Source organism: Semicossyphus pulcher, unplaced genomic scaffold (genome assembly GCF_022749685.1).
Source record: "Semicossyphus pulcher isolate SPU_LCO1_2020_fin unplaced genomic scaffold, fSemPul1.0.p SCAF_22, whole genome shotgun sequence".
NCBI lineage: Eukaryota > Metazoa > Chordata > Actinopteri > Labriformes > Labridae > Semicossyphus > Semicossyphus pulcher.
Genome location: NW_027211696.1, coordinates 11175445 through 11314524, shown reverse-complemented (window position 1 = coordinate 11314524; position 139080 = coordinate 11175445). Strand labels below are relative to the sequence as shown.

The 139080-nt window shown below is 41.8% G+C and overlaps 5 protein-coding genes across 10 annotated transcripts; 1 reads left to right on the top strand and 4 right to left on the bottom strand.

The window, feature by feature from the left end:
• Nucleotides 1-4345: 4345 nt before the first annotated feature.
• Nucleotides 4346-14970, bottom strand: LOC138601929 (inactive phospholipid phosphatase 7). Its single transcript, XM_069673247.1, has 3 exons — nucleotides 14791-14970; nucleotides 13875-14648; nucleotides 4346-5734 (listed from the first exon to the last, which is right to left on the bottom strand). The coding sequence occupies exons 2-3, from the start codon at nucleotides 14413-14415 to the stop codon at nucleotides 5346-5348; spliced, it is 930 nt and encodes a 309-aa protein (XP_069529348.1). The 5' UTR covers nucleotides 14416-14648; nucleotides 14791-14970; the 3' UTR covers nucleotides 4346-5345.
• Nucleotides 14971-16069: 1099 nt separating this feature from the next.
• On the top strand, nucleotides 16070-27195 carry fam78ab (family with sequence similarity 78 member Ab). 2 transcript variants are annotated; one of them, XM_069673840.1, is made up of 3 exons: nucleotides 16070-16263; nucleotides 17044-17347; nucleotides 22022-27195. In XM_069673840.1, exons 2-3 carry the CDS (start codon nucleotides 17085-17087, stop codon nucleotides 22545-22547), a joined length of 789 nt encoding a protein of 262 aa, XP_069529941.1. In that variant the 5' UTR covers nucleotides 16070-16263; nucleotides 17044-17084; the 3' UTR covers nucleotides 22548-27195. The 2 variants fall into 2 exon arrangements, with proteins under 2 accessions (XP_069529941.1, XP_069529940.1); XM_069673839.1 differs by lacking the exon at nucleotides 16070-16263 and having other exon boundaries at nucleotides 16989-17347.
• Nucleotides 27196-34439: 7244 nt separating this feature from the next.
• nup214 (nucleoporin 214) lies at nucleotides 34440-75837 on the bottom strand. Of its 3 annotated transcripts, none has more exons than XM_069673244.1 (36): nucleotides 75691-75837; nucleotides 74702-74897; nucleotides 74420-74574; nucleotides 73862-74060; nucleotides 73699-73769; nucleotides 73557-73620; nucleotides 73319-73422; nucleotides 71824-71930; nucleotides 71616-71682; nucleotides 71249-71372; nucleotides 67790-67948; nucleotides 64851-65352; nucleotides 64617-64753; nucleotides 64403-64491; nucleotides 62886-62969; nucleotides 62065-62214; nucleotides 60855-61013; nucleotides 60659-60762; nucleotides 60399-60578; nucleotides 60014-60102; nucleotides 58616-58702; nucleotides 58052-58363; nucleotides 57804-57971; nucleotides 57374-57482; nucleotides 54938-55001; nucleotides 53107-53176; nucleotides 52761-52845; nucleotides 52387-52439; nucleotides 50731-52302; nucleotides 49215-49282; nucleotides 48940-49117; nucleotides 48670-48822; nucleotides 45771-45942; nucleotides 44590-44741; nucleotides 43579-43612; nucleotides 34440-34677 (listed from the first exon to the last, which is right to left on the bottom strand). In XM_069673244.1, the coding sequence occupies exons 1-36, from the start codon at nucleotides 75730-75732 to the stop codon at nucleotides 34635-34637; spliced, it is 6102 nt and encodes a 2033-aa protein (XP_069529345.1). In that variant the 5' UTR covers nucleotides 75733-75837; the 3' UTR covers nucleotides 34440-34634. The 3 variants fall into 3 exon arrangements, with proteins under 3 accessions (XP_069529345.1, XP_069529346.1, XP_069529347.1); XM_069673245.1 differs by having other exon boundaries at nucleotides 48940-49114; XM_069673246.1 differs by lacking the exon at nucleotides 34440-34677 and adding an exon at nucleotides 39935-40607.
• A 1543-nt stretch (nucleotides 75838-77380) lies between these two features.
• LOC138601831 (nucleus accumbens-associated protein 2) lies at nucleotides 77381-110439 on the bottom strand. Of its 3 annotated transcripts, XM_069673083.1 has the most exons (8): nucleotides 110158-110439; nucleotides 89688-90076; nucleotides 88447-88630; nucleotides 87609-88364; nucleotides 86022-86198; nucleotides 83800-83905; nucleotides 83456-83553; nucleotides 77381-83375 (listed from the first exon to the last, which is right to left on the bottom strand). In XM_069673083.1, exons 3-8 carry the CDS (start codon nucleotides 88556-88558, stop codon nucleotides 82849-82851), a joined length of 1776 nt encoding a protein of 591 aa, XP_069529184.1. In that variant the 5' UTR covers nucleotides 88559-88630; nucleotides 89688-90076; nucleotides 110158-110439; the 3' UTR covers nucleotides 77381-82848. The 3 variants fall into 3 exon arrangements, with proteins under 3 accessions (XP_069529184.1, XP_069529183.1, XP_069529182.1); XM_069673082.1 differs by lacking the exon at nucleotides 89688-90076; XM_069673081.1 differs by lacking the exon at nucleotides 110158-110439 and having other exon boundaries at nucleotides 89688-90279.
• A 1637-nt stretch (nucleotides 110440-112076) lies between these two features.
• LOC138602187 (transmembrane protein 250) lies at nucleotides 112077-115171 on the bottom strand. The gene is made up of 2 exons (XM_069673610.1): nucleotides 115038-115171; nucleotides 112077-114378 (listed from the first exon to the last, which is right to left on the bottom strand). The coding sequence occupies exon 2, from the start codon at nucleotides 114172-114174 to the stop codon at nucleotides 113755-113757; it is 420 nt and encodes a 139-aa protein (XP_069529711.1). The 5' UTR covers nucleotides 114175-114378; nucleotides 115038-115171; the 3' UTR covers nucleotides 112077-113754.
• Nucleotides 115172-139080: the final 23909 nt, after the last annotated feature.

Sequence of the window (139080 nt, the reverse complement as noted above, 5' to 3'; positions counted from 1 at the left end):
ATCCTCATCTGTGGAAATGCGTATCCTGTTCTTTTCTAGGATATCGGATATTGGATTCCATTTATTTGAGAGTGTGTCTAAACAGGCTTTTTCAGTCACTTTACGAGAAGTTGTACTTGCTTGTATTGCTTAAGCTTTGACTCCACAGTGTCAACACTTCCACACACAAAATGCAAGGGATAAATCTGAAGAACTGAAGAATTTAAGGGATCATAACGTGATCTGTGATGAATTCGTACTTTTTGTTTTCACAACTAAATCTCTATGGCCACACTTCTAATTCATCAGCTCTTTATTGCATGTTTTTGAATTTTATGGCAAAAAGCTATCATCATTGTATTGTTCACAGAAAACGAAATTAGGCCTTCAAAGAAAAGAACACAGTCCCTCAAACATGGTGGAGGTTCACAGATGTTTTGGGGTTGCTTTGCTGCTTCTGGCACCTGATGCCTTGACTGTGTGCATGGCATCATGAAATCTGAAGACTACCAAAGAATTTTGGGGTGCAATGTAGGGCCTGGTGTCAGAAAACTGGGTCTCCGTCAGAGGTCATGGGTCTTCCAGCAGGACAATGACCCAAAGCATACTTCAAAAAGCACCCAGAAATGGTTTAAGACAAAGCGCTGGAGAGTTCTGAAGTGGCCAGCAATGAGTCCAGATCTAAATCCCATAGAACACCTGTGGAGAGATCTCAAAACAGCAGTTGGGAGAAGGCACCCTTCAAATCTGAGAGACCTGGAGCAGTTGACAAAAGAAGAGTGGTCCAAAATTCCAGTAGAGAGGTGTAAGAAACTCATTGATGGTTATAGGAAGCGATTGATTTCAGTTATTTTTTCCAAAGGGTGTGCTACCAAATATTAAGTTGAGGGTGCCAATAATTTTGTCTCAGTCCATTTTTGGAGTTCTGTGTAGAATTATATCAGATTTGACTTTTTTTCTCTGCTTTTTTGTGTTGTTCCAATGCAAATAAAAGAAATAAACATGTGAATACCAAAGCATTTGTAATTGCAACAATTTTCTGGGAGAAGTGGTGCATTATCTGACAGAGGTGCAGGGGTGCCAATATTTTTGGCCATGACTGTACGTATTTGGCACATACAAAATAAATAACTTATGATCAAATGTTTATTTTGTTTGGTATGTTACCAGCTTGGACTCTGCTTTGTCTAATACAGTATGTTTGACTCAACAGGGAACTCTAGTGCCCAAAAAACAAAACCGTAAAAGAAAAGAGTTGTTTTGAGCATCCCCTGTAAACTGAATATGCGGTCAACACAATTTAACTGAGAAATTCACTTTGAAATCAAACATTTTTCCCCGTTCAAACTGAGGTGAACAGTGCACCCAGCTCTGTTAATGATTTTTACATTCACATTATTAGTAGGTTCATATTCTGGCTTTGTGCTCATACCAGGTATGACTTTACACCCCCTCAATATGTCAAATTTAAGATAAAGCAAACAATTGTGAGTTTAATCAAATTAGAAATTATGTAACTATAAGTATACATTTTTAATATTTTCCTATTAAATGGATTAAAGAGGAAACAAACATGAAACAAAGATGCAGAACATTTAAATTCAGAAAAACAGCCTCAATAATCTAATTTCATTTCCATCGGTTTAGGATTTTCCTTTTAGCATTTTTAATTAAAAGGCTTACTTACAAAGATCATGGTCATATTTAACAGCTTTGCATTAGTTATTTGTCTTTCAGCAAAAACTGCTGTAAGGTGATCATGATACTGAGACCAGACTGGTCCCTGGAGCACTTACATGCAGATTCCTCTAGAGGGAGCACTTGTCTCATACTTCGTCAACAATACCTTAAACAGGGCTGCAAATATCCCCCACTGATCCTCCAGTGAGTGTTTGTGTTTTGTGGTTGTTAATGTTGTATTTTTGGAGTTATTTTGCTGGACATTTCTTTAATAGCATTCAATGTTGAGGTTGAGTATTCTTTACTTTTTAAAAGTCCTAATGCAGATGCTTTTCATCAACACTAGAATACCTGTTTTGCATTAAAACATCCTCAGAGCTACAAACCTACAGAGAGCACGTATCTAGAAAGTTGTGGTGTCTAATATTTCTTCTATCTGTTGTAAACGACGCAAACAGAGCGTAAAGACACAACAGTATGTAGTGTGGTGTCTGTTGAGTCAGTGCATGTGGCCCCTGCAAAAACAGGCCTGCAGGCTCCATCAGCTCTTACTCACAGGGATATTTTGGGTACATGCTACGCAGGGTTGTAGTGGCCTTGATTTTGGCGCTAAATCAAACAAAGCTGCACTGGGATGAGCTGTAATGAGGTGAAGCTGCTTGTGTTTCAACGGAGAAGAACATTTAATTTGAATCTAGAAGTTTATAATTGGTTATTAAATCTGAGAGAAGACTTTTCAAGCAAGAAAAGCTGTATGATTTTAACCTTAAACTCAGATAGAAAACCTGGATATAGTGTATTATAGTGTCAAGTTATGCTACTGCAGATTAATAATTATCACCATCCCTGTCTGTTTGTGAATGAATCGGCCTCTGGGAACCATGAAGCGGTGGTCTTAATGTCAAAGGTCAAACGAAATATGTATATATCACTTGATTCTATGGAGGACTGAAACCCCTTCTCCTTTGCAGTATTTCAAACTCTAAGCCTCTCAAAACTAACCAACATTAAGTGAATTAAAGTGTAGTTACTCTCACCATTTGACTCTATCTCTGCCAGAGAGTATTTCTGAAGGCAGTTTCACTTCCTGCTGTTTGAACACTTTCAGAGCACACACCACTGCATTGCTGTTGTTTCCTGTCAGTCTCTTCTGCGGTCAGAGCAGTATGACAGGAAACTGGCGTCAAAGGCGGTGAAGACACACATGAGTAGTATCACTTTGCCAATACCATCACTGTTGGCTGTCTCAGTCGAGGGAGCTATTTTGTTTAAAATTACATTAATTCAGTTAACACAGAGATGCTTTTAGTAGGATAGTTGTACTAAAGCTGCTTAAGAGTGCATCTGTACATCTCTTATTTTGTTTGATTTCAGGAGAAGACATTTCTTCTTATAAGTGGGCTGAATTTAACTTCAAATGGCAGACTGATAGTAAAGCTTGCCTTTCATGTCAGCATAGAGTATAATGACCATGTCTTAGCTGTCTCATCTCATCACCATTTCTTTATTCTTTTGCTGACTAAGTAGTTCACCATGTGATGCCTGTCTGTACAGTCCCTCCATGTGATGTTTCAAGCAATAAAAAAAAGTACTGGTGGAAAGCTTCCTCTAAAGCTTCAACTGATTCATTATAAATCTTAAGGCCCAAACTCATCGTTGTACCCTGTATGCTCCAGCTGGCTGGCCTGCATCGTCCACCTGCAGACTATTCTTTACATGCTTCCCTCTTACTTATGTAATTTTATTCATCTGAAAAAATACTGGAAGCTGCAGTCTCCGCTCTGTGACCCATTCGCAAGACTGAAGGTGACTGCACACTGCCCAGACAACGCCCAACTCACCTCAGCAGTCTAAAGTCGGCAGTTGCTGGTTACAGTCTTTAGAATGTTCCAAAAACCCACTGCCAGCTACACGCTGCCCAGACATCAGCGGACAGGACAGACTTTTGTTGCCTACTTTTTCTTGTTTGAGTTTTTGCTTTAGTTTACATGGACGAAGGTCGTGCGTACTGATGCTCCGCACGTGAGCATAAGCTAGTTGTCAAGGCAACGCACTCTCAGAAGGTTTGTTTGGAAATGGCGCATTTTGGTCCGACTTTCCATGACTCCACCAAACCCGAAAGGACGTGTCAAACTCCATCCAACCAACTCCAACCAACACCAACTGTCGGCGCACACTGACCCGACAGTTGGTAAATTGGTTAGTATTTGGGTCTGGGGGAGCTGATCTCTTTAAATCTTATAAATGTAGATTGAAGATGCAACAGTTTGTAGATGCTTTGTCTACTATGTGGCCCAGGATATGTTGAATTGTGTTACGTGTTGTATGTCTGAGACTTTGTTTTAATGTGCTGCTGCCTGTCTCAGCCAGGACACTGTTGTTAAAGAGATTTTTAATTACAATGAGGCTTTTCCTGGTAAATAAAATGTAAATCACTGAAAGATTATATATAAAGGTGTACTTCTTATTCTAGCCTGCATGCAGATTAATTCCAATTTAAATCAAAGATATCTGCAACAACCTATATTGTGTTAAACCTAGATTCACAGCAACAAACAAAGAGCTGAAATTATTCCAGAAAATGAATATAAAACAAAAAAAAAGACTTTAACTTGCATCGTTTTGTTCAAAAATATGAACAATAAAACATAGAGGCATCCAAGCTTTACTTACAGCCCACCTCGCTTTATTAATGAGATGGACAAACAAAGGAAAAGGATGATATACAGGTCCCTGTACAGAAAAAAACAAACGTAAAATAATGTACATAAAACTTTATTTACACACCAAACCAATGCAATGAAATATGTTTGACACACAAAACAAAACAGCCTGTTTCATTTAAAGTCCATAAAAACTTTGTATGACACATTCTGAAGAGACATATCTGCTAAAACAAAACTCATTAAAGAATAAATGGCACGTTGAAGGAAATTATATTTGACCGAGTAAGAAAAATATCAAATTCTGTGCAAGTGCTACGACTTTTTTACACAAGCAGCAGCATCAGCAGCATCAAAAATAAGTCCATATCTCATGAAACAAACTGCAAAAAGAAGAGAATCATCAGGAACATTTTAGTCATGCCAAGTAGGAACAATCACTTTAAATATTGTAGTGTTACACCCAACACTACAGTCTTAGGCAACAAACTCTAGTCAGTGTTCAATGAGGTTTAAGAAATTTGAAATTAAAGCAAAAATATTACCAAAAAAAAATGAGAAAAGAGGAAGAAGTAACAGAGAAAGAAGAAGTGAAAGTAAGGAGGGTGGTACAGAGGAAGAGGCACAAAGACCCAAGAGGATTTGGTGAGTCGAAAGAAGCTCAGTTTAGGATAAATGGTACCAGCGTTCATTCTGTATGAGATTAAAAAAGCATCCAAAAACTAAACCTTAATGTACATTTTCACCACTTCATAGTCAGTTTACAGCTAACTTCTCCTTTATCATGAGCACTTAACTGAAGTAAAGGAGCAGTAGACGTGTGTTAGTAATATGACTGAAGATACAGGGATTTTTAAAGCATTTCGGAGGTCTGTCTTGGGCGTAACATGCAAGCCAGCATCCTATTCCAAATGTTGATGCCTCTCTGTTCAAGCCCTGCAATAAGAAGTTTGCACGACCCCGACAAAGCAAGGGTAGTGTATCAAATTAGCCTCATGTGCTAGCTTAGCCTGATATAAAAGCTCAGAAAAACGGGCTCCAGCTGAGCGTGCCGATGGAAATCAAAGTCTGACACGTGCTCGATGAGAGCCACACCGACTCCATCAAGCTAAAGTGGAGCATGCCCAGTGCGAAGCCACACACCATATCAGTTAGGTGGTGTTTTCCCAGCAGCACCCGCGACATGCCCACCAGGAAGGCCCACAGCACCAGCAGGATGCGGAGCGGCACAGCCAGGACCAAGTGGGACAGCAGGAACTTGGACACCATGGCGGCACGGCTGGCGTGGGCGGCAGGGAAGGAGTAGGTGTCCATTGCGACGCAGTCCATGAAGCCCGGCATCATCTCCCAGGGGCCTCTGCGCTTCACCAGCCTCTGGACTCCAGCCACGGTCATGACGTCAAGGATGAGGGCTGTGGTGAAAGAAGGAGTTAGATTATAAAGCAATAACCTAAACAGTGATACTTTACTAAAACAGGTACCAAAATACAATATTAAGTACTTCCATTAGGAGTAAAAGTCCTTAATTCAAAATTGTACAGAGTTAATATAAGAATTATATATATTATTGTTCGCCATTTTGGTCCAGACATAAATATCTCAACAGATATTAGATCAATCCGACTGACGCGAATCAGTGATCTTAAGATTAGATAGTCGGAAAATGAGAGAAGAGAGAAAGGGGATGACATGCAGCAAAGGGCAGAGGGTCAGAGTTGAACCCGGGGCCGCTGCGTCGAGGACTGTGCCTCTATACATGAGGCGCGCGCTATAACAGCTAAGCTAAACAGACGCCCAAGGTACACGTTAGTGTTTTCGAAATGTGAAATGTCTCAACAACTAACTTTACCATGACATCTGGTGCACATTCATGGCCCTCTCAAGATACATTGTCATAACTTCTGAGTCCTGTTATCAGGTAAAAATTGTATTTGTCCAAATTCCTCAGCTACTCTTTTTGTTAAGTGCTAATTAGAGAATGTTAGCATGCTAATATAATGTTATACCATTAAAATGGTATAACATTATATCCTGTGAAAATCAGCATGTAAGCATTGTCACTGTGAGCATGTTAGCAAGCTGATGTTAGCATTTAACTCAAAGCACATTTCAGAATCAGAAATACTTTATTAATCGCCAGGGGGAAATTTGGCATTTGTGCCTAAGTTCAGCCTCATGTGGAGACGTTAGCACAGTTGTAGATTCTTGGAGATCCCCATTTTGAGGCTAACATTTTTATTTGTACAATCATTTGGTTTATGACCAAAATACCATGGCTACACTTTGTGTAAAGTGCTAATTAGCAAATGTTAGCATGCTCACAAACTTCATAAAAATGGTTAACATTATATCTTGTAAAAAATAAGCATAAGAATTGTCACTGTGTGCATGTTAATATGTTGATGTTAGCATTCAACTCCAAGCACAGAAGTGCTTAAGTACAGCCTCATGGAGACGTTAGCACAGCTGTAGATTTTTTCTAATGGCCATTTTGAGGCTAACATTTTTATTTGTACATTTAGTTAGATCTTGACCAAGTATGTTGGTAACGCTTTGTGTTAAGTGCTAATTAGTGAATGTAAGCATGATAACCCTAACATTCTAACTTAAAATGGTTAACATTACATCTTGTAAAAACCAGCATTTAAGAATTGTCACTGTGAGCATGTTAGCAAGCTGATGTTAGCATTTAACTCAAAGCACATTTCAGAATCAGAATCAGAAATACTTTATTAATCGCCGGGGGGAAATTAGGGATTTGTTCAGCCTCATGGAGATGTTAGCACAGTTGTAGATTCTTGGAGATCCCCATTTTGAGGCTAACATTTTTATTTGTACAATAGTATGGTTTATGACCAAAATACCTCTGCTACACTTTGTTTAAAGTGCTAATTAGCAAATGTTAGCATGCTCACAAACTTCTTAAAAATGGTTAACACTATATCTTGTAAAAATAAGCATAAGAATTGTCACTGTGTGCATGTTAACATGTTGATGTTAGCATTTAACTCCAAGCACAGAAGTGCTTCAGTACAGCCTCATGGAGACGTTAGCACAGCTGTAGATTCTTTCTAATGCCCATTTTGAGGCTAACATTTTTATTTGTGTAATAAGTTAGTTCATGACCAAATATGTCGGCTACTCTTTGTGTTAAGTGCTAATTAGTGAATGTTAGCATGCTAACCCTGACATTCTAACTTAAAATGGTTAACATTATATCTTGTAAAAACCAGCATTTAAGAATAGTCACCGTGAGCGTGTTAGTATGTTAATGTTAGCAATTAGCTCAGTACAGCCTCATGGAGACGTTAGCACAGCTGTAGATTCTTTCTAATCCCCATTTTGAGGCATTTTTATTCGTACAATATTTTGGTTTATGAGCAAATACCTTAGCTGTTCTGTGTTTTTGGTACTATCAAATATTAGCAGGCAAACATGCTAAACTAAAATGGGAAATGTGGTAAACATATCTTCATAACATCGGTATGTTAGCATGGTCAATAGTTAGCATGCTGTTGTTCCTTTAAGCCCCTTTGAGCCCAAGTACAGCCTCACAGAGCTACAAGCACAGTGTTAGAGTCTTAGTATTGTTAAATCTGTACAAAAATACTGGACAGAGTAATAATGATAAGAGAAATATACAGCTAATTAACAAAAGGAGCTACAAACTGCCACAGTGGAACAAAGAGGACTACTTAAATGTGACTCTTCATATAAAGCAGAAGACAACTATAGTACAAGTGTAAACAGATATCTTCGTGACCAAGAATAACCAATAAGGCATACAATACCAGTAGCACTTTGAGTCAACATACCAGACATTTGCAGAGGCCTTTTATAGCCCCATAGCACTCCCAAAAATACATCCCTACCATCGCCATCTTTAACTGCTGTTCAAGTCTGCCATCTTTACACACGTTCAACCAGCCCTGCACGAAATAACAGTTTTCTCTTATATTGGTTATTCAGCCATACTTCTTCTGTTCGCCTACTCGCCGTACTAACAGGTCCATTTATACCTCTTATTCCAGCTTCTTACTGACAGGCTTGTGAGGTAGTAACATTTACATTTCTACAGGTAGAAAACTCGTAATGCTTAAGGAAGGAAGAGATGAACGAACAAAAGAGAGGTGGGCAGGAAACTGGTGAGATGTTCTTGAGGACTGTTGTGGTCTACAGGGCCCCGAAGTGACCTCTGGTTGTCTTAAAAAATACAGCGGTGAAGCAGACGGTGAGCAATTTGCAAAACGCAGTTATTGATGACACACAAACTGTTCTGAGGAATCACTCACTCGCGTCAGTGAGTCACATCCTGACTGCTGAACTCAGATTGGCTGTTAAGGGGAAACTGCTACAGTGAGGGTGGAAAGTCCATCTCTAAAATGTGCAACAGGTGCGGGGAAGATAATTCTTGTGGCTGACACAGATCAACTTGCATTGTGAGGAAATCCCACAATGATCATTGTTTCTCATAAGTTACGATGAAGGAGCACTGGAAGAAAAATGCAGTGTCTGCTTCCCGGTTCCCACTTCTTAGTTTTCAGAGTGAGTCACTGATTCTAATTAACTGATTGTGGTCTGCTAATGCTTCATCATGCCTTATCATCTTAGACCCTTTATAAAGGCAACTTATCTGCTCTTCTAATTTCCTTTTAAAGTGTTTAGCCCTCATTGAAAATACTCCTGTCGGGACTGGTGATTACCCATTATTTAATCCCCACAAATTGACTAATTGAGATTCTGCACCCATCGCTATACTGCAACACTTTTGTGTACTTTATTTGCACCCTAAACTCTTTAACTGCTTGGAGAAGTCATACAAAAAAAGGTGTTAACACTGTTCGGCATGTGTCCAAATGATGAATATAAGTCACGTTTTCACTCTGCTTTTAGCTTTGTTTTGGTCTCCACCAACCTCATCGCAAAATGTAACCACTAAATGCTCTACTCTATTCACCAAGTAATCACAAACTTTATTTATTTTGCTGGTCTGGGAAAGCCGCACACATCAGGTTAAAAAAGCTTTTTTGCTTAGAAAAGTTGTCTATTGTGGAAAAAATGACGCTAAATTGGCAGTGAGAGTGGAACACAACGAAAAAGGCGCGGGCCGGATGATGAAAAACGAGTAAAAAACTACAGTCATATTTCTAAGTGGCTTCTCAGTTGAGCAACTCCTTTCAGTAGTAATGAAATTTTAGAAGAATAACATTGATTATAGCAGCTTTTATGATTGTAGTAATGCTAAATGTATGGCTATTTGCCTTTATTTGATAGGACAGCAGAAGAGACAGGAAACGTGGAGGGGAGAGAGTGGGAGATAACATCGCTAAATGACCAGCAGACCAGGAGTTGAACCTGCGGTCAGTGCGTCAAAGACTGTAGCCTCTGGGCTGCCTGCTCTACCAACTGAGCTAAACCAGCGTCAGTAAGTCACATTTTCACTCTGCTTTTAGCTTTGTTTTGGTCTCCACCAACCTCTGCTCATCTCCTCGCAAAACATCTGTCTATTTAGCCACTTAACGCTCTCTTATATTCACCAGGTAATCACAAATCTTTTACTGTTTCAGTCTGGGAAAGTTGCACACATCAGGTTAAAGCGCTTTTTTGCTACTGTGGCCAGAAATGATGCTAAATTGGCAAAGAGAGTGGAACAAAACAGAAAACAATAACAGGGAAAAAAACAGGTCAGGTCATATTTCTTGGTGGTTTTCTCAATCGAACAACTGCTTTCAGTAGCTTTTATGATCGAGGTATTGCTGTAATGTTAGAGAAAGCTAAGAGCTGCATACAAGTAAGCCCCCTGAAACATGACGCTAAACCCTGAACTATATTTTTCATCCACCGTAATGAAAATTTTATCAGAGACAACAGCTGTGTGAGCGTGGCCTCAAACCATGTCTGTTTGTTACAGTCGACATCCCCGAGGCCTCCGCTACAGCACAGGGAGTTACCCACGTCACCCCAGACTCCGCCTCATTCATCCTTACACAAAAGGTGATGTGGTTGATATTGTTGCAGTACACAATTAACATGAAGTAACTCAAAAACTACAGATCTGTAGCCACCATATCAAAATCATAGATATTAAAAGTATAGTTGCAACAAAATGGAGAACTTTGTGGGTTTCTACTTCCTGTTTCCCCATGTTTTAATGCTTAAAGAAGTTGAGGTTTTGCACCGTCAGACTTAAAGAAGTTGAAAAACAGTATAAAGTGTTGTATAAACAGTGCTGAAAGGAGCTCCTTCATGCATAGGTTGATAACATCGACCATGTCATTTTAGCCCCATTTCACGCCTGCAGCATCTATCAGATGTCTATAACTTTCCTCCTGAATGAATGAATTGTGCACGATGTGATGTAAACATGGATTCTCGGAGAATCGCTGTTTCACAGAAGAAGTACACAGATAAGGAAGGGAACATCATCTGCACGGTCAAGGTCTGCTTTGAGTCTCTTACATGCTTTCAGACAGTCAAGTCATTGTGAGGGTAAACTATATTTTCAAAACACTATATGGGAAGTGTTTCTGCACTGCATAGTTTATACTACGCTCATGAAGGTGGAGTGAATTAAAGCAGCCCTGACAGGCCAGTCCGAGCCCATTACTTTCTGTTAGGTGAAAACAAAACAGAATTTCAGCCAGCGTTAAATATGAAGTTCCCACCCACTGTTAGGTACGTCTTTAGATTCTCTCCACACAGACCTAAACTGACTTAAAGTTACCCTGGGCCTACAAATAAAGACCAGACCAAGAACAATGCAGCAAACACAGTACAACAACGTCCCAAATCAGAGCTCGAGTAAGACACAGCCAGGAGATTTAAACTGCTATGATTGTAAATCTGTGTATGTGTTTTAATTTTAATGGCCTTTTTATCAATCTAATGCTTTGTTGTTTGTCTTTTTAACTTGTTTCTGTAATTACAGGGCTCGACATAAGCACCCACCGGGCCAGTAGATTAAGCATTTAACTGGCCCGGTGTGCCAGTAGGATCCACAAGCCCACCGTGTAAACAATATAGTAGCCCTCCCGAGATTCACAGTCCTGATGGACGAGACTACTTACTTTCCTACGCAGAATGGCTACTGCTGTCAACAACATGTTACACGCTACTCACTGCACTCGCGACAGAGCAGCTGTCATTCTAGAACACGCTAATTGACGTTAGTAAGCTACTGCGGACTAGTATAAACACACACGTTTTCGTTTTTCAGACGGGCCGTTACGTGAGGTGGCAAGTGTGTGCATTCCCGTTATCAGCTGCAGCTTGTCCCGGTGCACATTAGCGCTGTGGCTACATAAACAGACCGTTCACGGAGCGGACCTGGTGCGGACTGTTTAAAGGCTACAGGAAGTAGGAGACGGTACGAATTTCGCTTCAAAAAGTTACTCTCACGGGCTGATCACGCTAATTAAACATACAACATTGATCAGCGTCAGATATGGTTGGTACAGCTTATAAGTAACGCAACTGCAGCTTTACTACTTATTCATGCGGGTGTCAGAGTTACTGAACCAAGAGTGTTAAAGGAAGCCTCTTTATACCCATATGCTTATTTTGGTCTATTTTTATAAGTTTATAATAGTTCCACAATTGACTGAACACATGTTCAGTAATAAGAACCCTTAAATAAGGAGAAACTGAAATTTACGTTGAAAAATTCCAAAATAACAAATTATCTCAGGGCCAGTGGTTTTAATGGCAGGGCCAGTGAATTTGGAAAGTTACTGGCCCGGAGTGCCAGAGGAAAATTGTGCTCATTGTCGACCCCTGAATTAACTCGATATCATTGTAAATGAGGGTTGCTCCTCAATGATCTCTCCAGTATAAATAAAGGTTGATTGATTGTGTGTAACTGCGTGCACCCCATTTATTCTGAACACTTTTATCTAATGCCACACTTTATGTTTCTCTCTCTCTATCAGACTCAACCGGGCAGGCAGCTGCAGATGGCTGTTCACCAGTGAGTCTGGTTCTGCTCGAGGTTTCCACCTGTTAAAAGGAAGTTTTTCGTCGCTACTGTTGCCAAATGTTTTCTCATTGGTAGATTAACGTTGGGTCTCTTTAAAAAATATGTTGAACTACACTTTTCTAACTAGAGACTATGAACAATTCACTACAATTCATTGTTATGTTTGTTTGAGGCCACATTACTAGAAGAAAACTTTAAAAAAAAATTTAATATAAACACATAATGTCAGGATATATTTGGGGGATTTTGATGTATGAATGTTTAATAATACATTTGGTGCCAAATTGAAGATATTGTTTTTAAGAGTTGAACCTTATATAGAGCATCAACATATTATCATGAACCTTCTGCCTTTACAACTAGTCGTCGTGTGAGTCATTATGTTCTGCATGGCTGTATTAAACTGTATTGCATTGTTACATTATATAAGGGTATGGTGTGACTTACACCCCTTTCTCACCTAAATTTAGCGCGTTGACGCGGGTTCTTCAGACCCGGGAAGACCCGCTTATAGATACTGATTATCTCTTTTCCCATTTCCAGTGGAGTATACTCCTGTCGGTCTCTTTTCTGCTGCGTCACCGTCTGATGTCACAAACGCGCCCAAAACAGGGTTAGTAAACAGTGAAGATGTTACGGTGGTTAGGTGTTTATTGTATCTGTTACTCATTCAGTCTGTGTATCAAACTCAGCGCCGACAAATCTGGAATGATTTGCGGGCGCTGCTCAGACAGAGACGGGCGGAATTTGTAGCTGAGATGACAAGGAGTCGCAGAAGTTACTGACAGAGCATAGCATCGCGCCGGAAAGGGGGCGGAGATTAGCGTGTCGACCCAGGTTTTGTGTTCCCATCAGGCAATAATTACCCGGGTCTGAATGCTGATTGTAGCCTTTCCCACTAAGCAAAAAAGCCGGGTGTTAGCGGGTTTTTTGACCAGTGGGAAAACGGCTTTATAGTACGTTCAATAGACCCCTCCCTGACACAATGTCAACAAAAAATTTACATAAGCTCATGATAAAGATAAACAAAGAGATAATAGGCCTTTTTTGTTAATTTGTATATATATTGTTCTGCATATTGCCTCAATCATATAAATGAATTTTCATTAGTGTATGAGCTTAAAAACACAATCTGGTACCTCTTTAATAAGTCATACCTGATAAAGAATTGATATGTTTTAGCTAATGGCTCCATTATGTTTAATTAATCATTTATAAATGCTTCATAGAGAAGAAAACATGCTATTTTAAAGTTGTGATGTTGACAGATTACTTTCTTATCCCATGGTCAATTAAGCTGCCTACTAATAGAATAACATACATTTTAAAATTAGAACTTATTAAACCTTTATAGCGTGTGTGATCGTAAGTTTAGTATGTATTTAGAATGGTGAAAGTAAGCATTAAATTAACACTATATGGGACAATAACAAGATGCAAAGTCAACCTTTGTCAGGACAAAAACAAAACATTTTGCGAAAGAAGGCAGTGGGTGCATCGCTTCTCCTGAGTGGTGCATTGTGGGTATGAAACTGCTGCTGAGGTTTACAGGTTGCTGAGTGTGGTGTGACATTTACCGAGCAGCAGGTTGACCAGGACCTCTTGCCCGGCCAGAGTGTTACTCCTCGTGAGACACACAATGGTGCCAATGATCCACGTGATGCCGTGCCCTGTGAGCGCCAGCAGGGCCACCATGGAGCGGCAGCCTCCCCACGAGGACGACGTGTAGGCGCACACCCCCATGCGCTTGGACAGACAGATGTCAATGGCGAGGAGGGAGTTCATCGCAATCCCCTTGAATGAAGGGTTCAGCTGCATGCAGTCTTCCTCGGGCATTTTGCTGGACTCTCTCCTGTCCTTGCTGCCGTTGTCGGCGGCTTCTTCGCTCGGCTGGCTGGTTTGGTGCTTGATTGGACCCGGTCGTCTCGCGCTGCCTCGGCTCTCAGAGGGGCCGGGGCCGCCGCCTCCGCCGCCGCCACTGCTGTTGTTGCTGCCGCCGCCGCCGCCGCCGCCGGAGCCTGCGCGTGGGGGCTGATGGTTCAGGGACATGAACTCAGGTCTACCCAGGACGCTGTTCCTCTCCCGAGCCCTCGATCTCACATTGTAACCAGAGGGCATGTTTGGATCGGGCCAAGTTCTCCTCTGTGTATCTCCGGAAGATGATTCAAGTGGTGCTAGATCACCACGGCAGTAAAATGTCCCAGGATAAACCCCCCCTTCACCGGTCCTCCCCCTCCTCTGGCCTTAATAGATATATTTAGACCCTCTGGAATGTGCGATGGCCATGCTGTTTATAACGCGAGTCGCTGTATTGAATGGCATTAGCCTCGGCCAATCCAGTGAAACGAGATCTACAGCATGGAGATAAAATAACAACATCTTGTTACGCAAAAGCATGGCACAAGTACACAGCTAACAGGTGCTTTACTGCGCGTGCAGCTGTGAAAAACAAAATGGGCAAGAATTACGCAAGACACGGCGTTGTCATCTTACCACGCGAAGGATGAATCTGAACCACACAGTCAATCCAAATCCTCCTCTGATAGCCTATCCTGACGCCAACTAAGGAGGATTCTAGTGTAAAGCGATGCGGGCAAAACCCGAAACAGTTAACAGGCAGCCAATATCGTCAACAAAGGGTGAAGACGAGGCAGCCCGGCCAGTGCTGCATTCGCTTCTTCCGGATTTGACGCAATTTACGCACGATCCTGATTCAAGCTCTGCGGTGCGCTCTGCCGTGGAGCGGAGTTCTCCAAGGTGCTTAAACAGACAGCAGCAGGACAGAGGAGCGAGTTACCATGCAGGCAGAGACAAAGGGAGGATTTTTGAGAAAGGCTTCTGAATAAAAATCAAACTTACTTTATAAATGGAAGAAACGATTACTATAATAATAGACTAATAATACTAATTACAGTAATTAGGCTTGCCGCTTATCAAAAAAAAAAAAAAAAAATTAAACTTTACTGGCATGTCCATTGATGTTGCATTAAATAAATCTTAATAAAATGAAAGAGATAAATTATTGTAATTTAGTTGTTGTTGTGATACATCTATAAGTTAAAGCCTTTGAAATATGAATGTGAAAACGCTACTACTCCACTACTACTATAATAATTTTAATGATTATTTTTTAATTATTATTATTATAATTGACTGAATGGACAAATGTACATAAAATACCATCATGAACATCACGAGGCTCTCAGACTTGAAGGTGATGGGAGGTAAACTGTTAAAATATCATATATATCAGCTTTTTGTATGCTGACCCCCTAAACAAAAGAAAAATAAAAGTTTTTCTCTCTGCTGTTTTATTTCTAATTACTTTAAAATCAACTGCACGTCGTTCAGTGGCCTTAATAACTTTCTTTTTGACTCTTTACTGCAAATTTTCAACAAAAACCGCCACGCCTACATTTCCCAGCATGCCCGCAGCTCGAAGCGGAAGTGTCGTCTCAAAGATACTTATAAAGCTGCTTCCCAGGCAGCTGAGATAGACCAATGCGTAGCGGGGTGAACCTGCCGTGGCAGCGATGGGACGAGCACGGAGAAATGACAGCTCGTGCAGGAATTTAGGCTGAACCGCGTCCCATCACAGAAAGGAACGCGACTGTCGAACTATGTGACAGCAGACGTTGCTCCCCCTTCAGAGACGTTATTATGTTTTTATTTATTTTCAAAATAAAAGAATGGATCCGGTGAAATGGGTGCAGAAGTTGACCCGGCGGTGTCCTCTGGATGTTGCGGCGCTGCTCTGTCTCAAACTCGACTAGATTTCAGCTCCGGTGGACATGCTACCTCTCTCTGTGGGACTGTGAAATACAGTAGGGGAGAAATAACGGGAGCCGGTGCGCTGGAGATAACGGAATTACCTCTCTGACCGAACAACTGTGAGTCGCCGTCCACACTGAATTTTCTCCAGGATCTCGCCCTGCTGAGGAGACTTTCCTGTGAATTGTTTTATAGGTAGACTTCTTTTTTTTTGCATGTTGTTTTTTTGTCGGCTAGAAATAGACCACAATTCATGCACTTGCACTGCATGAGCCTTTAATCCGCACGTTCAGTGTAACGCTCTTAAATCGTCAAATTACACTTTTTATTGTGAGGAATTGGGGGCACAGCGGATTAAACAGACATTAGGCTGCTGCACATAGTGAGAGCGTCACCTCTGAGCTGCCATTTGGCGTTTTTGACTGTCCGCGTGCACTGTCCAGCGCAATATTTTTTATTATGACTTTTGTCACCAGCTGGACATAGAGCTGTAGCAAAGGAATAGTCCAGTGATCAGAAGGAATATGACGCCAAGATGTAACATTAGCTGTTTCTGTTAATTATTTAGCTCATCATTAACCTAAACCTTTGCGCGCACCTTTCCAATGGATACAAGTTGCCTAAAGGTCATTTTTTGTGATAAAAAGCATTTGAGATGCAATGACTTGTAGCTTGACAGCATGGAAACATCATGGCACGGATAAGGAAAGTTATTGTACCTGCGCTTGTTTCATGAAGTTGCTTTTACGCACGGGAAAGCATGAGCTCTAAAATGTTGAAGCTTCTCTAGGCCTGTCTTTTTCCTCCTTTTTCTTCTTCTTTTCTTCTTTCCTGATTTGCATCAAAGATGCATGGCTTTTTTCCGAGACTGTCTGCTATGAATACACTTCTTTTAATCTTGTTTTGGGACAATATGTGGATCCAAGTGTGGTAATTTTTCTTGCATTTTTTCCATGCGTCTTTCTCCTCCTCCAGAACTCTGGACGTTGTTGCGGATTGTGTTGCTATTTAATGCAATGGGCTGTATCCAGAGTATCAGGTGTAAGCCCAAGAGTTTCCGAGACAGTATCATCGTCCTGGAGGTGAACAGTTCCATCGACCCCAACCCTACCAGCATCGACGAGTCATCCAGTGTGGTCCTGCGCTACCGCACGCCGCACTTCCGAGCTTGTGCCCGGGTCCTGGTGCCGCCAGTAGCAGGTAAAGAGACATGGACCATCGGCTGGATTCAAGCCTGTAACCACATGGAGTTCTACAATACGTATGGAAACAAAGGGATGTGAGTATCACGGCCTTTCTTTTGATGTCTTCTTGGTTTAACCAGCTGGGAACTAAGGGACTTTTTTTCCAATACTTTCGCTCGAAAAATTGACAGAAACGATTAATCGATGCACCAAATACTTGCCGATTGATTTCCTGTTGATTGACAAATCAATTTATCTAGAAATAATTTAAGCTCTGATTTCACTATGTTGGATTTTTGACCAGTTTTTGTGCCATCCCACTCTGATGAACACTTTTGGGGAAGTGATTTCACCCAAGAAAGAGAAGTACATGAAAAACCTAAAGTTTTCAGATTTCAGGTCCAGTCTTAAGCAATGCTGATGTTAGAAGAAGAGACACACCAACCCAAAAGAAACCTTGCTCAAGTACACATTAGAACAAAACTCTTAAAATGGACAGAGGAGAGTACAGGGACAGTTGTTACCAAAGTGCTTTCAGTTTGATTTCATGAGCAGAGTTGTGAAACTGTTGGTCTTCCTGTTTCTATTTGTAATGCAAATAATGCTAGAATTATTCTTCAGTGGAAATATGTGAAGCAGTGAAACTTTACATATGGCTGCATCTTGGTCGCAATGCAGCCGAGCAATCATAATATCTGTGTTCAGGAAGATCAGTAAAAGATTTATAGAAAGTCAAATAAATTGACTTGTCTGTGTGTACGCTTTAATATTCAATCAGCAGCTCAGTTATCTGCAGTATGTGGGCCTGTGGCTGCATGCCTACAGGCTACAAAGTACTTAAAACCCTGACAGATATGAGAATAGGACATTGTGATAGGGAATAATTGCTCTGACCTTTCAGATCCCTGCACTTGTTGATAAACACTTATGTTGCAGCAGCGGACAACATGAGGGAATTTAGCTTTTAGGAATTATTCTAATGCGAGTGATAAAGGACTTTCCCTTTTTTTCCCTCAGTGTAAGTGTGTGTTCGAGGTATTGGTTGAATGTTAGACAAGTTATGCTCATTCGACATCCTGTAGTGGGAAACCACAAGCAGACATGCACCCAGAATATTCTTTATCTGTAGACACTGCAGCTGAGGATGTGTGAGTGCTGCATGCCTAAGATTAGAGGTCTACTCCCGAACACCCGCACCCCAGTATGGCCATACATGTGTGTGTCAGAGAGACAGACAGAGAGAGACTCTTTAAAAGCCCAGGTTGGATCGATGCCTTTTGTAAACTGCATGCTTTGAAGCTTCATTTTTATACTGTATAACAAAAGCGTACTTTGTTCAAAAAGAGGATGAAGGAAGTTGTAAAAGATTCCTTTAACGACTGATTTCTTGAAGTTACAAATGCTGGCTTGAAAATGTATATTAGGCTAAATGCTATTAAAAACACTTACATAGATATGTGCTTTAAGGGGAAAGGAGGAAACTAATGTAGCTCTAAATATAAGAACTTGTGTATGCCCAAATTGCAGCAAAGACACACTAAATTAACATTCTCAAAATATCACATATACTAAATACAGACAACACTAACAAAGAAGAAGAGTGATCACAAGCTGTCTAACCAACGTGGATGTAACTGATACCTAAACCTATATATATAGCACTGTATATAGGGGTGTCGGAATGCACCCTCCCACCTTCGCAGGAGTGTTTGCAAAAGAAAATCCCCTGTTCACGCAGTGTTTTCATTAATTTTTCAACCCCTGTAGCGCATGCACTCAAAAAATGTACTTTTACGCGTTTATATATTAAAGTCATAAAACTGTCTTTGCTTCCACTCCCACAACAATAATCCAATTTGCACCATCTGTGAAGTAAAGCATCTTATGGACTCTTTCATTAACTCTCATCAACAGAATTTTGATACTCTAAACCGCTCGCTCTTGGCATGCAAATGAATGTGGCAGCAAAGTGGCAGAAATAGGAAATGAGTGGTTACCACATTGCTTAAATATAATCAATGACGTAGTTTGCAGACTAATGTTGTCAGCTTTCAAACCTTTGTACGACCCAGCAAACTAGTCTGCTCAATTTCAGCCCTTAAAATCAACCTCCACAATAATTTGCTTCTTCTGCAAAGTTGATGATGGTGGCTTGGTGAATTTGGCCCTCAAAGGATATTAGGTTTAAGTTAAACCTTTGCTAAAGAGCTTTCAGTTTTAAAGTGTAGAGCACAGTGCTGAAAGTCGTAGGTGGACAGGAAATTACAACCATGTGCTACTGTCGTTGTTTCCACCTTTTTTCCTCAGCCCTTTCAGATGAACTCATGTATCATCAACACCAACAATGTGTTGTACCGAATGTGTTCACTTGAACTGCTTGTGTTTGATGTTATTTAACAGAATAAGGCAGCTATATAGAAGTAAATATCACTGCGATGTATTTTCACACAGCTGAACTGCCAGTGTTTAGGTTGGTTTTGTTCTGTACCGCCAGTTGCACAAGCTAGACCTTAAATCAAACTTTTCATTACTGTTAGCTAACTTCATCTCTTAGATCTACTTGAACTATGTATCTATTACATTAAGCTAGTGGTTTATGTCTTTTAGCAATGTACCTCTACCATTTATCTATCACAATTAGCTATTTACTTAAACAATTATACCTTTAGCTAACTTTTAGCTTTAGCTTCTTAGTTAACTATTTATCCATCACATTTATTGTAGTTATTTTCTAAAGTTTACTAAGTTATTTATACATTACCCTTAGCTAACTGTTCATCAGTTACTCGTAAATATCTGTTTATCACTTACGCTTAGCTAACTACTTTAACCATTTGTCCCTTACCTGTACTAACAGTATACACATTAGCTACATTAGCATAGCTTTTCCTGCATTTTTCTCTGTTTTAAGCTAGCTATTTCCACTGTTAATTCATTACTTTTTGCTCTGTGTTAACAATGCAGCAATTACTTCTAGGAATCTATTTGAACCACTTAATTCAACAAGTGAAACAAATAAATAATTGGTAGTTTGAAATGTATATATTCCTTTTAATGTTAGCTATCCAACAGTGTGGATTTATCTGCACACACGATAACTTGTTCTCACACTCTCACCTGTGGTGTTCAGGTGGTGTGGCTCACTCAATATATGGATGTATATTTTTTAAGTCATATTTTAAGGAGCTACTCCACAATGTTTCCCAGTTCCCCCCTAGGCCACAAGTCTTCCTAGGAATCGCTGCGCTTGAGCGCATGCAGAATTTATAAGGACTGACACGCTCAGGAGTCCCAAAGCAAAGCAGTTGATTTTTCGCTGTTTTTTTTTTAGAGTGAATCATTTTCAACATCTCTGCAGTTTTGTCACAAACACTCACAGCACTTATAACAGGCCATTTGGCTGTGACAAAGCCGGCAGTGATGACACAAACAGGAAGTGAGCCACATATCTACGCCACTCATGATCAAAGTTCCTCAGCTGCTGGATGACTCCACGTTGCATCTGTGTGCAGTCAAATACATAAAAGGATTCTCTTTCAGCAGGACAGTTTCATGTGTTGTACATGCAGAGTACAGTATCTCTCAGTTTGGAGTGTGCAAAGCATTTTAATGGATTACCCTTGTTTTAAGAGCCTTACAGTTTTGCTATGCAAGTTAGACTTTATCAAAGTTATGAAAAGAATCACATAAAGTCACAAGCTCATAAATAATAGATAAAAGTTTTTCAGAATCAGATGCAGATATTCACTGTTGTAATGTCGTGGTATTGGAGTTGTTTGAGGTCATGACAAAATGGAAAACTGCTGCAAATTGTTTTGGACCAGCTGAGAGGATTAAGTGATTTTTCAAACAGAAATGGACACATGCACACACCAGAGCCCAGTGGCACACTCACACACACACGCACACGGGCCAGCTATTATCATGCCCGACATGCTAATCTTCCCCCCTGGGTGAATACATAAATCACAATGCGAGGCCAGGCCAAGCAGGCAGGAAGTCATGTGGCTGGTGATCACACTGTTATCTCCTCAGTCCTGCTGATCCGCAGCATCAGCAAATGAAAGGTAATCTTGTTCCTGCTGCGGGGAGAAAATCAATAACTGGACGGACCGGTGGTAGCAGGTCACTAAAGTTTTAGCGTCGCCTGCTGTGCGTGTCACAATATTTTACTGTTGTATTGTGTTTTTATTCAACGGTCTGAAAATTGGTGGAAACATCCAGCTGTGATCCCTCTATACAGAGGCAGACTTGCCACACTATTGAGATGCTAATTCTCCATACAGGAAGGATTAGACAGGAGAGCTTTTTACACAAGGAATCTTCTGGGTTTATTCAGTGCCCCAGAGATGAACTCTGCTTTGTTACAACTGGGTCTTATTTGTTTGGTTTTTGGCCTTGATATTTATAATAATGAAATCAATGATGAAGAAGCCAGAGAGGTCAAAAAACCTCAGGAGTCATTTCAAAAGAGAAAATAACAGCAAACGGTTGAACTATGACCCAAACGGCCACTGTACTTGTGCATGCAGGAGTCTTCCTGCGCAATAAGATATTAGAACACAACCGTTCACGTAGGCTTCATGTAACTTCCTGTGACGGTTAGGCTTAGCTTAACCCCCTAACCCACCTCAAACTGAAGTCATTTGAATGAAAACTGGCTGGATTGTTGTTGTTGCCTCCTCAGAAGCTATGATCAAAAGTTATAGTGCAGTGCACAGCTTGTTTTTAGTGAAAAATCCTCACAAGTGACTCCTTTCAATTTCCAGGTCCAGTTGGGAGCTCCCCGACCTGCGTGACGGCAAAATCCCGGCCATCAGCGACTCGGACGGGGTCAACTACCCTTGGTACGGCAACACCACGGAGACCTGCACCGTCGTAGGCCCAACCAAAAAGGACAGCAAGTTTACTGTTAGCATGAATGACAATTTCTACCCCAGCGTGACCTGGGGCGTGCCCGTCAGCGACAGCAATGTGCCTCAGCTTAGCAGCATCCGCCGCGACCAGAGCTTTACGACCTGGCTGGTGGCCATCAACCAGGCCACCTCAGAGACGCTCGTCCTGCAGACAATCCGCTGGAGGATGCGGCTTCACATCAAAGTGGACCCGGAGAAGCCTCTAGGGGACCGGGCCGTTCTGAACGAGCCCGTGGCCCAGGAACAGCCTCAGATCCTGGGCAAGAACGAGCCCATCCCCACTAACGCCATGGTCAAGCCTAACGCCAATGACGCCCAGGTGCTGATGTGGCGGCCAAAGAATGGTGACCCTGTGGTGGTCATCCCACCCAAATACTGACCTGTTTCACTGACCAGACTGGCCTTGGATACCTTACCAGTATCATCTCTTTATTTGTTGTCTTTCTTTTGTTCCTGCTCGTCACCAGCTCTCACTGCTTTAACCTTTTCCCTCCTTTTTGCCTCAAGATTCTTCTTTCTTATGTTTTTAAAACGACTGATGGAGCAAAAACGAAACCAGCTCTGAGAAGAAGACCAGCTGTGAAAGCTTGGGGCTTGAACTTTAAAACTGGAGTGAACAAACTGCAACCATTCTACCTTCAAACTGGGTCGGGTCGCACTGTGCTAAATGAAATCATTGCAAAAATGAAAAAAAACTCGAGTTTTTTTATTTTACTTTTGTATTTTGGCTGCATTAGCCAAGTGATACTGGGTTTGTGAGTGGATTTAAGTATTTAGGTGTCCATGACCATGTCTGCATTACATACATGGACATGCACAAACCTTGTATGTGAATACCAGTTGTGTTTTTATTTATAGGCTGGGAGAGAGTGCATTGAGTTGTATTTGTTTGTTTCGTCCTGTGCTACACATGACAAATTGCATCGAGTGACATAGATTTAGTACTTTTTTTAAAAACATGCAAGACATTCAATCCATGCTGCCTTAAGTTTACATCGCTTTCCACTGCAAACTTTTAGCCTTAAACCAAGTGCAATGCAGTATTCTGCTCATTCGTCCCGTCTCTTCCAGACCGATGGTGCTGGCATGTGTGGGTTTAGGACAGGAAAAACACCACAGAAGAAGACCCAGATGTGAAGTCTAGTTGTTAAGGTTCAGATGCATATTATGTCCCTATTAGTAGTAATGTTTCAAGTGCAACAGAAGAGATGCTCTGTAATGATAGAGACATCAGCAAAGCCAAACTTACAACCACGTGCAATAACAACTTAAGCAAGTAGTGCTCATATATAGGACTCCTCAGTTAACCTAAGTATCCTCTTTTTTCTGTTTATACGCAGTTGTAGCGTTTAACATTGGAAAACAAGTCTCATTTTTTCTGTACCACATCATCTCAGGGCCCCGTTTCACTTCCTTCTCTTTTTTCCCCCATCCTGTCCGGCTTCCTCTTTCTAAAGTGGATAATTAAGTGTTTCCATTGCTCACATTGAACAATCAAAACTTTGATTAATATGCATTCACAGCTCGTAACGACAGAACACAACACATAATAACTGGAAAGAAAAATCAGCAGGATATCTGCTAATCTGCTCATCTGACAATCTAACACACATTTTTGCTGCCTTCCTTTCTTTCTAAAATCTTTGCATCAAAAACATCTCATATGAACCGTGTTTTTGTCCCTCATCCTTAATCATTCGTAAACTTCATCTACCCTAGCGCTCTTCCTCCCCCTTTGCCTTCCCTGCTTCTTTCTTTCTTTTGTGTTATTTGTATCTGTTGTCGAGGCTGAAAAGCAGAGCAGAGGAGGCATGCAAGTTTGCAAGTGTGCCTGCTCGGTTGGCATATAGATGACCCACTTCTCCGCTTTGCCAGTTGTAGCAGCTCTCGCTGCTGAAATGTGGGGCTTGTCTCAATTTATTTCACCGCCAGCTAATGTTAGACACAAACACGCATAAATAAACAGCTCTGGTCAACTCAACACCACTGAGATGATGCCAATTAAACTGTTAATCCTTTAGAAGGGCTACAAAGTGGAAACTGTTTCAAAAGCAGAGAGAAGAGCTGGAATTGACAGATGAGTGTTTTTTATCCCCTTAACACGGGAAGGGAAAGTTAAGGTTATAAGTTATTTATGTAACCAGGCTTTATAAAAATCAGTTTAAAGCTATGTTACAGGCTGGGTTCTCGCTTTCAGATGCTACAAACATCTGTGAGTTCACTGTGCAGACCTAGTTCCTGTATTGTAGCTCCAGTCATACCTGGTTACACCAAAACTCAGTAAGCTAGCATCGTCTTACTGTCGGCTTTACAAAGCATTTATCCTTCAAACTTGGTTCACACCACATTTCTTTTCCCAGTACAAAGCAGAAGTCAAATTAATTCATCGTTACTTATTTGCTTTCCTGCCCAGAATTAGCTGAGTAGATTGATGACACTCTCATGTCTGTATGCTAACTATGAAGCCACAGCCAGCAGTTAGCTAACACGAGCAACATGAAAGGAGAGGGAGAGAGCTTGCTTGGCTACGTCCAAAGGAAACAAACTATGTCTACCAGCTTCTTAAAAGCTCCCTAATAAACATGTTTCATCTTGTTTCTTTAATACTTACTAAAACCAAAGTGTAAAAATTATAAATAGTGGCTTTACAGGATGCACTTCCTGGTTTTTAGCTAGGCTAGGTGAAGCTAACTGTTTTCTGGCAGTATCTTTATCTTTGACGTCCAAATATTTGAGTGGTGTCAATCTTCTCATCTAACTCTAAGCAACTGACAAGCAAGTAGTAGTTGACAAACTGTAAAATGTCTGATTGTTTCTTTAACTGTGATAAAAAGGGCAGTAAAATGACTACTTTTTAAACTACTGAGAATTAGCTAGCTAACGGCTCCGCAGAGAAGTGTAGATTAATGTAGTAAAAGTCAACTAAACCAGAACTTAAACATAATTTCATGATGTCAATTTAATGCCAGCAGCTAATGTGCTTTGTTTTTCACATTATAACCACACATAAGCCCGCACATGGCTACATCAGGCGCTCTTGTTAAGCTGTGTAACTGTGGTTGCCTCTGCTCCAGGCTAGGTTTTAGCAGGGCGTTGTGCTGAAGGGAGAGCGAGAAGTTAAAAGGCTATTGGGGGACTGCTGTCATAATTAGATCTGCTGTGACACACTTGCATGCCCTAGATGGACCGAACTGTGCTGAGTCGTGCTATGCAACACAAGGGCAAGCTAGAGTCAGGGGTGAGATTTAAGAGAGGTCAAATAGCAAAGGTCAGGGTCAAAGTGTTTGTGTGAGGGGGGCTGTCAAAGTAAAATGAACTCATAGCAGTCTAGTGGCTGGTAGGGGGTGAATATGAAGGTGACAACAACATTAGCCCATTTAGACATCAAACCCAGCTCAAAATAACGTTGACATTTTGCCAAGCACAACTTGGATGTCGACCGCAAAGAAAGCCGCGATGTTTTAAACTCAGTGAACCTTCACCAAACAAAGTGCAGGGCCGATTTGGCATTGCGGACTGCCTCGTAGTGTCTTACGATGACCTATGGACACTGATAGTACTCAAGCTGGACTAAAAGTAATGTAATTAAACCTTGACATACAGAGTGGCCTGTTTCACCACGCGTGTGTGTGTGTGTTCATGTGACCTCGTGGGTTAAATCCCATTTGGCGGATTTAGGCAGGACGAGGAATTTCACTGATGTGCTTCGACTGCTGTTGAGTCATGATTCTCTCTCTGTTTCCTCTCACACACACGGACAGTGTATGAAAGGTAACGTCCTTGTCAGAAACTAGGGACAGAGCCTGCCCTCGCTCACAACCACACACACACACACACATAAACACATACAGACAAACAACCCGAGGGGAAAGAAGCAGGCCTGGCGTGGTATCTGATTGTCACAGCAGTGTCACATTGGCAGTGTGAACTCATTTGTCTGCTCTGCACGTGGACCGTCCGGACACATGCACATGTTAATAAGCCATATGCACAAACACACTGCTGCTTACTTGGATGTAAACAGGAAGTGTGTACGAGTATCTTGTAGTTAAAGCAGCAATATGAAATCAAATTGAAGTATTGAGGTCATTGAGTGGGTGCCTGTCAATTATCATCAGCATTTTCTGTTGCAGAAAAAAGGGCACTGATTGTCTCTATGTGTGCATCCGATAAAATCTGTGTATCTCTGTGTATTTTATGTCCAAACGACAGAAGAACTTTTCAATGCTTTATGTGCTTCCTCGACTAAGCCAGAGAAAAACAAAATTGCAAATTGTGTGTTTGGTGTATGGAAGGCCAAAAGTGCCAAAATTGGACAAAGCCAAAACCTATGCAGTAGGACATTGTTATTGACTCGTGAAACCTCTTGGCACTAAATAACAGGCTTGTCTTTAGTTGTTTTTGATCATTCATAAGTGTATTTACAGTGAAACATCACAAATGCAAACTACAGCCATGTAAAAGGGTCTTGTCATGGTGTTTTCTGCTCGTAAGGTGGTGCCAAGCTAATGAAAGCCTCCTCTCCTAAACCCACACCATTACAGTTCTTCGGAGGGCTGCTACTGTTTCTTCAGATCTTTATGTTATTTAACCCCCAAGGAGACATCGGTGAATCACCATCCCTTTATTTAAACCAATAACATCCCAAAGTTCACACTCAGGACCACCTGCCTTCATTTCCCGTCTTTTACTTTTGTTTTTTATCCCATGAAAAAGTAAGCGCTCCTCACCTCAAAATTAACACAGTCCCATGGTTAGAACACAACCCTAAATGTAGCACAAAAGATAATATGAGCGACCGTCTATGTTTCTCATGTTTGGTTTGTTTTCTGAAAATACAGCACTGAAATTATTTAACCAGTTTGTGTTCTTTTGTTCAGCTTTGACTTTTACACCAATACTTGAAAATGGGTCAGTTCTGGCAAATATTTAAAACTGTGAAAATGCACAACACTGGGGAAGCAACCCCGGAAAAGAAAATATAAAAAAAGGTCTTTTTCATTAATGAATAAAATGTGCAAATACTATCTGTTGTCTGTCCTTTTCTTTTTAGCTTAAATATCAAGATATGCTTTTCTCACAGTGTTATTCAAATACTACACCTGCATTATATTTGCATTTTAAAACTCACATATATTTAGATTAGTTTTAAAGGTCTTTTCTACCCATATACAGAAGCCCTAAGCGGACATGCATCCACACATTCTATTAACTCGTTTTCCCGTGATCAGGAGTAATTTCCTGTTGTTCTTGACTCTTGACTTATTTATCTTGTTATCTCGAGTTGAGACACTGACTTTCACGTTATAATGAGTTAATTTAATTTGTTCTACCAAGATCTATACTTATTTTTTTAGTCATCTCTAAAAAAGCTGGTTTTCCCTTCATAACGGAATAATTTATCTCATTATCTCAAGATAAAAAAGCTGGTTTTCCCTTTATACAGGAATAATTAATCTCATTGTCGAGATAAAATAGCTGGTTGTCCCTTTATAACGATTAATTTATCTCATTATCTCGAGATAAAATAGCTGATTTCCCCATTATACAGGAATAATTAATCTCATTATCTCGAGATAACAAAGCTGGTTTTAACTTTATGTGATGTTAGGCTGGTGCAAGTGAATCATAAAAAAATAATTCTTGATCCTAAGAAAACAACCGTAAATAACAGAGTCAATAAATGTATGGATGCATGTCTGCTTAGGGCTTCCGTACAAATAGGAACTAAAATGCTGCATATAATTTTCTTTAGAAATAAAAAAAATGGTCCTTAATACATAAACTTATTCAAGTTCTTTCAAGTTTATTCAAGTCTCATTGCTGTCTGGTAGATAGATATACAGCGCAACGTTTCCCTTGATGTCTTAATTTTTCTGCATTTGCAATACTTTTTTACTTATCTTATTAGTTCTGTACATATTTTCTACTTATTTTATTAGTTCTGTACATATTTTCTACTTATCTTATTAGTCTGTACATATTTTCTACTTATCTTATTAGTCTATACATATTTTCTACTTATTTTATTAGTTCTGTACACATTTTCCACTTATCTTATTAGTTATGTACATATGTTTTTAGGATACACTTATTTTTATATGCCCTTTATTGTAATGTTGCGCTGTGCACTTTGCTGCTGTAATGCAACAATCAGGGTGGTTTCCTTTCCGAAAACATGCTGAGCTTTGTGTTCATTCACTCTGTACAAATCAAAGGACCAGATATCCACTGAGCCAGGACAAAGATACGCAGTCTTAAGTGCTAAATTGAAAAGCCTGCACGCATTCGAACAAACCCCGAGGCTGCACATACATGGCTGAGCACATGATGCGCTGTATGCCTCTGTCGACCAAGACATTTCTACAGCGTCTCACTGTGTCCCTTTTGTTGATGACAGTGATTAAGAGCAGTAATTAAATAGAGAAAAGAAGGTACAAGGTGAATTAAAAAAAAAAAAGTGATAAAATCAAATGAGGATAAGAAAGAAAAATATGCAGAAACTGTCATCAAATCTCAAACTCATTCAGGAGACTTTGGACCAACTAAACTCATCATCACAACATCAAAACACCTTTTGTAAGAATAGTATCTATCCCTCCAGAGTTTCTGTTAATTTGGGAATTTGGCCCACAACCTCAGTTTCAGAGTGCTTCTCATCAGCGCTTACTGTCGCTTGGTTACGAAAGCTGTCTGGTGGCACATCCGCTTCCCTTAGTGACGATTAAGTCTGCTTAATATTTGCTTTAATTTAAGGAAATTTTACAACGAAAACATAAAAACAATGGAGAGGAAGCGTGTCCTGGTATAAGAAGCAGCTCTAGACCTGGAAATTGCACCCTCTTAAAAACGAAAGGATTCTCCTCCGCAAATTTTGTTGATGAAGTTGATATCAGAATACCTGTGATTGGTCGGTGCGGGAGAAGCGACATTGACGAGCGCGGCCATGTTCAAAAAGTTTAACTATATTCAACTGAGAGCGCTGTGAGCAAAGTTTTTGCACTTAGGACTGCATTGGTTTTTGCTAGCACATAAAACGCCGTTAGTGGACACAGGCCCTTAAGCTTTTCCTGGAGGCTTGTGGAGACCACACATAGCAATATATTACACTATATTTCAAAACATATAAAGTCAGGACATTTCAATTCTACAAAGAACCTCAGCCTGTGAGAATTCATTGCTAATGAGTCTTTGGTAGTTAAAGTTTTGTTGTTAAAGTGAAGCGAGTAGTGGCAAACTGCCTTTCAGTTAAGACATACCAGTATTGTATTCACACGCATTTATAACCAGGGTGAAAGCAGATAAAAATAAGCAGATAAAAATAAACTAAAGTTTGGAGGATGGCAACTACTATTATATTGGACTTATATGTACGCTTAGGCAAAGGCTTTCTTGAAAAGACTGAGTAATTTCCTAAAGCAGCTCAGTTTGTTTTTCGCCAGCGTCACACAAACAGTAGTAAATAGGACCCTTGTTTGGGATCAGCCACGGATTGATACACATATGGTGCTCTATTAAGTATTTATAGTGTGCGGAACTGACTTCACATTGCATCACATTAAAGAGTCGATCTTTTTCGGGGATTTGATGAGAATAAGAAGTGTAGACTATCTCTTGCTTTATCCTTTCATATCCTACCGTTGAAGAATAGTCTATGCCTAAACCCCCCATTTCTCATATATCTATTTATATCCTATCTTATCTTATCTAACGGGCTATAAGGGATAATTGACTTAAATCCTGAGCCTCAAAGGACAATGCAGCAATAACTCACTCTCAGGGGTTCTTTATATCCCCACCAACACTCAATCGTTGGGTCAAATAAATCAAAATGCTCCAATCTGAACTAAGTAATTAAAATGCAAGCGGGCGCGCAGGTTTGCTGAAGAGAAATAATAGCAGAGGAGATTTCTCCACTCCTTCTGCCGTGCACCATCATTATACCTTTTAAAGGAGTTCTCGAATGAATGCAAAGCTCTCCATTGGGTTTCATTATTTTCAGTTCATTACTGTGTATATAATATTACCACATTAAGAGGTAACCGCTAGGAGATAATCCCGGGTCTACGGCAGAAGCGGGGAGCTGATATATTCCTTTCCTCGCTGCAGATATGGAGGACATTGACTCACCAATTTTAAGACCAGTTTGGGATTCATTGAGAATTGTGGAAACTCTGGAAAACTGTGAGGTAGAAAAGAAAGAGCTCAGTGATTAATCTGCGTGTGGAAGTCCAGCAGCAGTGTGTGTCCGGTTCCAGACCTGCAGCCTCTAATGTCTCTGCTATCCTGGTCACATTCCTGCGCGGCACATTCACAGCTATATTTACTTGGCTCGGAGTCTGTTGCAGTGTCTCCCTGAATATAATTCCACCTGTCCCGATGTGTAATACCAAATAATCACCGTGCCACTGTATCTTTGGCACCGGACGAGTCTATTAATACTCCCACAGTGCCGATGTTAGAGCTGCAAGAGCTGTCGGTCGTACTTTGTGATGTCTGGGACAATACTGGAGCTTATTAGACGCTGATCCACGGAAGACTAAAGGCTATTTTTATTTGAAAAGACATCTATATGACTTTAATGTTTGCAATAAGTATAATGAAAATTGATTCATTACATTAATATGAGGGTATCATTGTTTTGTAATGGGGCTGTAAAGCTAGCATTAAGGACACTAAGTTCATGCCCCTGGTAATTTATCCCCCCAAAAAATGGAGCTACCTGTAAACAGATTAAATTCTCTCTCTCTCTCTCTCTCTCTCTGTCTCTCTCTCTCCCACTTTCTCAGCCCATCTGGTCGCAGCATTAACACATGCTGCTCACCATGACTCTGCTTCTGCCTGTTAAAAGGACGTTTCTCCTGCCACTGTTGCCAAATGTTGCCAAGCACTTTTGGTGGATTAATGTTGGGTCTCTGTAAATAATATAACAGAGTACGGTCTAGACCTGCCTTATATGTTTGTTTGTGTGCATGAGACTGTGGGGGCCTTAAGCAGCTCCTTCAGCAGCAGACTGCTTCACCCCCACCTTGCAAGACGGAGCGCTACCGCAGGTCATTCATCCCACCTGCAGTCCGACTCTTTAACATCAGCATCACTGTCTGATCACAATACTCTGTACCATCAGTCACTACATGGAAGCTACTTTGCACTGTTTTTCTATTGATGCATATCTACTGTAATATATTATTATAGTATAAAACCATACTATACAATTACTTCTCATGTGCAATTGTTACTTATTATGCAATATTTCACTTTACTTATCATCAACCATATCACCTTTTGCCACAGTAAGTGAAATGTGTACATTGTGTATATACTTATTATTAATATTATTATTGTATTTTATTGTATGTTTGTCTTGCCTTTTTGTTTTATCCATCACTTGTTTACCCTGTCTTTTACTTTGAGCTGTTGTAACAAGTGAATTTCCCCCAACGGAGGATCAATAAAGTAAATCTTGTCTTATCATATATAAGTATGAGAGTATCAGTAAGTATGAGGAAAAAATGTCGAATTATTTGGCGCTATAGAAATAAAAATTGATTACTAGAAATCCAAACCTATGTAAGGCAGACATTATATAGGCATATTTTTGGGGGGGCTTTTATGCCTTTATTGATGAGAGACAGTGGATAGTATTGGAAACAGGGGAAGAGAGAGTGGGGGATGACACGTGGCAAAGGGCCGAGGGTGGGAGTTGAACCCGGATCTGCAGCATGGAGGACTGTTGTCTCTGTACATGGGACGCTGATTTAACCTCCAAGCTGAACCGGCGGCCATGAAAATAAAGTTTACTTTTTAAAAGGAGAGACTCTTCTCCCGCCTCTTTTCAATGTCTGGTTGTAATTGTGCATGAAACTGGGTTGAAAATCAGCCAACAGTTAAAGGTATCATAAGTAGGATTTTATAAAGAAAATAAAGACTTTTACAAATATAATATAAATCATCACCTATGGGCCTCTATACATGTGTGTTGGTGAGTGTGTGTGCAGACCCTTGTGAGGCCCTTCTCTCTGCATCTATTCTGTTGTTTAGCTTTGCACGGGACGTTTTCAGGAGGAGCGCTGTTGTGGTTCCCTGAGCCAATCACAGCTTTGGCTAGCCTAGCATTGGCTGAGCCTAGCATTACAAAGCAATAATTACTTTTGATATAATTGATTTAATGAAGGCACAATAACATTATTTAACTAAGGTAACAGTCAAAACAGGCAAAAGAAAATTAGACTATTTTAAACCATCTAAGGTGTTTTTTTCTGCAATAAAGACTCAGTCCTGCTGATAATATTTAGCAGGACTGACTGTCATTTATGTAAAGTGTAATGCTGCAGCAAAGTAGATAAATCACTGTTAAGCTCAAACCATTGCAACCTTCAGTACATAAGAGATTAGCGTTTAAACATCTGTACATCTGGACTGTTAGCCTCAGCCTAGAATGTGGACAATAGTTGCTCACTGTACAGTGTAATGTGATTTCCCATTAACATTAATGACAGCCATTAAACAGCGAACATCCCACAAGCTAGTACAGGGCTACTCGTAGGCAAACTTTAATAGCCGTCAGTGTGATTACTGCATGTGATGTAGCTGCTTCCCACTCCTCCCACACGCTGCCACGGCTGTCGTAATGAACCCAGACATGACGAGCTGCTCCTGAGGGGGAGCGTCTACATCCGTTACACAATTATAAACTGAACACCTCGTCTGACCTCTAACTGCCGTGTCCATAATTAATTTTTGCCAACATTAATACCTTAACGGGCATTAATGAAGCTAAGAGTGAGCCACCTGCTTTAATTTCATAGCTACTTTAATTTCTCTCTCCACGCTTGGGCCACTTAAAGGAGCTTACAAAAGGTCGGCGAATCTCTTGGGGTAAGAGGAGGTCTAAAATAGCTGAAAGAAAAGCAGATTTTTGCAATAAGCCATATTTGTTCTTTACACCCCCAGTGTCTATGTGTTATTGCAGTATTGTCTGCCGTCTATCCAGGCTGTGATATATTCCCACGTGTGCAGCCCCCTCCCTTTTTTTAATCTCCAGGTTTCTGAGCGTAAAAGAGTTGTCAAAAACACGACAACAATTCTTTATGATTGATCGTAGTTGGGACAGAGTGTGAAACATTCTTCAGTGCCCGTTTGCTTGAACAGAATTCATGGGTGTGGACTGTCATGTCTCGTCATTCCATGCCGCCGTGCCATGTGTTGCACCTTCATATATCAACAAACGGACAAACTGTTGAACAAAAATACACTGAATTATTGTTAAATTGATAAATCTATTTTGGTACCACTTTTAAGCACTCTTTTATCTGGGTTTATCTGTAACTTGTGACTGATGGCTTTATAAATGGTTAATAAATCCTGTATTATTATTCTGTAATAACACAACTATGATAAAAGTTGGTTATTCATTATTATACAACAGTTAGTTCTGACCAAGTAATCTGATTGGATAAGAGGCATTCCATGAGTGCTGATATAGAGAACTTCTTTTTACTGTGTATCACTCGGCCTCAGCCAGGTGTGCTGAATACTGTTTCATTACAGCAGACCGTGCCTACATTAATCAAGCTGGTACCTCTGAATCACACAGCAGACTCTTATTTCACTGGTTGATGATCAATTAAAACAAACACATAAATGTACATGATAAAAAAACTGATCTGTGGTTACCTGGAGACACAGACTGCAGGAGAGTGTTTGGGTTGCTTGGCAACAAGAGTTTCAGTTAAGTTGTGGAACTAGTTGAGTCGGTGGAGCAAAAAATAATCAGTTTTTGATTGTTACTTATCATTACTATTTGCTGCTTCTACAACTGTTGTATAAAAGCAATAACACACTCGAGGTTGTGATGTCATACTGAATATCAGCACGGCTGTAATTATCATGTGATATTGCGTAATGGGTATTAAACATCAACTGTTAAGAAGTTGTTAATAGGTTTCAGAAGGTAGGTGCCCACATAAATGGTCTTCTTGTTAATGTTGATAACTAAAAATATTGGTACATAGTTTATTAACAATAAATAAAGCCATTACTTCTGAATTACAGTCTTCATGCACCAGGCCTGATTGGAAAGAGGTCAGCTGACCTTTAAATCTTAATTTTCAGTCCACAAAAAATATTACATCATGCATAAAAAAGTATCAGGTTATTTTATTGCATTTTATTTGTATTATTTATATGCAATTTAAATATACTGCAGGTATAAACAATATTCAAACAGAGTAAGCAGATGTTTTAAATATACAACAAAAAGAATGTCTGATGTTTGGTTTCAGGAAGTACATTTATTTTACTGTTTCTTGCATATGAGAAAATACACACTACTAACTATACTAAAGGGAAGACACAATGACTGGATGCATAAGCTAACATACTCTGGCATTATCAGCAATGAGATGACATGTTTGGATGTAATTAATATAAAAGCTGATGGCCTATGACGATCCTCTTTGACTGATCAGAAAAACTGATGATTGGTGGCTGGTGGTTTGGACAAAGGCCTGTAAAAAAAATAAAAGCAAGCAGAATTAAACAATGAACTCTGCGAGTGTGTTTGTCTCGATGCACATTTAGCACATTGCAACAATTTACAAGCTGCAGGCTCGTGTGTTGACCGGGTGCCACTGTCTTGTGATATTTATGCTGACATGTGAGATTTTATATAAATTCTTTATTTTAAGAGTGTATAAAGATTTGGTAATCATGCGCACACATCTGCTGACACCAGCAGTGTCTACATTTAAATGCACGATGCTTGTTTGGTGAAAAGGGGAAAGTCCTAAATTCAGCAAATAGGAGAAACAGCTACTTTAAGTGTTTACCGAGATTCAAGCAGTCAAAATGAAATACTCTCAAAGGGGCATAAATTTAAAAAACGCACTTAATGAGGCTTCTACTGCAAAAACAACCCTCCAGATATTACATCAAAAACACTGCAATCAAATTTTACTTGAAAAGGGCTGGAAAGCGAACTACAAAAGCTCCTTTTAGGACTTAATTCTGACAAAGTCAATAAAACCTATGTGATGTCTGTGACGGAAACTAAAGCTCGAACTGGACACCGGCGCTATGGAAACGAGGAATGCTCACCTGAGTGGGAAATTTAGAGGTGATGCTGGGAGGCCAGCTTTGACACTTTTAAAAAGGAAAACGGCTTCTGAAGCCAAAGCAAGGGGCTGGTATCAGGACCTCTCACGCCAGTGGAACAAGCTGCTTGATAAAGCTATCGGCCTTTATGCTAGATAGATAGCTAGATACATGATCCTGAGGGAAACTCAGGTATCCAGTAGCGCACAAGCCACATGGCAAGGCACATCTAACATTTATCCCATATATGTAGGTGCTATTTGGATACTTAGAGTGTGCTGTGCTTATTCCCTGCTTAATATGTGAATAAAGACATTTTTAAATTTCAATTAGCACAAATCCTGCTGTTTTCATTGGGTTGTTTTTTTAAGTAGACATGCCTTTTTTCTAGGGATGCACGATATTGGATTTTGTGCCGATATCCGATATGCTGATATTTTACAACTCATTTAGCCGATTACCGATATTTTTTTCCCGCACACCTAATTGCAGAGATCATCAACTCTCTTCTGTATTGGAATTAGCGTACAGTATAATGGTGATACTCTTATCACATTTGTTACAACGGTCGGGGTGACGGGTCTTGAGATGGTTAATCAAGTTTGTAGTGTTGAAAGACTTTGCCTTGGCTCCTCCTCGCATCACCGAAGCTGAGCAGTCATTGCAAATAGCAGTTTTGCTGTCTATTTCAGACACTTTGAAAAACTTCCACACCACGGACACTTTGGCTTCTAACTCTCTCATGCTGCAGGTAGACACACGTGACGTCATCACGCTGCGCCGCGCAGGTCTTCTTCGCGCCGGGGACATTGCGCCGAGGTCGGGCATTTAATCAAGTATGCAGCAGCCCGTTATTTTATCGGTTAATTATATCGGCGGATATCGGCATGTTGGCGTTCATTTTTGAGCCAATATCGTGCATCCCTACTTTTTTCATTTTTAAGTCATTTCACATTTAGCCCATTAAATGTGCCCATTGCAAAATGGAATAATTCGCTTGGGAATCCTCCCTCCAAAAACCACTGCAGCTCTGTGCTGCTCTAGTGATGCTAAAAGCCTCCCCCGCTGACATCTGTGACAATGCCTGACATCCATGATCAAGTCTATTAGATAAGACTTTAAGCCCATTCTCCATAATCCATTCACATGCCAAGTCAGTGTTGAAATTGTCGTTGCATGCGTCTGCTTGTGTTGCGTCACGTGTTAATGAGGAGGGAGTGTCGGCTTCTTCTGCGAAGTCGGGGCTCTTTGCGTTTACTTGGAAGACTAAATGGAGTTTGAAATTAAGGCTTTCAGAGTTAAACTCCTTTGAAGTATCGGGATAAGTAATGACACTGAACTGTTTAATCCCCGAGAGTGAGAGAAGGAGAGTGAAAGAGGAGGAAGTGCGGCAGGTGGATAATGAAAGGTTGGGAGGTTTGGATGGACTCGGGCGTTATCTATCATGTATTATGTTCACGTCAGTGCCTCTGCAATGCTCAAAGCTGTACTTAGCATTTGAGCATGAATGCTAGCATATAAAGTGATCATGTCCTTACGTTCTGCAACTTCAAACTACAAGAGTCTGCAGGACTGTGTGACAGCAGAGGGGATAAACACATAGCTGGAGGTGATAAGAGGCACATAAAACTACTTGCTCACATGTCACACGTACATATTTTATACCCAACTTGGTAAGAGACGGATCCAATTATCTTAATTATGTCAGGACTAAGAGAAGTCCAGTATTAATATGCAGATTAATGAAATCATATGACAGGCATCGGAATTCAAATTGTTGCTCTGAAAGGGGGGGATTAGGGACAGCAGTGCTTTGGTCTCAATGCTAACATTAGCATGCTAACAAGCTCAATATGACAATGCTAATATGCGGATGCTAAGATATTCTGAAGCTTAATCCAAAAGGCAACTGGACCTGGTTGAAGTTCTTGAAAGACGTTTCACCCCTCGTCTGAAAGGCTTCCTCAGTTCCAAACTGACTGGTGGACGGAGCTAGAAATATAGGCCTCTGTAGGTTATTAGTGTGCTAATAGATGTGTAATCAAGGGGGAGTCATTAGCCTGGGCTGTTGACCAGAGGTGAAACGTCTTCCAGAGTTTCAAACAAGTCCAGTTGCCTTTTGGATTAAGGTTCAAATTACCATGACCATGCGTTAAAACTTAGAGTGTTAGCATGCTTATTATTGCTCCTTATAAATACATTTAATGAAGTAGTAAAGAGGCTAACAGGATTGTTGTTTTGTGCAGCTATTTACAAAAGTAAGAAAGTACTAGACAAAGTGCAATCTTGTGCGGTGGGAAGAGAAACTGGGGACGAGGTCTCCTTCGTCTGTTAGTGGATTATTGGATTTGGATTATCAGTGCAGGAAAAATTACCCATTAGGGAAAATGTAAGCATGCTCTTTGAGAGGAGCTGGTGCTGACAAACTCTCAGGATAGGCAACATTATTGTGTGAGGTGAGCGTTATACAATCTGCCTGCTACATTATGCTGGTATCGGAGACATTTGAGGCTGTTCAGAGCAATGCCTGAAGCCCCATAAAATGCACACACTGGTGCAGTGGCACATATGAAGATGATTAATATGTCAAAGCACAGCAAGGCATGATGTGCTCAGGAGCTAATCATCAGTAACTTGCCGGGTGGGGGGTGGGAACAAACAGAAAAAGGGTGGGGGCAGGGGGAGGTGTGGTTCAGCTATTTTTATCTGGATTCCATGAAGACAGCTGCCATCGTCCTGGGTGTTTGGGAGACTCTTTTTTTTTTCATCCACAGGGACAATGACGTACTTTTTTTTTAGATATATATGAGGTATGAGAGAATAAAAAAAACGGTGCTTAACGCTGTCATAAAGTCCAGTTGTGGTGTGGGTGCGGAAATCTCATAAGCTTATCCGCTTTAGCTGAAAGCATTACAGACTTTGGGCTCAGTAACTGCCTGTGCGCCTCCGTAATCTGCCAATGTGTCACATCTTTACCTGGGACTTCAAATGTATCGGTGGCCAATTGCGATTATGGATATAATGCTGCCTATTATTAGCCTTAAAATACAAAATCATTTATTAATAAAGTATTTTGGTTGTTGGTAGACCAAAAAAAATAACAAAAAAACCAAAATACAATTTTATTTGTTCTGATATCAATACCTGTATCGTTACCGATAGCAGTACCAATGTCGGTACCAATATCAGAACCAGTATTGGTATCAATATCAGTACCAGTATTGGCATTAATATCAGTACCAATATCGGAAACAGTATCAGTCTGTACCAGAATTTATATCAATATCGGTACCAAGATCAAAACCAGTATTGGTATCAATATCAGTACAAGTATCGGAACCAGTATTGGTATTAATATCGGTTCCAATATCGGAACCAGTATCTGTATCAATATCAGTACCAATGTCTGTACCAGAATTTATATCAATATCGGTACCAAGATCAGAACCAGTATTGGTATCAATATCAGTACAAGTATCGGAACCAGTATTGGTATTAATATCGGTTCCAATATCAGTACCAATATCGGTAGCGATGTCGGTACAAGTATTGTTATCAATATCGGTACCAGTATCGGAAACAGTATTGGTATTAATATCGGAACCACTATCGGTATCAATATCGGTACCAATATCAGTACCAGTATTGGTATCAATATTGGTAACAGTATCAGAAACAGTATTGGTATTAATATCAGTACCAATATTGGAACCAGTATCAGTGTCAATATCGGTATCAGTCTTTGGTGGTTTTGATTTTCTTGTGACAACAAAAAAACAACAACATAGCAAAGCTAGCAAAATGACAGCAATCAGTGTTTTTCCACCAATAATGCGTTGTATTTTTTTACACTAGTACCAGAGTGGTACGCGGTATCAGCGATTACCAAAATGGTGTCGGAATACTTTAATTAAAAAACTAAACACATTTATAACTGAGTGATAGTCAGTGGTGCCAATGGCCGTACTGTTTATATCTCCTAAAGACTATTGTGGAATGTGGGTTTGACCATTTGAGCAGGTGGGTGCTTAAGGTCACATTTTATGACCCTGACATTCCCGTGCCACTTCAGAGCGACCCGGACCTCTGCCATCCGTCTGCCGAGAGACGCCAGATAAGGGCGGACAGAGTGACAGTGACATGCTCCACATCCATAGGCCGGGAAAGTAATTCTGTTGATTGTGGCCGAATGCCACAGCAGCCAGGCTCCGATACGAGCCGTAGATCCCCCATCAGCATTCTCCCACAGCCCGACATAGCTTCGTATGCGAGTCAATGAATTCTTTACTGAAGATGGAGGAGCGAGCTGCATATCAAGGAGGATTTAGCATTAATTAGTGAACCATCTAAACATGGCCTGAGGCGTGCTGCCATGCTATTCTTTATGCCACGTCGGATTAAACTCTAATTGGCTTCATCTGACTTATATTCAGATTAAATGTTCTTCTGAATTAGGGAAATACGTTGCACAGTGTAGCGCTGTTTTCAACAGTGTTTGTCAAGATGGTTTCATGCAACTTTTACCGTTCAATTAAGACAAATAAAAGTAAAATCTTCATGCAGAAAAGTTTAGATTAGCACTACATTTTTGAATAAATTACATTAAAATAAAAAATGAAATTGAATGAATTAATAAAATGTTTAGTAGACAAATAATTTCTTTGAGAAATGTCATTTATTTCCACTTTTTCATGTAAAAATATACATCAAGCTGGGGTCACTGCAAAAATCATATAAAAGAAAAAATATAACTTTTTTTGAGGTTTCTCCTCAAACCACATTTTTTACTTTTGTTTGTTTAATTTGGTACATTCTACATTTGACACATGTTCATGACCGGTCTGTCAGATAAGACTGGGTTGAAATGTAATCTGCTCAGTCAAATTGTAAATATCATGTAAAATTATTTTAATGAAAGAGTGAAAATTTCAAAGTAAAGCTTTATCTTTCCATGTTTTAAGTGCAGAAACAAACAAATCTTAAATGCTGGACCTGTTTATAAAAATCTTACATTCAGTTTCTGTGATTTTCAAACACAGAAAAGGTAGAAAAGGTTGGTTTTTTTTAGATACCACACATTACACTGCGTACAATGATGGCTATACTTGATGTATGTAGAGAATGAACTGTACTGAAAAGCTTTCTAGAAAGAAAATGCAAATGTTTCTTCTATTTCACTTTATTTACCAATTTAACCCAAATGCAACACCATCCACCCGCTTTTCCTCCCCCAACTGTGTGGCACAAAGAGCTTGATTGCAGAGAGCACTGCAGCAGTGACGTCTAGCTCATGGAGGTTTTATAAAACTAGCTTCTCCAACTGGCAAATGTTTGCTGACTTGATCTGGAAGAAGAGATGACAGACAAAGAAGAGAGGGAGAGATTATTGAATAAGTTTATCAATTATTATTGTTACTATTATTATTATTATAGAATGACCAGAGGGCTGTAGTACGAAGCAAGTTCAACATACACAGGCTTTCTTTAGGTAAGCTGGTGCAACAAAGCCCGAAGCACCACTTAAGAGGTAACAGGTATCATGAAGGAGGTTGTGAACTTTCTGTGTTAACCCAGGCTTTCTGCTTCAGGCTCTGAGTGCACTCACAGAAAAAGGGGTGAATGTTACAACTACACAGAGTAGTTTTCAGAAAACACATTTTGATTGTTGCATTTCCCGAACATTGAAATGATGGTGATTGCTAATCTGTGACTGTGAGCACCCGCCCCTTTTGTATTTAAGTGGTAAAAAATAGGGATAGACCGATTATTGGCCGGGCTGATAATCGGCGCCGATATTCGGCATTTTGACGCATATCGGCATCTGCTTTTTTTTTTTTTTTTTATCCGACGGCCGATAAGAGATCAATTTATAACTGGGTTATTTTGCTTATGCTTAAAGGCATTTAAACAAAGTTAAGTGTTGGAGTTTGTGTTATTCAAAATTTTGACGCCAATATTTTCACTTTTACTGCAATTGAATATCGGCTTCAAATATCGGTTAGCAGCCTCCTTGACTACTAATAATCGGTATCGGTATCGGCCCTGAAAAAACCATATCGGTCTATCTCCAGTAAAAAATGTGCCCGGCCTGAATCAAACAACCAATCAGAATTAGCTTTCCATGTAACTAGCCAATCACAGCGACTCTGTACAAACTAGAGGCTTCCACGTGACTTGTCTCAGCAGCGCGCACGCAGAGGTTGCGTCAGTCAGGAGCTATGGCGACTTGCCCTGTTCCTTCTTGACGGTAGCTCTTACGGTTGGTGGGAGGGGCTTAGCGGAGTAATACAGAGAGGCGGAAGTATTTTTTCCGTTTGAATGTTCATGTTGCTTACGGCCACTTTAACAATGATTAGGGATAGACCGATATTCGGCAATTTTACGCATATCGGCATCAGCCTTTTTTTTTTTTATCCGACGGCCGGTAAGAGTTCATTTCTTTGCAAATTTTATTTAACTTTGTTTTATTTACTTTATAAAACTTCAGGAAGTTATTTATTTATTCATTTAAATTTTCAGTTAGCTTTATAAGAGATGCTGCTGACCCTGGGAACTCCCTGCGCTTTTTGTTTGTTTGTTTAATAAACATATGCTTAAAGGCATTTAAACAAAGTTAAGTGTTGGAGTTTGTGTTATTCAAAATTTTGACGCCAATATTTTCACTTTTACTGCAAATGAATATCGGCTCCAAATATCAGTTTTCGGCCTCCTTGACTACTAATAATCGGTATCGGTATCGGCCCTGAAAAAAATATATTGGTCTATCTCTAACAATGATACACAGGATTTCAGTAGTATAGTCAGAAACTTCATGAATAATTTGTGGAAATAACTTTAGTGTTGCCAAAAAGAATTCAAATTAATTTACTGATTTGATTTAATCTGTGATAAATACCTACAGACTCATCAATTTTATCGCCTGCTTTTTGGCTGCAAAACCAGCCGTGTTAAACGGACCAAACGTAAAAACGTAACCTCAGCTGAGGATCTATATTACCCGCGGAGAACTTTGTAAGCAAACTTTGAACATAACCCGGTTAGCTTTGAAGAGTAAGTTACCATGGTGATCTAGCCAGATTAAAGGAGAGCCAGCTTCGTGAGGTTTATGCTCAACAGACCCGGCTTACCCACTGATCTCGCTTCGTACGACACCCCTCAGAAGACCGTTATCATTTCCCATTGAATGTATTGGTGCTGTTATTAACATACTTTGTATAGGATTTGAATATTTGAGCTTTGAGTTCTTTTAAAGAGGATGAAATGAGGAAAATATAAAAAGGATAAACAAACAAACACACAAGCGACACTTTTGTTTTTTTGCCTCGTGTCTCATCAAATATCAATGATATGACGATGTGACTCTGAATGTGTGCAGTGAATGTCAGTAGTCGTAGTCAAATGTCAGTATGTTGAGTTAGTGGTTTCACCTTTTGCCTATTTTGATGTTGTGTTTGTGCTGTGCCGTTTAATTGTGGTACAAAAGTTTTTTGTTTTTTTTTACATGCAAAAGACGTGTTTTGCATATTTGCAGGAAAATGAGTGACTGCTATTTTAATGTTGCTGCAATCCAGGAAATGTGAAAGGCCAGCAAAGAAACTCAATAAGCACAAAGCTGAATATACTGCAGAAGAAATTCAAACTAAAAAAAGAATGGGTAAGAAGGATTATTAACAGAATGTGAGTGTGTCCGATGGGCTAAGCCTCGTCTCCACACACACACACTCCTGCACACTTCAGAGTGCATTCCTCTGGAACACACCCCGGGGAAACGCTGGCTGCCATGTGACACGCAGCGGCAAACCGAAGGAGAGGAAGCACACCAGAGGGAGAGGTAGAAAGTGGAAATGAGGGATGAGAGACAGAAAAGGAGAGACGGTAGGATGGGAATGAAGATCTGATCGCAAGGGGGCAATTACTTAGGAAGTGCTACTAGAGCATTCCATCATGCACCGCCCATTTAAGGGACAGCGGCTTTCCACAGGGGGTCAGAATGATGAGTGTGAGCAGAATTTATTTTATCATCTTAAAGATGCCGAACAGAAAAACATCCCGTTTAAATAGAGTGAAATAGCAGCAAAGCTCAGTCTGACTCCACATGAATTAAGAGCAGAGAAAAGGAAATAATTGAGCTGGTTTCAAGTCTGAAAGGTTCTACGGGGAGCAGAGCAGCAGAGGAAAGATGTGAGCTTCGGCAGAGTTCAAGCACCACAGGCACAACACGCTGCTGCCAGGGAGGAGCGTGGGTCCGTCTGCTCATTAGTTTGCACACACACAAAGAGGCATCAATTAGAAATAAATATGTTGAGCACACTTACTGGTTTGCAGAGCCAAAGGTGCCTCCAGAGAATCCTGCAAAAAGAGGGATACGGTGATTAAAGTGACGAGCAGTGTGCCTAAAGATGCAAATGCAAGTATGATTTCACAGCATGAGTTATCTTTAAAGGACGGGTATGATGCTGTTTCACATCTTAAGACATGTTACAATGTTGGATGTCCAGACTAAACGTGGGTGAAGTTTCAAATCTGTAGGTAAAAGTATGTTGGAATAATCTCCAGGCTTCTCAGCTCAGTAAACTTCTTCTCTGCTGTGAACGCCAGGTTTTTCTACACGCTGCACTTTGTGACGTCACAAAGTGCAGCCTCAGCAGAGAGCTGGCCAATCAGAAGAAAGTGGGCTTGTAGGGGCGGGGTTTCTTAAAGGGACAGAGCTGACTGAGTCGTTTCAGGCTGTATGAGGGCCTGCACAGAGCACCAGTGGGAGAAAAATTTGTAGTTTTTTTAACTGTAAATTATGCTAAGCTACTCCACATGTTTCACAGAGTGAAATATGAAGCTAGAAATTAGCATGATACCCCCCCTTTAATAAACAGGTTTGTGTGTCTGTGCATGTAACACGACCTGATGTAGGAAAAGGTTTGTCACCAAGGGCTAATAAAGGCAGAAAGGTACAGAAAGATGAATGGATGAAAAGGGCAATTGGACCATCTAATGGACAATATATTACTAACAACAAAGCCATTAAAGGCTGCAAGAAAGTTAAGGAAGTAGACACAAAATACACACAAAAACAGGTGGGTGAATAAATCATGCATGCAAACTTAAAGAAATGCTTGCATGTCTTCTCTACAACCGCTATGCACCACTACAAATGTAATGCTGACAGCAAAAACAAACATCAACGTACAATAAGGTAGCAATCAGGTCGTCTTTTGTAGTAAGTCTTATCGGGTGCAAAATCGGGCTGTTAGGAGCGAGTAAGCAAGAGGAAAATTGAAGATGATGAGGGAAGAAAAGAAAAAAGGGGGAAACTAAAGTAGTCGTCTCACCTCCTGCCTGTGGCTGTTGTCCAAAGCCTGCGAAGCTGCTGGGCTGACTTCCAAACCCAGGGCCCTGCTGCTGCGCCAGGCCTCCGAATGACGGCGCGCTCTGCTGATTGGCTAGAGCGCCGAAGGATGGGGCGCTGGGAGGTGAGGCGAACCTGAAAACGGAGGCAGATGATGTGATGAGGTGTGCACTATTAACAAAACAGGTACAGCTACTACAACCACTAAATAAAAGTAAATATATGATACTGAGCAGGGCTGATGAGACAAAATGAGTGGAAATACACAGCTATTTAACAGGCTTTAAACAATATATACAGTATATTCCTTTTTTAGCTGCCTCCATGTAAACATGCTTGCAAGGCAGAAGGTGTCAGATGGTGATTGTGTGTGTGTGTGTTTGTGTGTTTGTGTGTGAGGATTGGGAGACAGGGGTTTAAGCGGTAATCTTCTGCAGCACCCGCGGCCACTGACTCCCATTGGAGAGAAAGGGGCGAAAAAGCATAACAGAGAGAGAGAGCCGGCCAGTTTAATCTGCGGGCAGCAGCGAGATTATGTGAGGGGGGGTAATCCAGGCTATGGTTTTAGGCTCATAGCTATGCCCACTGTAAGAAAACACAGGGACGCTGTGGCCACACAAGGCTGATAAAGCTGGAGAAATCAGAGCAGAAATGATGGGAAGGGTTAAATAGTCCCCGTTTTTGTGGTTTTAAATCAAATGAGGTTGAATGACTGGGGACTATAAAGAATTTCCCAATCAGTAAGTGCCTCCTGCTTCCTTAAATGTTACCTTTTTGCCTTAAGAGAAAAGCTGTTGTGTGTTAGAACAGCTGTTTCATGTGTGAAAGCGACCTCCCTTAGTTCCCTGTAAATAAGCAGGGCCTGCAAAACCTGCTTCATTTGGTTTATTTCATCACGTCCTCACCATAATGTTAAAAGAGTGTTTAACAGTGATTGTGTATGCTTCCCTTCAGTGGCTTTCTGCTTGTGTGATTGTGCACTGAGTGAGAGAGAACACAGATGTTATGATTGTGAGAATAAAACATCCTTCTCTACGCTGCGGGCAAAATCCTGCTGCTCCGCTGCCTCCTCTGTATGCACACTGACATTCTCTAATGTGTAGTTGCTGCAACAATGTAACACCCAGAAATAAACCTCTCACAGAACATATACAGTTTTCTTACCCAAATCCTCCCATGTTGGAAGCTGCCGTTCCCTCTCCGAACACTTTACCAGCAGAGGAGCCCATGTTGTTGTTGAAGGAAGGGCTCGCTCCGAATGCTGCTCCGGCTCCAAATGCAGGGGAACTGCCGAAGGAAGGGGGGCTCCCAAACACCGGAGCGCTGCCAAAACCAGCTGAAGAAGGGGAAATAGAGATGGGATTTATAAACTTGGAAAGCAAAGGAACTATCTATGAGAAGTAACGTATTCCTCAGTGCTGTTTTTGTGGGAAAAAAGGTCATCAAGGACATTGCATCATAGCATATTTACAGAGGGTATGTGTAGGGCATTTTACCTCCAATTTTGCTTGGATTCCTGTCAAAATATGACCACGCATACACTCTAAATGTAGTCTAAACTAGAGATGACACTTCCTAAAAGTTAATAACTGTAAACAAGAAAAAAAAGACATTAAAGGGGGGGTATTATGCTAATTTCATATATCACTCTGTGAAGCTTAGTAGCTTAGCATAATTTACAGTTTAAAACTCATTTTTCTCACATTGGTGCTCTGTGCAGGCCCTCATACAGCCTCTGCCTGAAACGACTCACTCAGCTCTGTTTCTTTAAGAAACCCCGCCCCTACAAGCCCACTTTCTTCTAATTGGCAGGCACACTTTGTGACATCACAAAGTGCAGCGTGTAGAAAACCTGGCATCCACAGCAGCCTGCAGACTGAGCTGAGAAGCCTGGGGATTATTCCAACACTTCACCCAAGTTTACTATGGACATCCATGTATATTTATATATATATATATATATAACTCACAGTGGCTTATAATGACAGCATGAGGCTTTTCTTTTGTGTGTGTGTTTGTTTTTTTGTATTCTGTGATATGGATCCCTCAGGGTCTGAAATAAAGAATAAAGAATATATATATATACACACACCTATACATACGAACAGCATAATACCCCCTCTTAAGAAAAAAAGAAAAAGAATAAGTAAATCATATTTAAAATAAAAAAGGTCTGAGCTTAGTGAATATGGTGAAAAGTAACTGTATTTGTGTCTGGTACATTATTGTTCTGAACAACACACACTGACAGCTCAATGACAGGGTGAATACTTCACGCCGACTCAAGCCTCACTGCAGGAGAGGCAGGGGAATAAGGCAGGAGTGAAATTACAGCCTAGCTACCAGCATGCCCCAATAAATAATTGATTGAGCTAATGTAACAAGATTACATTCAGTGTGCGTGGGAACATTGGTAGGACAATTGTGGGCCGAGTGGTGCCAATATCTCAGCAGGACTGCTAAAAAAAAGGAGGAGCTTAGTAGGTCAGAGCATGTGAAAGACTTATATAGGCCTCTTGTCCTTTTTAAGTTTGTAATTTTTATGAGGTTAATTAAAGAGGGGGTATTATGCTGTTTAGCATTTTAAGCTGTATATATATAATGTTACCATGTTGAATGTCCATACAAAGCGTGGGTGAAGTTTCAAATCTGTAGGTTAAAGTATGTTGGAGTAATCCCTTGCTTAAAAAGTCTGCAGGCTGCTGTAAACGCTTACTTTTAGACAGACTTCTCCAGACGCTTCACTTTGTGATGTCACAAAGTGGAGACACAGGAGAACTTCCTTCCTGTTCAAAATTGTCAGGTTTGAAATGTAGACTGCAGACACAAAGATTTTTTAGACGATCCACCGGTATATTCTCATCGTATTTCAGATTCTGTACCGCTCTCAGCCGTTGCCTGCAGCAAAAACGGTAGTATTTCACTCCAGTGTCTCTCGCTGGGCCGTTCCTTTCAGAGGGAGGTGCGCAATGCACCCTGGGTGTTGTAGGAATGTAGAATGGGCGAAACCACGAGCTATGGCACCAATTTCAAATATCATTGCTTCTATCGATTACAGAGAACACCGTGGCTTGGTGGCTTTTTCCAGGGGAGAATTGCTCCTTTAAGAATGTAGGCTTTCTGTAAGCTTCAGAGAGCTGGCCAATCCGAAGAAAGCGGGTTTGTAGAGGGGGGGTTTCTTAAAGAGACAGAGCTGACTGAGTCGTTTCAGGAGTTTTTTTAACTGCAAATTATGCTCAGGTACTCTACATGCATCACAGTGAAATATGAAGCTTGAAATTAGCATAATACCGCCCCTTTAAGGACAACTTCTACATAAAGAAAAGCAGGAAGACTTTGAAACTCGTAGACGTTGTCTACCTGACTAGTCATATCTCTTGTTAATAAAGCATAGCATGACAAATGAAGACGGACACAGTATCAGATTGAGATTATATTCAGCTGTCTTCACATGAACCTAACTACTAAAGAAACCAGATGAAGGTAAACTGCAGCAGAAAATTGGGTCTTTTTCGACCACGCATGACGCTGCACGATTGGCTCCAGATAAGGGGGCAGAAATAGTTGTAGGATTGGTCCTTTCACCTTAAATCTATACTCTTTAGATAATGACACGGCAGCTCTATTAATATCCACAGGAAGGTATTGAAAATCATAACCAAAAACTAAAGGCATTACACTGCATGTGCATCTGAAACTGTAATAAATACATCAGATGTTCGATTCATTGCACTCTGACTTAGCAGAGCTCAGAGGTAACATTGCATCAGCACTATTGGAGCAGGTAATACCGGAGCATGACTACATCACTCTCCGCTCTGCTGGGGCGACGAGATAAGGGCACTCGCTGCAGCTGAGACGATAAAGGAGAAAGGAATGTCAAGAGTGTAAAATGCGATTACGTGCAGGTGAACAGGGTTTCTATCACAGCCCTCCCACTATCACTGCACCTCAGAGCCCTGAAGACAGAGAATATCATACATCGCTAATACGACAATGTTGGTAAGCGTGGCGGCAAAGATTTTAAAGGATTAGACAGGAAGGATTTGGGAATGAGATGTACCTGATTTTGCTGGAGAAGAGAAGGAGCCAAATCCCTGGGCTGCGACACTCCCTGCACCAGTGCTGAAGGTCCCGCTTGGTTTCTGCTCGCCAAAGGAGGTCTGTCCAAAGCCAAAGGTCTTGGCACCGCTATTCCCAAACAGAGTGTTGGCACCTAGAGGAGAAATGAGAAGATAGATGTATCCTTCAGTGGGTACTTTCTCCTACTTTTGCTAAAGTTTCTAAGCATGGTTTAACAATAAATAAACAGAGGTTAAAATCGTTACCCTACCTGTCTGGGGAGGCTGCCCAAACCCTCCAGTGGCTGCGGGGGTGCCGAATGGGTTCTTGTTGGCAGCTTCTTCGCTCGGTTTGCCTCCCAAGCCACCAAAGAACCCTCCGCCCGTCGTTGAGCCTGTGGTGTTGGCTGCACCTGCACCAAACAAACCTCCAGCAGATGATGGCTGCTGCTGGGAGAGAAAGGTTGGTGATAAACAATGTGTCCAGAAGAATTGAAAAGACAGTAGTATTTACTGGTGCAGCTTAAAAAGAAGAAGTGATTGATACCTGTCCGAACACACTTCCACCGCTCTGTTGTGAGCCAAACACGGGTGCGGCGGAAGAGCAGCCAAAAGCTGTAAAAAGAAAAAGAAGAAAAATGATTCACCACGATTTAGCTTCCTTTTCTTGCCCTTGTGTCAAAGAAAACCCCGCCCCTTTAAAGCTGCGTCTTACTGCTGAGCTCATACATGAACATCAGCTGTCCACGGAGATGCAGACATTCCCAAACAGCTTTGGGAATTCAGAGAATCTTTGGGAATGGGACAACTCCCCTCATGCCACCCTCCTTACTCAGAGTGCCACACCACCCCAATTCTCGCAGCCACCGCCACACCTCAAACCCACTCAGGCTTGTTGTACACTACAGACTGTGTCCTCTCCTGGAAGATGATGGCCTTTAAACCAAAGGATGAGTTTACTTCAATCAACACAATATGTGCAGACAGGCTGGGTTGATATTTAAAACTCACTGCCCTAACAGCCCAGCTGTCACACAAACCTAACTGTATGTAGCCGTGTAGTTCTGATTAGATAAGATAAACCACTTTGAGAGACAATAACGGCTCTCTGGTTACCTGTCTTTTTTGTTTTGTTTTATCCCCCGGCGACTGGTTTGAAATTAACAGCCTTATATACCACATTACTCAAAAAAAAGGTGTCATTTTTCTCATTTATTAATAGCCACAGGACTCCAGTATGAATTTGGTTAAAGGAGCAATTCACGCCTCGAAAAAGCCACTGTCAGTCAAAGCTGGTGTTCTCTGTAATCGATAGAAGCAATAATATTTGAAATTGGCGCCATAGCTGTGGAGAAAGTTGTACAAACAGCTCGTGGTTTCGCCCGTTTTACATTCCTACAACACCCAGCATGCATTGCACCCCTCCCCATGAAAGGAACGGCCCAGCGAGAGACACTGGAGTAAAATACTACCGTTTTCGCTGCAGGCAACGGCTCAGAGCGTAACAGAATCTGAAATACGACGAGAATATACCGGTGGATCGTCTAAAAAATCTTCAGGTCTGCAGTCTACATTTCAAACCGGACGATTTTGAACGAGACATGACATCGGAGGCGGGCGTCCTAGATTGAGGAAGTGTAGTTTAACTCTTATTCATAACAAATCAATAATTCTAAACTTACACGCCTAATATTATATAACTACAACCTATAGGCCGAAGTATTTGGATCAATACGGTGTACCAAATTAAGAAGTTACAGCTGTTGCCACTGAATTAACATTTCTGTACACGTTGAACGTACATACATGGATGTACTAATGTATCAAGTATTGGATCGGACTCCATATTGCCAGGTACCCTATGTTAAGGACTCAGATTGGGACATACTGGAAACAGGAAAAAACAGGATTTGGACATCCCTAATCTTTACAAACCCTTTGCTTCTCTAGCTGTAAAACTATTACAGAAATTAAATTACAGAAAGAAATAAAAGCATTGGCCACAAACTCTTACTGTACTTAACCAATGAGCAGTCAGATATCAGCAGCAGCCTGCTACTCACCTGAGGGCTGTCCAAAGCTGAACCCTGAAGACGAGGATGTGGTTGTGTTGCTTCCAAACACGGACCCCTGCCCGAATCCAGAGCTTTGACCAAATGCCGGTGCTGTGCTCTGTCCAAACAGCCCTGAGCCGGTGCTGCTGGCCGTGTTGGCGCTGCTCGTGCCGAAGGAGAAGGAACTGGCATTGCTGGCTGTTGCAGCCCCGAAAAGACCCCCTCCGGTAGTCGCAGTGTTAGAAGTTGCTCCGAACGCTGACTGGCCGAAAGAAAAGCCACTGGCTGATCCTGTGTTGCCGGCGGGCTGGCCGAAGCCGCTCACCTGGCCGAATACGGATTTGCCAAAACCAGTTCCAGCTGGTGCACCAAACCCAGTTGAGCCAAATCCTGTGGCTGTAGGGGCTGCAGGGGCTGCAGGGGCTGCAGAGGCGGCAGGGGCTGCGGGGGTTGCAGGGGCGGAGGTAGCAGGAGGTGCAGCAGGTTGCCCGAACACAGAGCTAGCAGGAGTGGTTGTTGTACTGCTAACAACTGTAGGGGTGGGAGTGGTGGCTGCAGGTGCGACTGTACTGATAACTGGTGATATTTCCAGGGTACTGCTGTCAGTTATTGCAGGGCCAGGTTGGGTAAAAATGGAGCCTGGTTTGTCAGAAGGGGGCACCTGGAACGCTGCTGGAGCTGCCTGGGTGACGGGTGCTGCAGCAGTTGAAGTGGGAGCAGGAGCAGCAGCAGTGGTGGTCGTGGTGCTGTCTGGCGTGGGCTCTACTGTGGGTGCACTGTATGGTGGTGGCGGAGGGGTTGCTTCAGTTGGTGGGGTGATGGAGGGGGGAGGCTCTAGGGTAGGTGCAGCGGTGATCGCAGCAGGTACAGGTGTTATTGCTGCAACTGAAGCTGCTGTGGTTTCCGTTGTGGTTGAATCTGCTGCATGCTCGGGTAGTACTGGGGGACTTGCTCGCTCTACGGCTGGTTCAGGATCAGGTTCTCTTTCAGGGGGCGGCGTGGGCTCTGACGGTGGTGTGGGAGCTTTGGGTTGCTCTGTGGAGTCTGAAGACGCGGCAAGAAGACTACTGAAAGTTGACTGTAAAGCTGCGGCTGCTGAGTTAGACTGAGGGACAGAGAAGGCCGGCTTCAGGGTCGAATCAGGAGGCTTGAACAAACTGCCTAACGCTGCCCCCTTTGACAAATCTACTCCTGTTGAATCTTCTGCGGACTTCTGGACAGCTGCACCGAAGCTGAACTGAGCTGCTGCCTTACCCGCACCGAGTCCACTTTCCCCAAAGGCAAACGAGGCAGTAGCTGGTTTGGCGGATCCATCGTTAGCTTCTTCTCCTTGGCCGACGCGTAGTCCAGAGAAACAACCAAGAGTCTCTCCTCCGACTGTCCTCGGGGGCTGTGGCTCGATCCTGAGGGCAGGCGTGGAGGAGGGGGGTTTGTCTGCGGGTGCGTTTAGAGGCGGGGTGGGTGACGCCGTGCCGAGAGCGGGCGAGGTGGACTTTGGGGTGAGGGAGAAGGGCTCCTCTGCAGGCTGGCCGAACATCATCTTGCCATTTCCACCAAAGGAGAATTTACTCACATCCTTCACTGTAAAGAAAACACACAGAATGAGGCTCTATGTGGTTGAATCAACAGAAAGTATGTGATACAAAACTGCTGTATTATATTTACCTTGTGGCATCCCAGCTCCCTGTGTTACTGCAGCAAAACTGAAGCTGGAAGCTCTGCAAGAGAGACACAATTAAACTCCAGTGAGAGCATCTTTAGCTTCTGTGATACAGTTTGTGGTTGGATTCGGGAAAAATAATAATTTAGCCCGAACTCTTATGGGTATAAAAATACAAAATACAACCCATGATATTGCTTGTAAAGCTACTACTACCCCAAAGCTTAGTCAAGTGCAGTATTTGTATGATGGAAAGAGTTGTCGCAAATCGCTTTTTATTGGATAAAGGAGGAGTTTTTACAGGGAGAGAAACGAAAGGGAACTCTGTTAAATGGATTAACACTGAAACGTGCTTCTTCCAAAAACTTCTTAAACTCACCCTGATGCGAAGGAGAAACCTTTGTTGGTGCTTTGCTCAGTTGAGCTCGCAGGAGCAACAGACACATCTGTTTTTGGAGGCTGACCTGAAGGACGCAGAAGTTAATGAAGTCAGTTAAATTCATATAAAGGCACCAAGTCAAGTCAGATTAATTACTACAGCACATTTAAAACAACATGAGCTGAACTATGCATTTAAGGGGGGGGGGATAACCATGTAAACAGCCAATAAAAATAATGCTGATAGCAGACAAAACTAATAAACAAACACATGTAAACACATGCCAGCCTCAACCTGTGAAAATCAAATATCAACATTTTGCAAACCTATAATTCTCAGTGCTTACCAAACAAAAAGCCTGACTTTGGGGTGGTTGTACTTTCAGAAGACATCTTCTGGATACCCTGGGTCGGATTCTGCAAAGACACCGGCTGTTATAGCTTCACATTACCAAGTCTTAATACAGAAAAACACTACACATCTATAATAGGTATGAGGTTAAAACCATAGACTGTTTAAAAAGATGGACGATGTGACAACTCCGTAAAGGTGAAGCCAAAACATTTGGAGCGCCCCCTGCTGACTGGCTGCAGTATAGGTCATAAAGCCCGCCTCCTCCATGTTAACAGATGGGACATGAGTCAAACTATAAAATCAAAATACACGTCAAATACATTTTTCTCAAACATGGTTTCTGTCATTATAGTTAGTTCTTATCATGCTGATTTGCGTCCAAGTGCAAATTTTTCTGACAAGTTTATTTTTAATTAGTTATTTGCTGTAAAAAGGATGATTGACAGCTCTGTTGACAGATACGGCTCCTGCAGCCTGTTCAGATTAGCAGAGTAGAGGAGGAACGGTCTGAAGTTTACATATCTGTGAACGACTGCTTCAGACCAACACAAAGAAGCTGTTATGCTGTTAAACACGCCGACGTGCGGGATCCTTGCAGTTTTTTGCAGTAAGTTAAACGTGTGTTTTGGTTTGCGGAAGTGGCTACGGCTGCCAGCTCTGGCTCCAAATTACATCACATGGGCGAGACAGCAGCCCCCGTCACTAGGGGCTATTTTGGCTTCAATTTTATACAATGAGAGCAGATGGAGACGCGTCGTCCATCTTTATATACAGTCATTGTGTTAAAAACATAATTCAGGTTCCTTTGAACAAACTGCTACAGGTGTCACGTGTGTATGTTAGGGATAGACCAATTATCAGCCGGGTCGATTATCAGCGCTGATATTCGGCATTTTGAAGCATATCGGCATCGGCCTTTTTAAAAAATATATTATTATTATTATTTTTAATTATTATTATTATTTTTTAATCCGACGGCCGATAAGAGATCAGTTTAAAACTGGGTTATTTTGGCTCTGATGCATATTCTTAAAGGCATTTAAACAAAGTTAAGTGTTGGAGTTTGTATTATTCAAAATTTTGACGCCAATATTTTCACTTTTACTGCAAATGAATATCGGCTTCAAATATCGGTTATCGGCCTCCTTGACTACTAATAATCGGTATCGGCCCTGAAAAAACCATATCGGTCTATCTCTAGTGTATGTGCACACGTGTCTAAAGATTGTGTATTGAGGTCATTCCCATTAGGTTGAACTTGGGCCTGAACAGTGACGAAGATTTGTGCGAGGAGGAGTCCCCCCCCGTCGTCGCCCAACTGCGACTTGTAACATGAACATGGGAGGAAGATGGGACATTTCTCACCCATGCAGTTAATGCTGTGTCTTTACATAAAAACTGTCAGCAGACTGTGAGAATTTGCAAGAGGAACTGTCTTTAAAGTTCAAGAAGGAGAGACAAACTTACCGTAATTTACGCTATTTAGAGCATTTGAGTAATTGCATTTAATTGGATTAAAATAAACACTGGAAACAATCCTGTTTGGCTGCACCTTGCAGTTCTACTTGGAGATATCAACCACAACAGAAAGTGGAAATCTACATATTTCTTTTAACTAGTAAAAAGTTTATCAGAGAAGCAGATCAGGTGTAAAATAACATCCTCACAGCAAAGTTTACAAGTTACATTTTTACAAACTATTTTAAGAATAACATATCAGTTAAATAACAGATACTGTTATGTAGCACTGTAACTGTGTGGGTGAGCTAATACATGAAAAGATGAATGACAGCTTCCTAACTGATTGACAGCTCAACACTCACTCGTTTGGCCTGGTTGGAAGAAACTGTCGCAAAGACTTGAGCAGCTGGATCCACTATTGACGAGCTGGGGAAGAGAGAAGAGGAGGGAGAGGAGGTAGTGTTTTTAATTATGTCAACGTGGAAGAAGTACAACAAAAACTTAGAGTACATAATAATATATTCATTCTTACATTGGTTTTCCAGAAATCAAAAGTCTGAATCATTATTGTTTGACAGATTTTAGTGCGTCATCGGGGAAAAGCTCACATTCATAATCATCTTACACTCACAAAGCCTTTTTCTTGTTTGTTTTTGTAAGCAGGTTTTATTTGGAAAAAGCCCCAAGGAGGGGTGGCCTGTCGAAATACCGAGTACTAAAGTGGAGCAGAGTCCAGTGAGGCAGAAAGAGTAAGATGCAGGAGACAGGATGGGGGGCAAAATGAGGAGTGTGTAATTGTGTGTGGCATAGACAGAATTATATACAACACATTAACATTAACATACAGGAGGTTAAAAAGGGAAGGATATGAAGACACAGTTTTTTAAAAGATGAGACTGCACTGAAATAAATGAGAGATGTCAGGACTGAGGAAATGTAAGACGTGCTAAAAGGGTGCCGGTCTCTTCCTGTCGTGCGCGCCGGCTAAGATTAGGTGGAGTCAGTGACCTGATAAATCTATAGCGAGGAGACACTCTCAAAACAAACAGTGGAGCCCTCGAGGACTCGTAGTGACCGCCTGTCTCCTCACTGCAGCAGAAATAGATCCAAGCGGATGCAGGAATGATCTGATGCCTTAAATATTAAATAAGGTGCTAAGGTGATAAACATGGGAGAGAATACATAGATAAAAGTGATAAAAAGTTCTTCATTCGCCAGAATCAAATCCTTATCAACTTTATCTGCTAGAATCAAACAGACATTCTAATTCTTCTTCTTTGTTTGAAATGAACCGCAAGTTTAAAAAAGGGCTCCTCATAGAGGTTACTTTCACTTTGATGTATGAAATTTGGTATTTACCATGTTAAGACCTACAAAAAAGCCTCCTGCACCCATACCTAAAACCCAACAGGAAGTCAGCAATTTTGATTGCATTGTTATGGGGCGCCTACAGCCTGATTGTAAGCAGTATTTTTGCAAAATAACAGCAGTGTCTGCCTAAGGGCCTGATCAGACAGGACGCGTTTTAGCAGCTGGGGGCGGCTTTTTTGTCATTGTTTTCAATGAGAGGCTTTTTGCGTGCTGCTTTTGCTTTGCAGAGCGCCTCGCTTTTTTCCGCTCTGTGCGTCTCGCGTTTTTTGAGGAAACGCTCCGAGCGCCTCGGGTTGAAAAAACTTCAACTCAAAGCAGAACAGCGCCCGACGTCATGGGCGTTTTTTCTCATTGTCCAATCGGATGAAAGGAGAGATGAGCCTTCTGTCAGTTTACAATGTAACGGTTAGGTTAATGACAGCTAATGATTTGGTGGTTGCCTTAACAACAGTAGGGAAAAAAAGCCGCCCCCAGCTGCTAAAACGCGCTCTGTCTGATCGGGTGTTTACTTCCACAAAAAAGGCAGTGCGGTGCGCCTCCTGTTTTACAGCCTGCAAAGCCCGTCCTGTCTGACCGGGCCCTAAATCAGTCATAGTATGCTTCCATTTCTCTGTTACTGTATGATAAGAGTTTATCCTAATCAAAAAACTCCTGATTTTAACCTATAAAAGTTATATTAAATCTTAGCATATATTCACGATTCAGTACTACGAGGGGAAATTGGCGCTGACACAGATTAAATACAGTACTCAAGTTTAATGTTTAAAGCTCCTGTGAGGAACTTTCTGTTCGTGTTGATTTTGGCGCCCCCTGAGGACAAAGCCGAACCTCTTATCTCTTTGCTGATTTTGTCCTGTCTGTTTGTCAAAATCTCATCCTGCTTTCTTTAACAGTCATATGTATCACTCGCTTTAAATGTTTGCCCTGGAAAATGTAAACAAAGGCAGCGTGCAGTCGCCTACTCCCCCCGCCAGCGGTTTCAGGCATTAAAAATAACTATATAGAGATAATCAATCTGGTTGCTGATGGTCTGGTTTGCTTTTGTAGGTCAGAGGCATCAGTATCAATATCAGTCTGTTTCATAACCAGTGAATAACCCCTCACAGGAGCTTGTTGAAGCTAGCTACAAAGACCTGTCTCTCCCCTTCAAAAACCCACACACAGACTCAACTACAAACATCAAAATTGACATGGAGCCATAAAACAAAAACTCCATTTGTAGAAAAATGTTGAGCTGTTTCCATATAGTACAATCTGAAACTTCTCTTCCGATCTCAACTTAAGTTTGAGAGGCTTAAACTCGCTGGAAGAATCTATGTACAATCTGTCCTGGGCCATAACCTCAAGATCATCACCTTACACTACAAGATGTCAGTTACTTGAGGCATTTTCATGACACAGCTAAAAAATAAAATACAGATTTGTACCTGATGATATTGGACATCACAGGAGGCCCTTTGTCCTTGAGCTCCTGGACGTTGACCACCTGAGGAACAGTCTTCAAAGTGGACTCTGTTAAGGACGCACTGACGACAGCTGGAAACACACAGACGCTTCATGTGAGCAGCTCACATACAGATGTATACACACGGAATGTTTATATTATGTATTTAATGTTTCCATGGCAACTCAAGCCTAGTTCAAACTATCATGTATTAATTAAGCATCATGGGAATTGAGCTGTAAACTAAGGCTTCAAGTTTCATATCACTCTGTCCTGAAGTCTGTGTCTCCCCCTGGTGAACAACAGCGGGCATAGCACCGCATTATGAAACAAACATTGTTGCCCCTAACAACAATGCACCTTTTCATTTAAAATAAACAAACAACAGTTCTTCTCAATGGCAGTGTTCCTACCAGGCTTCTGATTGGCCATCTGCCTGCGTAGAGCAGCGGTGGCTGCAGCCTGCTGGGCGGGCATGGTGACAGGGATGGTCCTCTCCGTCGGTGGGGCGCCGTGTTTCACCGTCTTTGTGGCGAGAGCGGTGCTATCAGCCCCGCTCAGGTTGATCTTATTGGTTGGAACTGAAAAAGAAAGATTTGTTTAAAAGCATCTAAAGGCTTTGAATGCGTAACAGCTGTATTAATGTGTGTGATTTACTCACCAGGGCTTGCGATAGGGCTGAGTCCAAACCCGATACCCGGCACTGAGTGAAGCTTGGTTAAAGGGGTGGACTGGATGGCCCCAAAGCCAGGCTGGATAGAGGGAGTCCTCACGACTGTAGGGTGGCGGGGTGTGGACAAAGCTGGAGGGAGGACTGGCATGGCAAACTGTTCTTGCTGCAGTTCGTCCTCCTCTTCCAGCTCCAAGTGAGCCGGGTGAGGCTCCAGGGACTGAGACAGGGAGGACGTGGAGCTCACGTCGTCCAAGTCCTCGTAGTATTTAGGCGACAGGAAGGCTGAGCGAGACAGGTTGGCTGGAAGAGAGAAGATGAAGGTTACACTTCACAGTCTACTCATTCATAACTAAATACTCCTTCCAATATGTATTCTTTAAATACTTATCTTTGTTGGACTATTACTTGTATCCCCTTGGAGGTTTATACTAAAGCAACTTAAACTTAAACATTTCTAGTGCTTGAACCAAATTTACACAAGAAAACAAACATTAAAAAGGTTCCCACTTGAGACGATCACATGTTAAATGAGTCTGAGCAGGATGAGTGTACCTGGTGCCGTTGAGCGAACAGGAGGCATCTGTCCCTTTGACAGGAAGTTACGCAGCTGAGACTGTTTCACCGGCGATATCTTGACTGCTGGAGAAACATCTTTGGTTAGTATACGTTGAAATTAAGACACGATATTCTTTATGAAGTTTGTCAAAAATGTCGATACTTTTTCTACACCTGTTTAAAACGATACAATGTCCTTTATTTTTACGTTCACTAGTACCGAAAGGTACCAAGGCTTTACAAACAAAACACACATTTAGGGTCAGTTTTCACTCCAAAACTGCCGCGAACAAAGGAGAGAGAGCAGCTGTGGTCAAGCGACAACTTCACTGGAAAAAATTAAAAACAAGAAGATTACCCAGTTTTTGGCACCTAAGAGTTCTTTTATTGTTGGCTTGGTATCAAAACCGGTATCTAGTATCGTTTTTTCTACTAGTATCATATCAAAGTTTAAAATTCTGATATCGTGACTAGTGATAGACCGATTAATCGGTTGGCCGATTAATGACATTTTGACATAATCGGCATCGGCCAATGTCTGCGCTCACAAGGCCGATTAAACAAAATATGTCTGCATACGCAGGCAGCCTCGTCTGTGTGGCTGGCTTGAAGCATGCGCTTCACAGAGTCTGCTGCAGGTACTTCCTCCACACAGTCTACACTCACTTCCCATAACAAACCTGCCAGACGTCACACGCATACGTCACACATAAGGCCACCGTTCTTAGGGCCCGATCAGACAGGACGCATTTTAGCAGCTGGGGGCGGCTTTTTTGTCATTGTTTTCAGTGAGAGGCTTTTTGCATGCTGCTTTTGCTTTGCAGAGCGCCTCGCTTTTTTCCGCTCTGTGCGCCTCGTGTTTTTGAGGAAACGCTCCGAGCGCCTCGAGTTGAATAAACTTCAACTCAAAGCAGAAAAGTGCCCGACGTCGTGGGCGTTTTTTCTCATTGTCCAATCGGATGAAAGGAGAGGCGAGCCTTCTGTCAGTTTACAAACGGTTAGGTTAATGACAGCTAATGATTCGGTGGTTGCCTTAACAACAGTAGGAAAAAAAAGCTGCCCCCAGCTGCTAAAACGCGCTCTGTCTGATCGGGTGTTTACTTCCACAAGAAAGGCAGCGTTTTACAGCCTGCAAAGCACGTTCTGTCGGGTCGGGCCCTTAAAGGGGAAGGCTCAGCCGTTAAACACCAAACTCAAGAACAATAACTAAAATAATGTTAATTTACTTTTTGTAAGTTTATGAATTTTGGTTCTCTCTCAAGCGGCTGCTCTGCTCTATAAATATCGGCATCGGCCATTGAAAAACATATCGGTCGACAACTAATCATGACAACCCTATTCTTTATTACTATATATTAATAATCATTTATATCACAGGTATACACAGACAGATACCTGGGGACTTGGATTTGGTCTTAGGGGAGGCGGTGTCCAGCTTGGCTTTAAAGAGAGCGTCTCTTAAACTCTCGAGCTCACTTTCCAAACTGTCAAAAAAAAAACAACTGAAATTATTTTAAAATACAAACATTATTACTCTTTCAAAATGCTGTTTGCAGTGTACTGAAACACAGAGAAAAGGCTTCTTTTATGCCAAGTTATGAAAGCAACAAACAAGTTAAATTTACTCAGCTGTAAATATTAAGAGACTGTTTTACATTCAAACTGCAGCCCATTTAAGTCAAAGTTAATATGAAATATGAAGTCTGAATGCTCCCCCGATCATTTATCCCTGAGACTCTCATTCTCCCCCTCCTGCTCCTTCTTCCTTGCCCGCTCTTACCCAGCTGTAGTTGCAGTAGCAGTGCTGCGCTCTATAGTTGGAGGGGTGGTCTTGTTGTAAAGGCGCAGCGAGGTGAGTTCCTTAACCAGCTGCTCCAGTCTGTTCTTCTGCTGGTTGATGATGTACAGGTTGTTGGCCAGTGTAGTGAACAGACCCTCACGCCCAGGCACGACCATGTGTCTGTAAAAAAGGGCATTATGTTATAACAAATTTTACTTGATGAAAAATCTTTCCAGTTTAAAAACACTGAAGTAACTTACTTCTGCTTTTTCTTCTTCTCCAGGTGCTTCTCCCATTCCACATCCAACACGTCATTGACATCTTCCACAGCGAACATGACATACTGGTAGAGCCTGCGGATCTCCTGAATAAAAGAAGATTGTTAAAAATTCTATAAGAATGTCGACTTTATATTTATAAGTATTTATTCATTGAGTCATCGCTCCTGCTTTTCACCTTCAGCTGCTCCTCACTGCGTGGGTCCAGAGGTTTCTTGTACAGCAGCTGTCTGTAGTTTCTGTCTTTGCTCAGCTCTTTCTGAGCCTTGGCTTCCTCTGCTCCAGCAAAGCCTTCCAGTAAGGTGGTCTTCAGTGCGCCAATGTCCCCATGTAGCGACTGCAGATTTATCAAAAAGATAAAATAGTAAGAAGACGACAAACAAGGTATTATAAACTGGATTCAACAAAGAGACAACTTCCAACCATCCATCATCTATAGCGCTTATCCTGATCAGGGGGCTGGAGCCTATCCCAGCTGTCATTGGGCGAGAGGTGGGGTACACCATGAACTTATCGCCAGTCAATAACAGGGCTGACACACAGAAGGGCCTTTTACATTGCCAGTTCAAGGTGGGATTATAACGCCTCTGTTACGTCTTCTATGTAAAACGCACAGAGGCGGAATGGTGGGGTGAAGTTGTTCCGCCTCTGAGCCGGCATCAGAGGTAGTAACAGAGGTGTAACAGAGGCGAAAAGGCGTTTGTGTAAACTGCAGAACTGGCAGGGGGGAACAGTGCCGTGTGTGTGTGTATTTGAAGCACGCGCTTTGTTTACACCTCGCACACGTTTTGCTGGGGGCGGCTTTATGCCAACGTTTCTTGGTCCAATGTAGAATGACAGAGGTGGCGGAGGACGGAGCTTCATTACGGCGCTTAGGCGGAACCGCAGTGTAAAAAAGACTAGAGACAGACAACCTTTCTTGCTCACTCTCACACCTATGGGCAATTTAGAATCACTAATGAACCTAACGGGCATGTCTTTGGATTTTGGGAGGAAGCCGGAGTACCCGGAGGGACCCCACGCACAACTTATTAAACAAAATAGACATAAAATGTATATATGTATATATTGTTTTGGAATAAGCAGTACATAGAAGTCTAGACACACAATTCACTAAAAAAAAGCTTACAAGATTTGTCGGCAAATTGAGTGCAAATTAATTTTTTGTCATCTCGCTGCCATTTGTTCCCCAAATATGTTTTAGAGAAATATAGTGAAACCAAAAAGGCTTTGTTATAAATGGTATAATGTATAGAATATTTAGCTGTCAAATATACTTGTTTTTATCAAATGTATCAACATCAAAAATATAAAGGGGAGAGCAGAACTGTACACTTCAAACATTCTCTCATTAAACCAGAAGCTCGACAAAACAAGCCGAAGACTACCTCTGTCGTTTCTTTGATCTCCAGGGTGAAAATGTGGAGGTCCTCCGATTCCTTCCTCAACTCCTTCATCTCGTCATTGGTGCCGACCTTGAAGTCGGCTTTCGCGCTTCGTGCCTTAAGATCATCCAGCTCCTTCTGGAAGTGTGCAATCTGATGACGAGTCACAGACATGTTGAGTTACAAAAGACCAGGACTGGGGACCAGGATAGTGCTGCACTGGCTCCTTCCCACGTTGTTATAAATTAACTTAACTGATAACTAGTTACTAAATTTGATTTGTGACTTTGCTTTTTATGTTGCAAAGTTACTATTATTTATGCAGGGAGTGGGAAATAGTCAGTTAAGCTAACCTATCCGACCTTATTTGGTCACCAATACTTGACATTGTCTGCATAATGGTCTATAATTTGATGTTTGTTTTCTGTGAAAGTCCACACATAATGAACATAATTATCAAACAGTATTTTTAACCTTTGTCAGGCCAAATTTGGCGACCATATTCAACTATCTCATTTACCCTACAATATGAACGGGTCCTATACTAGCAAGAGTAGGTCAGTTAGCAAACAGTAAGTAGCAGGCAAACCTGTCAGTGACTGTGTGTGAATATAAACCTACATTATGAATAGCCTTGATCTCTAATAGGCGGATGCAACCAAAGGACTTTGAGTTAAACTTGTGACACTCACTGCTAATGCTAGTACATATAATGCTAACCAACCAACCTTGAATTAAAGCACCTACATGTAGCCTCTCGCTTTTTTCACAAAGTTCACAAATTAAAAGTGGTACATGTTAGGCCTGTCAGGATGATGTCTCACCTCCTCTAGTATACCAGCCATGATGGGATCAGAGTCTTTCTTTTGCTGCAGCTGCTTCTCCAGGGCCTTCACACTGACAGCTGCCTGCATCCAGAAGAGGTAAAGTACATCAAAACCTGCTGCCATGTCAGCAGGAAAAACAACACAAAACCAATAAAGAATTCAACAATTTTTTTTTCTTTCTTATTTACACTTTTCTTCTGCTATTAGCAGTTTGTTTCAGTTGAAACCACTGTTGCTAGGAGCAACCGCTTCCAGCACAGTTCTAAAGCAGTTACATTCGTCGCTATGTAAATATTGTTGCTTATTATCCACTCCCCTGTCCTTCTTGTTAAAATATATCATTAGTACCATTTATTAACAGTCATTTTGTGATAGTTAATATGATATTGTATCTAATTATGCTAGCTCTCTGAGGCTAATGTGTTGCTATTGCTAATTGACCATTTTTTAAGTGTTGAGCTAATTGCTAATGTTGTGTATTTTACCCTATTTACTTCTACTCTTGTGGACTGGATGTTGACTAGATTAATGACTGTGGTGTTCCTCTATGAGGACTCTATGCTGCTCTCTCACTGGTTATTCAATGTTTCTTAATGCAGTCGATTACAATGAAGCCTACTGAACAGTTCTGGGAATCTAGTTCTCTTGTTAGTGTAACATTACTTATGTTTTATTTATGACTTATTTTAGAGCCAAGGTTGCATGAAAAGTTAAAATGATAAGAAAGAGAGAGTAGAGGAAGAATACTGACACTGTCTTCCTGAATACTTTGATGTTTAGTGTACTAATGCACGTCCAAGTGTTGTAGTCGAGTGACCAAACCTCGAGTCCGAGCCAAGAGTTCGAGACCGAGTCTGAGTCACCAGAAGAATCTGAGTTGAGTCCAGATTATCTGAGTCCGAGTCCTCAAGGTTTAATTTTGATAAAAGTAAGCTAAGCTTTAACTCTCATCATCTGTGAGTCCTCATGTTTATACTGTACCCAGGACTTAAAACACAGAGCCAAATGATCAATCCATTACTATAAATTATCTTGAGCAGTGCAGCTTTCCAGGTGATTTCTTTATCGTGTAGTATTGATGTATGAACGTCTTCCTCGACTATATACTCAAAAAATATCTAGGTAGCTTTCTAACATTTGGTGTAAAATCTTTGGAAGCAAAACGCACGATTCATGGAGCCGGAACTGTTGCTGAACAAGACGGCGAGGAAATGCACATGTGGATGAACACACTTGACAGCATTCAAAACAATAAAACACTTCTTATCAATAAATAAGTCCGAGTCCGCCTCTCTGTCCTTCTGAGTCCGAATGCGGTCAATGCGCGAGTCAGAGTCCAAGTCCAAGTCATCAGTGCATGAGTCAGGCTTGAGTCCAGGTCCTGGACTCGAGTACTACAACACTGGCGTGTCCCTAAGTCCCTGAATATGCTGTACTGGAATTATTACTGGAAAAATTCCTGGAAGGGTTCAAATATGGCAATAAAAGAATCCTTCATAATAAACAGACAGGACCTGTGGAGCTTGGACACGGCCTTGGGCAGCAGGAGCAGGTTTCTGAACGACTGTGGGTGGTGTGCTGGTTTGAACTGGACGCACTGGAGCTGCGACAAGAACATAATATTCATTAAAACTATAGATGTAACAATTCTTTGATTAAAAAAAACAACATAAGAATGACAATAGTGCAAAGTTTAATAGTCAAATAACTGCGGCAGGACTTTCTTACCCAACACAGCTGGCGGCTTGGTGGCTGAGATAGCAGGGGCGGCCAAACTGCTGGAATTAGGGACAATTGTTTTAGGCAGCGGGGAGTTAAAGGAGAAAGACTGTGGGGCAGGTGCTGGGGCCTCCAATGCTGAAAACCTTAAGTAAAGAGAAGACAGATTTTTAAAGTCTTTCTATGTTTGATTCAGACGATGTCACAGTAGGAATACCTGATAGGTCAAACAGAAAGATTTACCTCCCGTTTAGATTTAGTTTCACGGTTGGTGGGGAGGGAGCAGCTAGGCTCTGAGGTGTTGGTGCTGGAGCAGGAGCTGGAGCCGGAGCTAGAACCGGAGCTGGAGCTGAGGCGGGACCAGGTGTCAGAGCTGGAGCTGCCACCGCTGACGGTTTGATGGAAGGCGCGAAAGAAAACGCTGAAGGAGCTGAGGGAGTGTCAGAGGGAGGTTTGGAGGCAAAGGAGAAGCCTGAGGGCCCCGAGCCAAACGGTGCGGATCCCCCCAGGGGGAAAGCTGACGGTGCTGAAGTGGCGCACGTAGTTGGGACTGAGAAAACAAAGCCTGATGATGACGAGGATGACGTGGGAGGGATGGGTCCAATGCTGAATGGGGCAGCGGGGAAGGTTGCAGCCGGGGCTGGAGGAGTGGAAACAGCTGCTGGAGTAAGGCCGAGGTTCGGGAACATCGCCGGGGCTGATGGGAGGGAGGCAGCGACTCTGGGAGCTTGTATTGCCAAAGACCCTGTGAACAGAAAAGGGTGCTAATGTTGAACCAATTGGATCAGCCTTAAAGAGGAGAAAAAGTTCTTTTTTTGTAAAGTTAGATGCTCACAGCTACGTTACTTTCAGACTACAAAAGGAGTTTGCACAACGGTTGTCAGGCCTCTTTCTGAATGTGTTTGGCTGGGTAAAAAAAAGCTGCTTTTCTTGCTTAATAGAGAAAGAAGCATTTCATAGTCTAGTCAAAGATCCTGGTACGATCTCACAGCTGGTCTCATCAATAAATGTTTGTGACTATGAAGAGAAAAACAAGAAATTATTAAATTAACATTCAAGGAACAGGAAGAGAGAAATTATGACAGGATTTATAAATCAAATTTGCTTTAAAGATGTGTTATCAATGATGTTTTCTGCTTCTTTGTTGTTCTCATTAAAATTACACTCAATCAACTCAAAACTTCGGCCCTATTTAATCATGTAAAAGTGCAATAAGACCTCCAAACTTTAAGTAGTGTATTTGTGATTAAGTTTGAAGAATACAATTTTAAAGGAATATAAAAGTCTTGTCCCCTTCAGACATTAGGACAAGCTTAATGAGGTATATACCGCGTTGGTCCGAATAAAAGATGACCCTCATTTTAGACGACGCCCCCCTTTTCAAGACTTATCTTTTTGAAAAAGACTTTTTGACAACCAAATTTTATTTCACCTTTTAAATAAAATCATGTTTTCAATATCTTTTTGATGAAATTATCACATTTAAATTAAATAAAACCCCTTTAAAAATGTCAATAAATCATTGCCTTGAAACAGCTGGATGAAAGCTCTGTTAAAGGGGACATATTTTAGCTATGCAATCAATTTTCTTTTATTCTGATGTGTTTTGGAATCACGTTGGTAAAGTTTCGTTTTAAAAATTGTATACATATTTTAATCTAATATTTTTCAGAGGGTCTCCTTCCTCCTGAAACAAACAAGCTGCTTTGTCATTCAAAGGTCAGACCTTGGCCATGATTGGCTGACAGTATTTGGAGTGACCGCGAGCGTCCACACTGCACTGTCACTCCAAAGTTGTTGAAAACATGGCTGCTCCAGGATCGTTTATTCGGCCTTGAATGTACGAGCCAGAATCACCACGGGGTATCAGAATGGTAAGACTAGTGCAAGAAGGCAGCCTGAGGTGAATGATGGTGAATGATGATTGGTCGATTTCAGCGAAAGCAAGGTTCTATGAAGAAACCTGCAGCTGTTCTGAACGGCCCATTTCAGAGGCGACCTTTTCAAACATGTTATTCTGGAAAAACTCGGAATTATAGAGTTTTCACTTTTTCACTGTGAACAATAAACACCCAAAAATGTGAAACCCATGCAATATATGAGAATATCCATTCAAAAGATATGCCCCCTTTAATGACTCTGCTGCATTGCTTACCATTATCTTAAAGTTACTATTTAAAAGCATCACTGCGCTCCTCATGGGAATAGCCAAGCAGACAAACGCTCCGCGAGTAAACGCCAGGCGCTCTACATGCGGTAACTATGGAAACGGCTTCTGCGCACTACTGCCCTAGTCTTTAACATCAACCACACTGTTATTGTTGATAGCTAAAAGGTAGCTAGCTAGCGCAACAGCCTGGCTTAAGTTAAAACTACGATGCATTACCTGATATCCAGTCTTGCGCCGTTGCTCTGCCATGCAAAAACCCTCCAGTTAATGTCCCGGTAACCGTTAAAAAAGTGGTTATATAACTCCGGGAACTCGCACACAGCAAGGATCAGCCTGTCATCCATAGTGTTTGTGGCTACTACTGCGCGAAGCGTAAAAAAAAAGTTTCAAAACTTTCAACTCGGGCAGCGGGCGGGTGTGTGCGTGAGACGAGCACGACCGTGTCAATTTCACTGGATCGCGCCCGCTTGTCGCTCCGCCTGTCAGATTGCCCGCGCCTCCCTTCTGACCGCTCTCCTCTCATCGAAAATGAATGACAAGGCGCGTCAATCGCCCCCCGTCTGAAAAGACATTAACTCCGCCTCAATTGTTGGATAACTTGGCCGACTTTTGAGCCACTTTGATTTGGACGATCACCGGGTCTCTCTTCTATCTGTCATCCCCCTGGCACTGTAGATGTGAGTGACGGCTGGCCTCAGTCATGAGATAAGTGGCGCCATCTACTGTTGTGAACGTATATTGGCATTTATACATCTAGACCCCGAATATAAGACAATCCACCCTTTTCATATCAAGTTCAAAAGGTATTTGGAATGTGTTTGATTAACTGGTTGTTTAACAAAGCAGAGGAGCTTGCCTTGTGTTTTCCAACTTGGCTCCTCAAACAGAAACAAGAGGTTGATATCACTGCTTTGGACGATTATTCCTTGAGGAAGTATATTATTGCATTGTGTGGTTTAAGATAATAGTGCGACCCTTCTCAAACATCTGTCTACTTCTCCGGCTCTCTTACCTGGCTTGGGAAGCCTCTCCCCCTCCAAGGCGAGTGTGTTGGGGGCTGCGACCAGCTGCTTAACCCCGGGATTGAGGTTGAGCAGAGCAAAGGGGCAGAGTAATCCCTCTGTGGAGAGCATCAGCATGGTGGGCGCTGGAGGCAAGGTCTTCTCATCAGCTTTGAGAGGAGGGAAAGATGGGATACAGACACAGAGACAATCAGACAGAGGAAGATTGGAGTCCACATGATGATAACGAGTCCATCTAGTCCTGCATTTTACGACCTGATCAATCTCTAGAGCTCTATTGCAGAATTTTTGTCTTGAGTCTATTAATTAAGAGGCACATTCATGTAAAATCTCAGTAACAGCCTATTGTGAGAAGTTATTTAGTGTTCTGCACAGCTCTGTGCTTCCAAATCACACCACAGCACGAAGGAGACAATTAACAGTTAAGTGTTGTCTGCTCGCTACGCTTGCTCTGTTCATGATGACAAAACGCTGTTTTTTATCACTTCAATCATGAAAGTGTTTATGGCATTTGGGCACAAACGCTGTATTCCGTCGCTCGTCTTATCCCACATGACCTTGCCTCTTGTTTCTTCCAGTGGTTAAAATAAGCACCCTGTAGTCTGTAGAGAGAGACGACTGTCCTAAGATGCCTCATTTGGTAAAACACAGTCCGCTGCATTCCTCTTCCTGCCAAAAAACCCCCCAAACCCGTCCCGGCTCTTCACACCCACTTTACAGAAATCACGCAGTGCGCTGTGGGCTGCAGACGAAAATGGCAAATCCAGTCTAAACCAACATTTAAATGACTACACTGAGTATTCACACCCCAAATTAAAGATGCATTAGTCAGAGATGATACTAGTCATTTTGAGACTCAGTCAAAAAAAAAAAAAAGTCCACTTCCTGAACACTTTGTCCTCTTTGTTCCCTCCTCGGCTGTGTGTCATATCTTTAACTATTCCTTAAGTATAACTTTCACTGTCATCAGGGGATGAAAGCAGGAGCAGTGTATGTCAGCGTGTGATTAATCACCGCTGACTCACCTCTTTGAATGTTGCCTTCTCTTTTGCATCTACTGTATATTCAGCCCATGCTCTGCCTGTATGCTTTTGACACTATGACGGCACGTTAGTGTTTTATTGTCTGCATAAATTCTAACCTTTACCTACGACAGACACGTCCACCAACGCACAAACTACTTATATGCATATTTGATACACAAACTGATGTTGATGTTGTTTAAATTAAATCTAAAAAAGAGCAGAAACTGCAAACAACAAAAAGAAAAACGCAGCATCTAATGGCGAGTTTTATCTCAGTTATGAAACTAAAGTTTGAAAGAAGCGACGAGATCGAGGCTGAACAGAAGGATGAGGCACACGGTAAACCTCATCAGCATTCTGCAACAGGATTGTCTGGGCTTTGTTGTTTGTTGTGGTCCTCTAGCTTGTCTGAGCCATTTTAATGAGTGCATTTTTTTTTTGTGTCTCCACAGATAACTCTCTGCCTTCGCCTTTTCCCTATCTAATGTCTCACTTCGGATAAAAGGTTTTGATCACTCTACAATCATGTCAAAATGTTGCTCAAATTGCAGGGTTTTTTTTCCTTGCCGGGGAGGGAGTTCTTAGAGCGAGCGGGGGAAGAGATGTGACTAGACAGCAGCAGCAGCTCTACGTGAATGTCTGGCAGACTTGGCCATTTAAGATAAAACAGTGTACTGAGTCGCTGGCTTATCACTATTCTTTACACACGCTGCAATAGAGCACTGCAGTGGATGCTGTACGCGCAGGCAACATGATGGATTGAAGCATATATGATCATTGTGGGAGTCCTACATGTACAAGAGATAACACCCACTAGTTTGAAATGAGAGAAAAGTTAAACACAAACATGCAGGTTTATTAAAACAAGCCTTTCACTGTGGGTGTTATTACTGGTGGCAGATGGTGTGTAAACCTGCCTAAACTGGTTTAATTGTCGTCATCATTCTTACTGTTATTGAAGTATTTTCTTACAACACAATATTGTCAGTGAGCTTCACTGCAGACGTGCAACATTCATGATTAATAACACTTTGAAAAACAGAAAGTCTTCCATAATTAAGCTGCTGTCGCAAGTTGTCTTGTTTGTCTAACATATTCCATATATGAGGTCATATAGTAAAGGGCCAGTTCGCCGATTTTCAACCTCAGTTCTATCATGCTGTTATGGGGAGCTAATGCCATTATGGTAGGGGGAAAAAATCTAGGACGCCCACCTCCGATGTCATGTCTCATTCACAGTCGTCAGGTTTGAAATGTAGTCTGCAGACCTGAAGATTTTTTACACGATCCACCGGTATATTCTCGTCGTATTTCAGATTCTTTACTGCTCTGAGCTATTGCCTGCAGCCCACAAAACTGCCAAATTAAATGAGGGGAAATTAAGGGATAATACTATAGTAAGTGGGTTGTCATCGCAGAATGGAATTTAGAAATGATTTATTCATTTAAAAGTGATTATAGCTGTGTCTTGATTCAGGGGCTGCAGCCTTCGAAGAACGAGGTCTACGTCGGCCGCATCTGAAGGAGCCTTTCGAAGTGGGACAGGCACCGCTGTGGCTGCAATCGGACTTCAAATACATTCTCCAAAAGATGCAGCCCTTGAATTGGGACACAGCTAATAATTCTGTTTAGTTAGAGCTGCAACAGGTCAACTCTGCAGCCTTCTTAAAATGAGCTAGGTGTTATTACTCACATTAAATGAAAACATTTCCTCTGATGCTGAAGTAAGACATGGTGAACGGGACCGCAGGAAGCAGAGCAGCGCCTGATCTCTTCCATTCACCGTCTTTAAACACCGCCGTAGCCCACAGTTTTTGCAACTTTTAACCTTTATTGCATTCTCTCCACTGCTTCGTCTCTTTTCTTTTTTCCCTCTGTCAACAGACCGACGTCAAATTTCCGAGTCTTTTTCCGGAAGATTGATAAGACTACAGTCAGTCCTCCGGATTGTGTGATTAGAGCCGAATCCCAAGCAGTGATCTGTTTTTCATAGCAACCGTCTGTTATCGAGAAATAACAGACCTCGGAACGCGGTGATTAACCAATCAGAATCGAGTATTTAACAGCTGTGTGATAAACTGTGATAATTGCAATCCTGAAAAGTAGATTCACATCAAGTTAACTGCACTAAAGTGGCTTTATACTGCAGTAAGCTTTAAACAAACTTCTCCTTTTTATCAGAATAAAGAATTCTCCCTCCTCAACAAGTTTTATTACAAGATAATTGTGATGAAATGTATTTGATCTTTGCTCAAATGCTTAACAAGCTGTTAAAATCTCATTAAAAATCCTCCACATCCTGATTGAGAAACTATAGCTTTGTTTTACATAGCAAACATTCGGGTAGGGTAGTTGTGGCACAGTAAAGATTTGGAAATCCAGTCACAGAGGGAGAAAAGTACACAGAAAGCCAAATCCACTTACTGATGTGGATCTCCTGCTGGCTGGTGAAATCTATGGCTAAGCCGAGGGGAAGAGTGTCGTCATTTGCCTCGGTCACAGGAAGCTCAGCACGACTCGCATCCTCCAGGATCCAAAGCTCCCAGATCTAAAAGCACAGCAGTCTTTTGTGGTCATCACAGTTTAACAGACACTTGGTGCGGCGTTCCTTACACCACAGAGGGAAACATTCAAACAAAAATCAAAGGTAGATAAAATGATCAGAATAAAATCTGTTGTGGAAAACAACACTAAAGAACAAAGATATCAAATTTAAATCCTTCACCATGAGAGAGACTTTTCATTTCTATTTATGTTCAAAGCTGTTCGTCATTTAAACTTATTTAGGTACCTTGTCGTCTTGTCTGGATATGACGCTGACTTCAATGGAAGCTGCTGATGCTGCAAACACGAGGTCCCTGGATGGAATAAACAGCAAACATTACACCAGTTTAACCTGACATTAAAATAAAACAAAATAAAGACATTGAAGATACATTTAAACGCAATAGTGAACGGGGTTTTGGGTGGCCAACATCCACACTTGTGATCATTCTTACCAGTCCTCTACGTGGCTGAGGAAGTAGTGATATTGTCGCTCGGTGCAGCTGCCGTACACGGTGTCGCTGAAGTTCAGGTACTTCGTCTCCACTTTCTCGTCCTTCTTCTACAAACAACACAAACAAATTGTCACATTAATTTGCTTCAGGCACATTAACAAGATTAAACAACTGGTGTAACTTCTGTCTATATAGCTGCTTATGAATAGAATGCCACTGACAATAAGTTTGCTTTAATGTGCTGCCTATTAGCATAAGTAGCTCTATGAAGCCAATAAAAAAGCCTTATACTTTATGGTTTAGTGGTCGGTTAGATAAAGCACAGGATGTGTACGCCAGCTGCAGTTGGTAGGGCAATTCATTCAGTCATATTTAATTATATTTCCATGTCTGTTTAACTTGCTATTTATGCAGGTCTATACATTGTGAGAGCAGAGTTTACTCTAGACTTTTTTTTGGACGGCCAATTTGGCCCATGATATTCCAGAATTCCGGACAAAACTTTCGGACATATGCTTAGAATAGCTATATATGCCTAATTTATCAATTAATTTGAGATGATTAATTCATTAGAAATCATTTTAACGTTTTTTTTGCATCCATTAACGTTACATAAAATAACTTTAAAATAAGCCACATGAAGAAGCCAATATAGGTTTGCCTCGTCAGTGCAAATTCGCGTTTGTCAAAGTGCCGTTTAGGTCAGTTTGTGGGCGGCTTCTCAAGGCTGCTTTTATCCGGTTCTGGAGAGAGAATCTTCACACTCGACACGGGAATTGTGCTGGCAATCTTTGCTTAGTCGGAGAAGACTTCCCCGAAATTACGGATGATAGTTTCACAGGTCCTGTGGAATTTCAACCTGCCGTAGCCACGCAGCACTGTCATCCTCGACCCTGCGTCTAACTGTGTACCGAGATGCAAATGATGGGTCGCGCTGTGTCGTTGTCCATCTCTCGATGTTGTAACAGTGGAGGCAAAATCAGGCTGTATAACTTTGTATTTAAGTTCTCTTGGCAACACATCTTTTAAGTAACACTTTTTAAAACGCCATTTTTTTTTCTTAATTATTCATTTATTTGGCATATTTTCCCAGCGGACATTTTGCCCGTTGATATCTTTACCTGCCGAACAACTACACGTGATACTGGCTAACATAAACCCTCTGTGAGAGTTTTAATCTATTTCTAATTCTGCCTCCAGTGTTTACTCACTGAATGCTGCTGATTGATGGATTGATCAATGTAACTACAGGGCAAAAATACAAAAATGTGGAAACACCAGAAAGCATTTGGCCTTCACAGCTGTGATACAAAACCTGGCAGAGCATCTAAAGCCTTATTAGAAAATATCATCGACCAAACATTCACGAGCATTTTGAGATGAATACATCTAATGTATGTACTGAGGCAGGACTGCGCTGGAGGAGGGAAACCTGACAAGAATCCAAAAGTCATTGTTGGAATTCAGTGGATGTTTGTATGTAGGGCGTACTCACAGGGAGGGAGATCAACACTAGCTCAGGAGGGGTCTCAAGAGAGCCATCTGCAGCAGCATACACCACTGCAAACACGAAGGTTTTCAGCCACAGCACGTCCAGAACTATGAGAGGCAGCAGGAAGGAGAGGCGTTAGATACAAAGAGGGGTCTGTGCACAGTAATGACAATCAAACACAAGTCAATCAGATTATGTAAACAGCTCTCATTTAATTCTATAGATATGGGATTCAGCTTACCTTTAACAGGCTCGTCAGAGGTGTAGAAATCTGGAGATGGGATAACTTTCTTTTGTTCCAGTGCCTTTTCAACCAAGGAGAACATCAGTTATTACAGCTCTAAGTTTCTGGTTTTTAATGGTGGTGAATTAGGTTTACTTACTGGTGTATACTGACTGACTGTAGCATCCATTTTTCCTACAGCGACTTGCTTTCCTTTTGGACTCCAGGAAACTGTGTTAAAGGAAATACATGAACATCAATTAAGCCACACTAGAGAGACAGAGAGCAGGTGAACTGAGCTATTGTGTTAAAGTCTGACTCACTGCATGTGATGCCACTTGGGGCAGGTAGCTCGGCCGTTACTTTGGCACTGTCAGTGACGTCCAAAATCATCATACTGCCGTCAGACAGGCAGGTGGCCAGCATGGATGCCTGTGCAGGATTCCACATCAGGTCCTGCACCAAAGTGCCCGGGGGGACAGCTGGCAATAGTGAAGCGAAAGGAAACTTCTGTGGTCTTCCCTGGAAAGTACAAACAATAAAGTGTAAAAAAAAAAAAACATACAAACAAGTAAAAATAAATTTAACAGAACAAAGTGATATGGGTTTATCTACAAATTATGTTGATTAGCATATAAAAAATAGCTGCTGCATGTCAGGGTGTCTTCATATTAGGGGCATCTGTAAGTCTGCTGCTCTTACTGGGTAGCTGTGAGAAACAACAAGAGCTTAAACTAACCCTAAAAAATGCACAAAACTCTATCAAAACATATCAGTTATTTCCCTGTGTCTTTGTTTTTCTTTTTAGTCATTCATCAGCATTAGACAGATACTTAATGGATAACTGTGTCGATACAGAGACCTCCAACTAAAGCAGTCACCTTGTTCACGAAGGTCCGGACATCATAGAATGTGAGGGACAAACCCACACTCTCAGACGTGCCACACACTGACAATGTTAGTTCATCACAGCTGAGAGCCAAGTTGTGCAGAGACACGTCCACAGTCACCTCAGCCAGAGCTGCTATCCCTTCGACTGGAACAGAAGTGGGAAATTGTGAGGAAGAAACATGATTGGAAATTGAGCTTGATGTGTTCTCAGTGAGAGTAAATTACAAGACCATGTAGTGCAAAATTAATATTCAAACATGTTATATTCTTACCTATTTCATTGGCGTTGCCATCACTTTTATCAGCCGCCAGAATATCTTGAGTGAGGTACACTTTGAATGTTTTGTCAAGACCGACAAAAGTTAGTCCAAATTTGTTTGATATGGTGAGCAAGCTAGATCTTTCTTTAGGCAATTCGTCAGAGGGGGTAAAAACTCTCGTCTTCTTCATTTGACGAAACTGAAAATCCTGAAAAAAGGACAAACCAGCACTTATTGTAACTTCAGGGTGACCAGACATGAGAATCAGGTCTGAGGTTCCATTTAATACTCCAAACGTCCCTCTCTTTAGGAAGATAAACATGCTTGGAAGTAGCTTATGCCCTTACAGACACATTTCTATTTTAATATGCAGCATATAACTGTATGCATTTCTTTCAAAAAGGGATTTAGTGACTTAAAACAAAGATTCTCTTGTTTGAGTTCAAAAAGTTTGATAACAACACAGGGGAAGCCTTAAATCTAAGTGAGCAAACTTGTTATTTATAGTTGTTATCACGCACTCACTTCTCTTTAGCTAATGCTACTAAGCTTTGTTTTTTGAGAAAAAATATTGAAAATGATTTCTTGACTTAATGTCACACTCTGCAGGAGTGTCAATGCACCTTACATCAAGTCAACTCTTATGGAGCACATATGATATATAATATTCCAACAGCTATCATGCTAATAAGCTAATAAGAAGCTAGCTAGGAACGGAGAAAGTAAAAGTAACTGTAGCAACGGTTTTCCTTTTTTACACGTTAAGACTTTAACCGGGGACTTTTCTGTTATTTGTGTTTAAACCAATAGTATGGCTCTGCAAGTGCTTTTGGATAAGGGTTTACTAAAAACAGGGTTTACTAAAAAACTGAAATCCGAGCACCTAGCAAGCTAACAAGCTAAGCTAGTCAGAACCATTGAAAATGAACGGACGCAGTGCTAGCAAACATTAGCTTACACATGCTAATCTGTCAACACGACTTATGAATAACAGAGCATACCTTCATTTCCCTCTCAGGAGGGGAGTCTGTGTCGTCACTCATTTTGAAGGACAGAAGCCGTAGCTCTTCCAGCCGGTGTGTTGTATTATTATTCCTTCGTTTTCTGTATTTGAGACAGATTTCTGATAAGCCACATGAGTCTGTCAAGAGAGCGAAACGCACGCAGCGGGATTTTGGAAGTTGCCGTAAAAAAAAACGTCAATGCTACGCAGGATGACGAATGGATACCAGAGTAACCCGAGACCTACGCTCGAGACCACAACACAGAGGTATTCTAGACCTAATTTACAATATTTGGGATATTTTGTAATGACTTGAATTCATAGACGAACACAAACAAAATATTCAGCTCCGAGGAAAAAATAAGAAGCTGTAACTCCACCTGCTGGATTTGTATAAGACTAGACTAATAAAACCAGACAACAAAACCGAAACTATTAGTCATACAGCATTTACCAAGAAACGCGACAGCACAGCTATGGAGGACTGAAACTACCACAATCAAAAATAAATAAAAATAAAAATATTTATATAATAGATAGTAACATATATATCATATTATTAATATATTATATTTATAATATTTATTTATGTATTTATTTGAGACATTTATTTTTTTGGATTATGACAGTTTCAGTCCTCCATACACATAGACCTAATAACTTAAATTTAAAAAGCATGGTTGTGTCCTTCACTGCTGCTATCAATAAATTCGATTTTTTTTAAAAAGGCCACCTAGGTAGTAAAGTTAAAAATATTAACCTTCTGTAAAATGATATTGTGATTTTTTATTAAGGCTTTAAATATATATATACTCACACACACATATATATATAGATATAGATATAGATATATATCTATATAGATATATATATAAATATCTAAATCTAAAAAGGTTGATTCACAAAATGGGAAGAAGGGGTGAGATTGCCCTACATCTTGTTATATCCTATTTCTCATGTAAATTTGAATGTACTATTTTTGTTGGTTGGCTTTTGTTTATGTTAAATAAAAAATTGTAGCAAGGGATCACTGAAGGTGTTTCCATATGTTGCTTTTTCTTGTTTTCTACATTTCTGTTTGTGTTCTCTGTTTGGGAACCCCTGTGTTAGAAAACCTAATAACGAGAACTACAAAAGCATGGTGAATTGATTTGAACTTAAGCTATAAATCTCAATAATCCATGTATTATTCTAAAGGTGTTCATATTTCCAAGGAGGTTTTACAAATAATTGAGGAATTACAAAATTGAGTCCTGTTAAGTCAACAGCTTCTGCATGAATTAAAACTTTTACAAAGAGTGTTTTGTAGGTAGCCCAGGGCTCCCAAAGGCAGTATTTTGAATGCCTCCATTGTCTTAGAGGGAATCCCAGTGAATCTGTTAGCCAAATGTTATAAAACTTGATATATTAATGTCATTGTTGATTGCACAAACAACAAGAAATATTTTTTCCCTGTCAGTATTGGCACCTCCTTACTAACAATTTTAGGCAGCTATGAATTTCAGCTTGCAGAAATGTCTTAAATAGTGTTCCTTTGGGGAAAATGTTTTCAAAGAGGATACTCTTGTGTAACGGGGCATTTTGTGGGCAAACACCTGAAGGCAGCTATTCTACTCTGAAAACACTGCTTTGTTAGACCCAACTTTATAGCATACAGAGAGGGAAAAAAAGAAGAGATGAGGACTGTATTTGGTGAAGTAAGGACTTTTATTAGAAAGCAGATTTTTCTGTATTGCATTTAAAGAAATCAGGTTCTCTTGAACTACACAACTGAAACTGGTGATGGCAGATACCATGATGGGAATGAAAGGTAGATTCTTATGCAACATCAAAAGTGGCAACTTGCATTTCGGTTGTATATATTATTGATGCTTGAGTCAGAAGGCGCATAAACATTTTTAACATTTTTCATTTGAAACATAGAGCAGTATCAACACTGAAAGTGTCCCATCCTTGTTTGCCCTGGTTCAGCTCTTGCCGACCGGAGCATCACAGATATAGTCCATGTCCAAACGGGACAGCTCTGTTCACGAAGCACCAAGGTGTCAGTCAAACGTCCGTCAGTCCTTGTTGCAGAGACACACACTTATAACCGAGAAGGCTGGAGTTAGCAACACCATGTCCCTCCACTCTGGAAAGTAAGCTAGCACAGACCAAAGCAAGCCGGAGAAAGACAAAGCGGACAGCAAGAGCACAGCAAGTCATGTCAGATCTCCCATAATGCACTTTGGGTCTCATTCCTATTCTGATTGTCAGCGCTCTGAACACATGGCTTTAAAAGTTTCCTCCTCCTTCGCCGAACCCTCGATCACTTTTGACGTTTTTTCTAAGTAGTTCTAAAGTGCTGGCATTATTTTCAAGGACACACACATACACATACAAACTTTTAGTGCATTTTTTCTGAGTCTGCTGCAGGTTCAACTGCACACTCAACTGGGTAGTTAGTCAATGTTTTTCACTCTGTATCACTACTTTATAGATTCAACTTGATCAAACATTCAATAAAAGGCCGGGGCGTGCGATAAAAACACGACCCCTCTCATTGCAAGACTCCACCGTCTTTGTTTGCTAACAGTGACAACAGTTATTCAGCATAAAATACACGGTGCATAAAGATCAGAGGTTTCATTGGGTTAGAGTGAGTGTCTGAGTGGCATGCAGTTTATGATACAAGTGTCTCTTTGCATATAAATGTTTTCAGGATAAATCACTCCGTCGACCAAAGACCTCCGTGCCCATCAGTTTGACAGTCATGTGGGATGAACAGAGCAGTTTTTACAAAGTGAGTTACAATTTATTTGCAAAGAAATGTTGGTGAAAATAGTCCCATCCTCTCTCTTATTTTGTCATTTTCAATGATCATCCAGGTGAGCGGCAGGAAAATCACATTTCCGTCACTTAATAAAAAAAAATATTCGACTACAGAGTTTGCTGTGAAGGGGAGACATTTTTTTCAATCAAAGTTATAAGAAAAATACATTTTCTACATTGTGTTTAAACCACCCAAATTTGAGCACATCCTCCCAAAGGGTTAGCCGTGACATTCTCTGAGAGTTCCTCAGTTTATAGTGCAACATCATTTACGTTCAATTTCACCCTGCACAAGAAAAATAGACCATAAGCAGAGGGGTAGGAAGGTAAAAACAAAAAAAGGGTCAGAGTCAGACATATTTTGCGATAAGCAGACAAACCGTGAACAAAGTAAAATGTGAATCCATAAACAGGAATAAGCATTATAGACATGTTTTTGAGGACGATTTTTCGTCTTCAAAAAGTCTCATTTTAAATGTGAACAATAAAACAATAAAAATGTATCATATTATGTTTTTCATACACTTTTTTGCTTGGTTGTTTCTGATTGGCTCTTGAATGCATCCAAGTGCAGTAAATCTTTTATATCGCGTCTAACCTCGTCTCCTTAAAGCTCCTGTGAGAAGTTTTTCGCTGGTTATGAAACAGACTGAAATTAATTCTGAGTACTCTATAAGACCTACAAAAGCAAACCAGACCATCAGGAAGAAGATTGATTATTTCTATATATTTATTTTTAATGCCTGAAACTGCTGGAGGGGGGGTAGGTGTCAGATGAAGCGATTACCGTAAAATTTGGTGTATAAGACGCACGTTTAATAAATTTTTTTCATCTAAAAAGTGGGCTGCGTCCTATATACTGGTGTGACCAATATACCAGTATAAAATGCAGAGGTATTTTATTGTGTTACGGTATTTTACCCAGATGATGGCGCTATCCAGTTGTTAAGTGGTGACGTCACATCTCCGCAACAATCAATGTTACTGTAGGCTACCAGCTACTGCTAGCTACAGCACCGGTAGCTAGTGGGATTGCAAACTTGACATGGCGGAAACGGATGGTAGGCTGTAATTTGTGTTTTAGATGAAAATACATTGAAATTGTTTTGAAATAACTTGCATACACATTTTTATTAATAAATAGCTATAGAAAATATTTTTCCTCTAGGGTACCCTCAAAAACAGACTGCGTCTTATATCCCATTGCGACTCATATTCCAGACTTTACGGTAACTGCACACTGCCTTTGTTAACATTTGACTGTTAAAGAAAGCAGGATGAGGTTTTTCTGTTAAAAACCACCACTTAAGCATGTACAGGACAAAATCAGCAAAGAGATGAGAGGTACGGGTTTGTCCACAGGGGGCGCCAAAATCAACACAAACTGAAAGTTCCTCACAGGAGCTTTAAAGGAGGAGATAATTACAACAATTTATGGATAAAATATCAGATATAATAGGAAGTTTTCGGAGCCCATTTTTGCACATTATAACTTTAAGTAAAGGAAAAAGAAAAACAGTCAACGACCGCGTTCTTCCCCTCACAGGAACACACATGACATCCACACCCACACAGTCACAGTCTAAGGCACTGCTCCACTCCTCTGTATCACCTCAGTGGAGTACAAACAAGTTTCCAACCCTGTTTTCATTGCCGTTTATATCAAATTTTGGTAAGATAAAGTGGTGGCAAAATCCTTCCTGTTTGAATATAGATTTAAGTGAAACCAAAAGAATAGATTTAGTATGCTTCATGACGTATTTGTCATACTTATTGCAGAGTTTAACAGAGGAGTACACTGGTTAAAATGTTTGGGGCAACCGGCTAATTAACTTGCAACCTCTTTTATATTTGTGTGCAATTTCTTTATTGTTTTTAAAAGAGCAAAATTAGCAATTGAAGCTAAATAAATTAAAACTGAAAGAAAGAAATTATTTCCAAATTCTTTAAGTATATACACATTTATATCTACATACATTTTCAGGATCTCTTAAAAAAAAAACGATGAGCTTGTTTGGATAAAAATAACAAAGAATACAGTAATTGAAGCCTTGCTCAGTTTTCTGTATGTCGTTCACCACACTGGAAGACCTGTTCACATCCGTGTCAAAAGTCACAAAGTCACAGTCAGATTTTCTGGTAAATTATGGCCCGTTTTTTTCGATTTAAAGGAAAACAGTGAATCATAGAAAAAGTTTCCGATCCCTTAGTCAAAGCAGTGCTACAAGTTTACATTCATTCATCATCTCAGCCATTCTGTCGCAGCCCTGTTTAATCGATGGCAGATCACATTTCCTCCAAAAGAAATTAAAAAGACGCCGTAAATGTCTTTTTAAATTACCTAGTGCAATTACAACCCTGTGTTTCTTGTGCAGGGCATCTTAAAGCGTCCTAAAGGAGAAACATCGGACCCAAGCTCTGAAGCATAAACAGATCAAATCATGTTCAGGGGCTTAGTTAGTTTCGGCTTTCAATTCTGCTGTGGAGGTTTTTTAAATTGCTAAAAGTTTGTATCTTTGGGGTTCATTCTTTCATCTCATTGGAATTGAATGTGCTTTTAAAGTGATTGGGGAAAAAACTAAACAGTGTATCTCTTTAAATCAATGCACAAAATGACAAAAGAAAGGCTGCTCGGACTTTGTCCCTATGCGTTCTAGAAAGCGTGAACACAGATATTAAAAAAAAAAGACATGTTTTTCGTTGCTGTTCGACTCACTCCGCTCCTTTTCCTTCCCAAATACAGAAGCGTTTATCGTCTTAAAGACCCCGTTTCTCCTTCTGAATCCCCTTGTATCAGTGATGTGGAGGACATGTTCAGTCTTTAGTACAGTCACATTTTGCGTTAGGGTTTTTTTTTTTTTTTAGAGTGCAAATGCAACAAGCCAGCAGAAATTGCTCCAATACGTTTCATTCAATAATTTACCCCCCATACCCCCTCCCCTCCCTCCCAAAGGGAAAATAACAGGATGGAAAGCGGACCACATCAAGGTGAAACAGTGCTTCTCTCTTTCCTTCTACCACTCCTCTACTTCTGCTGACAGCACGCTCTGTACTTTAAAAATCCAATAGACACCAAACAGTCTGTCCTGGGTCACGCCCGGGTCAGTTCTAACATGCGTCAGACTGTTTCCAGATCAAAGTGAGAAACCGTGGGGAAAAGTCCTTTTTGCGTAATAATGGCGTAACTGGAGGCGACAGTAGCTGTTCTCTTATTTCGATGCAGGTTTGTTGTTGTTGTTTTCAATAAATCTGTTTCTGTTTGTATTCATGCATGCAAGCTCAGGTTTAACGCATGTTCTTGCTCATGTCTCTCTCTGTGTCTCAAAGACGGGATGGCGCATGATTGAAATCATCTTTTTGAAAGTTAAAAAGCATCGTCTCCTTTTTTGGATCGCGTGTTTTTCAATGCGTTAAAGGCTAGTATCCTAAGGTGAGAGATGTACGCACATGTGTGTGTGTGTAAGTGTATGTATGCGGGTAGTTAAGAGGAGGCCGTTGGGAGCAGACACAGGCATCGCATTGACGATTTAATCCGATTTGTCGCGGGTGTAAAACACATGAAAAAAAACAACTCCATGTGATAGATTATTTGTCAGATTGCGCAGAAGTCTTTAGGATTCTCGGAAAAACGTCCTAATTTTTACTGCAAAAACGCCGCTTAAACAGAAGAGTTAATTGTCCCGTTTAATGGTGGTAATACAGAATTTGACCTTTAACAATAATAAGACAATCTTTGTTATATATCCCTACATATTTATCCAACAGCAATATGATAAGAAGTGGTCAAAGACGGGGAAATCGGCTGCCCCTGAAGCACCTCTCTCATCTGCTTTACCCATCGTTACATGGGGTTATTTTCAGACGCAGCTTTCCAAGAAAAAGGAATCATTTTACAAAGCATAACACCACACACCATAAACTGCCGGCAAAGCAGCTGCTGCTTTTGTATCGCACTGAAATGATGAATCATTTCAGCCATTTGTTCTGCTATCAGGCCTTTGTGATATCACTGCGGGTGCTGAAATACTGAGTAAACATAGACTATACTAAGAAAAGGGTGGAGCAGAGAGGGCCGACTCTCTTACAGTGTGAATGCCATGCCTGTGTCTATTTCAGCTATCAGTGTTCTACTTCCTCTATCAGTATGTATGCGTGTACCCGGGCACACGTGTGCGCATGCATGTGTGACAAATATAAGAAGACCTACGAGCGCAGCTTTTCGTGTGCTGAATAAATCCCGTTGAGGAAGCACGGAGGAGAAGAAAGAGTGGTGGGCGAGATGTTAGAGTAAGAGAGCAAGCAAAAGAAAAGCGGAGTTAAACAGATTTCACAACGTGAGAGGCATTCACTGTCCGTTGACCCTCATTCCTTGTCCAAAACTCTCCACTTCCTGCTCAGGCGGCGTGTCACCGCAACTGCCCGCCTCCGCTCCTGGGATCAAAGATGGCGCCCCCAGCGATCCGTCCACCCCCTCTAACCCGGCTTCGTCCTCGTCTTCCTCCTGCTCCTCGGGGATTACTCCTTCGGCTTCGCCTTCTGCTTCTCCTCCAGCTCCGGGGCTGCCCTCCGTCAGCGGTTGATGAGTCCTTAGAGGGTCCTTGCGATCTGGATACAACCTCTGCTCCAGGGACTTGAAGTCAGGCTCGAAGGGGAGGGGCACCCCTTGTTGGGAGGCACCCAGCGCCAGGCCCAGACCCACAGCAGCAGCACCCATGCCCATTCCTGCGCGGTACACCTCCATGCCGTCGGGCAGCATGGACTTGATCTTGGGCAGCCATCGCTTGCGGACGCGCCTCGCATTTGTGCACATGTCGGCGGCGATCACATTCATTTCACTCTCCTTGAAGTTAGGGTTGAAATTTTGACAGTAGACTGCAAAAAAAAGGAAACAACTCCATGAAGAACAACTTTTAAAACTCACACAGAAATGTTAAGTTGGGAATTGAACCTACGTTTGACAGCGTTGAGGACCCTGCTGTCCAGGGGTTTCCTACTGGGGTCACTAGTAGAAGAACGGATCCCTGTCCCACAGCTATTGGCTAAAGTGTTTCTGCAGGGACACACAGCAAACACCAGGGGGCGCAGTCAGCAGCAGGCACATAACAGTAGATAAACATGGGAACACACACACACACACACACACAACTAACCGCATTGCACAACATGGCCACAGATGGAGTGTGAAAGTTGCTTTGTGACAACAGCGGTAGTGTTGGAGTCATACACACAACACAAATCTTACAGTAGGTCCTTAAATACAAACTGCTCAGCTTTTTTAGACTTTTTACACACTCACCTATCAAAGAACGTGGCTAACAGACGGCGGAGCAAGACTTTGTGTTTGATTCCGGCACATAGATGACAGTTCATCAGCTGGCCTCGAGTCATGAACACCTGTGTACCTGGAGAAGGAGAAAAAAAGGAGGCTTGTGTTACAATTCCTTTCTTTGCTGTTTGAAGTCTCTTGAGGTTCGTCCTGCGTCTCTTCAGCCCGATTATAAGTCCATCTTCTAGCCTTTTGCTGCTTTAAAATTCATGTTCAAGAAGATCTTTAATCCAGTTAAAAAAAACTTTCCAAAGCAGATTCAAAATCAGGAGAGGAATTGAAGTTGAAGGCCCCTTAAAACATCAACTATTAAATTACTCGGGTCTATTTCCTCTCAAAAGCATCTCTTTGTCCTTCATGTTTTGTATTCTACATATTGCATTTGATTGCAGTACGATCTGATCGAAGCTGAAGTTTTCTGATTGATTACGAACTGCATCTGCTCGTCTCTTCGCGTACGAGCCGATCTCCGTCCGGAAAGTTCACTTGGAAGCGCTCGGTCCGCATTCTTTGGTCCCAAAAGATCCAATACTAATTTGATTAAACTTTCTACCATGCTCCATTGTAGGAATTATAATGGCTACATGTTCAGGTCTTTGAAAGTCGTTGCTCTGCCTGCCAAGAGTGATATCTGGCAGTCGCACCAAAGAGTCCCGTTTTTTTTTTTTTTGTCTCATCATACCAAAAAAAGAAAAATCCTTCTCCTCATGCTCTCAGAGGCCTGTAAGGGGCCATTTGGCAAACTCACCCGGCAGGCTGTCATATGCTTTTTACCCCCAGAGTGACTTCTGTCTCGTCGCTCCACCATAAAGGCCTGATTGATGATCACTGCAGAGATGGTTGTCCTTCTGTCACGGACTTCAATCTCTGCAGTGAGGCTCTGCAGCTTTCGCTCGACACTGTGATGTGGGTCACAAGCTCTGTCTATCAACCTGATCAGAATGTGGTCGAACGTGGCTCGGATGTGACCAAATCATGGTTAATTAAGGTCGAGGAATTCAGCTGAACGTTATCGTTGTATATGCAAATTATAGATGTTTATTAGAACTAGAGTTCTCAAGTTACCGTAAACCAGATGAGCAGAGATTAACCTCCGACAGCAGCCGAGTATGAGTCACTCCAGACATAAACACATCGACGTAGTTGGTAATCTGTATTTACAGATTCTACACAGAATCTGTGGGCAGGGATTTTAGGGATGGCAAGTGTTCTGGTTTCTGTTTGTAGTACGCTTGTAGTCCGAGTAATATTGACCAATCGTGTGTCAGGAGGCTGCGGCGTGTGCAGGCGGAACGTAACACGATTTTGCTTCTTATTAATCTCTATAAACCGACATCCGCAGCAAGTTCGGCCAACAATCCGCTCTAGATCTAAAGTTCAACAAATTCCCCCGACGCGGTGTCATGAAAGCCGCTCGGCGTTCAGATTTCCCGACTTCCTCGAATGCGTCAGAAATGATCGATCCGACCTCCGTTCGACAAACGATTTTAAAAGTTGTTTTCTTCTCCTCTCGAGGACACACCTGACAAAGCTTTTATGATGTTGAAATTTCGTCAAAGGTAAGACCCGTTAATTAAAGTAAATCCCAAGAACAAAAAAATTCCCCAGTAGTGAGCAAGCGTGAAGCCTCTGTGTAACTTAATCTTTACAGTGAAACTAACACTGACCAGAAACAGATGAACAGGCGCTCCTCTGGGGGATTTAAAGTAATAATCTCAGATGAGGTAACACAATGGTGATTGAGCCTGTGGCCCACCGGTGAAAGCCTTTTCATTTGCAGTAGATAGTAGATTGTCGCTTCTCAAGTTGCTAACTGGACTGTAAAGTATGCAGCAAGCGGAAAAGGAAGTCTAGACTGCAAATCGTTCATCGCTAACTGCTGGCGACTCACCGTCGTCCCCAGAGGCTATCGACGATAGCCAATGGGTTCTGAGATTGGGTTGTTGGTAATCAATGGCGCCCCTCCCTCTTACTGAGTGTTATCTTGTGACCAGCTCTGGGAAAAGTCTTTTGTATTTTACAGTCTTAGGATCTCTAATCTCAGTCAGAATATATCCTTTCAAATGATGTAAAATATGCAAAAGGCTGGATGCATTATTACTTTCCGAACTCGCTGCTTAAAAGTTCCCCTCCGCATGCGAGCAGGTGAGTGTGTGCGTGCGGGTTGCATGTGTTTGCATGTGCGTGCCTACCAGCTACCAGTTCCAGCTTCTCCCCGGGGTCCCCCTCGGAGTAGAGCTTGGGGTGGCAGCGGTAGCCTATCTGGCTGATGAGGCTCGCAGGCAGCGCCACCAGGTCCCTGCGGATCAGCACACAGTTGCGGTTCTCCAAGGCCAAGGGCACCGCTGCCATCTCGGGCTTGTCCTGGACTGATGAGAGGAAGAACAGAGCGGGGTTCAGAGAGAGAGGGGTTTGTGTTACGCAGCAGAAAATACCTTTTTGGTCATACTTTTGTGCCGCCTATATATAGACGGTATGATATTGAATTAGTAAAGCAGGATGGTGTAATCCCATACAAGTTTGTTGTGTTTCATAAATGTTTCAGAGCATTGCAGATGTATCCCAGATAAGTCACGATGCTGCATCAGCAACTTCACTTTTTGGAGGGGGACAGATCCGAAGCCGGGTGGGTGTTAGGTTCCTACTCGCAAAATTGCTTCCCCTTAACCTCTGAGATGAGTGCACACACACAACTCCTGCACACACGTGCACGCTCACACACACAGAAGAGGAGAAATGAATCCATTAATTGCAACATGCATGCACAACAAAGGTGCGGATTAATGCGCTGTGGGCATGTGCATTCACACTTCTACCTACACACGCACACACACAGGAAAGGAAAGGCGCGCTTGGTTCTCAGATATCCCACAATGTCACCCTGAGGTGCTCTGACTGATTGGAGATCGAGTGGATTTCATAAATATCTGAAACTCTAGAATTTGTCGAACCTGTTTGATGCCTTTCAGCGGCAGGATGCTCAGAAAGATGGAGAGTGCATGCGTGTGTGTGTGTTTGAGAGTCGACTTTTTGGGGCCTGGCGTTTTGCGTTTATGTATGAACACAGCAGCTTCCTGTGTGGTGTAAAAAAAACCATAACAAAAAAGGCAGCACAGACCAGCTGTAGTAGCTGTTATAAGGGGCGTGTTGTTGGTCACGATGCGCTCCAATCATAACTCCATAGAGCTATCTTTATGCTGAGAGAACCCCTCACACACACACACACACACTGGAGGCACTGCTTTTTTTTAAAGATGCGCAGGATACATGATTTATGAAAGATTAAATAATGTAACTAGGATGAGATGAATGTGCATCCGTTTTCTTTGTACGATACATAACAAGTCCAGACAAGAAGCGACTATGTTCCCAAAAAGCCTGCGTTTACGGTTATATCTTTTCTGCAAGTCATGCAGAGTTTTACTTTTAGATCGGCCTGGTATCAAATGAATTTCCTCCCTCGGAGCCAAGGGCATTTGAGAAAGTAATTCACTGAGTCAGTTCTTCCATGACTACAAAGATAAAACCAATGCAGGGCTGCTATTGACATCGAGCACTTGATCAGTTTTTCCTCTGAACGTCTTCCAGTTATTTGTGTATAATTGTGTATAATTGTGAGGTATAACGCAGGACATATTTTTAGGATGAAAAATGCTCCAGAGTAAAGCTTCACTGATGAGTGCTCTCCACCAAATGTGCCAATGGTGTTTGAACTCAGCCTGAGCACTGCAACACTTCACACAGACTGAGTAAAAGCATCAGCATCACATGATACTCACTCCCGTAGGGGTTCGCTGAGCGTCCGTAAAGATGACTGTAGGCGTCCTCTGTGATCGCGTCGTACGGCTCCTCTTCAAACTCCTCGTCCTCGTTCTGGTACGACGTAGGGCTGTCGGTGGTCGGCAGGCTGGACGCTCCAGGGCTGGACCTTTCAACTCCGCCTCCTGCTCCGCCCCCGCCGGCCCCTTGCAGGTGGTAAGGAGGGACGCCGGGGATCGTGGTCCCACCTGCGGTCGTGTAGAAGAGTGAGCTCGCCCTCGCTAGGCGGCTCCCCAACTCCGAAGACGAGATTTTGCTGTGCGAAGATACAGAGAGGGGCGTCGGGTCCCCGCCTTCTAGTTTAATCTTCCGCTGCGGCATGAGCAGGGACGGAGACCACCCTGGGGTCCCCAGCAGGGCCGCCACCGTTAGTCCGTTCCCGTTATTACAAGGACTCTGCGGCTCGGAGCCCGTCTCCTCCATGGACCCGGCTGTTTGCGAGTCACAGTGCGGGGAGTTCGCCTTGAACATTAGGTCCATGCCTCTTTCCACTATATGCTGAATCTGGAGGTAGCCCGCTGTGTACATCACCACCAGCTGCTCGCTAGCTGCCATTGTTAGCTTCCCTGTGTAGCAGAAAGTGAGGATCTGCTCAAAGCAAGCAGGTGTGACGGAGGAGGGCAGCTCAAACTGGGTCTTGGTGGAGCTGCTGAAGAGGTCGCGGAAGTAGAGGCTGCTGGCAGCCAGAACGGCCCGGTGGGCTTTGAAAGCCTGACCTGGATAACAGAGAAGCAAGAAAATGATGAGAATTGTCTGTTGTTGTTAAAATAACGGCTCCAGTTTTTCCTGCTAACCAACCTTTAACAAGGATGGATACATCGCAGTAGTGTCCCAGCAAGCGCTGCTCATTTAGGGAGCCCAGGACTGTGGCTCCAAAGTTGGGGATCTCCACATGGAGCAGCTGGGACATGTTGGCCACAGAGGAAGAGAGGAAGATGTGGTTTCAAATATTTACTGCAGACTCCGCCGCTGAGAGAGGCATCTGTACGAGACAAAAAAAGAAAAGAAGGTATGGAGGACGCGTTAAAGAGAAGAGAAATGCTGTGACAAACGAAGCGGCGAATTAAGAAAAAAAAAAATACAAGAAAAGGCGTGAAAGATGAAAAGACATGCCACGGGGAGGTAGAGAGGTGAGAAGGGAGAGGAATTCAGAGAACGCTGAAAGAGAGCGAAGAAAAAAAAAAAAAGGGAGCGGGATCGGAGTTGAGATGAAGTGAGAAAATGAATTGCAGTTGAGGGAGAAGTGAGAGGTGTGTGAAAGAGAGATGGATTTGCGGAGATAGTGGGTAAGAGAGAGAGAGAGAGAAAGGAGGAGTCAAGTCGGTCCACAAAGGGAGACAACAATGGCGTTCATACTGTACATGAGGAGATTGTGAAATACCTCCGGGCTATGTTGTCCTACATGACTTAAATTCCAAGAGCCCTGGACTCATTCCATGCATCGCACTTAATGCATCAACAGCTATTCTCCTGCGAGCGTGACCCGAGAGTCGGCCTTGGCAACAACTTTTCTAACAGCGAGGAAACACAACCCCTTTTTTTTTTAAATATGACTTTAAAGATACTCCTTCAATTTCGCCGACTCTGCACCTTTATTTCGTCTGCATTTAGGTCCTTTGTGAACTCGCACAATTTCATACCCTGAAGTAACATTCTCCAAGCACCCTTCTTTTCTTTCCCTGAACCTTGTATCAATGTTTTTTTTTCTCTCCCCACCAACCCACACACACACACACGTATATACGCACTAGTTTCATTATTAAGCAATGCTGCAGAACAGTTTCCAGGAATACAAACTGAAAAAATGTCACCGCCTCTCTTACACACACACACACACTCTGTCTCTCTCTCCCACTTCATACAGACAGGCATGCACTCTGGGTTACTTACATAAAAGTGCACACACACACACACACATATACAGTACAGGCTGCATAGGGATTTCACTGTGTACTCTGGCACGCAAGCTCTCACCTGGAGAGACCTTCCTCGCACACGCACGCATGCATGAAAAAGCAGTTATCCCAGACAGTTCTGACCTGTGTGAGCCAGTCTTCTGGGTGAAGCACACCATGGAGCTGTGGCACACACACACACACACACACCAGCAGCAGCAGGAGCAGCAGCAGGAGTCAGGACCAGGACGGAGGAGATGGAAGGAGAAGACTCTGCCGTCTGGCCGACTTCACTTAAAGTGTCATTCCCCCCGTCTCGAGGATGATTCTCTTCTTCTTCTGCTGCCGCCTGACTTTTTCTTCTTCTATCTTCTATCTCTAAATCCTCCAAAGCCCCATTCTCTCAGCTCTCTGTCTGCTCTAGCTCTGCCTCCCTGTCATTATCTCTCTCTGTTTCTCTCCCCCCCCCCCTCCTCTCTCTTCTCTTCTCTTCTCTCTCTCTATTCTCCAAGGGTTGAATTCAACAAGTGCCGCTGTGGGGGGAGAGAGAAGTAGAGAGAGAGAGAGAGAGAGAATGGGGTGAGAGAAAAGAAAGAAAAGCAGAGCAGAGCGAATCAATGATGAAAGGAGTGGGAGGCTCGGCGTGTGCATGTGTCTGCGCGCGTGTGTCTGATCAATGCAGTATCTATACGTCGCAGGGAGTGGGAGGGAGAGAAAAACACAGGCTACAGTTACAGACGGAGACAGAGACTGGGCAGAGCGAGAGAGAGAGAGAGAGAGAGAGCAGAGAGAGCAGAGGAGGGAGGGGAGGGGAGACAGAGAGAAAGTCATTTGAGGACAGTACGAGTAGAGAAAGACAATTAGGTTGAAGCAACTTCTGCCCACTTTGCCCCCGGACACAGATGCCTATATGGTCCGACAGAAAGCAGCAGGAGGAGAGTGACTAAGACAAAGGAGAAACGAGAGGTCGGAGACGCCGTTAATTAATTAAGACGTCAAATAGCGAAACTTCTGAAATCCCAGTTTGACGCAAGTCTGGGGAGAATGCGTCACGTCTCTGTAAAGCTAAACACACGCTGCGGTAATCCTCTAAAAGCTTCACATAAGAACCGAAATGAAAAAATGTCGAGGTATTTCCCTTTTTCTTACAATCTGTGGAAGACAATAGTTCAACAAAAAAACAAAAAAAAAGGAGGTTTTACTTCTCCAGCAAGTGTTTTTTTTCTCTGAATCATGCGAGGACCTCTCTCTGCCAAACACCTACACACACACACACACAGAGAGAAGTTCTGTCTTCACGCAAGACTATGTTGCATTTCTACATGAATTGATAAATTAAAAATGATTAATTTGACGCCCCCGGCTGTGGTGGCGCAAGCTTATTCAGGTGACATTTCAACGTTTTTTTTCTTTGTGGTGTTAGTTTTTGTTTGTGTGGACGGCCCTTAAAATGTTGCTTGATGTGCAGGAGGGAGGACAGGAGCCAGATGTCACCGAGTATGACAGGGGAAGGAAGATAAAAGACGAGTAACGGAGGGGAGAACTTCCAGAAAGACGTGTGTGGGAGGGAGAGACGCAGAATGGTTGTGACATGAGTAAGTGCATTTTTTACAGTGTGTAAAAGTGCATCTCAGAGATCTTTGACAGGAAAACAATTCGGTGCGAATGCTCACAATCGGCTGTTACAAAGCCGGTGCGGATCTTTTTTCTTTTTTTTTTAAACGGAGTCTGTTTCCAGAAAAGATCCAGACACAATAGGCTTCATTTTCCGCCAAAAAAAAAAAAAAAAGCTCAAGTGGAGAAAGTTGTGCTAAACTGAGCAAACTTTTACTCTTCAGTCACAGCGGAAATATGAAAGGGAGGATATCACAAAGCGCTGAATACAGTGAGTCAGACTCCGGTTGAGAGAGCGTTTTTTTTTTTTTTTTTTGCTCCAGCAGGGCGATATCTGCACGGCACATATAGGCACACATGAGTGAGCACACACAAAAAGCACTGTGCGACTCAGGAGACGCAAACGCGCACGCACGCACGCTAATGCAAACACACACACAGGGGCAGGTAATCTCGCTGTGCACACTCAGCAGTACACAGTTTGTTCGTCTGTCTGCATGTCCATGTGTCAGTCAGTGTGACTATTGTGTCCTTACATCGCCTCCTGCCTCTCTCCTCCTTTCTCCTTTCCTCTCTCTCTCTCTCCTTCCCGCCCCGCATACCACATACCCACTGTCTCTCTGCCAATTAATGCACACAGGGCTGCATTGCAGTGAGGTTGGCGCGTGCCACGGCAGCAAGCACAGTACAGAGTCTACAGACATGCATGTACGTGCCAGCCGGGCAGAGCGAGAGGGGAGGAGGAGGAGGAGGAGGAGGAGGAGGAGGTGGAGGAGGAAGAGGAAGAGGGAGGGGGAGACAGAGTGAGAGAGAGAGAGCAAAGGAGAGTGAACGGGGAATATGTTGAGTCAGGCAGACAGGACGGCGGTGTGCCACTCTGCACATATACAGAGGCGATCATGTAAATGTATGCACGAATGCACATGAGACGAGCGTGCATGTGCATTATGAGGACACGCGCGCGCGAATAGAGGCGAACATATGCACGCAAACGGAAAAAGCAACCTCCTCCTGCTGCATTAAATATAGACTTTGCACATCCCTGATAAAAGAATATAAGGCATGAACTCCGTCAACTTGTTTGCCTAACGAGTGGTTATATATGTGTGTGTGTGTGTGTCCTCGTTTTCCTCTCTGTGCGTGTGTGTGTGTTTGCATTTCCATGTCAAAGTTTCCCGCATACCAAGGCGTGTGTTTTTATAATCATCTTTATATACCCAACTGTTACTTTTGGCACTCTATGTCAGCTATGCGAGCGTGTGCGTTTTTGTGTGTGTGTTAAGATTAGAGATTTGAATGCGGTTCTGATTGCTGTTGTCTGCTTTGTTGGGAGTGTGTTACATCCATTTTAATCAAGGACTCATACCTACGCACAGTGTTATTAACTGTAGCAGCAGGTCCAGGCATATTTGAATAATATGAAGAAATGAGACGATGTGCCAGATGGCACACACACACACACGCACACGCACACAGATTTAATGACTGGTTACACTGTAGCTACCTAGCCGATGACAATAGGGTAACATTCAAACATAAAACCGCACAAGTCACACACGGTTATGATTCATGTGTTTGCCTTTTAGTAGTTTATGAAACAGTTCGTCTAAGTTGAAGTTAAGAAGGAGTTGCGCAAACTTTTTACTCAGGCGAGAAAGCAAAAAAACACACTTAGATTAACATATTTTTAAAAGATAAATTAAGGTTGAATTAGTTTGTGTTTTAATAAGAGTGCAGCAATCGGCAAAAAAAAAGACAGAACATTTTTAACAAAGCAGCTCCTTCCCCTCCTGCTTACGTTCCCCTCTATACCATCTCAATATGAAGCGTCGCCTCGTTATAAATATTCAGATCCTGCAGTTGTTCTCATGTCTAAAGTGTACCAGACAACAGATTCTATCCACGTTGAGACAGCAACGCTCCCTGGCAACAGTTCTACCAATCGGGACCGAGCGGAGCGGGTGTCTGCCTGAGTCTGTCTGAGTATCATTATGGGATGTCGAGAGAGAGAGGGAGAGAGAGAGAGAGCGGCAGAGAGAGGCTGCTTATCATTGCTTATAATGCAACATCATTCTCTGTGTATGGACCCCGCCGGGTGAAGTTGTCTGGATCAAAATCATCTTTTCTTTTCTTTTCTTTTTTTTTTTTTTTTTAAATCTTCCTATGATTCACACAGTTATGTAACAAACAGACAACTATGAAATGATTTGTTGTGGGCTGAATATTGTCTGGTATCTTTCCACTTGTATTCACTCAATATGCACCGATAATGTAACTCTTAGTCTGACGAGGAGGGGGGGGGGGGAAAGGTTGAATTTCAGGGTAAACTCGGGGGCATGGCGCTGTCTGCGGCAAGGCAAAAGAGACAGTGTGAATATAAAGTGATGTAGGGGACTTGTCGGGATGATTTAATCAACATTAGATGTAACATAATCGGATATTTCTACAACACATGCTGGCTCTCTTTTCATTAGTTCCTCACAGTGTTAAACTTTCTGGACTTTAAGCTCCTAGGGGATTCAATCTTTCTAAATGTTCATACAAATCGTAATTGGACTCTGTTGTGACACAGTGCTAAACTTTCCCTGCCTGTGTGTGTGTTTGTAGCATGGCAACCTCATGACAGGATGTAAAGGCTTGCTTGGGTAGAAGGGCATTCACATGGACGCGTGCTACACAAAGACAAGTATTATGTTTCATGTATCAAAGAACATGCGAGGCAGAACCCGTTCCTGCGTTAAGATAGAATAAATAGCGGGGGCAAAGGCAGGAGGTGGTGAATCTTGTGACTAGTCTGTGATTCGTTCATGACCCAAATACGTATGCGAGACGGTTCTTCAGGCTGTCTCTCCCACAGACGTATGGGAAGTCTGAGGAAGTAGATTAAGACTTTATATTCTAATGCCATTATCTCGATCCCCGCAGTCACGGCAGATTGGTTGTCTACCAATGAGTCTGGTTGTGCTCGAGGGTTTCCGCCTGTTAAAAGGAAGTTTTTGTTGGAACAGTCTTTGCTGTTTGGTGGATTAAGGTTGGGCCTAACCACCATTAGACAGCAGCATTTTTTCAGTGACAAAGCTGATTGATTCCTTGTACTTCTTGTTCTCCATAAATATGACGTTGCCTTTTAATTTGTCACAAAACTTCCCCTCAGCGCTCCGGAGCTTTGTAGCGCCTTTTAGCATCTTGTTTTGTTTATTCTTATCAAGAAACCTTGATTGTTTTGGCCGTTGGTGGAGACCAAAAACAGAGATAAAGGGAGAGTGAATACAGGACTTGCCAGGTGGCAAGAAACAAGAAACAAGACTGAATGCTAACGGAACGCTGCAGGAATGAGTCAGCATTTTTGCACTTCCTGTTCCCTTCGCTTAAAGTCAAGGTTTTTTAACAGGTTCTTGGTTAGTTACTTGAAATAAGGTCTGTGGTTAACATAACCTTGAGATGTTGACATTCTATGACATTAAATTGACCACCTATTAACCCACTCCTTTTGGTGTCTTGCTAACAAAGGTGTCGCTAACAAGTGGCTAACCGAGAATACAGACGCTTTGTAAAATGTAATCACGCTCAACACCTACATGTTGGAAGCTAAGTGGAGGTGGCGTTGGAGTCATGCGACCATTTTTGGTGAAGGAACCAATGTTATGCTAACTTCCAGGTTAGCCCACAAAAATTTTATGTTACCTTGAATCTGGTGGTTGTGTAAAAGGCTTGCTAACAAGTTAACTTAAGAGTTGCGACGGCTTAGAGAAGGGCGTTTTCGTTGTGTTCAAGTTTATTCTAAGACATTTTTTGACATTTGATATTTCTCAATTGTTCAAACTTGTTTTTGTAGCTTTTATTCAGTTCAGTAACAGTTAAAATTTCAGAATTCGATTGGTAAAAGTTTAGTAATTGGTAATTTGATAAATAAAATCAAAATTAAACAGCCAAAGGCTCAATTGTCATTTGTGCACCTCTTACTGGGCATCAAACTCGCGTGTCGTTTCACAGTGGTTGGGGACTTTACTGAACACAATCTGGGGACAGAAACCTCTGTATGAGTGGGTTACCAGTCACTTTAACGTGTTGTTGTGTTGATGTGCGTGAGAGATAGGCAGACAGTAAACAGGAAGAGCATGTATGTGTGTGTGTGCATTTGTGAATATTTATGTGTGTGAGTGATCCTCCTCAGGCAAAGGCATCGCTAATGATCTCCAAGTGGCTGTGGGAGGTAAACAAACAAACAGTAGCAAGCGGCTACTACATCACACCAATATGCGGTGACTAGGACATCGGGATGGCTGCAAACACGCAAACATATCATCCCACGTACCCTCGAGCATAAATGATGACTTTTGGGCAAACAGTCGAGAGTTAAAGAGATAAAGCAGGGCGACAAATTGAAAGGCACACGAGGGGAGATTAAATTGTGAGAGGCGAAAAAGGAGGAGGGGAACAGAGGAGATAGACGAACAAAAGGAGAGAGGACAGAAAGAGGGAGTGTGTGTGAAAGATGCAAATAGAAAAGAACAAGAGAGAAGTTGACAAAGCGCAGTCATGTGGAGAAGAGCTCAAGAATAGGAAAATTAGGCACAGTGATAGAGAAAGGTAAAGCTCAGAAAAGTTTTTACCTACAAAGGCCTAAAAGAAAATGTTGGAAAATCAAGATATTTAAAGGTTAAATTGACCTGATTGGCTGTTTCAATCACATTCAAAACTTGATCAGAATGAGCTTTCTATATTCTGTTATGTTGTTGCATTTGGTGTTTGCTTTTTCAGAGCGAGGCAGCAGACGAAGCCAAGTGATATCAACAATCTGACACTTTGTTCTAATCAGAAGAGATTCCACCTCCACATTGCTGACTCCAAAATGTCAGCAGCACCAAAGAGGCTTCCCAAAGTGCCATTTTCTAGGGAATAAAATCCTGATATCTAACAGAAAGAATGGAAAGGACTGCAGTAAACACGAGAAAGTGTTTAGGTTGGAATTTCTGGTAATTTGAGACTCGTATTGCAGAACCAAAAGAGGCCTGCAGGTCGTTCCAGTTTATGGCAACACATAAATGTGACGTGAGAGCGGCAAGGAAACTCAGGACCGGGACTCACGCAAGACTGAGATATTTTGAACAAACACTGACACAAGACTGAAAATTCCCCCGTCTTCCAACCTAAAAGGAAGCTACGTAAGCAGAACAGGAAGAAAAAGGAGGGAAGAGAGAGTCCAATGACACGAGAGATGTTCTAAAAGAATATATGTCAAGCAGCAGCATTCGTGTGTGTGTACATAATACAGTATATTGCACCATGACTGCCATGTGATATGCTCTTTTTTTTTTTTCAATAGAGTTTCTTACAAATAAATCCTCTACATTGGCATCCACTCGCAGCTGCCATGTGACTGGTGGGTGTCCAAAATATAACACAGAGCTGTATATTTTCCATGAGCCTGAGGGCCTTAATTTCATGCCGGCGCACGCTGATCTTCTGTGATCAGTTGTGATGGGCTCGTGGTAGATTTTTCCCACCAGTGTCTGATTGGTGAAGAGACATGGTCAATTCAGAACGGATATTGGTGTCAATTTCCGTATGCATGGCGTCTTAAGTTTGGTTTAATCGCACTGTAAGGAACTAAAAGGAGATTATTTTACAGGGAAAAAAAGAAGGTTAGTTAGGTAGGTTTTTGTTACATTAGCTTTATGGTAGGATTTTTGCAAGGCTGGTTTTGAAGCAAGTTGTAACCAGGTGGCCCAGCAAGGAAAATTCTACAACTTTTTCATGGTACAAAATTAGGTGTAGAGATGTTCCGGTACCATATTTTCCTTGTCAAAACCATTCCCAGTACAAAGAAGCAAGTATTAGCCAATACCGAGTACCCCTCTGATGCTTGTGTGATAAAGAAATACACATAATATTTGTGCACTTAGGCAACATTTTGCTAGCTTTGGCTAATATAACTTTCCCTAATAGCAACGGACTGTTGTTGTTCATCGTTCTCACGCCTCAAACCAGTTGGTTTTTGGGGGCGAATCTGGTTATTTGGTTGGTATCAGATTGGTGCGTTGTCATATTCGCCAATACCCGATACCACATTTCAGGTAAACGGGAACTGTTAAATAATGGACTGTACTTATGTAGCGCTTTTCTAGTTTGGCGACCACTCAAAGCTGCTTTTGAGTGGCTACGTAAAGTGCCCAACTGTCAATCGGTCATCACATTCACACACCGTTGGCTCTGCCACCAGGAGCAATTTTGGAGTCTTGTCCAAAGATGCTTGTAGACATGCAGACTGAGGGAGCTGGGGATCGAACCACCAACCTTCCAATTGAAGGACGACTGACTCCGACGGCTGTGGCTCAGTGTTAGAGTTGGTCGTCTTTCAATCGGAAGGCCGGCGGTTCGATCCCCAGCTCCCCCAGGCTACATGTCGAAGTGTCCTTGGGCAAGACACTGAACCCAAAGACACTGAACCCCAAATTGCTCCCGGTGGCATAGCCAACGGGTATGAATGTGATATCTGATTGACAGTTGGGTTGACTCGACCACTGAGCCACAGCCGCTCCAAAGTTTAAGCAGTGTTGGAGTCTGATACTGATACTGGTATTAGTATCGTAACAACTCAAGTGAGGTGTATCTAAACAGATGACTTTTCATCTCCAGAAAAGTGAACTCTACTTAAAATAAACATAACATGCCATTGGTAGAGGCGTTGTTCCCCCACCCTGTGATTATGCTTTGAAAAAGACATCAGTTTAAACTTGAGAAAAGATATTCTTTCATCTCGAATGCGCTCCCTCACTTCTACACTGTGTTTGCGTCATTGTAAGGAGTGTGCTGGTATGAGAAGGAGATAAGTGTAGTTGATGCTTCCTTTCGGAGCAGCTTGATAATTTATTCTTGCAAGTACAATTACGAAGCAGGTGTGTCAATGCAGTGCTGGTGCTCCTGGCCACAAGACATTTGATACTCCAGAGTGCTAAAACACATTGAATTTTTGCAGTTGCCTGCACTTTGTTTCAAAAGCACAGGGCCATACAACTTCGTTGATATCCTCCCTAACTTGGCTTTCATCTGGGGACAATAGGAACCATGGAAATGGCCTGCTATGTGTCACTGACTGTCACACAGGGACTGCAATTGGGTTAGATTTCACAGGACGTCTGTATGTTTACGAGCGCATGTTTATCAGTGGGGAGCGACACTCCCTTTGCATTTGTTCCAAGCACGACTTGTTTTCATGGTGCTCGAGACAGTGTATCATGGAGGAAATGGGATGAATCAGTATGACGTAAAACCAGTGGTGATGCATATTCTATACATAAAATGTAGTAGATGATAGTAGTTGTAAATCCTTCCATTTTCTTCGATTGAGTGAGTTCCAGTTAACCCAAGTCCTGCCTCTGTCATATCCAATGAGTGTGTGCAGTGTCATATTTGGATGGGAAGGAATTTGTAAACCAATAACCTGAGATATAAATACACTGAAAAACCAATGAGTGGAAGGGGGAGGGAAATTCACACAATCTGAATCCTTAAGAGTCTCTGTGAGAAGTTTTACCACAACAGCAACAATGGCCGTCAAAGAAATCGCCAAATAGCTGATTGCCGACTTTGTCACTCCTGGCTGTCATTGGATAGTTTGGAGGCAGGACTTACCATAACCTGGAGATCACTCATTAGAAAAATAATGATGATGTGGTGCCTTCTGATTGGAACCTGTCCAATTTTGAAGAAAGCCGATTTTGCTAATTTGATGCTAATTTGGTGGTCGGGGTTTGTTACGGCCACAACAAAGGAAATGTTTGGCTCACCATGTGGCCAGTAACACACGAAGAAGGACACCATAACCAAGTACAAGTTTCAAAAAGATAAGGAGTTTTTATTTACGAAGAAACAATGCTGTGATAATTACCAAAACTAAGGGAGTCTGGAGGTTTAGCCAAAAAGAACAAAACAAACGAACAATATGATCTGCAAGTCTAACGAAAGATGTTTTATATACCTCTATGACAGGGTGGATACTTAATGTCGCGTCTCTTTCATGTTTGACAGGTTGCAGAGGTAGCGACTCGTAAATCACAGGTTGCCATGCCCTTAAGTATACCCTGCTTTATTGTCAGTTGCTGTATTGAAGATGACTTGAAACTACCAATTGAGTAAGTCAAGCCTTTTTTCATTTGGTTCTATTCAGTTGGACTGGTTGCAACTAGTGCAGTCGCCCCCTGCTGGCCATTAGGAAAGAAAGCAGGTTTAAAGCAAATTCTCTTCTCTTTTGAAACCAAGAGGGTTTGCTCACCTCTTTAATCCAGCCTATGGCCAAAACACACGTGTATGCTTGAGGCCTCACAAACCTGTTGGGTGTGTTTACTTAATACAATCTTTGTATTTTAAATCTGTAATTGCTTACATCTGTGTTTGCTAGCTTGTCTTGATTGGCACACTGCTGTTTCTTTGTGCATAAGAGCGTAAGTAGTGTGGATTTCATTGTCAGGTACTCACGAGGGTGCATAATACAAAGGCACTGGGGACCTAATCTTAAAACATTCCTCAATATTGCTACTCATGTTCACAAAATCTCTAGCCTACCTTTGTGGGCGAAGTGAGAAACATTCTTCTTCCATTAACCTCAATTTAAGTGTTGCTGTTTCCACATGTGGTTGCTGGGTATGTTAATATCAGTGTTGTGATCTTTGTCTATGAATATTCTTAGTCATCCAGGTCACACACTACCTAGATGTCAAAGCCAACCGGATTGGCATTTTAGACTCATCCAAGGAGCATTGGTTTTTACTGACTGGTGGGGAGTTCCCAGGTTTTTTTAAACCTCAAACTGATTCAGGGGAGTTTCAAGCTATTGACAGGAACTACATTTTTTTTTAATCACAAGTCTTGCCTTTGCTATCAGCTTCGCCTATCCAAATGGTTTTAACGCCAAAAATGTAAACCACCGAGCAAACACTGTGCTGTAAAGTGGAGATTTTGGGGGGTGTTTACATGGTTTGCAAAGATTGGCACCAAATTCCAGTCCTTGTAGTCGAGGCACAGCTCCATACAAGACACTTAAGAACTCTACAAGTCCTTGCCTTTTCAGATTTATGCTGAGAAAAAAAAAACAGAGCCGACTAGACTTTACACACAATTTCATTACTTTCCGTCAAGGCTCTTATTCACCTCCTACTTACGGAATTCATGTATAATATGTGTCTGAATGGGTCAAACTTTATTTCAATTCACAGTGTTATATAACCAGAACAAGGTCTATAGATTTTCCACTGACATGTTGCAACACAATTTCAATGAAAAGCTCTATAGGCATCCACGTGTCTGAAGAATGTGAGCAGCTATTCATCCAAGAACAATTAATGGGATGACAGCTGAAGCAACCGTGTCAATCAAATAGGGTCATGCAAGGTAAGAGGAATTTAAAAAAAACGTGTAAATGAGGTTGTGCTCTGACAGGATTGTGACACCTCTAAGTGTTAAGGTGGTGTTTAATTCCTCCCAAGCAAAACTGCAGCTTTTTTCCCCCCCTTGTGAGGAAACTAATTTGGATTATACCTGTGGGGGATGTCTTGAATGACAGATTGTATGTTTAAGTTTCCAGTGCATATATCGCTGACAGTGAGTGACAGGAAGAGGGTGACACAGAAGAAGACAAGAGGGTGGAGATACGGAGAGAATACACATGCCATTTTGATCGCCGCGCGCCGTCGTTTCTGAGCTGAATGCTCCGCAGTGACACATGCGTGACATCAGAGCGAGAGCAGCTCAACACGACCGCCAGAGGAGCCCTGTGCAATGCAAAAATGAGGACACATCTTTCAGCATCACTGCCCCACTGTCTACAGACAGGCATGCACAAACACACACCCACACAAAGACATACAGAGAGAGAGAGAGAGAGAGAGAGAGAGAGAGAGAGAGAGAGAGAGAGAGAGAGAGAGAGAGAGTGCCCCATGTACATTTTTTCAATTAGAGCAGACAGAACGCTTTAATCCATTCTCATGCATGGTAAAGAGCACACAGTGGGGGAACAAAATGCTGTTTGATATCACGATCAGGGTAGGTGAATCAAAAGAACGTCTCATGACATGCAGCAAAGGTTTCCCATGATTACGATCATAATGTAGTCTTGTGTTAAAATGTGTCATGAAAGCGGGTGTGTTCAAGAGCTCGGTTATACATACACATTTATTTTGAGTGCAAACACCCCCCCTTCTAACTGGCTCGCACCCACATGCACTTTACCGTGACCTAAGAATCTTCCAGTCAGCACCAGACTAAGCTAGCATACGTGTGCTCAAATGACATGTCACCTTGGTTAACCCCATTACACTGGTAAAGCACCGAGGACCCCAGCTGACCTATGCTAACAGAGCTTGTTTATCTTCCGTCTCAAGTCATAATTAAGTAAACAACGCGGAAATAGGCCGCACCCTCCCTAAGCAGAAACATCCCATGCATTTTTTTCCACGTTCTATATGCTTCATTTACAGATGTGGCTACACCGGTTGAGCAGGAGTCAATTGGCAAGCGTAAGGCAAGAGTGCTTTAGGCTGAGATTTCTATACTGTTTCTAGGAACTCATCCTCATTTGACTTGAAGTGCTGGCAGTAACATCATCATGTATAAAGGTATCATTGTTATAAAAGTTTTCCATTAGGAGATAACATTAAGGAAAAAAGCACATGAGGATCAGGATCTTTTTTGTTACTTTTAAGTGTATTTTTTTTACTCTATAGCAGAGTTGTATGTAGTAATATTGCTGATCAATTGGCAAAATGGAGCAAATAAGCCCGTGCTTTTCTCGCCTGTAGCTAAAGGCAGGGGGGTTACGATAGGAATGTTATTTTTTAATGCTAAAGCAGTAGTTCTACATTTTGGGAAATACCCAAATTATTTTTGTAAGATTAATCGATAAAACTACCATATTTGTAAGGTAGATACCACCATAAACCAGTTAGCTTAGCTTAGCAGCTCTCGCCAAGAGGGGGAAAATCATTAAATAATTAAGACAAAACATTTCAATACAACTCCCATATTTGTACAGTATTTACAAAGCTACCACCATGGGCCAGTTAGCTTAGCATAGAGACTGCTAGCCTGGCTTGCTCCAAAAGCCGCCCAGAGCCTTTAAGCTCAATGTCTAAGACAAAGTATCTCAATACCTCTCCAACATTTGTACAGAATATACAAAGCCATGAGCCTATTGGCTTAGCTTAGCATTAAGACGGGAAACATATTTACGACAAAATATCTCAATACCACTCACATATTTGTACTGTGTATACAAAGCTAGTGCCATAAGCCAGTTAGCTAAGCTTAGCATAAAGATTAGAAAAAGCTACCCTGGCTATCCCCAAAAGAAGCAAAAAATCAGCCAATCTTCAGGCGCAATATTTATGACAAATTATCTCGATACCGCTCACATATTTGTACTGCGTATACAAAGCTAGCACCATGAGTCAGTTAGCTTAGCATTAAGACTGGAAATAGCTAGTCTTGCTCTCTCTATAAGAGAAGATAAAAAAACCTGCCACCTTTAATTCAGCTGTAAAGGTAACAATTTAACATGGGCTTCTATGGGCATTGACTCGCTTTCGGAGCCAGCCTCAAGTGGCCAATCGAGGAACTGCATGCAACTTCCACTTCAACTTTCAGCCCTGGAAACAGCTGCTTGCTGAACAGATATGAGAGTAGTACCATCTCAACTTAAATTGTTGGGGGAAAAAAAACACAAATAGGCGTATTAGTAGTAAATCATTATACTTATTAACTTAATAATAACAAATAAGTACAAAAAGAACATTATTGGGACTATTAAGTTAATCGCTGGCATCAGAAAAGAAATCGAACCAAATTAAATTTCTTGCATTTGATAAGTAAAAATGTCAGAAGAAGTCTAAGGTCGGTTTTCACCTTCTGCACACAGTTGAAATGAAATCGTCAGGTAGGCAACGCTGTGATTTAGCTATAATTGCTAACGTATGTTAGCTGTGGAAAGGGTTGGGGGGGGCAGGGTACTGAATACTACCCGCCTCAGATTCCTGTCTTTTTCCACTGGCCCCTACCAGCATTCTGCCAGGCTGTTAGGACATGAAGAGCACATACAGGACGGGCCATCGCCACAGAGGAGGGGGTCAACCCATTTGCTTTCTCACTTATTATCTTATGCACTAATTAGCAATTTTTGTTTACTGGCAGGAGTCTTGAGAGAGGCTTCAAGTTTGCAGCAATTTAATTATGTACAGCACACAGCAAAAGAGCATGGAAAATTGAGGTGGGCTGCGAGGATAAATGCCATCCACAGTGCTCGCTCTCTCTCTCTCTGTCTACTTCTGAGCGTGTGTGTGTGTGTGCATGATTCTGTGGGGTTTATTTATGTGTTTGTGAACGTGTGTGTGTGTGTGTGTGTTTGTGCATGTCTGCGTGCGTCATCCCCCGAATTATAGGTTTGACTTTCACAGTAAATCTAATGTCCCCTCACTGAAACTCCTAAGGATGTGAGTAAATTGTTATAAAGTCTTTTCAGGCTACTGTCTTCAGTTACAATGAAGCTTCTGCGAAGAATAGGGGGAGTTAAAGAGTTGAATTCAGCCTACATGTTTTTCTCTGGAGATATTTAAGCTAATGGCAGTGACCTTGTGGTTGTGGGCCCTGACGTACTGTAAATTAAATACACAAAAGGAGTTAAAGAGAGGTTCTCAGAAGTAGAAATAGCGCACCAGGTATTACTAAGAAAGACAAAGTATGAACTGGATTTCTCCGTGCGAAATAAGCTCGCTAAGCCTACATAACCTTCATGAATGTTTAATGTGCCGATGCAATAAATACCATCAAAAATCGCTTCCACTATGAAGGATTATTGTGCAAAATCTAATTCTCCATCCCCTTCAGAAAAACGCGATCTTATGACTATATCAGAAACACATCGCCGTCATACTTCTCAGCACTGTTTAATTCTCTGCTACGGCTACGTGCTCCTTTTCATGCTGAAAATACTTGGAACAATCAAATGTGCACAGGCTCCCTTTCTTTTCTTTTTTTCTACTCCAGCACAAATGCACAGACATACACAATCTCTCTCTCACACACACACACACACACACACAGGCACGACATTCATGCCATGTGATCTCGCTAGGCATTATGCCAACGGCCAAACATGTCACTTACCAGAAATCTCTGAGACAGAGCGAGAGAGAGAGAGGGAGAGAGTCAGAGTGAGAGAGAAAGAGAGACAGAGAGAGAGAGATTCTGCACATTTGCCAGTTTGTGAGAGCTCCTTGTCAAGTGTAAGTACAGTACATACGCAGGGAAAGTGAAATGTAGCTGCTACAGTTATCTGCAACACACTGTGGTGTGGGGGCTGTCGATTCGGAGGAAGAGAAGAAAAAAAAAGAAGAGAGAGAGACACGTGATCTTTGAGATCTAATGTGGAATTGTTCTGAGGAACATGCCATGTTTACTGTTCATTGTCTAAATTCTTGGAAGACTTCCTGAAAAGCACGTAGGGAGCCAAAGCAGCACAAATCAGTTACATTTCAAGGTTCCTAATGGCTTTCACTCCTTCTGCCTTTCTCCCTAATCATTTTTCCAAGTTTCTCTTTTTCAGGATGAAGATAAATCTACTTAATCTGTGACTTTTTGTGCAGACTAAAATGCTAGATAATTACTCCTATACACAACTTGATCCATAGCTACATAATTATCTCTGTCTGGGCGACACATTACAATTGGGGAACAATACCTTAATTTTAACCACACATATTTCTATCTTTTCTTCTTATCTGTGTTTCTCCTCGAGTAAGACAAAACTAGTAGCGAATTCACAGGAAAAAATCACAACCCCACTGCCAATGAACTAAGCAGTGAATTTGAGGAAACTACCAAATCCTCTTTCGCAGCTTTGGCAATCACCTTTTACACCATAAACAAGCGGCATGCAAAATAGCCTGGTTGCAAACTAATAGTGTCATGCCTGAAAGAAAATGCAAATCCTCTGGTGCTGATTTTGGCGGTGACGTCTTACAGGTCATTAAAAGACAACTTAACGACTCAATAGCTCGTCGTTTTTCCACACCAAACAGGTGGGAAGTGTTGCCTTCTGTACCCAGTAGTTACTGCGTATGACTGCAAAGGCAGACCAGTCAAACATTTGCCCCTAATTTAGTTTATCGAAGTAAATTTATCTTTCAGCAGTGCTGCCAAATCTCCCATTCAGCAGTCAATCTGATTTGATGCAACTTAATTTTGGCTTTGATGGGAATGTGGACAAGACGGGGTCAGCCGGGCCTCCAACTATTCACCTGCGTGTCAAGAGTTGAGAATGTACTCTGGATATGAACATCAAATGCATCTCAGATTTACACACAAATTACTCGGACGTATCAGCACACTAAGAAGAGAACCGGCCACTTTCCTCTCAGTCTCTTTGGCACGGTGGGCATTTGAAATGTTCTGCGAAGAATACAACAAGAACATCTACATGACAAGATATTTGCATATTGGCAAAAGAGAAGAAATTCAATGCAGACCTGGAAAGAGTTCAAGTTAATTTGCAAGCAGATTTTAATTGTTGCCACCTGAAGGGAAAAAAAATCACCTCGACACCTACACACTCAATTAGGAACTGCTCTGTGCTGGAGTGCAGACTGACTGATTTATCCAGAAAATGTAGATAGAATAAGAATAAGCGTCAAAGAAATATATGATTTACATTTTCTAACAGCTGTCGAATCGTGTGATTTCGTGATGGAAGTCTGGACTGGATGTCTCCGGCTTGAAATTCAGCAGAAAGACATTTCGTCTTCGTTTGAACCTCAGTTCTATTAACAGCGGACCAACAAGCCTGAACACAGCAGCAGCACGTTTTTTTCTTTCTAATCCATCAGGGTTTAACTAGAACAGGCTCTGCCCTGTGCACGAACACAAGACTAATGTATGAGACTATATGACTGGTGCCCTGCATCGCATGCCATCAGCAGTGAGTCATTACTGTCTCAGGAGAGGAAAATCATATACACGTAAACACATTCCGCGCATGAGTTTACACGCATATACAGTGCACCAAACAGAGGGCACAACACAGGGCAAACAGGGACAAAAGTATTCGAGTTTTGAATGGAGTTTGGTTCCGTAAATATCTTGATAAAGGAGGGGGATTTTTACATCAGTAAAGTGCAGTTATTCAGCAAATGGGGACAAAAGTCTTCAATTTTTGAATGGAGTTTGGTTCAACAAATGTCTTGATACAGGAAGGGAATTTTTACATCAGCGAGGTGCAGTTTTACAAAGCAAAAAGGGACAAAAGTCTTCAAGTTTTGAGTGTTTGGTTCAAGAGATGTCTTGATAAAAGAGGGGAATTTTAACATCAGTAAGGTGCTGTTATTCAGCAAGTAGGGACTCAAATCTTCAAGTTTTGAATGAAGTTTGGTCCAAGTAATGTCTTCATAAAGGAGGGGGATTTTTACATCAGTAAAGTGCAGTTATTCAGCAAATGGGGACAAAAGTCTTCAATTTTTGAATGGAGTTTGGTTCCATAAATATCTTGATAAAGGAGGGGGATTTTTACATCAGTAAAGTGCAGTTATTCAGCAAATAGGGACAAAAGTCTTTGAGTTTTGAATGGAGTTTGGTTCAACAAATGTCTTGATACAGGAAGGGAATTTTTACATCAGCGAGGTGCAGTTTTACAAAGCAAAAAGGGACAAAAGTCTTCAAGTTTTGAGTGTTTGGTTCAAGAGATGTCTTGATAAAAGAGGGGAATTTTAACATCAGTAAGGTGCTGTTATTCAGCAAGTAGGGACTCAAATCTTCAAGTTTTGAATGAAGTTTGGTTCAAGTAATGTCTTCATAAAGGAGGGGGATTTTTACATCAGTACGTTGCAGTTATTCAGCAAATAGGGACAAAAGTCTTTGAGTTTTGAATGGAGTTTGGTTCAACAAATGTCTTGATACAGGAAGGGAATTTTTACATCAGCGAGGTGCAGTTTTACAAAGCAAAAAGGGACAAAAGTCTTCAAGTTTTGAGTGTTTGGTTCAAGAGATGTCTTGATAAAGGAAGGGGAATTTTATATTAGTAAGAAGCAGGTTTACTCAGCAAACAGAGACAAAAGTCTTTGAGTTTTGAATGGAGTTTGGTTCAATAAATGTCTTAATAAAAAGGAGGGGAATTTTTACATCAGCAAGGTGCAGTTTTACTTAACAAATGGGAACAAAAGTCTTTCAGTTTTTAGTGTTTGGTTCAATAAATGTCTTAATAGAAGAACGGAATTTTACATCAGTATGAAGCAGGTATTCAGCAAATGGGGCAAAAGTCTTCAAGTTTTGACTGGAGTTTGGTTCAATAAATGTCTTGATGAAGGAGGGAGTGTCTATATACAGTAAGAGGCAAATAGGGACAAAAGTCTTCACATTTTGAATGGGGTTTGGTTTAATTAACGTCTTAATAAAGGAAGGGGATTTTTACACCAGTATGGTGCGGTTATTCAGCCAATGGGGCAAAAGTCTTCAAGTTTGGTTCCACAAATGTCTTGATAAAAGGAGGGGATTTTTTATATAAGGCACAGGTTTATTCAGCAAACAGGGACAAAAGTCTTTCAGTTCTGAATGTTGTTTAGTTTAATGTCTTAATAAAGAAAGGGAATTTTTGCATCAGTATGGTGCAGTTATTCAGCAACTGAGGCAAAAGTCTTCAATTTTTCAGTGGTGCTTGGTTCAATAAGCGTCTTGATAAAGGAGGGGAATTTTTAGTCCGCACGTTGCGAATATTGTTTGGGTCGATAAATGTCTCAATGCGGGAAATGTTACATTAGTGAGATAGCGAGTAGGGACAAAGGTCTTAAAGTTTTGAATGGTGTTTGGCTCAATAAATGTCTTAATAAAAGAGGGGAATTTATATATAAGAAAGGGGCAGGTTTACTCTGCTATCTTGTATCTTTTATACGCTGTAGATGATTTTTTTTTTGGTTGTAATCTGAAGATTTTTTTTACAGTGTTTCTTTCCTACCTTAACTTTTCTGCATTCATGGGTCCTAAAAGAGATAAAGCAAGACCCTAAACAAGATCAGAATCTCACAGTCTCTGTATTTTCTCCCTTTCTACCCTCTTGTGTCAGTCTCCGCCTCGGTTATATATGAAACCGTGTTGTCATTCTCTCTCCTTGACACTCCCCGCTCGCACACTGCCCCGGGCCCCCTTGTGGAATGCTGTATAGTGTGTGAGGCCTATGGAGGAAGGGCATCCCGGGACACAGCGAGAGTACACACACACACACACACACATCTCCACTGACACACGTACACACACACAGACAAATACAGCTGTTGAGAGCCATCACAACCCGTTGGCAGGCGTCCAAGTCAAAGACGAGTGGTGGTGGAAGGTTTAGAGAGAAAGAGAAAAAAAAGTCCCACATTTTCCATGTATGTTGTGTTAAACTCTGAAGATAGAAACTTGGCAGCGCAAACACACACTACCCGGAACTGATTTCCCCGTACTAGGGGTGGGGGGAATGTCATAAACCAGCCTGATAAAAGCTGTCTTTGTGTTACCTAAGGGCTGGCAGGTACACCTATGGATACTGATTTAAGTCTTCAAAAGGGAAGAGCAGTACATCTTGTGATCCCCCGTGATATTTTTCTACAGTAGAAGCAGAAACATATGGGCAGTAAAACCCTCTGAAGTGGGATTTAATGCTATAAAATAATAAAGAAGGCTTTGAACTTTAAACTACACTACTAAAATGATTCATGTGACCCTTTAAGACAAGCTTGCGGGTGTAAATTTAACCTTCGACCTGTGCAACACCTTTCAGGGACTAAAATGCTACACATTTACCACAACGCAGGCTGTAACATACTTGCAGATGTTTGGGATTTTTTTTTGTCATAGTCATCTGGAGAAAAAAAAATACTGCTTGACAGTGGACTAAAAGTGAGAGCATGTGAGAGAGGGAAGGAAAGTGACAGGAAATGAAGAAAATTGCCACAAGCTACATGCCGGCTAGCCACACACTGCACCCATGTACACACAGGAGAAGAGAGAGAGGAGTGGAGGGGGGTGGGGGGGGGGGGAGTCAGATGGCTCCTGCAGGGTTCAGGTGAGGTAAACTGAGCCACAACTTAAAGATCTAACACTGCAGCAGGTTACAGTAAATATATTAATGAAACTTTGTTTTTCTTTTAAATGCAACATTTAAATTGCTCAAATTTGCTAAATGTATTCAAAAAAAATTTTTTTGATCCATTATCCTCACATTTCAAACATTTAACAGCTTATATCATGCAATCTTTTAAAAGCATATACACGTTATGTATCTTATTCTGTGGAAATATTATTATTATTATAAAGACAAATTTTAAAGCAAATATCTTGAGCTAAAAGTGCAAGCTTTTTTTTTTTTTTTACTACCTATGTGCAATAAAATCCCTAACAACACCATAAACTCCTATCGATTTGTGTAAAATATTCATAGCAGCAACCTTGCAACATATACCACTACAATAGATGCATTATGGGTGGAGATTTTTTTTACTTCATCGTGACGCAAGACTTACAATATCGTGCCACTTTCTCAATTCGCACAGTTAAAACTAAATGACAACACTATTTCTCGATGGTGCCTGTTTAAAAGTGCTGCCAAACGTTATCAAAAGACACATTTTTGTGGTGGAAAAACTACAAATTTCATCAGCCTGATTGAACTCTTCTCGTGGCGCGTGGTGCTCCACTTCTGCGGGAATCACCTACCAACCATCCTCCGCATGAGATCTTCTCATGTCGTGATAATACTTCATGAAAGTTTAAGAGTGTCACTTTAGTTTAGCTGGAAGGGACATTAACTCTCATGCTGTGTTTTTCAGCAGACGTTCAAGGGTAATACAGCTGCCTATTGTGTGCTAACTATAAAGGAGGAGAAGCGAGGGGTATAATGCATGGTAAAATGTATGCGTCATACAAATCATGCACTGTAAACATCGAAGAAGACACACAGAGAAAACGGGTTTAATATATTTACCCGATATGTCGCTGGTCCATAAACTGCGGCTGTCAGCTGGCGCAGATGTGGCAGGCTTTCTCTTCGGATAACCTACAAAGTTTGCGGGGTGTAACAAAAAAAAGAAGAAGAAGAAGCAGGCCCCGGTTTCTCCTCGTCCGCTGGCTCACTCTCTACTATATCACTCTTCTTCGTCCCCCATCTCTCTATCCCACTCTCTCTTTCTCTCTCTGCCCGCTTCTGTCTGTCCCTGTGCAGGAAGTGAACGCCGCTCACATGAACAGTATACGGACTGTAAGCAGCCTGACATCATGCACCGCTCGGTGAAGAGTTCTTTTTAAAGACACAGACATTTTTGGTAGGACCCGCCAGGTTACTGTAGGTACACTGTCCTGCTGGAGCCTGCGCGTGCAGCACTGTTCGGTCATATCGTGCGCCTTTACGGACACATGAACCCGCTGCACTCCGCAGGCTTAAAGGTGCAGACTACTGTTACTGTAGGTGTCTCAAACGCACCACAGTTAGCTTGCTGCTACCAGCAGTGTGTGAATTCTAGGTAAAGACAACACATGGGGCCATGTTTGGAGCTACAAATAAGCCGGGGGTGCCCTGTTGTGCTCTCAAAGCACATTTACATGTGTGGTTACCTCACGTGTCCTCCTGTGATGACAGCTCAGGCTACATGATGCGCATGTGTGCTGCTCTGCTAAATTATAAGCGCCAACTGCTGGCGGTGTGACCTCAAGTCAACTTTTCTTTACTGCAGCAGGCGAACAACATCACAGTGCCACGGCTCACTAAATCACTGCTACTGTACCGCACAGAGGGGGGATTTTATTTGGACATTATACACAGACAATACAACATGTTTCATTTCAATAATACCCTACATTAACATTTTTAGATATGTTACCACTTTTATCCTACATAGTGTGCTACTTCTACCTCATGATTCATCACTCTTCCTACATAGCAGGGTATCACCCACAGCATACTGACATACTTTATACTTATAACCAACTTTAGCCACTTTATAACCACTGTTGGAAAATGTATTAAAAAATCTCAGAAAAAGAAAAAGTTAAACACCAATTCTGTTACTTTCATGATGATAATGCCCTCTTCTGTTGAGGCCGCTTCTTTTAATTACATTCCTTTTTTGTTGTTGTATATTTTGTCACTATATTAAGTTTGCCATCATGATTATGTTGTCATATTATTATTATGTGTATTTTTATATTGTGCAAAATAAAAAAATCTAATTACTAAAAAAACTAAATCACGCCAAATCACATCCTCTTATCAGAGATGACATATTTCAGATGTTAGCTCTCCAAGCATAGAGTAGTTTAAATCTTTTAGATTTTAATTTTATGTCTTTTTAGAGGCTTTTAGAAGTAAATAATCTAAGTATAAAGTAAAAGCAAAGTTAACAGAAATGTTTCTTTCCTCTTATCATCTTCTGACCCCTTAAGTTTATCCTGTGACCCCCAATTTGTTCCAACCATCAGATAAATGAGAACCAATTTTGTAAATTTGATCTGTCCAATGATGAGAAATCTCTTTAGTCCTTTGGTATTTATATCTGAGCCTGCAGTCAGTTGATGACAGAGTTAACAAAGGCCTTATTGTACATCTTGGCATTTAAAAAGTGAAGGCACAACTATGTCTGTGGCGAGTTTATATTTTTACTTCCTGTAGGTTTATTTCATTTGCACGATTACATTCTCATTAATTTTTATAACCAATTTTATTTTTTTTCACCATGGCTCATTGTTCAGGATAAAGCAGTAAAAGTGGAGCCAAATAAAATGGCAGCTGATTTTGATTGCCCCGCTTGGTAACTGTGGTCATTTCAACAACACAGAAGATTAGACATCCCAATAAAAGACCTTCAACAGAGGGAAGAACGAGGCAGACAAGCACATCATTTTGTAAAATCGCTAGTTTTATAATTCATTGAGTGATTCAACAAACCGTCTGCTTTTAAAATGTAAGCACACATGATAGTAACTCATCTTTAGTTTAGTCTTTCTCATGAGTGAGGCGTTCAAGGGTCTGACCTGGAAGATCTAAATGAAAAACACAAAAGGCATAAATGTTGATTAATGAACAAGACAAAAAAAAAGCAAAGTCATTCATATGAAGCAACAACTTCAGCTTTCAAACAAAAAGGAGAAATAAAACTGGAGCGCACCATGACTTCATCAAAACTACATGTTGCACTACATTGTCATAAGATAATTCATGTTCTCTTGTTCTGCTCTGCTGTAACTGGGCCTGGCTCAGACTGTTAGGCATATGATGTGTTGATCCTTGAACAAAAGCTTGTTGTTTCCTGCTGATTACCCATTTACTGCCTGAGGCCATACCAGTCTAAACTATGTCTCAGTCAGGCCACCAGCCACTGTGTCGAAAGTTCAAATCTAAAGATGGCGTCTTGGTTGTTTCCACTTTCTGTCGCTTGATTTCCTGCACCAGTCAGTCATAAACATGGAAGTCTATGCTTATAATTGTACAGTATGTGAATACGAATCCTCTCAATTTTACCAAGTAAGTGTAACAACTCATTTCAGTGCTTCAACATGTCCTCATTAGACCCTGTAAGCATTCTTCACGCCATGTGGAAATGAGGCTATATAAGGTGATTGGGACACAGCCATGTCCATTGTTATGCTTGGCACAAACAGCGGGGTCTAGTTGTGGCTGGCGTTTGCATGCTGCAGGAAGCTAAACAGAGAAGTCTGTCAGAGCAGCTCAGAAAACATAAGAGCGACTGATGGAACACTTGACCCAAAGACGCTCTCGATTTGAACTGTCACACACTCTTATGACACGGCTCGAGGCATGCGACCGTGGGTGTCGCCAAAGACAGTAAACACATTCAGCCCCGCCACGCATTTTAAAGGACAGAAGGGGTTCAGAAACGGAAAATTTATTTAATAACTTTACAAAAAAAAGTTTATTTTCTCCAATTCTGTCCTTTACTTTTCACAATAACACAGTAGACACATTTTTGACACTTTTTTGGTCACTTTACCCACCATAATTTACTGTGGTACATGTTTTTACATGATATAGTATTTCTAAATAATCTCATCGTGGAGATCATGGCGCACTTTGGAGCCTGACTCGTGTTTTGGCACAAATGACTCGTCTTGCATCACAGTGCCACGATGCACATTAGTCATGTGTTAAGTCACTTTTCCATGCGACATTGACATTTACAATTTCCATTATTGTAAACAAATACGTCTGCAGTCATGATTCCCTTTAAAATTTGTGAAAACGGTTTACAAATGGCATGAAAATAGAGATTTTGACTCGAGAGTCCCACTTGATGACTCATGTCTGACTCTTCAGACTGACTTCATGCATCAATAACCAGGTTGTTCTCTCGTGAGTTACACAGGATTAACATTTTAAAGGACACACAGATGTTACATAGATTCTTATTGGCTTCTATCATATTTGAAACTAAACCAATAAGATTTGACTTTAGCAGTCCGACGGGACCTGCTACACATGTATGCTGTCCCAAAACACCACACAACGCTGAAGTTACAATATGAAGCGTCCAAATCATAAGCTACATTTCCCACATCGCTCACATTGCAGCTACATGTCCACAAACACCATGAAGCACCAGCCGAGCCCCCCGACAAGGAACATGGTGATCTGCATGCTGTAAACGATCAGGTCATTCAGCACGCCAAAGTCCAGCCGCCTGTGCCCCAACAGAATTAGGATGACGGACAGCTTGTACTGCAGCCTCAGGAGCACACGCACGCTGACGTACTGCAGGAAGAAGAGAGCAGAGAGCGCCACCCAGAGGAGAGAGGTGAGCAAGCTGCAGCCGAAGTACAGGAGGAAACGGAGGAAGCTGTACATGCAGCGCGAGCGCAGGTAGAGGTCAAAGTTATTGTACTTTGTGCGCACTAGCTTGGAAGCGTGTGTCGACCCGCAGGCCGAGTGCATGCAGGTGGTGTGGGGGCCATGGAAGCTGCGCACCCGACGTGGGATGGGGATCACAGGCATGGGTGGGCTACTGGAGCCCAGCACGGTGCACAGGAGTCCCAGGGGTTACAGGTGGAGTCCTCTGTGGGTGATGCTTCTGGGGAAGAAGTTAGCTTCATTTGGTTGTAGTGCAAAGAGCGGCTCTTACATGAGCCCTGAAATGAGATGTAGCTGTTGGTGGGGTCTGTGCAGTTCAGCGAGGGTCTCTTGGATTGCAGCAAAGATCTGTGAACAGGTTACATTGTTAATATATGTTTTTCTGCTATTTTATAAAAAAAGAGTTTAATACCGCTAAAATGTGGGTATCGGCAAGTACGGCAGTCAATGCGCTGATCCGATACTATAATTTATTCTCCCGTCCAAAAATCAACAGGTTTCAGGTAAATTATAACTTCGATAATAAACAACAACATTGCAGGGCTAGCTGAGAGTGTAATAACAGTCATAGCAAAATCTCAATAATAAGTGTTATTTCACCAAAATACATGACATTAATCCTGCAGGTATGTGAGGGATACTCGGTATCGGTCTATCTTGAAGTCTGGGTATCGGTATCGGTACCAGTAAGGAAAAGGAGGGTCTTAAGGAGCAATATTTCTAAAAATTAACATGCAGACATTGTTGCAAACTTGCTCAAAGAAATGCAGGCCTTGCTGCATCCCCTTAAGTCCAAAAGAAAACCTGTAGTTACATTTTCAGAGATAGACCAAAGCTCATGACATAGCAGGAAGATAACTGTAATGCTAAAATGCCTAAAAAATAGCTAGCATACAATTTGTCCAGCCTAAAAGGGACCTTACATCCATATTCTGCTCTAAAAACAAGTGTTCGTGCAGAGCTAATGGTTATCTCACATGCAAACACTCCGGCGACTTTGTCCTCACCAATAAAGCTGGTGTTTGACTCACAGACGACTGAAGCATTGTATCACATTATAAACAGTTATCTGTACTTTAAATACACAGGGTTTGTTTTCTTATTCCCCCCACACAGTTCAGTGTTTTACTGAAAGCGGAGATGAGGCAGCGACGGCGAGCCGGTGCTTGTGCGTCCCGTCGCAAAATAAACGAGTCATCTTGCTGTGACGTCATCTGCGCTCTTAAAGGGGAAGTGCTCCGCGGGAAAGGATGCTTCTAAATCTGGATTCAGTTTAAAATACTTACTGTTGAGTAATCGCTCAATAATTCCCGTCTATACAAATTCAACAAGCATTACGCAGCGATCTATGTATGCGTTTGTGTGTGTGTTTGTGTAGCACTGCCAAAGACAAATGGGAAATGAAACTTAGATTTTCTGAGTTCACTTCTAGTTTCAAAACTGCAATGGAGAAATTAGTGATTTTCCCCAACATGTTTTTCCACAACAGGTATGGCCAATTTTTCACGGGATTACATGTTCCTTACAGTGCAGTGGCGGAAGAAGGTGTTTTCTTTTAACTGCTTTATATGTGTAAACAAGGGGAAGCTATAACTTGTGAGTTAAATCAAGGCCTGGACAAGACTTGCTTGAATCTCACCACAGTAGGCCCACTTGGGACTTGAAGAATAAGATTGAGACTGGTTTACATGTGTGACTTCTTGACAATTTGTTGGCAGATCTCAGTTTTGTAGCTAGTTTTAACTTTATATACGCTTAACTAGTTGAGTTGTGGTTCTACCTAGTGAATCATCAGATGATTAAAGGGAGAGGAAAGAAGAAATGCTGTTTTGTTTTCTTTTTTTGCACCTGCTATCTTTGATCTTTGATTGTGTGTAAAACATTTAATGATTTGACCTTTTTTTGAACTAAAAACTTCAACTTCAAAACATCAAGAAGTTTAGAGGGTAATTTCTCTTTCATGGGCCTACAACTCAAAGGCCCAACCTGCACACTAATTTTGAAGCAAGAAAACTGCAGTGAACCACTGGTTTAATCCTTAAAAAGCACAATACAGTTTGAATATTTTTTGGATATAAAATTGTTATATGAAAAGTAACTAGCAACTATTATTAAAAAGTGTAACGTATCAGTGAATGCACAAAAAAATGAGCTGAAATATTGAAGATTCAGGGCCAAAAAAAACACAAATATGTAGAAAAATTTGGAGTTAAAATGCATCACATTATTTTTGGAGCATTGATGTAAGAGAGCTGGGAACATTCCTCATTTTATTTCCACAAAGATATGTCATACTTGTAACAGCCAAAGTAAATTTTAAGTAAACCTCACACAAAGTTGCTCAGTGTATCAACACACAAATCCTCACATTTGTGTGAGCTGCAGAAGTTTGTTCTTTTTGTTGCAAGTAACCTTCATCAGGCCGATTTATGGGTTGGTCGAATGATTACATCCCAGCTATCTGCCAGAAAGCCAGATGGCAGCAGGTGATGATAACTCATAATGAACTCAGGATTTTTCTAAAGAAGAGTTTATTACAGTCGTTAATCGAGCACTGGGCAGCTGTAGTGTAAATTTAAAGGCGCAAAATTAAAGAAACAAACCTTTGAATATTTAATCAAACATACATACATTTCTCACTTAGGCTGCATGTATTAATCAATGTTTTTTTCAATATGATTGAGTCTTGTAATTAAATCCATATCATAACAATTTTAAAGGCAGCCAAACTTAGTGTCTGAAGATCAGATCTGGACAAATAAATGAATATTGTTGTAGTTATTAAAGTTTTCTTTTTGTCCACATGGGAGCGCTCGATGTCCAATACTTAATTTATCATCAATACCTCAAAAAATAAGAACCCCCCCACACACACAAAGACGCACAAAAATAACTTATTATTTATTAATACTATTCCTAAAATATTCTTCATTTGATAAACACAAAAACAGGCTGCCATTTTCATATCTGGAATGTGTACGCCATTTGTGCAGGAGGTCACTTATGTTGAATCCTGGTTGACGAAACATCGGCCCATCATATCCCATCTTTTTTCTTTTAAGAGTCTGCTCCATCAGTCAACATCAAAGCTTAGATAAAAAAGTCAGAGACAACTGACTGCAGCCTTTAAGTCCTCCTTCCACCAACCACTTATTCAGTGTGTTTTTGACCATGTTGCTGCATTGTTTCTTTACCTAAATGGCTTATTTTTCTAAAGTATCCCCCATAAGGCTTTCTGATAAAGAGCCTTTGTAGCTCGGGGTCATGTCAGTGCAAGTTCTGAACTCGCTGTAAGAGCTGCTTTCGCTGCTCTCTTTTATTCACTCGTGCTATCTAATTGCTTCTGTGAAAACATGATCTTTGGCGTATCAATGCTTTTCCTGTGAAACAACCAATATCCCAGAATTCTGAAGTGTTGCTTCAGGGGAAAAGACAGGACTCTTAATTCTCAACATCAGTAGACAAATGTTGCATTCATGTGTTTATCTATCAAAGCTTACTTACAGTTAGTCCGTCATATGTCAAACAACAGTTCAAGTTTTCTGCACCAATTACTTGATTCAGACGCTTTCTTTCCCGCGGGAATCTTTTGCTGATTTGGCTTTTTGGATCTCAGGACCAGGACTTCATTTGGCGAGAAACTTTTCTGCCTATCTTCTACAATAACTCCCCATGGAGAGGTGTTCTTGTAATGGGTTGGACTAATCTCTGGTTAGAAGATTAATGGGGGTCACTCAGAAAAAGAAAAATACCTTGAGGGTTATATCGTTGCTATCATTGTCAGAAAGTGGAGAGAGTCCTTTATCAGGGGTAGGTAATTATGGCGCATTTGGAGAAGACATGGGTGTATTAGAGATAAAGGAAAAGACATTAGGATGATCTCCATGCCAGTTCCAACTTATGTTGGCTGAGTGATTAAAAATACGCAAATAGGTTTTTATTTTAAAGGTCAAATCTTTACAAAAACTTGTTAAAAAGTTCGAGGTCAGAAGGTCGCGGGTAGTTTTGTTACACCTCGATAGTCTAAGCGTGCAGGTTAAAGCGTATACAACATTCATGAGGACACTTTTGCCAACTACAGTACTGTTGTCTGTAATTTGTCAGGCCCACTGATCAGATCAAACTAAATCAGGTAAGTTTTCAGATAAGTCTTAATGCCAAATTCCAAATTGGAGTTTCACAATGAATGATTTTAACTTTATTTATATCACACCTTTCATTCAAACATGCATCCTAAAATACTGTAAGGTTGAGAAAATATGGTCGGCCGATCCTGGGAACTTTAGCATCTTCTGTAGGATTTGAGAGGATCAAGAGATTTATGAGTAACGTGGGAATCTCTTTGATGAAGGTCATAAAAGGATAGTAAGAGAAGCACCAAAGGTTAAAAGGTTATCTTCCAAATGTTGGTCAACAGACTATTTAAACCGTGCCGGTGCTGTGTTTCATGAGCAAAGAGTTCTGTACACTTTGCCTCCTACAGCGGAATAAACCAGCCTAATTGAAGCTCGACTTGCGGCCCGTGTGTGTCTTCAGGTATAGGAGGTGCTTCAGGTATAGGACCAAATACACGCAAAATAAGAACAAAAAAAAAAGTCAATAGGAGATACAATTCTGCAAGATTGAAAAAATACAACAGTAACAAAATAAAATGTTAGAAATCAAAAATTAAAATCACTTTAAAGTTAGATAAGATTTAAAAAAACACCCGGGTAAAGCTACTGTAACAAAAAAACAACGGTAATAATTACTCTGAAATAAAAGCCTGAGTAAAAAGACTTTTGTGGCACCCATCACTAACATTTAAAGGAGAAGCATTAGAGGACCTAAGTGATCTGGCTGGAACATTAAATTAAAGGAGGTCTCTGCTGTGTGGAGGAGCGAGGTAATTTAAAGCTCATTAAACAAGATTTAATCCGCCCGCAGGAACCGAGGCCGGCAAAAGGAGAAGTTTTACAGTTGTATCTCTGAAAATGTCAACTGTACAGTTTCTAGTATCTGCCTAATTCTTACTTTTTTGTGTTGCATTTGACTGCATTTTCAATCATACATGAGAAACCAAAGTTGGAGATTGCCACACGAGAGTAAACATCATGACTTTCCACCACTAGAGGGAGCTGTTTGTTCACGTTTCACTGCTTTTAACACTGCTTTCCACTCCAGTGCTTCAGTGAGGAGCAGCACATTCAAGGGCATGGCACCGAGCTATCTCTCTTCCTTCTTATATATTTGACCAAAGTCCAGCTCCTGCATTATAACCGTCTTTGATAAATGGACACATGCAGCACTATTACGTCTGCGTTTGGCACCGCCGCTCCACCTACATCTGGTTAATAAGTGCATCCACGCTGAGGAAGCTCCTCTGTCTCCCACCATTACCAAGAAAAACGATGTCAATAAAGAGGACGCTTGTGATTTAGACATCCAAGTGCCCTTGTAAAGGATGCGTGCTGGTTCTAATCAGGCATTATGGCAATATTATTGACTCATATTTTTCTGCTTGGGAAATAGAGGACCTTTGGAGCGTTGCCTCATCTTCTCGCAGGTGGAGGTTGGTTAGGAGAAGGGAAATGCTGCGTAGGTTTAAGTTTCTGAAAGTAAGAAGTGAAGAATGGTGCTTTTAAAATGTCATCACCAAGGCTGCTTCTTCAGTCACTGACAAACTGCAGGAGGCCAAATCTACTCCTCCTTGTAGTCCTGTGGAGTTGCGAAAGCCATCCACTCCAAGCCTTTGCCAATACATCGTCATCACGGCCCAACAGAGCGTCCAGAGTGAGCAAGATTAAAGGGCCAGCATGTCAAAATCCTCTTTGACTCCTCCAGATACACTTGGGTCGGATCAATTAATTCATTAACTAAGTAGAGGTCACAGCCAATAGTCGAGCTAAGACAAATTAAATCAATTAGGCGGGCTAATAAGATGAGGGAGACTTTAATTAGTGGAAGTTTAATCAAAGCCGTGTTAACGCTGTGCTGCGTTATGAAGCAGCTCGATGTGGGAAGATGCATGAGGCCTGTCAGACGAAACCCAGGGCACATGTATGAAAATTAATACGTTTTAATGGTTTAACTTGCTTTCATGTTTATTTTAGTTCTACCAGTTTCTGTCCACTTTTATTTGTTTATAAGGAATATTTTTTTTCTGTTGAGGAATCAAATTATGGAAGTAAAACTTTTCAGAAAACAAATAAAAGTAAAAGATGAGGGCAGGGCCTAACACCGATCCACTTCCAGGACACTTAGGTGTGCGGACGATGCCAAGCCTCGCAGAGCAAATTAAGTACCCAATTAAACTAATTAAAATAAAACATGATGCAGCCAGTCGGGTCAGGCCGGCTGCTTCCTTCCAAGTTAGTATATAAAATTGAATTATTAAGGGAAATAGCCTCAACACTTCCAATGCCTGGTGTTTTTTTCTTAATGTTTCATTATCTCTGGGGCATGTAAGTGCAAACATCTGTGTGTGTTTCATAATCCCGTAAAGCCATCTGTTGTCGTTAAAACCGGCTCTTGTTGCCGTATATTCCAAGAGTTCATCCGGCCAAATGTTTCTGTAAACTAGTGTTTCTTAAAGTTTTGCTGGCTGTTAATGAACAGCTCGGTCGAACAGCTCGGTCGAACATGTGTAAAAAGTGGTTTCGCCACTACGACTACCTCAAAGTTGCTTTAATTTGAAGTTTGACGTTAACATTTTAATTTCTATCATGCATGTATGTTCTGCAAATGTCCCTATAAGTAGTAAAGACAAAATTCACAGGCGTAACTGATGCAGATTTTTCCTTTTCAGTCCATCTCGTCTGTCTTTCTTGCCCCCCCTCCGTCCTCAGCCACATGCGGCTGGATTGGGCCTCGACTCGTGTTAATCCCTGGCATAAGGGGGCTAGGCTGGATTATAAACTGATGTGGAAACATCTGTAAGGGTGGATGAGAGGGGCTGTGAAGCTTGGACCTAGAAATGGAGGAGGGGGGGGTGTTTGTGCTGGACTGAGCCTTGCAGAGCCAATGAGACGGGCTGCTGTCAAAGGTCACCGTTTTAACAACTATGGGAGAAAAAAAGGTCAAAATACACATCCGCAAAAGTTTTGTATACTATATCCATCTGTCATCTCTTCGTCGCCAAATTCCTGCTACGTTTCCAGCACAAACAGCTGTTAAAAAATCTGTTGCTCATCATGGTTCCCAATGTGACAAAGGCCAGTGTTTTGCATATTTTGCATACAGTCCTATTTCTATATCTGCACAGAGGCATTAATATGCAGGGAAGATTTAGTGGGCAGGGGAGACCGGGGGGGGGATTAGGCCTGATTCAGTCCTCACTGGGGGGAGTTTGAGGAAGGAGGAGGTTTACATCAACAAGCCCTGATTTACGTCGGCGAACAGATGGCGGAGAAATTGCTCTGTTTGGAAAAGATGTGCAATTTATTTCAGTTCATATTGTAGAGAGAGAGAGAGAGGGGAAGAGAATTGATTGTTGCAGAGAAAGAAGGCTGAGATGAGGGTATTCAAGAACCAGCAGGGTGAACTTTACTTTCATTGTGCAGTGAAAAACAGGTGCTGCTTTTCTGAAGAATTGACTCCCATATCTTGTGTATACTATTTAAGGTAGAAACATTTGTAGTTCTTTATAACTCATTTGTGTAAACTCTGTGCACTCTTTACTGTCCATGCAAACTCTCGATCTTTTTAAGTGTGTCGCTACCTTGCATCACCAAAGCATTGCCTGCCGTTGAATGCTCTAACAGACCTTTTTTGTTTGGAACATAATCTGACTATTCTTGATTTTGTTTGCAGAGCAGTTGAAGAGAGGAAAGAAAACCGATTAGACAAAGATGTGCAGCTTGTACAAGTCTCAGACTCGGTGTGATCATGACATTCAGCAGATTTCAGACAGTGGCATTCTGGTCGTATTAAGTGGAGGTGAGACAAAATATCGATACGGCAATATATCGTCATCCTGACTCGCGTGATGCAATTATAGATAGGCTTGTGCCAAATATCGATATTTTAATTTTCAAATGTAAGGCGCCCTCAACACATTTCCCTGCTATTTTCACTCACCACGTCACTACTTCATGACTCCTCGCGGTGGCGCTTATGACATGAATGAGGGTAACGTGAATGGAAATTGATAAGCTGAAGAAGAAGAAGACAGCAGGATAAAAGAAGAAGAAGGCAGCGGGATGATGTTGGACAGAGGTGAAAGGAAGTATCAAGTATCAAGTTTTTGTTCAAGAAGAAAAAATATGGCTTACGTGTGAATTGTGAGGCTAAAGGGTGTACCCTTTCGTTTAAGATTGCTCCGGTTTAAAGTGGGGCTATCTATCTAAGAAGCAGTGTTGTAATGTTAAAAGCCATCCTTTAATTAGCTTGGTGTTCCCATATGCCCCAATATATTTTCTATGGAATGCAAGAGATTTGTTTCTTACAGTAAAACATGTACCAATTGGACATTGTAATCTCAGGAACCGCAGCAAATTCATTGACTTTATCCCTCTGTTCGACACATCTGTAAAATTACATGATGGGAGGCTGCGATTCGGGCATGTTTAAAGGGGGTATTATGCTCATTTCTAGCTTCATATTTCACTCCATGATACCTGTGGAGTAGCTTAGCATAATTTACAGTTTCAAAAAACTCTCACACTTGTGCTCTGTGCAGGCCCTCACACAGCCTCTGCCTGAAACGACTCGGTCAGCTCTGTCCCTTTAAGAAACCCCCGCCCCTAAAAGCCCACTTTCTTCTGATTGGCCAGCTCTTTCGGAAGCCTGCTGAGGCCGCACTTTGTGACGTCACAAAGTGCAGAAAAAACGGTGTGAAACCTGACGTTCACAGCAGCCTGCAGAATGAGCTGGGAAGCCTGGGGATTACTCCAACATACTTTTACCTACAGATTTGAAACTTCACGCACGTTTAGTCTGGACATCCAACATTGTAGCATTATATATATGTCTTAAAAGGTGAAAGAGCAGAATACCTCCTCTTTAAGAAAGCAGGCACCCTATTAGGGCAGGGTTTCTGAACTGTCACGTTGAGTTTGGCCTGTCCACCCCACTGTGTATAATGTTCACCCTCTTGTCAATTAAGAATCTATACACTACCATTACATCAAATAAGTGGAAACATGATACAGTTGCCACATACTGGACCTGATCAATACAGGCCCCTACTGCCACTTCCAATCCACACACACACACACACACACAGAGCATTTTACTATGTAATTGATTTATGGAGATTCAGCCTGCAGAAACATATTGACCCACAAGTAGGGGCTTTGATGGAATATGGTGATTCAGCATTTTTATGATTAATATGACAAAGTGCTCCCAAATGTGATATTTTACATTCCATACAGAAAAAATGTAGTCGTGATTCCTTTAAAGGATAGCAGCCCCACTGTATTATTGTGCTGTATTAAGTGAGCTGATCCGAGGCCTGTTGCGTTTAACTAGCACGCAGCGCTAGAAAGGTCAACGCTAACAAGAGTCCCTCAGGAAAGCGAGTGCCGATACAGGCAGTTAAAACTGAGACGGGTTAGAGACCAAGAGTGTGAGATACAACTGGGTGTCAGTCTGTGTTTGTTTGTGTGTTAGAAGTGCGAGTGAAAGGATACCAGCGGGGTGAAGCTCAAACCGTTAGCCGCCATTAGACTGATTGGCCGAAGAGGTCAGCAGGGGTCAATTGATGGGTCAATCACATTGTCGATTTGATGACCCCACGGCATTGCTTTGGCAAATAGAGGGGCTGGACGCCGGACACGCTCGCCTCTCCCTCCTGTCGTCTGAGTTATGTGCATGCTAAAGCTACGTTACATTAACACGCAAAAATCCATCCGATCACTTATGCTGATTTACGCTTAGGCTGCACTGCCCCGTCAACCCTCTTGACCAGCTCGAGAGAACGTTTTTAATGCAGGAAGATTTATGCTGCAGTAGTAAAATATGATGCATGAGGTTTGCATCTGAACACTGTTTGTGTTTTTTAAACTGGACAAAAAATTTAAGAAGAAATTAGATGTTTTGTGTGACATTTCTAAGATCTAGCAACATCAAATACCACTCTTGTCACTCACCGTCTTGTCTCAATTACAGCCATCAATTTTAAAAAAGCCAGACCTACATGTGATTCGAACCAAAACGTGGCCTAGATAGAAAACACAAGATAAACGCATCAGTTTCGAAGCCCGTCTCCTAATCTGTAGCAAAGTGCCAGGAGACCTGCGTATCTTTATCGCCGCCCCATTAATGATACAGTAAGTACAAACGCACCGCAGATCGGATACCACTCTTCCTTTAACCTGCCAGATCCAGATCCGCCTGAGATACCAGAAAGAAATACCTCCACGCGCTGCACTGAGTGCCATGATGTCAGGGGTCAAAAGGTGAAGGGACAGGAAAGAAGGTGACCTCATCTCATTGCATCATTGCCACTGGCATGAAAGTATTAAAAGCTGGGAAATGCTACACTTGAGTATTAGTCTTTTTTTGTGAGAGCCAAAAGTAAGTCAAACTGGAATTTACAGACATTTATAATGAGGCCAATTACTTAAATTCCCCTCATGGAACATAATCTTACTCAACAGTATTTTTTATGCAGTTCAGTGAAAATGTCTTAAAAACAAGGATGCTTTTTAAAAATGTAGTATATCTTTTTTAGTATTTCCCATAACCCCTACAACTTTTTGGATAAACGTCACCAGCTTGAGAGAGAGGTCTGCGTTCTTCGGTAAGTTGAGTTGCCAGTTTAGACAGAACGGTGAAAAAAAGGAACAAATATTATATTTCAGATAAATACATGTAAAAGTTATATCAATCACTTTTCACAGCGATTTTATTGGATCTGTAATCCGGGGCGGATCCAGTGGTGTGGCCTGGGCGCCCCTTGAAATCTGATTGGCCACCCTAAGTGCCACCACAAAATCCTAAACTATGATTGTTTTTTTTGCCTTGTCAGAGGCGGGACTTGGGCTGTGTTGCAACAGGCTGCTAGTAGCTTTAGAAGATTTATATGTTGCCACTCTGTTGTATTAATTAAATTTTTTAATTGTATTTATTTATTGGGCCTCTTAATGCCTTTATTTAGAGAGGATAGTGTCGAAAACAGGGGAAGAGAGAGAGGGAGAGAGTTGAACTTCGAGGACTGTAGCCTCAATTTATGGGGTGCAATTTAACCACTGAGCTAAAACAGCGCTACTTTTTAAAGTTAAAAAATATACACGGGAATGTAATATCTTTAATGCTAGTCATCAAAGTAAATTTTAATACAAGACAAATATTAATTTGCTGCTTATAATTATGCTCTTGTCTCGCATTCTTTTGGGGAATATCCGGCTCTTTAGCATCTAAATACTCATCAGCTAGCAGCTAGCTTGGCTTGCTGTGGCTCTGTGTTGTGCTGTTAGCGTACAGTGAGTTTGTCACTTTTCCGTCCAAACAGCGTTTCGACAAGTGTTCTGAGAGTTAAACAAAATAATTATGGGTAGTTAAACTAAACCAGTGAGCTGAAAGACTTTTAAAAGCAACATAAAGCTAAGGGGAACCGCAGCGTTGGGTATGTTCACTATTAGCAAACTGCTTCAAATCTGTGACGTGTTAACATAAAAATATTGATTATAGAAGCTTTAAGATCACAAACATTTAAAGAGCCTTTCACTTTTATCTTAGAGAATGGACAGCAAACTTTAAGTATGCGCAATGACATTTAGTTATTTAAGCTAGTTAGCTAGAAGCAGTTAGCCCAGAGGTGTCATTCATTCTACACCTCCTTTCCTCTACTAACCCTCCACCTGGCAGGAAGAGCTTACTCTCCGCATTGCTGCCCACACCTTCCTTCTACATTTCCCCTCTTCTTCCCTTCTTTCTCTGCAGACGTCAGCAGAGCGCTTTAAGTGTCTGATTGATGGCTTTCGTACCTCCATATTTCTTCTCCAGCTGACAGGATATTACCTGTGTCAATTTGTGTTCACGGGTTTCCTGAAACTATCCTAACAACCTGCTTCTTATTGGAAGGAAGAGACTGTATTTTATCACATATTTTCCATTGCATCTGTCTCATTTTTGGAACTATTTCAGTCCTCCATGTTGCCGTTTTTACAATAGCTTTGTTCTGTAGTGCTGCAGATCGGATGTCCACCTTCACACGCGGTGACCCCAGCTTTGCAGGTTTGCGGTTACCTCAAACTCCTCCAATATTAAACACAGACGTCTATTATCTGCAACTGGTCTCCCTTTACACTGGGACACACGCGGAGACACACAGGCACGCACATACACAAGTATCCGCTGTGACGTGTAGACGAATGTTTTGTTTCATGGTGTTGTGTGTGTGTGTGTGTCAGCGAAGAACAATGGATGAGCTAACAATGAAATATTTAAGCAGGAGCAGCACATAAACCTGTAAGGTGTTGGAGGTCATGTCAACAGGAGAAAGAGGAAGAAACAGGTAACGTCAAACTTTGTGGTTTTGTGTTTAAGACTGGGATCGTCCTGACAACAGTCACCTCCTGTACTTTCATGCATTCTTTTCCTGGCTGTCTGGATGTCCCTGCCGTTAGCTTTAGCTTTTAGCACATGTGCTTTAGCTAAATAAACTAACTGTGACGTACTCTTTTTTTATAGCCTAGTTGTTATTTTCCTTTTTTTTTTACTTGAAGTGTTTTGTGATAACATCTAAACTAAATATATCCACCGTCACATTTTCAAGCTACAAGAGCAGACCTGCTTCAGAGCTTGTGGTAGCTTATGCTGCCCAGGTGGGGTTTTGTCCCAGTCTGCTCGCTACAAAGAGCGTTTAGCCTCTCCTGAATAATCCAATGACAGCATCCGGTAGATGGAGACCTGGGGTTCGAAACCTGAGAGCGACATCTGACACATACGCACAGAGGGGACCTAGGGACTGGAGGACTTCAGGTGGTGGTGGTGTGGCTTCTGGACATGACACATAACCCACAGCTCTCTCTACCCCCCACCCTTAAGCACCCATGTTGAAGCCTAAATGGGGCAGAGTGGGATGTGGTTGGAATAAATACTCTCTCACCTGCCCTCGAAGGGTCAAGTTTCCACCACGGAGTCTCAGGTTTGGTTTTGATGTCTTTCTGTGGTCTGGCTTGATGTTTTTCCTCTACTGTGTGAGTGCTCCTTTATTCGACTTTGAAGATAAAGGAAGATGGTGAGAAATACATTTTAGAAAATGCAATGTTGTACCTCTTTTATACAGTATATTTACTTGTGTCAGTGAGTCAATCCCGACAGACACCCATATAAACACTCTTAAAGCTGTGTCCCAATCCAGGGGCTGCAGCCTTCGAAGGAGGCAGTCTACAGAGGACGTGCCGTTCATAGCCTGTGTAGATTGTAAAGCCTAACTGTAACGAGACGGTCTGGTCTACGGAGGATTTCCTGTTTCCTGTTTGCGTCACCAGCTGCTACCCGCTCCTAGCAACAGGTAGCTAGCGGGCTAACTAGCTAGCATAACTAACGTCACGTAACTTTAAAGATAATTTGTTTCAAGGGCCCTTTCATCTTTTTTTTTACAAGTGTAACGCTAGCTATTCGATTGAGTTGAAACCAAAACCGTTAACATTTAAAAGTGTATTCCTCGGCCGTAAGGATGCACCCGATGGATCCTTCATGGCAAAAGGAGGACCCATTTTTCGGCCGCATCTGAAGAAGTCTTCGAATTTGGACAGCCTTTGACGCGACCGCTGTGACGCAATTGGCCTTCAAATACCCCCTTCGAACGCTGCAGCCCCTGGATTAGGACACAGCTTTAGTCTCTATAAAACTTCTGTATTTAATTATATCTAGGCTTATAGTCAGGCAAATTTAAGTGCGTGGCTGGTTTGAGTGACTGTTGGAAGCAGTTGGCTGTTGGCTGATTCCAGTTACTGAACTGAAACCTAACGTGGTGTTGTTGGTGCGTTAACAGATTGTTTTCATGCAAATATCAGACATGTTTACCGTAAAGATAATTGCGCTCACTGTCCAAGCTTTTTAGGTGATTAAAATTCTATTATTTTGTAATTTTTATGTTAGCGCTAATTAGCAGGTTTCTGTGTCTCAACAACCATACCTAACTGTTCAGTGTTTTGCTACGTTACACAAGCTCTCATTGCATTTTATTGTCCAGCTAATGAATAAGCCTTGTGCAAAGACTGCATAACCATATTGATAACTTGTTGTTGCCAACCCTGTGACTTCTGTCTCCAAAACACCAACATAGTGACTGCCATATTGGCATGCATCAATCTTGTCACCGCCGTCCGCAAACCGATTGCTGATGTTACGACGGCTACGTCCACTTCTTACAGTATATATTTAGCCTATGTATATTTCCCACCACAGTGCATCATGGTACCGTCCAGCCGTCACAGAGCTTCATGTCACAGCTGTCAAGCAATCACAATTACCGAATATTTGTTGGCCACCTCAACGACTCGCCCCGAACGCCGCGCTCAGTAACTTATCGCCCCGTCCCTAACCTTTCTGGGCAGAGGGCGCATCCATCATCTTAAAGTGCGATCTATTCCGGTCCACCTTCAGTCGGGAGGGGAAAAGCCTGAGCCAGCGCACGCGTGTGTGTGTCGGCAGAACTTATGGGCTGTCAGCATAAAGTGCAGAGCCTTGCCGGAAACTGACAACCACTGAATGACTGACAGGGACATTTTGCCATTATGTTCCCTATATATGTGCGTGTATATGTTTGTGTGCTTGTGTGTGTAATTGTGCACATTAAACCTCCCTTTAGCTGGATTTTTATCTTTGCCTTCACAGATTTTTTAATCTCTTTTTTTATGCCACTCGTCACGTAGCGAAGCGATACACAAGATCACTACTTATCATTCTCATGGCTTCAGCACTGTCACTTAGGAGAGCTCATTTCTACGGCAACGGCCTTCAGTTTTCCCAAGATTTCTATTCATTTAATGTTCTTCTATATATTCTCACACCTTAAGACATATCAGTTCATTCTTCATGGTGCTGAAAGCTTTTAAAAAAGTAAACATTGTGCTGTTTGTCCGTGCGCTTCTGCCTCTTTGCTCCTCAGTGTCGCTCTTATTCTCAAATCTTCTCCTACACAGCTCCTCCTCCTCTATTTCGCCTTTTATACTCGCTTTCAAATATTCCCCGATCTTTTCCTTCTCCCTCTCCGTACCATGTGATCCCTCTCCTCCCTCTCTCCCCCGGCCGACCCTCCTCTTTCCCATCAGCACCCAGGGGCTGATGAATGCGTGGCCTCCTATTGATCGCGATGGGTGATGGATGATGGCTGGGAGATGAGTGATGGGGTGCAGGCAAAGGTGCCAATAAGGGGGCAGCTAGAGGGTGGGGTCTCCCCTACCGGCGCTAATGGGAGAAGACTAGAGGAGACGGCCGCTGTGGCAACCGCACGGCCCCGCCTTCTCCACCCAAACCACGAGAAAAGCTGCGTTTCAGCTCTGCTTTGCATTTTTCGTCCCACGAATCTATGGGCCACGCTTTTCTATCCTGTGTTGCGACAGGCGGTGCATCCAGCGTGTGGTTGTGCATGCATGTTTTGTGTGATTGCGTCAGGTTGCAGAAAATGCTCATGAGCGTGGGTGGAAAAAAAACACGAGGGTAAGGGTGTGTGTGGGTGGGTGGAGGAGGAAGAGGAGGGGAGGGGTGGAGTGCCCAAGTGGTGTTGCGTACGAAAAGATGATGGATGATGGGGCAGGAGGGGAAGGCTGCTTCGCGGCTCCAAATTGATATCCCAGCAAATGTTTTTGTCTGCTGTGAAAAATGGTGCCGCAACTCTCATCTCCACTGCCCCCACCCTCCTCCTGCTTCATCCCCCTCTCCGGGCTTCTCCTTCCGCAGTGAATCACTCCCTGCAATCCATTCCCAACACCTAAAAAGCTTTACTTCCCGCTCGCCGGCATTCTGACAGCACCTGATCACTGCACCAGCCTCCTGGCTTTCTGCTCACATTGTATACCTGGCTCTCATTTCCTTGTTGCCATCGAAACCGGCCTCCGATTATTGTTCCTCACCCCTCATCATTTATCCCTTTCTTTCCCTTGCCCTTCCTGACACAGCATTTAGACAAAACGACCTATCAGAGCGGACGATCGGTGGTGGAGTATTAGTGCGGCTGTTTGGAGAAGGAGAGGAGGAAAAATTAAAAGTCCTCCAGGGAGACGGAGGCTGATCTCTAATTGAGTGGGATGATGGGGAAGTTTGGTGATAGAGACACACAGTTTAGAAAGACTCTGCTGTAAAGGTTGTATCAAATATACACCTTTTTAAAAATAAAGCTATGGGGAATTGGTTTTAAAGTATAACACAATTTTGACAAGTTCATGTTACGAGTAAAAAAACACACTAGGCTGAAACATTGAAACACAGGCTAGTAGGCCTACGTGGAGTTTGCATGTTCTCCCTGTGCATGCGTGGGTTCCCTCCAAGTACTCCGGCTTCCTCCCACAGTCCAAGCACATGCTCGTTAGGTTCATTGGTGACTCTAAATTGCCGGTAGGTATGAATGTGAGCTTGAAAGGTTGTCTCTTTCTGTGTGTCAGCCCTGTGATTGACTGCCGATCAGTCCAGGGTGTAACCCCGCCTCTCGCCCAATGACAGCTGGGATAGGCTCCAGCCCCTACACGACCCTGAACAGGATAAGCGGTATGGATAATGGATGGATGGATGGATTTAAAAGGCCATAACAAGCAAAGCAAGTTTGAGCTCTTTAACAACAGTTTTCAGTCCAGTTTTTTCTGTATGTAGTTTGAATATCGATTAGCAGACTTGTAAAACTTTTTGGGGTTATGTAATCCATCACAGAGCGCAGCCAGTCGACATAAGCTCACACTATAACAGTCTGCTAATTTCTCTATTTACAAGTTTGTGTTGTAAATAGTGTAATTCACATTGTCCATCGTAAAATACACAAAAGTTAAGGTCATTGTTTACAGGCCGACAGGACTTTGCAGTCATTAGATTAATGCCATTGGGATCAATATTCCTCCTTACAAATATAATATACACTTAATATTTGAATGATGAATAGAAATTCCAGTTAAATACAGCCTCTTTGTCTTATCTCTTTGGGCGGCTGTGGCTGGTAGAGGAGGTCGTCCCTCGATCGGAGGGTTGGGGGTTTGATCCTTGACTGCTACAATCACATATTGAAGTTGCCTAAAATAGTGTGCGACTGTGCATCGATCCTGATTAGACATTGGCACTTTGCCATCAGCGTGTGAAAGGGTGACTGTGACTCTTCAATACTAACATTGTATTCACCAAGTTAAACTGAGATTTAGCAAACAAGGAGACATAGCTAGAAAGAAGTCACAAAAAAAAAAGTTGTAAAATAGTTAAAATATTACCCAAGTTGTGCATTGTAAGACCAACCTTCTTCTTATACCCCTTTCCCACCTAAATTTAATGTGTTGATGCTGGTTTTTCAGCCCCAGGAAGACCCGCATATAGATGCCGATTGTCTCTTTTCCCATTGCCAGTGAAGTAAACTGCTCACTGTCACCGTCTGACGTCACAAACTGCCGGAAACAGGGTTAGTATACAGTGAAGATGTTACGGTGGTTAGGTCTTTATTGTATCTATTAGTCATTCAGTTTATTAAAAATCGGTGCGACAAATGTGGAACGATGTTCGAGCGCCGACGGAGACGGGTGGAATTTGTAGCTGAGATCACAAGGAGTTACCGACAGAGCATAGCATCGCGCCGGAGAGGGGATGGAGATTAGCGTGTTGACACTGGTTTTGTGTGCCCATCAATGCCGGAGAATCGGAGTCGAGGCGATAATTACCCAGGTCTACTGCAGAGTCGTTTGACCCGGTTCTGAATGCCAATTGTAGCCTTTCCCATTAAGCAAATAAGCCGGGTGTCAGCGGCTATAGACTTTAACGTTTCAGTTTTACCTGTAAATTAAGTGGTTAAGAAATTCTGGCACCACTTGCCCTTTTGGACCTCGCCACATTTGTAGAGCTCAGCAAAAGCAAAATATTGAATCCATGTTGTACTAAACAAAATACTCCATGTATGTTTTTATTTAGGTTGCTCTTCCCTTGCAGTCTGTCTTGGTTTAAAGGAAAGAGGAAGTACCGCTGAGGAAGCCACACCATCAGATTGAATACTTGAAAGTGCTCTATGCTTTATGGTAGCGGTGAAAATCAAGTGTTCCCGTTGAGAAATGAGGGAGTAATGCTGGAAGAAAGGGATGAGAGAGTCGAGAGATAACAGGGGGGATAACAAGAGAGATGGGGATGAGCTCACTTCTTTTGCGGTGCTTAAGGAGAGAACCATCTGCAGGAGAGATTGTGCCTCAGATTAGGAGTGAGGCGAGGCTCCAGCGGAGGGGATTACGCCTGCGAAACAGAAGCAACACTAATAGAGGACAATCCAGCTGCTTGGAACGAGCTCGGCCACACACCCAGGAGGAAATATCAGCAAAAGGACACAAAAAATAGAAAAGAAAACCCACACATACTTACATTAAAAGTGGATTTTAGTGTTCTTGGACCCAGCGGCAATGAGGCAACGAGCCAAGAGCAATATTTGGAGGACGAGAGATAAATATTTGTCCACGCAGGCATCATAAATCAGACTCATTATTTCTCACCGTGACTGTATCTGGAACGCCTTGTTAATGTGTCTTTTATGTGGACGTTGTTTTCGTGCGATCATCAATTACATGGCTATATTGTCTGTAAATGGTGCTAAAACTGCACCAAATGTGTTCAGTCTTTTTCTTTCCATTTTTTGTGATAGAAGAAGTAAAAATCCAACAACAGCAGAGCTTTTCTTACAGTCCTGTACTCTTAATCTGAGGATATAGAGTCCGGCTATGTTTGGCTCCAGGATATGTCGTAACTCTAATCCTAGTTCACTAACTGGGCGGCCCAGTGAAGGGGCCAAGAAGCCTTCTCCCATAAGACCAATCTATCCGACATCTGGGCCTCTGCCTTTCTCTGGGCTCCAGACAGATGTTGGAGGATTGTTAAGCTCCCAGGGTTCTTAGGGAAGGAGAAGTGAGAGCTGACCGTGATTTGACAGCGGTTATAAAATAGCTCTTGGGGCAGTAAAGGCATGTAAGTATGACAAAAGGTTTGTAGATGCTGGTGTCTTAGTATCTGTAAATTGGAGGCACATTGAAGATTGTCTTGTAAACTCTGTTTATGAATTATTTTATAATTGATGTATTCAGTGTTATGCCCTGTAGCTACATGGTGCAGATGAAGCTTCCGGAAACCATTCCTGAACCATGTTTGCAGCGTGGCAGGGCAAGAGGCCACTGCCATTTGGGAATACCGTTGTCTACATGGTCTGCAACAATGTTTAGGTAGGTGGTACATGTCAATGTAACATCCACATGAATGGCAGGTTTCCCAGCTGAACATTGCCCAAAGCATCTACCCACAGTGCATCCAGGTGCCATGTCTTCCCCAGGTAAGCGACGCACACTCACCCGGCCATCCACATGATGTAGAAGAAAACGTGATCCATCAGACCAGGCCACCTTCTTCCATTGCTCCGTGGTCCTGATGCTCACGTGCCCATTGTAGGCGGTTTTAGCTGTGGACAGGGGTCAACATGGACACCCTGACCAGTCTGCTGCTAAGCTGCCCCAAGTGCAACCATGTGTTCTGACACCTTCCTATAAGAACCAACATTAACTTCTTCAGCAGTTTGAGCTTCAGTAGCTATTCTGTTGGATCCAACCACACGGGCCTTCACTCCCGTGCATCAATAAGCCTTGGCCGCCTATGAACATGTTGCCGGTTCACTGGTTTTCCTTCTTTTGTCTACTTTTGGTAGGTGCGGACCTCTGCAGAGCAGGAACACCCCACAAGAGCTGCAGTTTTGGAGATGCTCTGACCCAGTCGTCTAGCCATCACAGTTTGGCCCTAGTCAAAGTCGCTCACAAGAAATCCACGTCCCTGTTAGGATGAATTGTAATAAATAAGTTTGCGATCCCTTAACTTGAACTTCCAATATTACATCCACCATCATGCCCACAACAACTTGGGCAAGTTTGGCTTTCCTGCCAGCATATCAGTGTCAGATGGCAATTTCTTAAAGCATCAAAGACTCTTTGTCTTGTTAATTGGCATAAAAATGTTATATATGGTGTTATTTTAAATGCCAGTTAGGCTTAAGTCCCTCAGACTGACTATTTTTAGTTACAATAAATCAATCACCAACTTCACTTTAGGTGCAGAGTCACAACACGCCATGGTCCCGATACATTGTACAATTAAATGGAATACCTAGGAAAAAACCTAAATAATTATTGGAATATTATTTATGGATTTCATTAAGTCAGCTGAAAAAGTTTGTATTGTGCATCTTTGTGTCTGAACAAATAAAGGTTGCATTGAATTTCAGCCTTCTCTGCTGCTTGATCAAATCCGTCCTGACATCAGTCGGCTGTTTTCTAACCATAGAGGGACCCACTGTGTAATTCATTCAGTCAATGTAAAGGTGCTAAAAGTCCTATCAGGATCGTTTTCCTGCCTCTGCTAACTTTACGCCTCCTCCAGATTTACAGTTGGGGGGTCAGATCTCTTGTTATTCTCAGTCTGCACAGATTTATGGACTGTGGCTGAGTCTCTCTGATCAGCCAGTGTAGGCTACTGAGATAATTAACGCATCACTGGGAACACAATTACACACATCAGACGATTGTTAATAAAAAAGAATAACAGGGCCCACACATTAATGCACATGGAGATTATAACACATCATCAATTGTTGGGGTACAGCTAAGGTAAGCTAGGTGTTGCAGAGGGTGTTTTGTTGGGTTCAGGTAAGGGTAAGGGTAAACATACTGTATGTTGATGGAGAAACAGAGTTTAAGACCGATATATTCAATGTTTTTGCTATAACAATGTATTCAATGGCAATGAATTACTGTCATTGGTTGTAGTGCACAGCTGTTTTTTTGGTAGAAAAGCAAACTAATGGTCAGCAACTTGTCGAGCATAGTGGGGCATTTTTCAGCTAAAAGAGAAAAAAAATACTCTAAGTTGGAGAAGACCAAAAAAGAGCTAAAAGTGGGCGAATACTGGATTTACATAATCAGGTGGCTAGAAACATGACTTAAAATTATTGATAAAGTTACTCTGTATGTGGATGTGTAAACATGCAACAGTTTGCTAACATTGCTAACTCAGGTCATGGTCAGGTTAGGTCTTTAAGGTGATAATATCTCAATTTTATGTTGGCTACACTTTTTCGCAAGTGGCCGAAAGAACAGTTATTACAAATTTACCACAACATGCACACTCAACCAAATGCTGAAACCTAAATATCAACTGTCATTGTAACTTTAAGACGTTAAACAGGCTGATCCAGCTAGTGCAAAAGAAACAGGCATCAGGCATTGTAAAAATAATGACTTAAACTACTTGTCACTCAAAATCAAAGAAAAATCACATTAAGGGCCTGTGTCCACTAATGACGCTTTTTGCTCTGGAAGCACCTATTAATTTTTTTTTTTCAAGATTATTTTTTTGGCCTTTCATGGCTTCATCAAGAGGACAGTGGACAATGCTGGAAACAGGGTAAGAGAGTGGGGACGACACGCGGCAAAGGGCCGAGGGCGGGAGCCGAACCCGGGGCCGCTGCATCGAGGACCACAGCCCCTGCACATGGTCGCCGATTCAACCGCTGAGCTAAACCGGCGCCAGCACCTATTTTCTATACAAAACCAATGCAGTTCTCCGTGCAACAGTGCCCTCACCAATCAATATCAAGAAAGGGAGGGACTTCGAACATCAACTTTGTCAACAACAAAGTTATTTCAATTACAATTTCCAGGTCTTGAGCTGCTGCTTATTCCAGGACATGATTACTTTCCCTTGTTTTTATGTTTTCTTTATAAAATTTTCTTGAATTAAAGCAAATGTTATGCATTACTTAACGGTCACTAAGGGAAGCAGAAGTGCCACCAGATAACTCCCGTAACCTGGCAAAAGTGCTTTGAAATTGAAGTTGTGGGCACTGTCAGCACAAAAAACGCAGTTAGTGGACACAGGCCCTTATATAATACGTTACTTATGTGTTGTACTGCCCAACACTGGTCATGATTCCACTGTTTGTTGACTAAACTGTTGGCCCTCTCACTTTATATGGATTATAGTTTATGTCTCCAATTACCAAACGTTCTGTCAAATACTAATTAGTGCTCTCAAAGTAAAATATATAAGTTGTATTTGATTTGAACATCCCTCAATCCATTGGGCCTTGGCGACACTCCCTAAAATGTTCACAGCTTCGTTGGCTAAAATATGCTGATACGAGATCCCACCCTGTTCACCCCATAATGTCCAGTTGTCTCTCTATAATGGCCGTGATATAGTTTGATTGGTGGATTAAACACTTATCCCTCCCCTCAGTCCGCCTTATTGATTTTCCCCGTCCCTCTCTCCCCCCACCTTCCTCACCCCCCCCTCTTAAAGGTGAGCTGGACGCGCTGCCTGATAAATGGCAGACGATTGATTCGTATTTAATTAACAATTTGCCGGAGACTCTCTCTCTCTCTCCCTCCCCGCTTTCCTCCCCGTCCCTCCCCTCTCTTCTTCTCTCTATAAGGTCTCAGACGGGCTCGTGAGACACGCGATGAGGAGAGGAGAGGTGATGCATGGGTAATTTATAGTCTGATCGATAAGTCCTGGCCTAACATCTACACTGGCTGGATATGAGGGCCGGAGGGAGTGTCAGGGTCCACAAACGGGGGAGAAGGTGAGCGCTGGAGAAAGAAAAGAGTGACAGAGAGAGGAAGATTGATAGAGGAGAGGAGAGACAGACGTGGAGAGAGACGCAGAGAGAAACAGAGCAGGGTGGGGATTAGATTTGCGGAGATTGAAAACATAAGAAAATGACAAGTTAGGACACTTTTAGATACTAAAACAAAGAGAGGATTAATACTGAAGATGGACAGGGGCTTACATTAGCATGCTAATTAGCGCAACAAAATCGCAATTTCATTGTTATCGCAATATGAGCATTTGCGATAAACACATCACAAAAGTCTGAATTTATCGCACTTTTTTTTCATTTGAACAAGCCTTGCTTTCTTTGCTTTTTTTCTAAGCATGTATAAATTGTACCCTATAATGGCCATGCTGTCACACCATCCTTATGCGACGGTGTTTGGATTTCATTTTACTACCAACAGGAGGAAAAGCGCAGGTGTTTATCGTAGCATTAACGATGGCTGTATTCCATTTAGCTGCTTCACTTTCACGCTCCTGGCTGTGTGTATGCTGACTGCCTGTCATGGCTTTCTCAGACACCTAAATAGAACAGAACCATTGTTGATTGATGTAAAAATGTCTGCTGTGAAAAAAGCCCATTGTGTAAAAGATGCAAAACAGCAGATAGAAATAGAAGCGTTTTAGCTAATGTCCACCCTTTAATATTTGGTTATTTATCGCGACTCATTTCGTTAGCACAATATTGAACAACGTAATTGCAGAGTTTTCTTATATCGTGCAGGCCTAGTGGGGAGATTATATTAGCACTTATATTTTTCCACTTACTATGGGAAGCATTTCAGTCTTTGGACATCTCCAATTCTCTTCTAATAATATACATAAAGGTATTGAGGTTAGATATTTAAGAAATATAATTAGTCACTAATGATAAGCTGCTTTTTTTTGATAAACTAACCCGATGTGTTTTAATCTTTGAAAGTCAGTTTCATTTGTTGCTTTAAAAAAACACTTACCTGCTAAAATGCTAAAATTGTTTTTAGTCTTGTCAAATAATTGATTAATCAATTAAAGGAAAATTGATTTGGAATTACGTGTGTTATTGACGAAGCATTTACATAACTTTTTAAGCAAAAAAAACAAGTTTGGGAGGTGTGCAACTTTCATGTTATATGACACTGAATGTAACGCATTTGGGTTTAGACTGTTGTTAAAAGAAAACATGTAATTTTAAGACATCACATTGAGCTTTTTTGTAATGGTGAGAAGCTTTTTATTGACCAAACAATTCACATTTTAATCAACAAAATGATCAGCAGATTAAGTTATATGTTGCCCTGATGCCGTTATACAACACCTATTGTACCTCAGATAAGGCTGCTGGTATTCCTTGACTCATCCATCAGGGGGCAGTGCTGAGTTTAAGCCCATGTGCTCCTGTAGCAGCCCACACACAGAGCAGAAAACATGAGGAACACCTCTTCAAGCCAACTCCTGAAACCCACATGTATCATCTGTCTGTGCAGCACAATAGAATGCTTATTATGATAAAATGCTGCTTCATAAAAGTAATGATGCCTTCAGTAGCTACAAACACACACATGTGATATACAAGTGTTTGCATGACTTAAGAGAGGGGACACATTTACAAACCTGGAACAAGGTGAGCACAAAGACAATTAGTCAGAGCTGCTGCCCCCACGTTAGGATCCCTGGACACACACACACACACACACACACACACAGAGACGAAATGGGCCGCTGAGTGGGCACAGTGCGGGGATGAGACCGCCGCATTTACAGCCCTCCCCATAAAAGTGTTTTATCACATATCTTGTAATGCAACACATTAAGGGTTGCTGTTGTTATTTCCAGCAAGGTCATTTTTACCCCCTTTCCCCTGCACGTTACAGTCAACATCCCTTTACTCTCGCTCGCTCTCTTTCTGCCTCTCCTCTTTGCTTTTCTTGGCACGCTGTGACACCGAGGCATGATGGTGTTATTATACTCATAAAGGTGCGAACATGGGGAAAATATACACATGTAGGGCTGCAGCGTGACAAGGTTATCTTTGTCGCATCCTGCCCCACATTCACAAGCGTTTTTTCTGCGTCTGCGTGTCTGCGTTTGGGTCCGGCCTCCGTATGCACACTTCTTTGTTGGGGAGATTATCCGAGACGTGTGTGCTTTAAGTTTCTGCTTTCTCTGTAATCAAGTGTGTTTGCACAACCGTCTTCTGCCTCACTGCTTTGGAGCTTATCTCGGGATTATCATTCAGACCTACTTTTACCTTTTTATCAGTATTTTTAGATTCAGCCATCATCTTAATGAAGACGTATATGTATTTATTTTTTT

Bases quoted from the DNA above. Each gene is read 5' to 3' on its own strand.
- LOC138601929 (XM_069673247.1), bottom strand. From the start codon at position 14,415: ATGCCCTCTGGTTACAATGTGAGATCGAGGGCTCGGGAGAGGAACAGC. The intron at 5,735-13,874 runs GTAAATGTCACA...CTTTCACCACAG, and splicing joins CCTGGTCAACCTGCTGCTCG to CCCTCATCCTTGACGTCATG.
- fam78ab (XM_069673839.1), top strand. From the start codon at position 17,022: ATGCGTCTTTCTCCTCCTCCAGAACTCTGGACGTTGTTGCGGATTGTG. The intron at 17,348-22,021 runs GTGAGTATCACG...TTCAATTTCCAG, and splicing joins ACGTATGGAAACAAAGGGAT to GTCCAGTTGGGAGCTCCCCG.
- nup214 (XM_069673244.1), bottom strand. From the start codon at position 75,732: ATGAGTGACGACACAGACTCCCCTCCTGAGAGGGAAATGAAG. The intron at 74,575-74,701 runs GTAAGAATATAA...CTTCTGTTCCAG, and splicing joins TGGCAACGCCAATGAAATAG to TCGAAGGGATAGCAGCTCTG. The intron at 48,823-48,939 runs GTAGGGTAACGA...TTTCTCCTCTAG, and splicing joins TGGGCAGCCTCCCCAGACAG to GTGCCAACACTCTGTTTGGG.
- LOC138601831 (XM_069673083.1), bottom strand. From the start codon at position 88,558: ATGTCCCAGCTGCTCCATGTGGAGATCCCCAACTTTGGAGCCACAGTC. The intron at 86,199-87,608 runs GTGAGTATCATG...TCCTCTCATCAG, and splicing joins CTCAGCGAACCCCTACGGGA to TCCAGGACAAGCCCGAGATG. The intron at 83,554-83,799 runs GTGAGTGTGTAA...GTGTCCCTGCAG, and splicing joins TTAGCCACGTTCTTTGATAG to AAACACTTTAGCCAATAGCT.
- LOC138602187 (XM_069673610.1), bottom strand. From the start codon at position 114,174: ATGCCTGTGATCCCCATCCCACGTCGGGTGCGCAGCTTCCATGGCCCC.